The sequence below is a fragment of the Oryza glaberrima genome, chromosome 1, assembly GCF_000147395.1.
Source record: "Oryza glaberrima chromosome 1, OglaRS2, whole genome shotgun sequence".
NCBI lineage: Eukaryota > Viridiplantae > Streptophyta > Magnoliopsida > Poales > Poaceae > Oryza > Oryza glaberrima.
This window is the reverse complement of record NC_068326.1, coordinates 9,452,980-9,596,520: the sequence shown is the minus strand read 5'-3', so window position 1 is coordinate 9,596,520 and position 143,541 is coordinate 9,452,980. Positions and strand designations below refer to the sequence as shown.

Genomic DNA, 143,541 nt, shown 5'->3' with positions numbered 1-143,541 from the left:
TCGATACCAAAACCCAGGAAACAGTACTGGTATCACAGAAAGACAGATTATCACAGTAACAGAGGTCTCTTTATTACAGAGTAGGAGTATAGTCATGTTGGGCTACGGACAGATCCCGAGCTTACAACTGCATTACAAAAGGGAAAGCGGAAGCCAAGACTTGGACCAATCATCACAGGCGTGACTTGGGAACTAGGCCGAAACCCTAAAACTCATCGTAGCCGACTTGCTCCTGGAAGAACTCCTCGTCAATGGGATCCACTTCATCTTCTTCAGCAACTGGGGGGAGGATTATTTATATAGAGCAAGGGTGAGTACAGGAGTACTCAGCAAGTCATGGGAATGAAGTGTTTAATGCGGGCTTCAAAGGAAAGGCTCTTGTCTTTGCAATTGATTTTATTTAAACTCCTTTTTGAAACATCTAAGTGAGTGCTTTTCAAACGACACGGATGAGACAGTGCGTCTCGCCCGGTCGGAGTATGTGCAATGTATCAGTCCTTGATAAGATCAATGTCGGCACCCAGCCAACAGCTTTTCAAACAGCCACCCGGGCCTGGCTGATCCCATCAGCTGCAGATTTTTCCAAACATCGATCCCATTCCACAACAGTAATTTTCACAAGCAGTAGTCAAACAAAACTACGCTAGGAATCACCTCACATCCGCCCATGACCGTGGGCACGGCTGTTCGAACAGTTTAATAACCTCTGCAGAGGGGGTGCACTTTACCCACATGACATTACTAACCCGGATCACCCAGCCCGTGCAGAACGGCCACGTCTGGAGACCTTGAGGCTTTCATGACAAGGCATTTCGGAAGCCGACACAGGTTCACCATATGCCAACGAGAGGGGTCCCAGACCAACACCAAGTTAGATCCCAGACCATACTGTGCCAGGAAACCCGGGGGTTCTCCCCGGCACCACCCCGTTGAATCCACATGTCTCTTGGCATCATGGCTCCCCCGATTAGCTAATTATTCAGCCAGGGGCGTCCCATTACACCCATGTGGTCGCACTTGTCATATGTTTGGATGAAATTCCAAGGAAACAGTCCTTAAGTGCAAGAGCGGGAAACCGTACTCCCGGTACGTCCCCTGGTCTGCGGTTTTGGAAATTCATTTAGTTCGCAAACATCGACCCAGGTGTCGGGTTTTTCTAAGTCTTTTGTAAAACCCCAAGTTTTACCTATTGTTGGATATTTTAAATTTGAGGGGAGGTGTTCCCATGCACGTGCCCGAAGGCCCGTGCATCGAAGCACAACAGTTGACAAAGGGGGGTTTGAGTATTCAATAATTCACGGAGGGTAATTGCAGCAATTTAGGATTTGGGGCCGGCAGGCTATCTCGCAAGCCGCGGCCGAAGTAATTGTGTTAAACCTATTTGTGCAATATTTGCGGAAAAGAAATACTTAGATTTAAATTATAGGTGCAAGATGTTCAAAGGTGACTTGCCTTGCTCGAGATCTTGAGCTTGATCCTCGAAATCCTCGCACTGCGGGTCTTGGGGCTCCAAAACTACACGCGAAACGGGACAACTCAACAAACAGCGAAAACAAAGCCCTATTATTGACCTCTAAGCGTGCCATTAGATAGATCTCGAGATTTCAGGAATTTTGGAAGTTGAAAGGAGTCAAACGGATGTACGGTTGAAAAGATATTGAATTTCTAAGATTATTGGAATTTTGGTCTAAAGGAAAAAGGATTTAATTAAACCCTTTTGAAAAAGAAAAGAAGGAGGGAGGGGGACTTGACTTCCCTCGGGCGGCTAGGGCGCGGCCCGAGTGAAGAAGGTGGCTCGGCCGAGCTAAATGGGCCGGCCAGCCCGAGAGGACACGGCCCATTAGGGTGCGCGGGAGGGGAGGAGAGAGGGAGCCGGTGGACCGGGCTCACCTCGCGTGGTCCCGAGTGGGACCCGCTTGTCGATGGCTCGGCTCACCGTGAGCAAGGAGCATGCGACGCGGCGCTAGTGTTCGGAGGGGGCGCGGTGCACGCGCGCAGCTCTCGGAGGACGCGGATGTGGCGGGCCCGCGCGCAGCCTCACGGCTCGCGGTGGACCGCGTGCGCGAGCTGGGCGGAGGGGAGCGGTGGGCCGAGGTCGGCTTGACCCAGTCCTGGCTGAGGTGGCGCCGACATGGCGCCTGCGTGGTTGCCAGGCGGGCCGGCGGGAGGTTGAAGAAGGCGTCGGCCGGAATGGACGGCGGACGGCGGCTGCGAACGGCGGAGCGAACCACGGCGATACAGGCGAAAGCGAGCACACCGGGAGGTAGCGCGGGACTAGAGGAGACGAGCTAACGGCTCGGATTCGCTGGAGGGAGTGCGACGGCGGCGGATTGTGGTGGCGGCAACCGGCGGCGAGAGAAGGGGGAAACGGCGACGGCACGATGGGAGTTCGATTCCTTCGCACTAGGGCATCTACGCGACTCCGGGAATCCATTCCTTGTGCTGGATTAGGAGTAAACGCACCGAGGGAGGCCGGCGATGAGAGGCGCTACCGAGCTCGGGCAGCGGCAAGGCTTGGGGCGGCGCCAGATAGCTACGGGAGGTCTACTCGTGCTACTACTCGAGTATAAGGGGAGGAGATGGAGCGAGGAGGGAGAACGGAGGAAAGCACTACCGTGACGGGGTGAAGGGGCGCAGTGACGATGGCCGACGGCGCGGGGCGTGATCGCTCCGGCCTCGGGCCGGGGAAAAGGAAGGAGAGGGTGCGCCCGGAGTCCATGTCACGCGTCCTCGCTCATGCTGGCTCCTCTGACATGCGCGACAACAAACGGCGACGGCGAACAGGGTAGGGCAGCAATGGCGCGGCGGCTTGGAGCGAAACAGGGGGGATCGAGCGAGAGAGGGGAGGGGCGGCTTTTAAGAGGTGGCAATGTCGGTTTGGAAACCGACCTCGGAGCAGTGCTGGGGCGAGGGAGCTTCGAGGAGAAGGGATGGGCTCACGAGCGCGGGGTCAAACGGCATTGGCGATGGCTGGCGCGGCTGCTCCTCGGCGTCCAGGCGCTGGAACCGAGCGGAGGGTGTGCAGAGGGAGGGCGAGGTGTCGGTCTGAGAGAGGAAGGCGGGAAACGGGAGGGGAGAAAGGGAGCTCGCGCTATGCTGATTTGGGGAGGGAGAGAGATGGGAGCGGGAGGCGTTGCCTCCGGGTTTTGGACGGATGCGAGTGGCGCGGCTCGGGCACGCGCGCTGGCTCGCGGGGCAGGGCGCGCCGCAGGCGGCGCAGCGCGGCAGGGCTAGGGGCCGGACGGCGCAGGCACGGGCAGCAGGCGGCTGACGATGGCGGCGACCGCGCGGGCGCGTGCGCGCGAGGTAACGGCGCGCGGGGAGCTTGCCGGGGATGGAGCGGGGAGAGGGACGGCGAGAGAACGAGAGAGAGAGAGCTCGGCTCAGCGTCGGTTCACGCGCACGCGCACACGCGTGTGGTGCACGGGCAGAGCGAGGGGAGAGCTGAGGGAGAGAGAGAGAGAGATGGGCCGAGAGGGAAATCGGCCCACCAAACCTGAGGGAGGCAACCTAGACTTTTACAGAGGGATTTGAATTTGGAGAGATTTGGATTTGGGATTTGAATTCGGCGACGGATCGGGGATTCGATATCAGAGATTGGCACAGAGACTGACAACAGGCAAAGAAACAGATTTCGCAAATTAGGGTTTTTAGAATTTAATTTTCCCGCTAGGCGCCACGACGGAACGGGCGCTACATTAATGTGGGAATTTCTAGCCCCCACAGCAAACATGGTGCCTCCTTTTAAAACTGTTTTAATAATATAATAGATAAATAGATAGATAGATAGATGTACTAAGCTTAGTCCAATCCTTTCTAACATATAGTCTCTATAATTTTATAGGCTAAAATATTGAATCCATTACCCACCCCTGCACACACGTGCTCTCTTCATCCTATAAAAAATAAATCTAGGACTAGATGTGACATATTATAGTACTACAAATCTGAACAGAGATATGTACATATTCATTGTAATAGGATGTGTGTCACATTTTATGCTAGATTGGTTTTTTATAGGACAGAGGGAGTACGTGCGTAACGCGCTGCGACCAAGCTCGCTAGATAGCCGCGGTGCCAACGTCGCCGGCCGGCGGCCGCCGTGTGGTGGTACGTTGGTACGTGATGTACGCATGACACCGGCGGACGAACGATCGATCGATCGATTGAGGAGCTGGAGATTACGTCTGGGAGACATTTCTCGTTGATGGGTCTAGCTAGAATCTGGATTTGATATCTCTTCTCTTGACTTTCCTGTATTATATTGGTAGGTAGCAATAGTACGTACATATGTATGGTGTAGCTTGCTCCATCGATCGATGTTCGGTTGTGTACGTACGCTCGCTGTCTGTACGTCATGTCTGTCGTCTGGACCCACAAAACTAGCCACATACAACCGCGCGCATCCATATCCACATATGCATCCATGCATGGCCACATGCACATATGGTAACTCCTCCGTTTCAGCTGAAATTTTCACACTTTGACCCTTTGTAAAAACTTTTTTTACAAATAAACCGCTGCCAAAACTTATTTCAAAAATGACTCTTTTGGTCAGCGTCAAATCACCTGGCGCTGAACTTAGACACCTCAACGCCATGTCAACTGGCGCTGAATGCCGTACTACCGCAGATGGGAGACTAAGTCAGCATGCCAACGCATATTCAGCACCACGCTATTTGGCGCTGAGGTGTCTAAGTTCAGCGCCAAGGGTTATTTTTTAAATAAGTTTTGGTGACGGTTCATTTGTAAAAATAGTTTTTGGAAAGGGTCAAATTGTGAAAAATTTTGCCGTTTCAGGTTATAAGACTTTATAGCATTGCCCACATTTCATATAGATGTTAATGAATTTAGACACATATATATGTCTAGATTCATTAACATATATGAATGTGGGTAATGTTAAAAAGTCTTATAATATGAAACGAAGTAAGTACTAGTAAATAAATAAATTACTCAAGTTCCGTACATAGTTAGTGTGTGTGTGTATATATATATATATATCAGTTGGCCATATATTAGTACGAATTAATGTACACTTGCAAAACGTTTTACACGTGCAATGGATCATCAGAGTCGCATATGAAAATGGACTATTTTCGTGGGCTTTGTCTACAGGTGGATCGGTGCCATCCACCTAGAAAGACCAGTTCTGATCATCTGCAGAAATAGTTTTCCTAGCAGTGGCAGATAGCAGCTCGCAGCGATATGCCATGGCCGAAGCTTAGCTAGGCTAATTTGTCAGCCAGTCGTGTGATGATGTTAGGACGTACGTAGTTGCACGTAGACGCGACGATCAACCTCGATCGACTCTTGCAGAATTAGACGATGGAATATTCCTATGGAGATTAGTAAATGGCAACAACATGAAGAGATGATCCAAATTAAAACTTGCCCCTTTGATCACGATATTGATCATGCCCCGTATGCAGGCCTGCACTGGCAAGATAGAGATAATTAATCTCTTGGCAACTACCTAGACCTAGTTAAAACCTTGGTCAGCAATATAGGCTAATTCAAAGTGCGTGCAAACTCCGGGACTGATTAATTTTTGACCACAGGAGAGGGAAAGAAAATTCGATTGCTATTGTTGAATATTATAGCGTTGCTTAATTGTTGTTCTTGACATGAAATGCAATACTGCTCCTTTTGTGATGTTAGTCTGGCCTGTTTGTAGTTGCATGCAGGCCTCCATCACGCAAGGATTTCATATTCCAGTCGGCTAGTTGAAACTAACAAAGCCTCGTCTGGGAGGCCCATTTTTTTTGCCCCCACTGCCGTGAAGTCTCTTTTCGGATGGGCTAATAAATGGGACCACCTATATATTTGTCGACAAATTTTCTCCTAAAAATTTAACAGATGTAATTATAGTACAATCGTAGTGTAATTACACTGTAACTTATATGTAATTACACTGTAACTTGCACGTAACTACAGTGTAATTTGTATATAAATTTCATGTAAGATTTGTTTTGGTGAGGAAGAAAAATAAAATCACAATACACACATATGTGTAAGGATTTGTTCCCATAACCTCTATTTTACCGAAATAACATATTACGTAGAGATTTTTGAAAGTTACATACAAGTTACATTATAGTTACAGTGTAATTACATGCAAGTTACAGTGTATTTACACTACGATTGTACTGTAATTACATCTGTCAAATTTTTGGGAGAAAATTTGTCAACAAATATATAGCAAAATCGCTAATAAATTATTTCCTCACATACCCAAACAGTGGGCCGAAAATTTTGTTCAAAATGATGATCCATCCCCAGTAGGGAATAAGTCCACTCTATGTCCCCCGTTACTGCAAAGTTTGAATCATGTCCCTCAACCGAAAAACCAGGTAGAACAAATTTCTCATCTTTTAAAACCAGTGTACGTGTAGTCCTAAGCAATACTGAGGCCGGTTTTGGATGGACTGGCGTCTATAAGATAACTACAGTCAGCAAGAAAAAAAAACACCACAGTTAGACCGACATGTAAAAAAAAAAAACATCCCTATCCCTTTCTTCTCCTATCTCTCTCTTTGGCTCTTCAGACACGGGCCTGCGCACGTCGATGGCAAGCTCCCCTTGTCTTTTCAGACCTAGCGACGGCGGAGGCCACTCCGGCGGAGGCGACCGCAATGATGGGGGCGATTGTGTCTAAGGCGCCCACGGGAGCCTTACCGCTCATCTACTGCCGCTGCACCCGATACGTGTAGCATGTACGTGCACAGTGTGTATATCTGCCAGTGAGCCTCGTCGAGTGTCGGGGCTCGTCCCGCCGCCGCCGAACCTCATCGCTCACTGCCGTGGTGGGGGAGGTCGAGGAGGTGGCAGTGGTGGTGCCTCCCTCCGTCCTCTACATGTTGTTCCGTCGTCGTGCTCGTGGAGAGGGAGGAGGCAGGAGGATTGGTGGTTGCGCCTGATGTTGATAGTGGTGATAACGACGCAGTGGGGCACTGGGGATAGCCGATCATGGCTTGTCTGTCTCGCCCGTGGCGGCGAAGATGATGAGGCATTGTTTAAGGAGCCCCTGCTTGTTGGCTATGGTCAGAGGTTGTCGTCGTCGTACTGAAGGGAGGCAACTTGACTTAGGGGGCCGACATGTTGATGGAACAATGACTACAACCGAAGTAGAATGCCGCCTTTGTGGTTGTCGGTGGATCTGATTGACTGCATCGGCTCCTCCGACTAGCGCGCTACGTCGCTACTAATAGTTGTCTTCAGTGTCACACGTGACCCTATAAATGTCGTTGAAGGTGAGGTAGAGGAGGTCTTGTAGGGCCATGACGACGATGCACGGTGGTGGAGCTGCAGGGACGAGATTAGTGTCGGCATTGCTGAGGGGTAGGGGAGAAAGAAAGGAGAAGACTATCAAAACCGTTAGGGAGGTAAGATGGACCAGTATGGACAGCTGATGGACATCATATCTATTTTTGCGGTCGAGGAAAGGAAATTAAACTTGGGCTATAGTTTAGTGGAAAAAGTATACTTTGACTCCCTCAACTGTGACCCGAGTATGATTCATGACCTCTAACCACAAAACCGGGTATATCGACTCCTCCAACTATCAAAACCGATGCAAACTATATCCTTAGGTGGTTTTGGAAGCGGTTTTGGCTGACATTGCGCCCACGTGGCAGTGTTGACCCGGTCTTCATCCCACGTGTCTTCAACGTGTCGCTTATGTGGCATTAGAGTAAAAAAATTTGTGGGACTGCCATGTCATTCACACAAAAAAAAATAGTGGGACCCACCGACATGTGGCCCCACATTTCATCCTCACCTCTCCCCGCTCTCTCTCTCTCTCTCTCATTTTTTCCTTTCCTCTCACCTTCCATCAGCCAACCGATGCACGAAGCATGAAGGGCAGAGGTGACGATGGCCGGCGGAAGCACGAATCACAAGCTCCTAACTGAAGCTGCAGTTGGGGGAGGGAGGAGGAAGAAGGCGGCGGCGCGTGGACGACCGGCGAGCTACTTAGCTTATCTGAGACCATATCCGGAACAGTGAAAGCATATGCAAGCATGCATATGCATCGATCGATTGATATATACGTATGCCGAAATTAAAGCACAGCTATCTCCTCCTCCGGCGCACAGACGGCCGGGGAGCTCCACCCCCGCGCGGGACGCCGGCGAGCTCCTCCCCGGCGTGCGGACCGCCGGCGAGCTCCTCCCCAGGCGCACGGACTGCCGGCGAGATCCACCCGGCGCGCCGACGCCGACAAGCTCCTCCCCGGCGCGCAGACGGCCAGTGAGCTCCTCCTCGGCGCGCGGATTGTCGGTGAGCTCCTTCCCAGGCGCGCGGACGCTTGGCGAGCTCCACTCCCGCGTGCGGACGCTGGCGAGCTCCCTCCCTGGCGCGCGGATGGCTGGCGAGCTCCACACCCGCGCACGGGGTGCGCGGACGGCATGCGAGCTTCTCCCCCGCGCGTGGACCGCCAGCGAGTTCGCAGGACGGCTGGCGAGCTCCTCCCCCATGCACGGATGCCGGCGAGCTCCTCCCCCTACACACGGACGGCCGGCGCGCTCCTCTCCATGCGTCGTCGCCGTCGCCGCCGCCCCCACCCCGCCTCTAGTGTTTGAAGGTGAGAGGAGTGGAAAAGATGAAGAGAGAGAGGGAGGAGAGGTGAGGATGACATGTGGGGCCCACATGTCCGTGGGTCCCACAATTTCCTTTTTGTGTGAATGACATGTCGGTCCCACATTTTTTTTATTACTCTTGTGCCATATAAGCGACAGGTTGACGACACGCGGGACAAAGACCGGGTCAACACCGCCACGTGGGCACCACATCAGCCAAAACCACTTCCAAACCATCTAGAGATATAGTTTGCATCGGTTTTAATAGTTGGAGGAGACAATATATCCGGTTTTGTGGTTGGAGGTCATGAATCATACTCGGACTATAGATGAGGAAGTCCAAGTATACTTTTTCCTAGTTTAGTTGATCACACAATCTTCATTACTGTACCGGCCCATCACGGTGATGGGCCTTCGTAAAGTTCGCGCAAATATAGACCCTGAATCTCCTCTCGGGTGCCGGTGGCCGTTGCAAATTTTGCAGCAGGCCGTCAGCCTACGTGCGCGAACTGTGGCCCATCAGACGTACTAGCGCTTGCTGGGCTTTGATCTGGACGGTGATGGCCTTTTGTGCTCGACACGGCACCGCGTCTCTATGAAGCCAACGAATGCACTTTGCGATAGTGTTTTCTTAATCTCTGTACGAGTCTAAACAGCTCGCATTTGGAATCATAGGAGGTTAATTATTTAGTATATCACCTATGTAACTAGATAAGAACGATGGAGGAAAGCATGGAGCATCAGGGCATCAATTTTTACAGAAGTTAAATATCTGCAGTTCCTTCTACCTTTTGGAATTGATTTATGCTCCTTTGTCCCCCAGCTTTCTCTTAAGATTCCACCACCACCGCTTGTTGATTAACCTTCTTTACTTAAAGCCTATCGCCTTTTACGAATTTTTATAATGTTTATTCATCACTAATGATCAAGATCGTAGATATATCTCCTAACGACACAACTATAGATGAGGAGAAATTGAACACATGAATAATGCCCCAAGGGCGCCCAAGAGGCAAATGTGTAAGTTTTAGAATGAAACCTATAATTTTCTCACAACTATATATACGTACCCTGCTTTAAAACTTTAGTGAAAAAAATAATGTCCCTCCCTGCACATATATAAGGATGAGCAGTGAATAAACAAACTGCATTAGTTTGTGGTTTTTGGTTTAAATGCGACAAGCATGCATGCACAAATATAGAACAGATCGATGCTAATTAAAGATGGCCTAAATCATCAGATGGATCATAGCCACATCTTCTCTGTCGAGCAAAGCTTATTAGCTTAAATCCTATTTTCCTTGCCGATACATGAAAAACGCGCGATTAAATGAAAGCATCTGAATTAGAGAACGGAATTACAGCCTCTAGCGAACTCTATAAATATTGTCTTGTGATGGGTAACTTTAGTTTTCAAAAAAGGAAAAGGTCCAAATATATGTCCTGAACTTTTGGACGAAGGTCTCTATAGTATCCTGATCCAACCCTATAAACTTTGTCATATCATCAATATTATCCCTAATTAAGATGGTTTTCGATGGTAGTTTTATATATTTTGGAAACATAAATGAATAACTTTGAATAACTAATATAACATATTTGCATATGATCAATTGTTAATCTATCAATTTATCCTTATTCATATATACTATTATTATGTTGCTACTTGTTTATAAGTGAGAGTTAATAAAGAGTAAAAGGAAAAATTTAAGTCAAAATATTAATATATATGATCTATGTGTATGTCATGTGATCAAACTCATCTAACTTACATACAAATTATATAAAAGAGTAAAGTGCATTGGCGGTTCTTAAACTCTTAAAATACATATAGGTCCCTAAACTCTTAAAATACATATCCAAGTCCTAAAACTTATCAAAGTGTATAAAAAAACCAGTATGCAAAACCACTTTTGGAGGTTATATAGACGATATTGTACGGTTTAGGAGGTGAATTGAATATTCGCTTTTAAAGTTTAGGGTGGTAGATGGATTTTCTTTCAAAGTCTAAGGGGTCGTTATTTGGACTTTCTCCTTCAGAAATAGATGGGTAACTTTGGTACTATTTGCAGTGCGGTGCCTAACATCCAGAGAAATGAACAATTAATTAATGGATCAATTCACCAGTAAATTAATACGCTAGTGATACCTATATAATTGTAAATATGTAGTACTCAATGACAATTAGTAAAAAGAACAGCTAGTGGGGATTAAATTAATCAGGGCATTGGTTCTGTTATATATACTGAACTGAGCAGACAGACAGATATATGGGCTTAATTTGCTTTCTCCTCGTAAGGATGGTTAGCTTTTCTGATTGATTCTGATTTCTGAGCTGCATGTCGCTTTCCTTCTGAACGTGCGCACTCCACATTTACCGAACCGCGACTTGGGAGAACTTAGGCCCCCTAATCGAATCTGCTAATTGACTGCGTAATTAGTTAATTCGTGATACTACTTAAGTAGCACACAATAGTAGGATATAATGCATTCAGCTTTTGGAAATTTCTGCCGCAATGCATGCAGCTAGCTAATTAACCAACAGGAGTTCGTCTGTTCGTCTTTGCCCAACAACTGGAGGAATCTACGGGCAACTAAAATTGATTTAAATACAATTGATTCATGCTTTTTCTGCTGCTTTCTTGACTCTGTCTCCTGCACCGCATGCTGCAGAGAGTTGCAGACTGGATCGAGAAGCTGTTTCTTTTTATTTCACCAGCTTAATTTCAACGCCGGAGTTTCAAGTTTGAACAATATACTTATATATGCTAGCTGGTTTTCCATGCATCTTCTTGTTCTTCTTGAATTTACAAGTGTCTGTGCCGTTCAAATTGACTCACAAGTCACAACTACTCTCTCCGTTTCACAATTTAAGACATTCTAGCATTTCCCACATTCATATTGAAGTTAATGAATCTAGACATATATATATCTACCTAGATCCATTAATATCAATATAAATATGAGAAATGCTAGAATAACTTACATTGTGAAACGGAGGAAGTACTTACCTATCAAGTCCCCTCAATGCACTAGCCAACTGTCAGATTCAGAAACTGGACTTATATAAGTTGTTATTCCAGCCTACTCTCTCTGTCCCAAAATAACTCTTTGTCCAGATTCGTTGTCATAGAATGGGTCATATCTCATCCTAGAGAGTAATAAATACTCCCTCCATTTTATATTATAAACTGCTTTAACTTTTTTCTAGTCAAACTTTATATTTTAATCAAGTTTATAGAAAAATATAATAATAATTTTAATATAAAATAAATATATTATTAAAAATATATTCAGTGTAACTTTTATTAAAACTAACTTAGTATTATAGGTACTGCTAAATTTTTCTATAAATTTAGTTAAACAAAAAAAATTAACTATAAAAAAATCAAAGTATTATAATAAAATCGAGATAGTAGTTTATACTCTATACTTCCACAACTCGATCTTTGCACGCTTCCTGTTTTGCCGCCACCGTGTGGTCCTGATGCTCAATATATATACCACTATACAAAATACAGTTGCGTGTGCTTTAAATTAAACACGTGCGATTACATACATTGATCCGTTTTCCATGAATGAACCATCTAATTAATTTCAATCGACACCTAGAAACCTCGATTCTATACTTCTCCTTTCGTTTGATTGATTGCTTCATTAGTCTTCATCTACACTTGATCACATCTCCAAGCAATAATAATCACCGGAGGTTAATTAATTAAACAAAATGGCGCAGGATTACACGCTCCGGCCAGCCAATGGCCAGTCAAAAAGAGAGCAAATTAGAGGGGATGGATCCTGCAGTTAATCATACAAAGCGGCTGCCTAACCACGCGCACGCGTCCATGTCGCCTTCCGTACCAGAACCCTAATTGAATATATTTGAATTAATACTCCTCCACACCTTGACGCCCGCTATAAATACGCCATGGCCTCGCCGTGTCCCCTCGCAACCAACCAAACAAGGTTAGTGCAGCTAGATTGTGCCTGTGATGGGGCGAGGGAAGAAGAGGTCGGTGTTTGCGTTCTTGTTCGGGTTCAAGAGCAACGGTGATGGCGACGGTGGAAGGCGGGATGAGGCGGCGGCGAGGGAGCAGCAGGGGTACTACGGCCACCAGCAGCATCCATGGGGGAGGACGACGACGAAGACAAAGGTGCGGCCGAGCGACTACGACGACGACAACTACTACGGGCGGCAGTGGTACGCCGAACGTGACATCGACCGGAGGGCCTCCGAGTTCATCAATAGGGTGCACCGCGGGATGCTCGCCGGCGCCGGCGGCGAGTAAGACGGATAGTCGGCCGGCTGGCCGGCGTGTTTAGTCCTACATGATTGTTCTTAATTTGATTAATCTAGCTAGTGTGGAATGCCACACATTATTAGGGTCAGATGATTGCACGTTTGTTTACTGTCAAGCTTGGATTGTTTTTTTTGTTGTTACTGTAGTAGTGTTGTACACTTGTTCTATAGGAAAGTATCATTGGTAAGATTTTTGAGTAACTGTAATTTTTGTGAGATTGTAATATAAAGAAGGTATATGTCGAGTTGAGTTCTGTTCATCGAGCAAGCATCTCCACTCCATCTGTATTTTAATGTTGTGTTTACCATACTTCCAACTTATGTAGGCCTTAAAGTATGAAATAAGAAATCATATGATGTGGAATCACCCTTGATATAATCCAAGGAAGGCAGAGTCGTAAACATACTATAGTACCTCATTGATAATCACGTGCTCTTATGTTTTTAGTGGTGGATTCAGCGATACTATCGAGCCCGAACGCATTTTTCAATGATTAACCGATTTTTACGAACATCGACGTGGTCTGTAGTGGAAGTGGCAGTGGAGCCCGGAAAAGCCCGGGAGCCGCTTGCTCTCTCCGTCCCCAAAAAAATAAATTTAGGACTGAAAATGACATATTCTAGTACAATAAATCTAAATAGAGATACTACTAGAATATATCATATCCAGTACTAGATTGGTTTTATATGGGACGGAGGGAGTATCTATGACCAGTGTGGGTTTTTTGATGTCCGCGAGATTGCATTGTGCCGGTTAGGCGTTTAGATGATGCCTCCAATCACAACATGCTAATAATCAATTTGCCATTAATTTTTCTCCACTTGATCGATGTGTAGAATTCTTATGGGCTCCGGCCGGCCGGAGGATTTCAGCACGGCCAATAATTCATCTGGCCAATATTCTAAACCTGCCTATGGCACGTACTCCCTCCGTCTTAAAAAAAGCAAACCCTAAATTTTCGTGTCCAACTTTAACTGTCCGTCTTATATGAAATTTTTTTATAATTCGTATTTTATTGTTGTTAGATGATAAAACATTGATTAATATTTTATGCGTGACTTGTCTTTTTAATTTTTTTTATAATTTTTTCAAATAAGACGGACGGTCAAACGTTGGACACGGAAATTAGGTTTGATTTTTTGGGCGTAGGGAGTACAGTGTAATCGATCAAACTCTAGTCAAGGTATTCATGTTCTGGGACAGAATCAGTCAATCAGACAGCATGAAAAGAATTCGATAGCTGGGTTGTACTGTCGTACGTCGTCGATCTGTTGCTCGTTTTGCCGTGACTGTTTCTCATTTTGCCAGGCTGCCAGCCTAGCTTCTTGTTCACGGGTGCCACCGCCAGTGAGTACTGAGTCGCCCAGCTGGTCTCACTCAAACATTACGGCACGTTGACATGGCCGTAGTCTCGTACTACCTCCTTTTTTAATACCATGGCACGGTTGACCTTATAACAAACATTTGACTATATATTCGTTTCGTTCAAACTTTTCTATAAATATAAAAGTATTTTAAGTCATGATTAAAAATTATTTCATGATAAATCAAGTCACAATAAAATAAATGATAATTACATAAAATTTTTTAATAAGACGAATAGTTAAACATATCTTACAAGTGTCATATATTAAAAACCAAAAGGAGTACGTCCGTGCCTAACTAATTAACCATGCTTTCCTGATTTGTCAAGGCGAAGAATTGTGCTATCCATACCTACATTGACCGGCTGTTGAATGGGCTTGCTGTTCAGTGGAAGGAATATAATATACATACTCACGGATACTATAGATGAAAATAAGAGATGACTATCGTTAAGACGAGAAAGTGTCGGTAAATAAATTAAATAAAAAAGATTAATAGATTAAAATAAAAAATATGTAGATAGTTGATATATTTAAGAAAAACTTTAGTTATGCACCGTTGCTAGATGCTTAATATCGTACGTTCCCTTGTTTCCATGCATGCATGCAAGCACGGTAGGGCCCTAAAAAATCTCTCTTCTTTATAAAGTATACTAGGACCCAAAACGAGATATATTAGCGATGAGCATATATGTGTACGTGCTCGAGATGGTGTGAGAGATTCGAACGTCAAATCAAGCCTTTGATTAATGTTAATCCGAATCAAAAAGCCTTTTCTTATCGATAAGCATGATTCGGAAGTGATACCAAGCAATTCACGAATAGACAACTTAATTTCAAAACATTCCCTCCATCTTAACCAAAAAAACAACTATAGCATTCAAAAGATACTAGGACCCAAAACGAGATAGTAGCGGTGAGCATATATGTGTACGTGCTCGATTACATACATTGATCCTTTTTGACGCAGATGCTATAAATACTCCATGGCTTCGCCGTGTCCCCTTACAACCAACCACACAAATCTTTTTTCTGATCAAGAATTGAGCTAAGATTGTGTTTGTGATGCCTGAGATGGGGAGAGGGAAGAAGAGGTCGGTGTTTGCGTTCTTGTTCCAGTTCAAGAGCAACGGCGGTAGCGGCGGCGGCAGTTTTCATCGAGGATTAAATGTTTTATTTTATCTAAGAATTTCTATGATTTTCTTTAATTTATTATAGCGCTACGTAGCAACGTAGAAGTGTTTGTAGAGTGACACATGATGATGTGAGAGCGTTTGTAGAAAATTTAATGGACAAAGTATAACAAAATAAATGATAATTACATATTTCTTTAGTAAATAAACATATGTTCAAACGTCAATAATATTATGGAGGTATATTAAGTAAAGCAAAATAATAAAAGAAGGTGAATAAGAAAAGGAAAAAAGTGCGGGGGTATGTACGTTCGTACTTGTAAGTTCGTACTTGCAGGCGGTGAGGAAGGCATACGTATGAGGGTCTATTTTTAATCTAATCTAATGGTGCAAGATTATGGACCCACCAATTTAAATGAAAATCAAGGGTCAGATGTTTTTAATATATTAAAACGCCACATGGCGACTTAGGAGCGTTTATAGGATTGCTACGTGGCGGTTTAGAAACATTTGTAGGAAGTTTAATGGACTTTTAGTATATAATAATAGATATTGGGCCATCCATATTAGCCACATAGCATGTAGAACGATCGACATCTGATCTTCCGATTAACACCATCACTGGAGTTGGGCAGTTCTTATTCAATAGTTTGATGCTCTCATAGCCACCAAGACCGACGTGTCAATTGTCATGCGTGTAGTTGCGCCAGCACCACTACGTCAATATGCTATTTGTTAGTCTGCCCTTTGCTACGGACCTGCGGTAGTGCAGTGCCTGGCCACTGTCCTATTGTGCCCAGTGCGTCTCTGGCTCTCCTTCCCTATATGGTTTCCACAAGCTGTGGAGATGGAGTGATAATCTAAATTTTAAGGAACCTGTGTTGCAGTTGGATATGGGCGTGGTTATAGCCGTGGATCTGATTCACATTCAATGACCGAGCCTACAAAAGTTGCCACCGATGGCCGAGGGCAAGGAAGACAATTAAGGTTGTGTTTGACAGCCTGTGTTCCCAACTCATCTCTCTCGTGTTTCGCACGCACGTTTTTCAAACGGCTAAACAGTACTCCCTTCATCTACTTTTAATAGTCATATTTCCAAATCTGAAAAATTTATTTTTGATAGATATATTTCAATCCAACAACCTATCATCTTAATAGCTTTCTTGGATTTAATGCGTGACTCTCCATTCTTCCACACATGATTGGCTACATGGGTATTGAGAAATGCAAATATTAATGAATCGCTTGTTTATAAGGAATGACTAGTAGCATGTTTAAATGGATGATAGGTAAAATTACTTATCCTTGGTCTATGTGCCAAGATAAAATATGACTATCAAAAGAAGATGGAGAGTATGTTTTTTTTCCAAAAAGCTTCTATACAAAAGTATATTAAAGAAATCATATTGATCTTTTTTTAAAAAAAAGCTAATACTTAATTAATCACATGCTAATGGACCGCGCTGTTTTCCGTGCACAACAGATTTGTTCCTAACTCCTTCTAACGAACTCAGCCAAAGTGTGAATGCCATGCCTAATAGGAAAGTATCATTGGCAATATTTTTGAGTAACTATATTTTTGTGAGATTGTAATGTAAAGATATACATCAACTTGAGTTCTGAGCAAGCATCTCCACTCCATATGTATATTTTAATATTGTGTTTGACATACTTTCTGCTTATGTAACCCTTAAAGTATGAAATAAGAAATCATGTGATACGGAATCACCCCTGATCAACTCCAAGGAATGTAGAGTCGTAAACATACCGTAGTACCTTATTGATAATCACGTGCTCTTATATATGTTTTTAGTGGTGAATTCAGCGTTACTATCTAGCCCGAACGTATTTTGTTGTAAAACCAGCCCCGAAATCATCATCGATAGCTAAACGCGGAAAGAAACGCCATAGGAGATCCAAAACGATGACGACACCGAGACACGATATTTGGTAACGGAGTTCAGCCGTAGCTTACATCTCCGGGGCACTGATTACGGGCGCTCCTCCCCGATCCAGCATATACAGCGTATCAGAGTTACAACGACTCACGGCCGGTCGACGCGGGCAGCCGCTTCCTCTGGCTATGCTAAGTCGCCATGCGGTTACAACAGGCATGCCCCTCTATTTATGAGAGATCCTAGGATAGAGTCCGACTCATACTCTAGTCTTAATACCTATTACAACTCCAAGTTCTAAACTGTAACCGACTACGTACACATATTTGACATAAACTCTAACATATTTTTCATTGATCAACTGGTTTTTACGAACATTGACATGGTCCGTAGTGGAAGTGGCAGCAGTGGAGCCCGGACAGTACCGGGAGCCGCCTCCTCCTCCACTGTGGATGTTTGTGATGACCGAGATTGAGATCGTGCCGGTTAGGTGTTTAATTAGATGGTGATGCCTCCGATCACAACATGCTGGAGTATTAATCAATTTGCCATTTTTCTCTACTAGATCATGTGTAGAATTCTTATCGGCTCCGGAGGATTTCAGCACACACTACTACACAATAGATTTTCCTGGACACCGCCCTCTTTTGTTTCCATATGGTCCATAAGTGGAACCGCACAGAAAAATAGAGGGGACCGGCACCGGTTTGTGCGGGTATCTTAATCCAACCGCACAGGATAAGATGACCGCACAGGATAATCCTCATTATCCCGTGCAGTCGACTTAAAAGGACCGCACGGAAAAATCGATTTTCGTGTACGGGCTTTTTAAGTGGACCGCACGGAAAAATACCTCCTCCTTTCCCTCCCACCCACTTTAATTTTTTCACATCCTCTCTCTTCCTTTTTTTCCCTTTTATTCCCCCTCAACTACTCCTCCCCCCTCTCTCACTCTACCTTATCTCTTCCGGGCTTATCTCTTCCCCACCTTTAAGTCCTCCCTGTGGTGAGATGTAGCAGAGGCAGCCACCGTCGACATGGGCGGACGACGGGGCGACGGCGCGCGCCAGGCAGCAGAGGCAGCCGCCGTCGGCTCCGCTTCCTCCCAGCCCAAGTGGACAGAGCTGGCTTCCCTTCTTCCGTCAACAACGGGCGGCGGCGGCCCCGTCGGCGGCGGCGACGGCCCCTTCCACTCGCCTCCTCCCCTTCCCCTCTGACGGGCCAACCATGGCGGAGACCGGGTGAGGGGACGGCCAGGCGAGGCGGCTCAGCTCCGTCGACGACGACGCTGTTGTCCTCCTAGTCGTCATCCTCGTCATGCGCGGCGGCGACCGGGCGAGGTGGCTCGGCTCCCTCGACGACGACGCAGTCGTTCTCCTGGTTGTCGTCCTCGTCGTGTGCGGCGGCGACCGAGCGAGGTGGCTCGGCTCCCTCGACGACGACGCCGTTGTCCTCCTGGTCGTCATCCTCGTCGTGCGCGGCGGCGACCGGGCGAGGTGGCTCAGCTCCCTCGACGACGACGCCGTCGTCCTCCTGGTCGTTGTGCAGCGGCGGCGAGCGGGTGGCCCCGCCCCAGTTCCAGCGGCGGTCTGGCGGGATCCGGCGATTTTCGCTTTTTTTTTTATTTTTGGTTTTTTTTTGTTTTGTGCGGGTGGTATAATTTGACCACACGGGATAATCGATTATCCTACAGGAAAATGATTATCCCGTGCGGTCGGCCCGTCCACACGTGAAAATATCGATTTTTCCAGACGAGGAGCTGCAGACGGGCCGGCAAAATGGATATTGTAGTAGTGACGGCCAATAATTCTGGCCAATATTCCAAACCTCCCTATGGCACGTACAGTGTAATCCATCAACTCTAGTCAAGGTATTCATGTTCTGGGACAGAATCAGTCAATCAGACAGCAAGAAAAGAATTCGGTAGCTGGGTGTTGTACTGTCGTCGTCGTCGATCTCTTGCTCGTTTTGCCGTGACGACTGTTTGTCATTTCGCCAGCCTAGCTTCTTGTTCACGGGTGCCGCCAGTTCGCCCAGGTCTCACTCAAACATTACGGCACATTGACATGCCCGTAGTCTCGTACCACCACCCCTTTTTTTTAATATATAACTCGGTTAACTTTTCAACAAATATTTAACCATTCATTTTTTTAAAAAATATTAAGTCATAATAAAAAAATATTTGATGATAAATCAAATCACAATAAAATAAATGATAATTACATTAAATTTTTAAATAAGATGAATAGTTAAATATTTTATAAAATATCAACTGTGTCATATATTAAAAACCGGAGGAACTACGTCCGTGCCTAACTAATTAACCATGTTTCCTGATTTGTCAAGGGGAAGATCGATTCTATCCATACCTACATTGATCGGTTGTCGGATACTCGGATGGGCTGAATATACATACTCACCGATACTATATATAGATGAAAATAGGATATATCACACTATCGATAAGACGAGAAAGTGGGTAAATAAATTAAATAAAAAAGATAAATAGATTAAAATAAATACTATGTAGACAGTTGATATATTTAGGAAAAACTTTAGTTATGCACCGTTGTTATATTTTGAGAGTAAGGAATTGAAGGACGAATCGTACGTTCCCTTCTATCAAATCCTTTCTAGGAGTATTTAGGACAGACTTTATGCACCGCTGCTAGATGCTTAATATCGTACGTTCCCTTGTATCAAATCCATTTCCATGCATGCATGCAAGCACGGTAGGGCCCTAAAAAATCTCTTTTTTATAAAGTAAGTATACTAAGGACCCAAAAAACGAGATACTAGCGGTGAGCATATATGTGTACGTGCTCGATGGTGCGCGAGATTTGAACGTCGTCAAATCAAGCCTCCGCTCTGAATGTTAATCCGAATCAAGCCTTTTTCTTATCGATAAGCATGATTCAAAAGTGAAACCAAGCTATTCACGAATAGACAACTTTCAAAACATTCCCTCCGTCTTAACAAACAACATCCTCATCATGGCGGTTAGAAACCGGCCATAGATACAAGTTTTCCTAACCGGCGGCACCTTTAAAGTCCGAGAAATAAAAAAAAAAATAAAGATGGCTCGATGCATTGAATAGCTCTCCATCATCACTGAGATCAACATCATCTCTATCAACCAAACACAATCAAAATCATCATTGTGATCAATTTAATCCAATCAATCAAACACAATCACAAAATCAACAAAATCGCAAATGCCACTGTAGTAGATCTGGCCTCCCCGTTGTCGTGTTGTCGATCCGGCCATCACTGTCGTCGCGTCGTCGATCCGGCCAACCCTCACCATCGTGACGGTGGATCCGGCCTACCCCATTGTCGCGGCAACGGATCTGGCCTTCCCCATTGTCACATTGTTGGGGCGGCTAGATTCGGCCTCGAGCTCGCGGTGGCCAGCGGAAGAGAGGGGGAGGCCACGCCCCGTCACCACGAAGAGGAGGAGACCGTGCGCCATCGGTGGGAGGTCAGTGGAGAGGGAGAGGAGGCGAGGGACAAAGAAGAGTAGAGCCACTGCCGTCCGTTGCGCCTCCCGCAGAGTGCCACTGCTCGCCGAGGAGAAGGCGAAGCTTGGAAAGGGAGAAGGGAGGAGGCTGAGTGACCGAGAGAGAAGGGGATATATAAGAGGGAGAGAGATGGGGGCTAATAAAAATGGGGGAGAAAGAGCTAGCGTAGCCGATGGTTCAGCACACCTATAATATAAGTATATATGTCAGTTCTTAAAAACCTGGACCTATAATATTATAATATATTATAGATAAAAGGACACTAATACTATAGGTGTCTTCGTTTAGAACCGGCACCTATCTATTCACAAAGATATCGGTTCTTGTCTCGGGCGTCCCATGGGCGTGTATTTGGACGAAAAAAGTGCTATAAGTATCGGTTTTAGTTATTTCGATACCTATAGTATTGTTTCCTTTGTGCGTTTCTGTAGTAGTGGCTTGGTTTGTAATCCTCTGTTTTAAAGGAGCCCTAAATTGTGAGGGTGTACACACGTACCGAACTGCATGTATATGCTACTTGGCATTCTCTGTACTGAGCGATTCGATCTGCTGTGCACTTGCTATTGTTCTCTAGCATGCTGAACTAGTTCGCTTGTAGTATACTCTGCATAATCTCCGGTAGGCCGGCCAACTAGCCACGCAACCAACAGGAGCTACCTTAGCTAGCTAGCTCGTCTCGCCCAGCAAGTGCAGGAAATTAAACGACCCACGGGCAAAATAGCAGTAAAGTTGGATGCATGCATGCTAGCTTTCTTGACCGTCTCTTGCGCGTTCATTGGCATGCCTAACACCTGAATTTCAGATCGAGGTCGAGAGCATGAGGTTTTTAGTTATAGCCTTTTTTGCTTGCTAGAAATCTACTTTCTGCGCCGATATTCCAAACTATCTGATGAAAAACGACACGATCAAACTGAATAATTGTAAGTACGGGCTCACGACGCGTGTCGTCGTCAGAAATCGATCGAGTTTCTACATGAAGCACGAAGCGTGCACGCGATCGACAGATATGTCCAGCTAGCTAGTCAGCTATAGCCAGCCGCGAATGCATGGAGAAAATAGTCCCCTCTTATATTATTTTAATGTATAACGTCGTCGACGTTTTAACCAACATTTAACAATTCGTCTTATTCAAATTTTATAAATATAAAAATATTTATATCATGCTTTAAATAAATGACACTTTCATAAATTTTTTGAATAAGATGAATAATCAAATATCGATCAAAAAGTCAACGACGTCATAAGACACAACCATAACTCATTAGCTATATATGCTGGACCAGATCAGGTTTGATGGGTCCAAACCTTCATCTGTAATAGGTAGGACTCGACGCTCGCAACGGAATGAATAGGAAGAAGTGTGCGGGAAGAAAGAAAAGAGAGAGGAGGGGATAAGGATAAGAGAGAGAGAGGAGGGGGTCTTGGGAGGGAAGAGAATTATTTACTTTTTCTCATGTCATCTATGATGTTTAGGAAAATTTACTAATATCTATTACAGATGAGTACCTCATATGTGACGGATGCAAATTCAACATCCATCACAAATAAAATGTCATCTGTGACGAACCTATATATGGACCCATCAGAGATGTTCTATATGATGTCAAAGATGAGATCTTTTACCTGTGATAGACCATATCTCTAAGCCTCATCTAAAATGAGTTTCAGTTTAACCCGTTAGAGATGAAGTCATTAGTGATAAGTCAGCTTGACTCATCATAGATAGGCCGATCTGGTGTAGTGACTAATACAAAGATAAAAAAAAATACAATGTGAAGGATTAAAAAACAAATTAAAAGAAGTGAGAGGTACTATAGTCAATGATATGTATATATGCACACTTTGTATTTATGAGAAATATTAATTGTGCCTTATAAAAACTTCTGCTCTCAAAGTTTACTCACTGATTTCTGAGTACTTAAACTCAGGGGCGGATCAACACCCTGTCACCTGGTCCACGCCTCAGGGCCCATAACGAAAGGGTCCATCGAGCATTTTAAGATTCTAATTAAAATTCTGATGAAGTGGTCTGGGTCTAGGTCCATTTCTGAGTCCTCCCCTACTTAAACTTGATCGCTAAACAAACGTGTCAGATTACACGTGGCTCGGTCAACTAATGGCCGGTGAGTCAAAAAGCTACGCGGATGGGCGGTACGTACACGCTCCATGCATGCATGCAGATATGTGTGCAGTCGCATCAAGCAAGGGTAATTACAAATTAAATAATTAAGTCATAATAAGCTATGTAAGTAAGCTAGAATCTAGCTGCATCCATGAACGACTAACCAGACGTGTACTCAGTCACAATCCATAAACCTGCAGGCCGAACTAAAGTGATATATAGACGAAGATACGATGGCGATATGGATCGCCTATAAAAGAGAAACACCATGTCCCCTTCAATATGCATACAGCAACTTAACCTGCAGCTCAAGCAAATCTCACTAGCTAACTATACAAACCCTGCAAATACAGAGAGAAATTAAGATTGTGATCAGCTACTAACCACTATATTTGTATGGGAGGAAGAGGGAAGAAGAAGTCGGTGCTGGCCTCGCTGTTCGGGTTCAAGAGCGGCGGCGAGAGGCGGCGGCAGCAGCAGGAGGAGATGGCGACGGCTGCGGCGGCCGGAAGGAAGCAGCAGCAGCTGCAGCAGCAGAGGTCGTACTACTGGCCGGAGCGGAGGAGGAGGGTGTGGCCGAGCGACGAGGACAACGACAGCTACTACGCCGAGCGCGACATCGACCGGAGGGCCTCCGAGTTCATCGACAGGGTGCATCGCGGGATGCTGATCGCCGGCGGCGAGCAAGATGGCTAGTCGATCGATCGATAAGTATCTTTATTGCTCTTGCTTGGAGAGAGAGAGAGAGTTGCAGCTAGCTAGAATATACTCGCTTCATTCTGAAATATAGTATAATTTAGAATTGGATGGAACATCACCTAGTCCAATAAATTTGGATATGACCCTGTATTGATACATTGAATTAGGTGATGTTTCATCCGTTTCTAAATTGCTATATTTTAGAACGAGTAAGTAGTTCTGCATGGTGGCATTAGTTGTTGAAATGGATTGACTGCTTATGCGTGTCTTAGTTGAATTGCTCAATTAATTTGGTACGGTCAAATACCAATTATTTGCCAATATATGTAAATATTTTGTACTCTCTCCTTTTTAAAATATGAGGAGTTTTAATTGGATAAGACATATTCTAGTGCTATGAATCTAGACAGACTGTCTGTTCAGATTTATAGTATTAGGGTGTGTCTCATCCAACCAAAACTTATTATATTTTAGAACGGAGGAGTAGTATTTTTGTGTGGTGTGTGTGAGAGAAATAATGATATGTACAGTGAGCACGCATATCCTTCAATTCGTGTAATCATGTATATGTCTGTAGTCTTCGTATTTATGCACCATTTTTTTTTGTTATATATCAAGAGTTGTGAGCCCATTTCCATTACTAAAACTGAGATAAAAGTTTACAGACTAAGCAAGACGCCTGGGACAGCAGGAACATATATGTGAGTCTTTTATTTTTATTTTTTTTCATTTCCCAAGGCCCCAGCAAGCAAGCAGGCGAATCCCACCTCCATTGCCGTTTGCCGGATATAGGAAGAAACTACAGCTAGAACTATCAGCCTAGAAAACATTCCAGAAATATTTGAAACTACTGCAAGATCCCAGATCAACGCAGGTCCAAACCATGCTCATCCAGAGCTGAGACAATCACTTGAAAGTACAAACTGCTAAGAAGGACTACACAGGAACAGTCCCAAGAATAATAATAAAAAAACGGCTCGATACATTGAGCTCCCAATCACCCGAGAACACAATCACACAATCATGAATAAAATGAATATCCACAAAAATCCATGAACAAAATCAACGAGGAAGCCACCGCTGGAAGAGAGGAGTCGCCGCCGCCACCGGAGAGTGTCACCACCGCTTACGAAGAGAGTGGATCCACCGCCGGGGCTTCTACTCCGTCTTCTCCTTCGCCACAAGCTCCCTCCCGCTGTCACGTCCCTGTGGCCTCCCCTCCTGCCAGATCTGGCGGAGGGGAGGGTGTCGCCAGGCCGCTGCCGCCGCACGGTGGGGACTGGGGAGGGCGCGCGAGAGAGCCGAGAGAGGGTGCGGTGGATGGAGGAGGATTAGGAGAAGAGGAAAAGAAAGAGAAGAGAAGTTGGATGGGTGCGGTGGGTGGAGAGAGAGAGAGAGAGCACGTTGGGTGGGTGGGCGAATGGATAAGAACGGGTAAAAATCTTCCTCCCCGTGTGGCTTGGCTCGTTTGTTTTTTTTAAAAAAAACTAGCACTTATAATATATTAATAGTTTTTAAAAAAGGGCACATTGGTATCAGTTTTTCTACAAAACCAACGCCTATAACTGTTTAAAGGTATCCTATTTGTGTTTTTAGTCCGTGGAGACGGGAAAAGATCTATAGATGCCGGTTTTAACACTTCTAACACCTATAATACCGATCTCTACATTAGTGCAGCTGTTTTAGTCGTATTACCGCCGACAACAGCTTTCTTTGACTTTTCTCCTGCAAATTTGTCCACAAAGTAATCCAATGACAAGCAGAGAATATATATCTATAGTAGGATCTTTTGGAAGATTTTTTTTTCTATTTTTGGGAACAAGCTGCATTTCCTGTTTTCTGAATTACCCAGAAAATTACAGCTACGCCACTCAAACCATTTTTAAATTTGTGTCAGGTTTTTGTCGAAATTCCTCAGCCATGGTCCAAAAAGTTGAACATTCTCTAAAGCTTTCAAATTGAAAGCACACGAGACGATATTCTGGATAAGTTTGGCAAGACCACAGTCTTGTTGGGCCCAGCCCATGCATGTAGATTGTGAATTAAAGGAATAAGTCCACTCACAGTCCCTCATCTTTACATCGAGTTTAATTAGCATCCCTAAACCATAATACCAGAAATCTTTACCACCTATCTTAACAAAACCGTCTAATTTAGGTTCTAGACAGTATGGTGCACTGGTTGTAAATAAAAAAACATTGGGCCCACATGTCAGCCTCACTTCATTCTTCTTTCTCTTTTTTCCTAACCAAGCACACGTTCGTCGAGTGGCGGCGAGGGAGGCGGCGACCGACCCCACCCGGGCGCCCGACCTCCGATCAACGAAGGCAGAGGTGGGAGAGACCGTCGATCCTGAACAAGCTCGAGCTCGCCCGGCCTCCACGTAAGGAAGCGCGTCATCTTGGATAGCACAGAGGCGGAGGCGACCTCACCCTCCGCAGGAGGTGGAGGTGGAGGGGCGGCTCCGGGCACGAGAGGCGCGGCGATGATGATGGCGGGCAAGAGCGGTGCCGGAGCGGCGAAGGCGGCGGCGGACGAGAGTGGCTGTGAAGTGGCGGGCGACACGGTGGGCGAGCACGGCAAGTGGCGGCTCCGGGCACAGTCAGAGCAGAAGGCGTGGGATGTGGGGGGCGTGGCGGTCGAGCGGCAGGCGAGCGCGGCGGTGGTGGCAGCGGGCGAGCGGCGGCTCTGGGCGCGGGTGGAGCAGAGAGGCGGGGGACGCGAGGGGCGAGCGCAGGCGAGCAACAGTGTCTTTGAGAGCGGGCATGGTGTGGGTGTCGCTGTGCGGCAGCGCCTCTACGAGGACTTCCCCGACGAGCAATTCCCTCACACTCGACGGGCTCTGTCTCCATGCACGCCGCGCCGAGATCGTGAGGAGGGCACCGATGGTGAAGGGCGACGAAGTCATCGCCGCCGACGAGGCCGAGCGGCGCGGAGGCGTTGGGGCTGGCTCTCCCCATCTGCCGCCGTTGTCAGAAGAGAAGAAAGTAAAAAAAAAAGAGAGAAGAAAGAATACCACATGGGGAATTAGTTGGCTAAACTAATCCGCCGACTCGTACTTACCGAGAATAGCCCAACGAGATCTATTCGGCGATTATGACGTTGGCTTCCTCCTGATTACCTCTATATGTGGCTTTGGTTATGGCTATGGCTTGTAACACGATGCCTCTCTCTGGACGAGGTGGCCTTGTATATATAGTGCTAATCATCTTCCTCTCCAATTAAAACTCGGAGAAATAAAATAGGATAGGGGTGATATTTTTAACTTGAAACAAAGAAACAATCAAAATATATTCAATGTTAGATTTAATAAAAAAAAATAGGGCTATAATTATTGCTATATTTTTCTCTAAATTTGTTCAAACTTTCAGTAAGTTTGACTTTAGAAAAGTTAAAGCGAATTATAATATAAAACGAAGGGAGTAGGATTTTAATTAGAGTAAAGTGCACGGGCGATCACTAAACTTATGCAAGCGTGTCATTTTCAAAATTTTTCTGTCCTTGAACTTGCATTGGGTGTCATTTAGGTCCAAACGGACTCCAACGTACTTTGTGATGTGGCATGCCACATACGGTGACGTCTATGTGTCATTGGAATCCATATGTCAGTCACATATAGTTGCCATTGACACATAATTAAGTGTCACTGTGGCATGCCACGTCAGCTCACAGAATGTTAGAATTCGTTTCACCCATGACGAGTTCAGGGACCCAAAAATATATTTTGAGTTTAGAGACACATGCATACAAGTTTAGGGACTGCTCATGTGCTTCACTCTTTTAATTACATGAAAAAACGACTTATGCCAAATCTAAAACTTGAATTCAAATTTCACATGGTTAGTTTGACTTCATAAAATGTGTCTCTCTACTGTTTTCTAATGTAATTTGGAGTTGAAGATACAACGTGTAATACATTTATCCCTACTCAGAAAATACGGATTTTTTTCCATCGTCACACTTGGGCTTCTTTCCGTCGTGGAGAGGTGGGCATGGAGCTGCCGTCGCTATATCCCTCGTCCCATCTGCCCGTCACCGTTCTGCAGCTGGCCGGCTGCCGGAAATGCTACTGGCCGAGCGATCGCCCTCGCTCGCCCCAGGGCAATCGATCCCCTCCCCCCCGCCCCTCCTCCCCCGAAAGTGCTAATGGGCAGCCAGTCGCGCGCGCCCTCCCGCACGCGACTTGACACGTGTCGCGCGCGGAGAGGGGGCGCGGACGGCGCGTGTGGAGGCTAGTGACGATTTTTTCGGTTTTTTTTCTGTTTCTGTATGGTTTTTTTCCGGTTTTCTTTTGGTTTCTCTTTCTTTTTTTTTTAAAAAAGCTGTACGTTTGCAAAGTTTGTATTCGTATGTATACCAAATTTTGTATTCGCACATATACAAAGTTTGTTCGTGATTTTTTCTCTCAGATTTTAATATGTACATATACAAAGTTTGTATACACGTACGTAAAGTTTGTATACGCATATACAAACTTTACATACGTGTATACAAAGTTTATATATGTGTACATACGGGATGCAAGGTTTGTATACGCGTATACAAAGTTTGTATTTGTACCTACGTATAAAAACTAAAAAATACATGTATATTAATTTTGTAAATGTGTATATAAACTTTATATACGTATATACAAAATTGGTATACGTAGGTATAAAAACCTAAAAAAATACACATATACAAACTTTATATGTGTGTATACAAACTCTATATACATGTATACAAAATTGGTATACGTACTATAAAAACCTAAAAATACACGTATACAAAATTTGTATTTGTACGTATATAAAGTTTGCATACATAAGTATTAAAAACAGAAAAAGATATGGAAAGAAAAAAAACAGAAAAAAACAAAACGGAAGGTATGGAAGAAAAACAGAAAAAACCAAAAAAAAAGAAACCGAAAAAAAACAAAAAAGAAACAGAAAACGCTGGCGCTCAAGAGAAACCCAAAAAAAAAACGGAAAACGTAGGCGCTCCTAGCGACACGCTGTCCGCCGAGAGGAGAGACTAGCGCGGGGCGCAGGGAGCGCGACTGATCGCCCATTAGGGCTCCCCCTCCCCCTCCCTCCCTTCACCTGGTTTCCTTTTTTGGCACCGTATTACTTTTCTATTTTAATAAATTTATGCACCTAAAGTTTATCCACCTCAAATTTACACATCTAAAGTTTAGAGACCAAAAGTTTATAAGTCAAAAGTTTATATATCCGATTCAAATTTGAATTTGAATTCAAATATTTTTTATATATAGTATTTCTATACATCTAAAGTCTATAAACCTATAGACCTAAAGTTTATATATCGGATTCAAATTTAAATTTGAATTCAAATATTTTTCATATATAGTATTTCTATACATCTAAAGTTTATACACCTAAAGTTTATATACCCGATTCAAATTTGAATTTGAATTCAAATATTTTCCATATATAGTATTTCTATACATCTAAAGTTTATACAACTAAAGTTTATAGATCCAAATTTATAAGTCAAAAGTTTACATCCCAATTCAAATTTGAATTTGAATTCAAATTTAATTTTTATACATAATTTTTTCTAACTTTTTGTTTTTTTTAAAAATTTTTTGTGGTGTACTGTAATAGAAAGGGAAGAAGGGGAGGAGGAAGGGGAGAAGTGGGAGGAGTGCCTATAGGAGCGGGGGGATCCGATCGCTGGGTAAGACCGTGAGGAGGTTGCTCGCTGTAATTATTTTACTCAGAATCAGATCTACCACTAACCATTTTTTCACCTAGAAAATCAAAACAAATACGTGTAAAAAAATCCTTCGATTTAACCTGAGTAATTGATATAACTGCGCTAAAGCAACTATTTTACTCCTCTATGAAAATAACACAAATTAATACGTGTTGCCTCGTCACACTCTGATTTCTACGTTTATTCGTGCGTTCCACGAGAAACACTTAAGGATTTTTCAGTTAGCTAGCTTTACAAGATGGTGACTAGTCGATTTGGGTTAAGTTTGAAGCCCGTATCTGTAGCGCGAGTCAAGATGGGATTGCCTCCACATGTTGTCCGCTCGCGAGATGGCTGTGGGTCTTTATTTGTTTGCCCAGGCCAATATCATCCTGGTAATTAATAACTTACAATTGGCCAAAAATACTAATGAAAAGCAGCAATATTAGCCAGCAGGCCAATTCATTACACCCAAATTAAGATAATATACATGCAAGATACAATTTTTGCGTTCATCCTTATTATGTTTCCTTCGTCATGATCCAAACGCACACTCATAATGATGTTACCAAACTATGAGGGTAGGTCAAAAATTGCCCACCAATGTTAAGGCCTTGTTCAGTAAATCCACATGAGAGAGGGATTCGATCGAGGGGATTGATTCCACACCTATTATGGTGTGGAATTGTTCATATCAATCCCCTCCAAACCGAACAAGACCTATAAAAACCTAGCTCCTAGTCTTTCGTACCCGATCCGCCTGATCTCTTCTAGCAGTCCTGTCCTCCCATCTCACTATCTCCCGTTGCGAAGTACGAGCATTTTTTCTAGTGATATATTAAATCTGATTTCTTAAGGGCATCCATTCCATCGTACGGAGAAAATTGGTTTGGTTTTTTGGTCCTTTTGGAATTCGGTCAGTAGAAACTCAATAGTGATCGGTTTTGAACAAAATTGAAGACAAGGTGCTTCGGTTTTCAGTTAATTTGGTTCATTTTCGGTCATGAGCGAAGAAACATACTGTTTTCACAGCTAAAAAGCACACAACTGATGATTCAAATTTAGGAGATGAAAAAGATACCTTCACAACTAAAAAGCACACGACTGATAAATCAAAATTAGGAGATGGAAAAGATACCATAACAAAAATTCTAGATATTGGAGAAGGCAACAACGACGGAGGTGGAGGAGGTGGCTCCTGCGGACTGCGGCAGACGGTGACAGGTGTGATGGGCACCGGCATTTATCATAGCAAGATATAGTGGCAGTAGCTATCATCCACTCAGTGCGATGCGATGACAAGAGCTGGAGGAGGTGCAGCGCAAGTGACGCTGGCCACCACGAGAAGTTGATGCTCCATACAAGGGTTCGATCATATTTCGGTTATCTCACACATATAACTATAATAAATTCAGTTAAAGGAATTGGTGACCGAATTCTTCGATCTAGGTTAGTTCGGTTTCGGTCTATTTTACCTATCTCTTACATATCGTATCTTGTCTTACCAACATTTTTCGGATTTTAGATGCTTCTTTTCAACATTAGTAAACATGTTCACATGCTCTTAATTAATTTGAAGACGTATATGACGTACGGCACCACAGTGATACAACTCGCATATTCTCGATCGCAGCAAGGAATTAACACGGGCCTCACGCGATGCAGAAAAACAATGGCATTATCAGAGCAGAAACCACATGCACATGGCCTAACCAACCGCACTTTAACATTTAACAGTTGGAAGTACGATGAACAGACCAACAGAATCATCATCCACTGTCTAACTGCAGTTAAAAAACTTAAAACATGCATTCTGCATCTTGCCAATTGTTGCAACTTGCAGCAATAACATAATTAACTACCTCTGCAACCCTGCAGGAATTATATATATATTGGGGCATCGAGCAGTAAAAAACTTAGCAGAAATAACCCCAGCCGATAAACATGGTGAGTAGTATATCATTGGAGTGGCCCTTCCTGCCGGCAATCAAGCTGATGTAGGATCTACCTTGGCTAGTGATCAGTGAGAAGGACACTGTCAGCTTGCCTTTCTGTACGGGCTGTCTCTGTCGAAATATCTATCATTTTTTTGGCCACTTTGGTTCCAAGTGATGAACAACTAACTGAACATGTCACGTGATGAAAAGAGCTCTTGTTGGGGTCGTTGGGGCCATGCTGAAATTGGATTATCCCATGGGAACCATTGAACTTTTCTTTGTAGGGAGGGGGGGTACACGTACACCAACTAGTCCACTGCACATGCAGGTATTGACAAACTGCACTGCTCTATGCACAGTGTCATCTTCAGCGGAAATGCATTGAATAGTTTGCATCTCTTTTGTGATCTATGAGCCTGTTTGGTGAGTATAAGATTATGAGAAGCAACTGATTGGTAGCCAGTTTCTGAAAATCTAAAAAAGCTGGGCTTCCCAGCTTCTGGCTTCTAGTTTATTTTTTGGATTCTATAACTATAACTTCTCAGAATCTAGACCAAAATCTAGACTGTTTCGGGGATCTTCTAATTCTAGGAGAAGCTGCAGCAGTTAGAAACTCCCCAAACAGGCCCTATATATTCCTTGATCATCAAATGCCTTGAATGGTCAATATCTCTTTGCCTTCTTTTGCAGAGTAACCTCTGTGTGACTTAATATATGCATTTATTTGTTTTTTAATCTTTCACTAACGAAAAGTTATAGATATAACGTTTCCACACTTATTTTGAGATTTGAAACTTTTAGCAAACTATCACACAAGAAAAATTCATGTCATTACAAACGCACCATCTATTGTCGCAAGGCAACCCATTCTATATTCTAATCTTCTAGTGTTGCAAATTAAGTTATACCAAGGAAACTAATTGCTTTGATACTCACTCCATCCCTAAATAACTGTAGTTTTAATTAGCTAGTTAAAGACATATAAAGCAAGAGATTAAAAGACTACTATGCCCTTCATTAACACAGAGATAAAACAAAGAGGGAGAGACAATGATGAGGATGAGAGATTACTGTTGGTTCAATGGCTAGAGACGAAAAGAAAGATGAAATAGTATTAAAGGGGTCTAGTGGACCACTACTATGAAACAACACTTATTTAGGGTAATTTTTTAAGTTAAAACTACACTTATTTTTAATGACGGCTCGAGTACAATCTGCTTCAGAAATACTCCAACAATATTTTTTTTAAGGTTATTATTTGCAAACACTACCTGAACAATTCCCCTTTTTATGTTTGCATCTCTCCCTAAGTAACTAATTCTTGTTCACCCTAATTCAAAATTTTCAATAATCACCATTTTTTATGAGTTTTGAATTTTAAAGCATATATATATGTGAAACACAATCCAGTATGGAACTCGTCCAAGTTTTTTTTCAAGAAAGGATAATTGTAAGGTATGCCAAATTATAATGGACCATCCACTGAAGATTACCTATGCATTTTCTCTTACTTCATATAGGTGGTAAGATGTCATTCATTCACTTTTTTTTGACGTTAGCATTCATTCATTCACATTTGAAGTCATTAATATATATTTTTGCACTCCAGTTATGAATAAAAATATGTTATATTTTATGTTGCAAATCGAACTATATAATTGAAATTTAAATTTGAATTATGTTATATTAACAATTTGAATTAAATTTAATTTCAATGTCTATAACATAATTTGAAATTTATAATTGAAATTTTTATGTAATTAATAATTTTCAAATATATTTCATTTATTTTTCGTATATGGCAAATATGGCAAACATTTATGTATATACAATCGGTTCTTCACACACAATTTATTTTTCCATGTTTTCTATATTAGTATAAATACTCATTATAACCATAAATATAAGAAATTTTGGGGTTCAAATTTTTTCCAAAGATATTAGGGATTCCAAAGAGTACTATTTCCTCCACCCAACCACACATATCTTGTTTAATTTTCACTCAATTTCACTTCCAATCATTCTTCCGCTCTCCGTGTACTCCTTGTGTAACTAGGGGCACTATAGTCTTTTTCCTTCATTGTTAATCTATCTAATAAACTCCATAAGTAAGAAGTAAAGTATAACTTTATTGGATACATTTGAGATAAAACTCCAGCCTTCCATCGAAATATAGTCCTAATTAATTACTCATGGGCATTGCTTGTTTTGGAAGATTGTATGCATCCATGATTAATTTAGGAAATATAATTATGTCAATAGATACTTGGCATTTTTGCTATCATGTATTAAAGGAGGGAGATAATATGTTTTTTTTGTTAAAAAAAGAATGAATAATCAAGTATTGTGATTTGTCCTGGTCATGTTACCTCCATAGAGGTAAGATAGAGCATATCTGGGACTGGGACTGCCTGGTTCGTTTAAAAGGTAGAGAAAAGGACATCGGTTTTTATGTCAGTTGTTCTAGGAAACTTTGTACTTTTGGTAAAGGGGAACCACAATCTAGATTGAAAGTATGTCATCGAAAGATTGGACCAATCTTAGCCACACACGTGGCACAATCGGTTCTCTACATCTAGTAGATGTGGTAGATTTGTGAAAATAAATGCACTAGGTTACACAAGACACTAGGATAGATGCGGCGGTTGCGATTAAAGTTGGACCATTCTATAACAACCAATTTTCCGCATGCTCCCTCATCATAACCATATAGTTGCCGTGATGCCCACGCAATCATAACCCTAGGATTGCCGTTAGGCCCACGCAACATAATCCTAGGTTTCCCATAAGGTCCGTGCAACTTAACCCTAGGGTTAACCAAACTATTCCTTTAATTTCCTCTACATGGTACTCATCTTTGTGAGATTGTTGTGAAAGGATGTTGACACTTTTGCACTACTAACTGTTTGTTTATATACTCGTATATATTTAGGATCCCATGTAGAGTTGATGGGTTTGACCGGGGCAAGTGAGTTATGGAAGTAGAAGGGGATCAACCTCACATAAATGGGTGATCGGTAGGGTGCGGTTGGGTCTCTATTATCCCACAATAGATTGTTTCGGGGCTGCCTATACATTTGTGGATAAATTTTCTTCTTAAAATTTGATAAATGTAATATAGTATAATCGTGGTGTAATTACACTGTAACTTGCATGTTACTACGATGTAACTTACAAAAAATATCCCTTCGTAACATGCTATTTTTATGAAATGGAGGTCGTGGGACCGATTCATCCGATATGTACGTGTGCTATGATTTTTTTCCCTTCCTCACACAAATCTTGAGACAAATCTAATTAACGGTTTAAAGTTATGTGAAAGTTACAAACAAGTCAAATTTTAGTTACATATATTTTATCTGTTTCATATTATAAGACTTTCTAGCATTGCCCACATTCATATATATGTTAATGAATCTAGACATATATATGTGCCTAGATTCATTAACATCTATATGAATGTGGGCAATGCTAGAAAGTCTTATAACCTGAAAAGGAGGGAGTAAGTTATACACTATGGCTGTGTTGTAACTACATCCGTCATTTTTTGGGGAGAAAATTTGTCAACAAATATATAGCAAAATTGTTTGTTTCTACGGTCATTTTTTTAAAAAGAAAAATAACTCACTACTCCACCTTCCTGTAGTTGCACAATAAAGTTGTCACTCCGTGACCATCGATGTCGAAGGTAATTCATGCTAGTTATGGTATAACATGAGGGCTATGTTTTGCCACGCCACCAACATTGGCAATGTGGCATGGCCAGAAATACCATCATTTTGGAAATATATATGTAGATGTTTTACTCATATTAAAGGATTCAAACAAAACATGTGGGGGTAACTGGGCCAGATTGAACGGTCAGTTCAGACGAGCTAGCTTTTATACTCGTCTATCTAGATTCATATTCATAGTGTCACAATCTAGTGCTAGGTTTGCTTATTTTTGTACGGAGGAAGTAGTAGCTAGATGAGAACCCAACCAGAGATAACATAAGGAGAAAAAGAAGATAATAGAAAAACCAATCAATGATTAGGGAAAGAAGCAGGAGACATCCTCACCTAAGCGCACATGGATGCAAGCGATCGAGCGAGAGAGAGAGAGAGAGAGAGAGAGAGGATCGAAGCGAGACACATCGTGCATGGCATCCACACAGCGATAATCGAGCGGATTGGACCAAAGTACGAGCCCGCGTACGTACGATCGACCGGTGGATCCACGCACCGGCGGGCGCGCGCGGCGGACGGCGGAGGCGACGAATTGCATGCGTAGTCGCGTGGTCTCTGCAGGTCCACCCGCCCAATCATTCATCCATACTACATGCGCGCCACTAGCTAGCACACACCGATCTCTCTCTCTCTCTCTCTCTCTCTCTCTCTCTCTCTCTTTGGCAAATGGCAATGGAGGCAGCGTGCACGTGCAGCCACTGTGAGGCGCATAACATGGCTGCGCGCCTCGCTTGTCTCCCGGATCTTGCCCCCCTCCCGCTTCCGATTAATCAGCTCTCAGCTCGCAACGACATCATCATCACCTCCATCATCATGCTTTGCTTGCTTGCTCTAGTTAATTAATTAATAATCATTATCAGATCACCCGGCTAGCTCGGCTCTCTTCTTCTTCAATTCCCTCTCCTTGCCGCCTGCCACAGTATATATAGAGACTACAAGCTCCAACGCCATGGCTCAAACTGTTCGTTTGCAGCTGGTAGCTTAATTTTCCTTCGCATTTCACACTTTAATCCCCTGCGAATCCTCACGTACACTCGCTTAGCCGTGGATATATTCACATACAGATATTGCACTGTTGATCATTTCTCTGTCGACCCCCTGCTCCTGTTCTTGCCTAGCTTGCTCTTATATATGGCCGGTTCATGGGTGCGCACCATCACGTCGCCGTTCCGCAAGGTGTTCGGCGCGCAGCCGCACAAGGACGGCGGCAAGCGGCCGCAGCAGCCAAACTCCGGTAAGCTCTCAATACTCACAGTTCTAGTCTGTCAATCTATTCAAATCTTACTGAAAGCTGCATAAGGAAAGAAATTAAATCTTACTTGATTCTGTGCAGGGATGATGGTGCAGCACGTCGTGGTTGACGCCGAGAGATCGAAGCTGCACGGCGAGGTGATGGCGTGCGCGTACGAGGACGTTCAGGTGATGTGGGATATGCTGGACAAGGCCAGGATCCGTGAGTTCAATAGCAGCTAGCTGTTAATGCCTTGATGGATGGTCGTTGGTCACCGATCAAAATTATGCTTCTGTTTGATCAAATTTCAAGAGGATACATCGAGCATGAAACCGGTGTATATATAGCAAGATCGATGGTAATCTCTTCTTGGCCGTGCCGATTGATCGACTCCATTCATTTCGGGCTTAGTTTTGATCCCTGTCGGTGATGATTTCTAGCTACCTGCGGATCCAATCGTCATGTCGTCGCGTCGCAGTTCTGTGTTTGGTATGTGCAGTAGAAAGCTAGTATAGCTTTTGGTTGGTAAACCTCTGCTCGACGGACGATGTGAGAATCCCCATTGGCACTCTTTTGGTTGAGGTGCTGAATTGGAGAGATGTATATTTTTGTCACCCGCTGGACCTGGAATCTTTACCATTTCAACCAACTCTCTCTCTCTCTCTCTCTCTCTCTCTCTCTCTCTCTCTCTCTCAGAGAAATGGTATCTCTCTATAGCTAACTACTAGTTGGGAGCCATCAAGATCTGAGGTCTGTCTCAATAATATGTCTATTATATTATTTAAAACGATGTAAGAGTTGCATATCGGATTCAACGGTACTTTTTAAATAGCTCTATCTACGTAAAATTGCGCGGGAATATCCACAATACAATTCTATTTATAGAACTAGAGTCGTAGATAGAGTAATTAAATAACATATTAAATTCTACTTCGATTCAAATAACCCCACGTAACTGATTTGCGTGGAAAACTTGACTAGTACTATAATATATGCAATATATATAGCTTCTAGCATGCATATTTTTTCGTAGAATATTTCATGAGGTAACAAAGTCTACAAGGACATGGTGCTGTGTCAGCACTCTTTGTTTTTCCTTTAATTTATTATTTTTCTAAGACATTATATTATCTGAATTGAAACTTTGTAGTTTTTAAAACCAAAGATTATTTCTGTATAGAAAACAATTTTTTCTCCATAAGTATTGCATTATCTTTGAACAATCCTAGCTCAATCCTTTCCTAGGATATTCCAAGTATTTAAAATCAAGATTATCCTTAGTTGCGCCTGTTTGGGGGCCGCTCTAGCTGCGGTTGATACAAATTGGGATGTGTTTCGCGCACCAAGTTCAAAATATTTTAGAAGTTCTGTATAAAATTACTAGGTAAAGGTCGCCTCCAACCCGTTACAAAGAAAAACCAGTTGATATACCCGTTAACGTTGTAACCAACAAGAGAATGTTTTCACAAAAAGGTTTCCGTGGTAGAGAATGCGCAATATCCTAGTTCTGCCTGCTGGCAATTTAAAGTGTTATCATAATTAGACCAGAGCGACATAGCTAATGTCATACTACTATTACACCAAGACAACTCATAGACATTATTGTGTCACAAATAATACATTTACATCCTATTAACATAGGGCTATATATATTATTGCTTCTGTACAACTGTAGTCCTGTTTACTATTGTCCATCTAAATATTAAGACATTTTGAGCTGATGAGAATTGATGGAAACAAACTTTTCTGAGAACTTCTGAATTCAATCGAACCCCCTGGAACCATATTCAGCCTTTTCACTTTCTTTGTTTAACAAAGCAGAGAGATATATATAACTTCGACGCCATCACTAGTGATCTCTGTACAAGGGGACCGTAACAAATTAATTAAGCAATTCCAAAGAGTTCAAACAAACACGAAACATAGAATTAACTATATTTATTTCCACAAAGTTTAGTGTACTATACAACAAATAGCTAGCTAATCCCTGGCATACATTTATGTGATTGGAGTCAAAATGGCATCACTTGAAAGGACCAACCATTATTAGAACGATTAAGAAAACATTAACGCCAACATCAATAGATACTCCAGTTAGAACATGGAACACCCTGTACCTGCACAATCTCCTGCACCCTCTCTTGGAGGCCATTCATTTGGCCATGTGTGTTCTATCATCATGCCAATCATCTTGCTCCCCGTAAAGTCGCACGAAAAAACATTCCGCAGTTCATACATATACACGCTTCACAGTTCACATACATATATATATCTTGGATTATATTAGAAGTAAACAACACGTAGATCGGAGCCAATCATCACAAACATATACTCCCTCCGTTTCGAAATGTTTGACACCGTTGACTTTTTAGCACATGTTTGACCGTTCGTCTTATTCAAAAAATTTTGTGAAATATGTAAAATTATATGCCTACATAAAAATATATTTAACAATGAATCAAATGATAGGAAAAGAATTAATAATTACTTAAATTTTTTGAATAAGACGAACGGTCAAACATGTTTAAAAAAGTCAATGACGTCAAACATTTCGAAACAGGGAGTATAAATTATAAACCAGCAATTTCATTCATCAAAAGAAGTCATACATGCTGCAACAGAGAGTACAAAGTACAGACCCGGATACAAAGACACACATCCATATATGCTATATGGATGTCAAAATGACACGACTCGATCGATGAAAAGATAAATTAGACTGTTCCATGCTCATGGAGCAGAGAAGATCTAGACGACGACGACGACGAAGACGCATGAAATACTAAGATAGATAGATAGATATGGGACCATGTCCCTGACCGAAATTTAAGTTGCAAATATTGCTGGAGAAAAACGAAATAGAGACGGGGCAAAGCTGCTGTTGCCGTGCACGAGCACGCGACGTAGCAGCTGGCCATGCATGCAGCATGCAGCACGAAGAGCTCTCCCTCTCCTTACATGGGAGGGAAAGATGGCCCCGCAGAATCGTCGTCCCAGGGCCACCCGAATCCCGGCATGTCCGGGTTGGCGAGATCCATCATGTCAGGGCCCGGGGCGGCGGCGCCGGCGGCGCTGGTGCCGGCGCCACCGGTGTTGGAGGAGGAGCTGCTGGCGAAGGCGCTGTAGACGAGGGCGCCGAGGTCGCCGCCGTTCCTGGCGACGTTCATGAGCCAGGCGTTCTGGTCGTTGCCGCCATGGTTGATGAAGTGGTTCTGGTGGTGGTGGTGGTTCATCCCGTGGAACGCCGGCGGCGGCATGGAAGACAGCGGCATGGCCGGAGTAACATGAGTCGGCGGCGGCGCGAGAGGAAGGATTGGCGCCGGAGGCGGAGGAGGAGCGGGGAGCGCCGGCGGGGGAGGAGGAGGTGGGGGAACGAGCACCTGGCCGTCCTCGTTGGGGGCGCGGATCTCGACGAGGCGGTCGGTGATGACCTTGAGCCTGGCGCTGGCGAGGCAGTCGACGCTGGTGAGCTGCTCGACGGAGAGGGACTCGTAGGTGCCGAGGCGTCCCTGGAGGGCGTCGTGGAGGAGGATGAGCGTCTCCCGCTCGTGGTTGTCGCGGTCCATCTTGCGCAGCTGCTCCTTGAGCTTGCCGATCCGGAGGCGGAGGAAGTCCTCCTGGTTCATCATCTTCTTGCACTGCTCCATCTCCGGCAGCGCCCTGAACTGCCGCAGCACGTTCATGGCCACCTCCGTCGACGGCCACACCTCCGGCTCCGCGTCCCCCTCCCCGTACACCACCAGGCACGCGTCCACGTCGCACAGCGTCGACAGCTCGCTCGCCTTCTTCACCAGCCCGCGCCGCCGCTTCTTGAACGTCGCCCGCCGCGTCGCGTCGTTGGCGATGCGGTCCAGGACGATCTTCTTGCGAGCCATGGCTAACAGTAAACTACTAGCTATAGCTATAGCTCTACCAGATTGGTACGAGGTGAGGTGAAAGAAATGGGGGGGTTAGGGGTGGGTTTTATAGCGGAGGAGATCTGCATAGATGATCTGCCTACAGCGAGTCACCCAGGGTGAAAATGGAATGGAATTACCCTCGACAGATATGTGTGGCATTGGCACCGCGTGAATATCAGCGATGGTTAATGTCCAGCAAACTATAGCAAATATTCCCCATTAATGCAATCTTCTCCATTAATGCACCCAATTCGATTGGTAAAAGTCTTCCATTTTCTCCTGAAATAAGTAAACACTTTCTACTTTTTCCTTGGCCCACTTGCTAATTGATTTATATTTTTAAATCAAAAAAGATTATTAATAATATTTTTTACAGGTATTCTTATTTTCTTCGCAATTTAGTACATACAAATATTATTTTCTTTTGCGAAATATAAATATTCTTAGTATGCACAAATAATCAAATAGAATAAGATCAACTTAAGAAAATAACCCTTGCAAAAAGGTGGATATATAAATGTAGAATATGAACTGATAATTTGTTCATGAATATTATAATAATAAGCCAGATGAATCATGTGTTTCTTCATTACACACTCGTATATACCCATCTACTGATTTATGTATAGCCAAGTTAAGAAACAGATATAGGAGACCTAAATGATCTCATAGTGATGGGGATTGGGGATATGATTGGATCATTTTTTTAATTCTTTAGTAACGTAAGTTATCATATTAATTCAAACAATGAAATGATCAACCATTCAAGAGGATTGTGGGACGAAAACTCTGGCAATGTTTCATCGGTTCTCTATCGATGATGACATGTTTAGGCCCAACCCAACACGTAAGACTAACACATATGCATCATGCATTCGTCCCAATATTGCAACTTATGTAAGCCATGCAAATTAAATATCTGTTTAGAAAATTCTGAGCATGCATTTGATAGTTATTTTTGTTCGACTGAACATTTTGATACTATATGTGTGGTACTAATACATTCTCCAAAGAGAGGCAATTGTGCAATAACAAGATTTTGCAATTTCCATGAATCGGCCCTTAAAGCTTTTTTCCTAAGTAAATTTTTTTATCTCACATTTTCTCGATGCTAAACTCTACACTACAAAATAGGAACACTTGTGTGATCTATTCTAAAATACTAGGAAATATCTTGCACAAAATTCTAGAAATAATTATTATTATGTAACCCCAAACACTCTCATCCCTGTTTACAACATTTTAAAATAAAGTAATAATCATTTGAAACCAACTAAAAGCTCCCACAATATCTTTATGCAGCAATGTTCAATTAATCTTGCCATATAAACAATAATGTACGTAGCTAGTAACCCAATACGATTCACCTGCTCATCTTTTCATGATTAATTGTCAGCTATACTGATATTCATAACGTCTTATAACCCTAGCGCACATCCCTCCCTTGCAAGAATTTGCGCGCGTATATATCTTACTTTCCATAATTGCCATTGTAACTAAACATTTATTTAGTTTTTGTACTGTAATCGTTTTAGTCAACACATTTCATGACTCTTTTTAATGTTGTTCTAGTTTGGTAGATATATATACCGGGATATATTCAAAACAATAAATATAAAATTATATGGTGAACGGATGAATATTTAATATCAAATATGTCCAAAACGATTTAAAAAATGGTAGTGTGCCCTATCCCCTTCCATGGTTCACAATTTTGGAACAAAATTTTTGAAATTTTTAGTACACATCAGCCCTTTTGGACGTGTATATGACAAAAAAAATGTTTTTTAATTAGCAAAAAAATGTTCATGTTCAATGAAAATATGTTTAAATTTCATATTTTGTATGAATGTTTTGATTGAAATTTCTATAATTTTAATGCCCTATGAATTATTTTATTCCAACACTCAACTGCAACTATTTTAACAGCTCCATCTACAAGTTATTAGCACTCCAATAACTAGAGTAACTCTCCAACATTGAGTTATTATAGTTTATAAGATGTGTAAATTTCACAAAACCACATATATGTTGACGAAAGTATCGCTAAACTTCATGTTTCAGGGTGTATATCATAAAATTAAAGATTTAGCACCAAGACTACTGATTTAGGACATCGTATCACAAATCAACGGATTTAGTTTTGAAGTTATCAAAGACTGCATATTTTAAAGTTTAGATCCACAACACTATTATTTTTAAAGTTATTAAAGTTATAATTTTAATAAAATTGGTGTTAAATATGTAGTTTTGTAACACAATACCTTAATTCTCTAGTTCCGTGAACAACTTGGTGCTAAATTTATATTTTTTTATAGACATACTTAAATCTATAGTTTTGTCATAAATTGATCAAACTATCTATAATTTTGTGAAATTTACTCTCATATGATAGTTATAATACTATACTCTCACCATTATTTACTACAAATAGTCCCAACCACTCATATATAGCCCTTCTCAAGGATCCTATTCCCCTAGCATCCATAGTGATGTTGTGAATAATCTAATCGTGCCTTCTTCCCATTATTATATTGTGACAACCAAGAACTAATTTGATTTGCTCGACAAACATAAAGTTAACAACTATTTAACTATTCATAAACACATTTTTATATCCAATTTTGAGTTGAGATGCAAACAATTAATTATTTTTCTTATTGGTACATAGTACGTGTTATGACAAGGACATGATTATCACATGTTCGTGCAAGAATGTATCAATCCACATGTACACCCACTAAATTTTCATATTTAGCATTATAGCAAACACCATGCTTGATTCGATGTTGGTCACCATTGCACATCATACATTCTATGGTTCCTTTGTACCTAGGAGTTTTATACATATTAGTCTATTTCCTTCTAAATTCATACAAAAATTCTTCGTTCCATAGCCATTACTTCTTCTCCCTATTTTAGTCGTCATGTGTCTCTTGCTATTTCAATCATGATGCATGTGTTTTGACTCCCGGTATACATTCTTTGCAATTTATAGTTCTAATTTTGTAGATATATTTGATAGTTTCTAAACAGAGTAAGAATAATTTTAACTACAACTTGACACATGCTGAAGAAAGTTAAGAAACTACAAATTAAAGTTTCGAGGCAAATTACTTTATCGTTTAGATTAAGTGAATTATGTTTGGCCTCCATTAATTCTAGGTAAAATTATATTTAGCTGAATTATGATGTAGGCAAAGTCGAGAAGTTCACAATGAAAAAAAAATGTTGAAAAGTTTAGACTGAATCTAGAAGAAAACTGAAAACAAATTCTAAGTAATACACATGCACCTCAAAAGGACCATAATTTCATATCCTCCCATAATCCATGGTATATATCCATGTCTCAACCCACATTCTCTAGCATGCTCACTAATGCTTTACACACCCTCTCCCCCGAACCACCACAGACACACACACCCCACCCTAGATCACGTATATACATTTTGCTAAAGAAAATTTGTAATGACTAGCTAAATATACGTGCTTTGCTTTGCTATGGGTAAGTATGAATTATATGCATGCTAGTATTGTTTGGAACAAATTAATTGTGAGGCTTTTAGAATGACTTATCCCCTGCAAGGGTCTTTGCATAATAAGCTAGTATCTTAGAGATGAAATAACATAGAATAACAATATGTAGAAGAATTATTTAGAAATATGAAAGTACATCAGGGACTATTTGGTAAAAAAATATAAAACAATAGATTTATTGTGTGTGGCAGAATCAGTGCTACAACCATTGTCTTTTTTTATTTAGACTAGCAAAATGCTCAATCTTTGCTATGGGCAGAAGAAAATAATCATAATATGTCATAGCAAAATAATTTTTTATCAAATATCTCAGTATCACTTGTTTACTATTTTAATTATCTGTTGTATCACTTGTATGAACCAAATGTTGGCCTATTCCATAATATTAAAAAAATACTAGGAGGCAATTTCAACGGTGGTTTACAATCAAGTTTGGATACGTAATTTATAATTAGCATGCAATTTTATTTGCAATCAACACATTTATAAAAATATGATCAACATGCTCAAGGAGGGGAGAGTGGCTCCTCGTCGACTGCTGTGGCTTCATCTTCACAAAGGTAACCTGCTCAGCAAACAATGGGTTAACAACCAACTTTCCTAGTCTAACGTAAAGACGCAAAATCCTAGAAAATGGAGCGAAAAGAAAAGCAAAACCAGTGCCATAGGATAGGTCTTGATTTTTGAAGAATTTGGTGAAAGTTTCATCGAAATCCTATTTAAAATGAGAGAGATATGGCCTTTCAAAGATTTGAATTTGAATTAAAACAAACTAAATGAAAAACCTTACTGTTCTGCTATATACCTATTTTTGGAATTACTTTTGTGAAGGAAAAAAATATTTTGCACCAATTACCAGGTGGGACCCGCATCATTTTCTCTTATAAAGCAATTATATTTTTATAGAGGGGAACTCTGAGTCAATGACAGATTGACAGGTGGGGCCAGGGTCAACCTTTGATCTGGTCAACATGGGCCCACATTTTAGCGAAAGAGATTTTGAACATGGTTTTAAACACTTTTTATTAGGAAATGAGACCCACATGTCAGCCTAACATATTAACCAACTAATTAAGTTAATCACCTTCATTAATTTTAGAACAAAATCATTCTCTGGTGGAGCCCGCTGTCAACCTCTCCCTCAATTTCTCTCTTCTTTCGGGAAACTATTGTGATCCCTCAAGACATGTCCTCTCGTTGTTTACATATTCACTTTAAATAGTCATGAAAAAAATTGAGAAGATGTATTAAATTGTGATATATCACTCCACAGACATGCATGTTCAAATTCAAATTCTACATCTCTAAAAAAACAAATTTGATTGTTCGTTGAGAGAGGTAGAATTTGATACTAAAAACTTGCATGTCTGTGGAGTGGTATATCACAATTTAATATATTTTCTTAATTTTTTTCAAAATTTCTTCGTAATCTTTTGAGTGACATGCAAACAACGGAGGACATCTCCTCGATGGATCAAAATCCACTCCCATTTTCTTTCTTTCTTTCTCTCCTCTCTTCTCGCTGCTCTCTCCCTCACGCATGAGCACGCCGACGCTAGGGCTAGCCTGTGCGGCGGCCCAGCCGGGCCGGAGGCCGGTGTGGCCAGCGAGGAGAGGGCCACGGGGACCCCAGCCACATGTGGGAGGCGGCGTAGCGGCAGCAATGGCGTGTTGAGGCGACGGCAGTTGGTTGAGGCGGCCGGTAGCGGCCTTCGGTTCCGAACTGAGGGGCACGCCGACGAAGCGACTGCCTGACGGCGATGCCGAAACCAACGGTGGCTTGCGGGGTGCGTGGAGTTGCTTACCTAGGGCTACCTGGGGCTAACGCTAGCTGGAAGAGGTGGCGAAGGTGGGGGCTTGAGGCGGACATGGAAGCATCGGCGCTAGCTCGGCCTCCGGTGAAATTCACCGGGGACGAGGCAAAACTGGCCGCGCCGTGGCTCGATGAGTGTCACCGTAGCAACGGGAGATGATTCTAAGGGCGTGGCCGTCGGCAGCTTTGTGTCCCTCGCGGTCGCGGTGGCGCGGGAACGGCGCCGACGAGACGGGGCGTACTCGGCAGCGCGCGGGTTGGGATAAGCTATAGGGTTCCAAGGGCTTTCGGCCGGCGAGATGGTGGCGGCCGGAAGAGCGGCGCGGGACAGCGGGAGGGAGAGGAGGCGACGGCGGCTTCGGTTTCTCACCGGGAGGCAGCCGGGAAACGGGACACCGTGGTGGCGATGGCGGCAAATCGACGGTCGTTGAGGTTCCAGTCGGTGGAGGTTCGACGAGGGCGCGGTTCGTCCTCGCTGTACATTTGCGGTTCTCGGCTTGGCGTGGCTCCGTGCGCCCACCAGGTGTTCGACGCGCGAAGGAGGGGGTGGCGGGGCAGGTGCGACGAAGGTGTTCGACACGGGCATGATGGCCAGCGCGAGCAAGAGAGGAAGGGCGCGAATGGCTGGGACCCCTAGGTTTTATAGGCGGCAGCGGTCGCTCTCGTTGCCATGGACGAGAAGCCGAGCGCCGAGGCCGAGGCGGTCGCCGTCCTTGCGCTCCCGCGCTTGTCGCTAGCGGAAGCAGGGAGCGTACTACGTGCCCGAGGAAGCGAAGTGACCATCGGTCGCTCGGCCGTCCTAGGGTGCGTGGCCGCAGCGGGTTGGATGGACGGTGGCCATGGCGCTGTGGATCAACAGCTAGCGCCGCCCAGTGCGGCGGCACGGCGAGGGCACGAACGTCGCTGCCGTAGGCCCCACGAAGCTATCGGCGAGGCGTGCGGCACGGACGGATCGGCGACGAGTTTGGGCGCGGTGTTACGGGGAGCGGCGCACAAGGAGGCGATACGCGGGATGTTGGCGTCCGTCTCGTCGCGGCATCGCCTCTCACGGGCACCGTGCGGCGCGCAGTGCACGGGAGAAGCAGGGGCAGCGACGATGGCTTGGCGGCGCAGCTCGTGGGCTAGGGTTCGAGGCGTGGCTGGGCTATTTCCGACGACTTCAAGGCGCGGTGGAAGGGGTGGACACCGGAGGCATGCTCGCCGGCGGCGTCGGGCAAACGGTGGCTGCCGAGCTCCGGGATGGAAGAGGGGAACAAGCCGGGGTGGTGGCCGGCTCGGTTCGGCGGCTTGCCAGCTCCCGAGGCCGGTTCGACCACGAGGGCTGCCGGGTTGGGCCAGCCTGGTGGGCTGGGCTAGAAAGAGGAAGGGGTACCTCAACTTGTCATCGGGATAAAAAACGTCCTCAAACCGCAAAACCAGATATGCGAGGTCCCTTAACTATACAAAACCGGTCACCCGAGGTCCTTCAGTGGTTTTGACCCCGGTTTTGGTCTACGTGGCGGCTGAGTAAGCGTGGGACCCACGCGGGCCCCATATGTCAGCGTAATCCACGTCATCCCTCCCTCTTTCTCCTCTTCTCTCTCTCACATACACTTTCTCCTCTCTAGGCAGCCGGCCGGCGAGTGGGGAAGGAGGTTGCTGGGGCGAGGCGGGAGAAGAAGTCCGACGACACGGCGACGACGGCGGAGGCGGGGCCGGGCGGCACGGGGGGCGCAGCGGCGAGGGAGTCACCGCCGCCGCCACCCCTGTGGCGTGCGCGAAGCCAACGCGCGAGCACCGACTCCTTGTCGATCGGCCGGAACACCTCGAGCGACTCGTGCGACAGTTCGTCGCCAGTGGTGCTCACCACCTTAGCCACGCCGAGAACGTGAAGCCGCCAGAGCTCATGACGCGGCGGCCAACAATGTCCAGCGCCGGGAAAACGTCGAACAGCGTCGCGCCACCGCCGCCGCCCTCCCCTTCTCCCCCCGGGCGCTGGCCGCCGTCGCGCCGCTGCCGCCCTTCCCATCTTGCCGTGGAGGAGAAAGTGTGTGAGAGAGAGAAGAGGAGAAAGAGGGAGGGGATGACGTGGATTACGCTGACATGCGGGTCCCACGCTTACTCAACCACCACGTAGACCAAAACCGGAGTCAAAACCACTTAAGGATCTCGGGTGACCGGTTTTGTATAGTTAAGGGACCTCGTATATCTGGTTTTGTGGTTCGAGGACGTTTTTTTATCCCCATGACAAGTTGAGGGACCTTCGGTGTACTTTTTCCGGGAAGAAAAGGGGAAGGGGAGGAGGGACCCAAAACAGACTTCTTCTGAAAATGATTTTAAAGTGATTTCTTAAGATTTAGTTTGCAAATAAGGTTTCGATAAATAATTATCACTATCTCTTATTTGTAAAATAATTTCGTAAGGAAATAATCCTTAAAAGGATATTCAAAAAATAGTTATTATTTGATTTTATTCGTAAAATAATTCACTAAAGATATACTAATTCATAAGAAGATTTTTTAGGAAAATAATTAGTATTTTCTTTTATTTGAAAACAATTTCTTACATTATATTATTTGATAATCATGGTTCTTTAATAAATATTATTCTAAATTCATAAACAAATTTCGAATTTAGAATTAAATTTTAGGTTTCATTATTTTGGCACTGGCCAAGAGAAAAAGAAAAGAAAAATCCAATATATATTAGTATGAGGGAATTTTGGAACAAAGATTTTTTTATTATTCCAAATTTTGTTTCTGTATTTTAAATTTGAAATTTTCAGCATGTTACAATAATTAGGGCAATGGTGTCCTTACCCTACTTTCATATACAATTGTGATTTTGCCCCTCTTTTTTAGGGTTTATGATTTTTCCCTCACTTTTTTCCGAAAGAAAACTTGATTTGCCGCTACTATGTTAAAATCGCTTAACAGGGTCAAACACGGCTATCAGAATACATGTATTCCCCTTACACTTGCCCCTGCTTCCCTAAAAGGATCGGTATGTTTTGCAAAATCGAACCGAACTTTGATAACTTTTTAAAGAATTTGATATCATTTTGATACGATTTTCGTAGAACTTACACCAAGTGCAAAATTCACCAAAAGATTCATCACCTTCACCGGTAAAAAAAAATCACCGAACAAATTCCTCACAAATGCTATGGGATAGGATCAATAAAGAAAAGGAAAAAACGAAAGGCATTGGTGCCTGCTTATGACGAGTCACTCGCCTTGCCTGCTCGCACACCGCGGAGGTGCATCGTGCTGGCACACAGCCCCCACCAGGCCGTCGTCGCATCCTTACCTTGCTCACGTTGCTGCCTGAGCCACCTCCTGCTAATACACCGTTGTCGGACCCCTGCCTGCTCACCTCTTCCTCTGCTGTGTATGCCCTCCACTGTCGCCTACTCTCCTGCTCACGGTCATCTCTTTTGTCCGCTGCTTGTTACGTTGGGCTTGCCGCGAGAGCGTCCTGCTGCTTGGTGCACCTCACGCCTCATGCAGGTATAGGCATTGGCTGCTCGCTGCACCTCACTGACTCGCTGAGCTGCTGCGTCGGCCCGGTCTCGCCCCACTGCCGCTAGCTTATTCGTGCACATGCGCCGCTGCTGCCACCATGCCTAAGGTTAGGATTTATTTAGGGATAGGGATCGGGTGAATCAGCGTTTGTGCAACGAAAAAACAATGCAGTTGCTGTTATTCGCATGTTGAGGTATAAAGGTCCAATCATATTTTCTCAGTTATTTCATCTATTATTTCACACCCCCCCCCCCCCCTCTTTATCCTAGGTTGACCAAGCTGTCATCCAAAGTAGAGCTAAACAACTTCGTTTAAAAAAAGCAGGGGCATATTCACAAACTTTAGAAAACAGGGGTAGTATCACAATTGCATCTGAAAGTAGGGGCAAGAATACCATAGTCCCATTATAATTCGTAAAATCTAAATCGAGAGCACTCTCGATTTAGTCATAACGAGCGACCCCTATCCAAATATGTGTTAACTTGCAGAATCTTACTTTACTATAGTACTAATCCATTAAGTAAGCAGGTGAAATATTCCTATCATCTAAGCTTCAAATAAATTTTTTTCTTAAATTACTCATCTGATTTACAATCTGATTACACCGTTGTGTTCGTAATAATTAAATCTTTACAACAAGATCTCACATGATTATATTTTGATAAAAAATCACAAATTACTTTTATGATATGTCTAAATTACTTTTAGATTTAACTAAGTTACTTCTTAGACATATAAAAGTAAATTCAGTAAAGCCTAAAAGTAATTTACATATATTATATTATAGAAGTAACTTATAACAAAAGGAAAGTAATTTTAATTAATGCCTTTTTTTATTGAACAAATTATCATATATATGTTACTTTTAGATTTGATTAAAATACTTCCATACATTCATAATGCTCTGAGATGATTACTTTTATTTTTTTAGTTAATTCCATAATTTATGCTGATTAATTTAATTTCTAGATAGAGTCATGTTTTTATCTCTACAACGGATTTACTTCAAATGACATGCCAAAGTTACCTTCGTTTTGTTCTAAGTTACTTCTATAATATATGTAAATTACTTTTAGGCTTTACTGAATTTACTTTTATATATCTAAGAAGTAACTTAGTGAAATCTAAAAGTAATTTAGACATATCATAAAAGTAATTTGTGATTTTTCATCAAAATATAATCATGTGAGATCTTGTTGTAAAGATTTACTTGTTACGAACACAACGGTGTAATCGGATCATAGATCGGATTAGTAGTTTTAGAGAAAATTGTATTTGAAGTATAGGAGGATGGTGTCTCTTATAGATGGAGTGATAGCTGGTTTAGACAAACCAGCTACCACTAGTTGTGTAGTTACGTCCATTATAATTTGATGGGTGCATAACGGGTCATCTTTTGTAGCTGTGGATACTAAAATATTTGGGATGGAATTATTTCGAAGAAGAAAGATAGAGGGCCAAGATTTAGTGACTAATGATAATGATGTGAGTGCAACTTCTTTTCCTTGATAGTGATTGTATGCTCTTCATGCACTTCAATTGGCAAGTAGGTCGAATTACCATATTTAGCAACCATGCGCTTTGTTTAAGTAAACAAGAACATAACATGGGCAACCCAGAATACTACATTTCTTAAAGTGCACAACCAGCCTACAAATGTTGGGTCATGACAAGATACACAATTTGTTGGATATCTTTTTATCACACACCATGTGTGTCCTCACCATTACATATAAGATGTTTTTCAAATGAAGGATGCATTCTTTTTAGAAAGTTGCTTCAATCCTAAAGAAGAATAGCTAGTAAGCAGGTCTCAAATAGTAACTGGTGAACAGCATAAGTGAAGATAGAAAAATATTGTGAATAAGTTGAGGGGAAAGAACGGTGCATGGCTAAGAATCGAACTAATGACCACTTCATTGAAGCATGCATACTGGGTAACCAGCTTAATTAGCAAAGCTAATTTTGTATAGAGTAATACATGGTTGCACAAAATATATATGTATACAAGCAAGATGATCGAATCAAACTAAAAACATTGTGCTTCAACTTACTCATATGGTCTTAGGTTTAGTTCATTTTCCACTTCTTTCCTTTTGCACTACACATGTAGTCGCGAATACAAATAGGATTTGAGCCTTGTAACTTTCGTGCAGATTAAGGATATCAAAAAAAAGATGTTTGACATTGATCATTAGTTATTTCAATTTAAGTTTGCACATTCAGAATGTGTCAAATGCGTGTCTGTTTTGTCCAAGCTAGATATTCTTATCCAAATGAGGAGCACCGATGTGTGGAAATTGGCAATGTGCTCTTGATGTGTTGCGCTGTCGTAGAACAAGCTCTTCTAGCAGGGAATCAACGGACCCCCACTCCCGCCCCCACCCCACCTGTGAGTTTGGCCCAAGGAGGGGGAACGCAAGGTAGGAGTTGCCATTAGGGATACAAGCAGGGCGGGCAAGCGGGTTTTTTTTAGCCCGCTTATCTCACTTCTAGTTCATTTTTTCTTCTAAATTTTGTACTACCATGTGGGAAATGAACTAGCAAGCGGGTTTTTATGCGGGTAGCGGGAGCATCCCTAGTTGTTGTCGTAGTAAATAGGCCAATGTTGGTTATACACATTTGGGCCATACTAGACATAATACCCTACTTATATGATGTTCTTCCTTTGTTCTTGGATTTAAAGGCTAACTTACAAGTTTTACAAAATTTGTGGAGAGTTTATTAGGTTTGATCCTTCTTTTCGGAGGCCTTGGCTCTCCCCTTATAGTTAGCTGGTGAATACTACAATGGCTAAGCTCTAACAGTTGGGTCCTAGCATACAGGGATTAGGTACATAATGTTTTGTCACTTGTTGATGAGTGGGCCCAGTCGTTGTGTCCTCGAGGGCCCCCCACAGGGCCAAGCTTGGAAAGGCATTGATTTGCCACATCCCGCATGACCAGAGAAGGCTTGGGGGAGAAGGATCTCACCTAGAAGGCTCATAGCGCGTCCCACTTGTCGGGCTAGACTGGAGGAACATGTGAAAAGGTGGTAGGACCTATCGAGCAGCACACGTCAATATGTCGTGCCGCCTAACAGCCCCACACCACCTCCCCATAGGGGTGATGATGGCGTGTGGGTCGGCCTTGCAGACAACATCCCATCATCCCGTCATCTTCGTAGCAAGCAGGGTAGAGCGTCTTATCGCATTTAATGCGAAGCTTGCTTTGTCAATGGCAGCAACAGCACAACGCATCTCATCCTGATTAAGGCACCACTGTTACCCCAAGCAGCCCACGGGGACCTAGCTCGGTGGCAGACCGCGACCATATGTGCCCCGAGCTCAGGCCCTAGCTAGTGGACACATGGATGAACCTGAGATCAACCCCCATCTCAAGGGTGGGCCTAGGCTCGATCTTGTCACATTACTTATCGGGTGCATATTGGGTATTTGCTTGAGTCTAATTTGATAGTGTTGCAGGCCAGCCGGTTTGTTGATGTGTCATTGGACATCCGAGCAGCCGGTAGTAGGGACTCCGGTTCCCACTTCACGACATGCATTATTACTACAAGTTAATGGTTCATTTCTTTCCTTATTCTCTCTTAATTTTTATCTTGACTATGCCTTATGGATTAATCACCATAGTATTGTATTAACTATTTCTTCGTTAGCACAATGGCGTGCAAATATTTTACATCCCTAAATAAGAATGTTGTTCAAACATTCCACATAAACAACTCCACCACATGATTCTTGTTATTATAAGAAATCATATTATTTCTGCATATTAGCACGTTACATATATAGATCACAGTGCTAAACGGCTTATCAAATAGCTAAAATGCAATTTATAAAAAAAAAGTCATTCCAATTTTGTCACATAGAACATTCCAAATGAGGGTCTATTCAAAATTTAGCACTTTGATTGCGATTGAGAAGACATTCCCAATATCATTCGCATAGAGATACCCATATATAGTGCATCCATGGAACATGTGAGGCATCAGATTCAACAAGTTGCACAACATTAATTATTTTGCATTATATTTAAAGTCGCTCAAACATTTCAAGTTTCATAGGAACACGAAAAACTGAATAATCACAGATATTTATAACAAACTAAAAATACCATTATAGGAAAAAAACAGATGCATGGACGCATGATATACTACCCAAATCGAATGATGGCACGCGATACAAAAAAGTTCTTTTTTCTTCGAGAAAATGTAACAACATGAAGTATACTAGAAACATATATCTTTGCTCATGGATCGGAATACACAAAACATGCATGCAATAGTAAGATACATAGGACTATGAATCCTCGACTAGGTAAACCAAATAAGAATTGAACCAAATAAGATACATGCAGCGGTACGTCAAACCGCCAAAGAACCTCCACACATATGAGGGAGGATAGAAGAGCTAGCCATATCAGGCCACGATAACCTACACCCAACTAGTTGGAAAGATGCATCATGTCACCCCTAGCGCTGGTGCCAACACCAGTATTGCCTTCAACGTCGGCAGAGGTCCCTGCGTCACCTGTCATGGTGCTCATGTTAATGAACCAGCCTTTCTGATGCGTGCTCACCTTCATCCTCTTGTTCCCTTCCATGCCAGCACCATTGGCGTATGGCACTAGCGGTGGCAAGGATGATGATGCCTCCGCCGGTTGCGTCGATGGCGGTGGCGCCATGAGGGCCGCACCTCCAAGGCGCTCAATGCGTTCCTTCAGGTGGTTGATGCGCTCATCGATCACCAATCCGAGGTTGGTGAGCTCCTGGACATTGAGGTCTGCCACTGGGCACTTACCGGTGGCGGCCTCATAAAGCATGATGGTAGCATCACGCTCACGGTTGCCATCGTCCGCCTTGCTCGTGCGCTCCCGAGCCTTGGCGATGCGCTTTCGGAGGTACTGCTCCTGGTTCGTCACCCTCTTGAACCTATCAATGTTCGGCGCCGAGTTGAAGCGGGAGAGGATTGCTCGTGCCTCAGGGGCAGAAGGCCAAACCTCTGGCTTCACCTCGCCCTCTCCATACACCACCACACACACGCCAATACCACACAACGAGGCCAGCTCTCCGGCCTTCTTGATCAAGCCCCTGCGCCGCTTCTTGAATGTGAGGCGCCGAGTGGAATCCTTAGCGACCTTCTTGAGGATGATCCTATTGCGAGCCATGTTGCCCAAGCTACAAGTTAGTTAGCTAAGCTAGCTAGCTACTGTAGTATCCGACAAACTAATTAAGGTGAAATGCTTTCTTTTGTGTGAGGTGGTAGGATGGGAGAAGGGGTGGCTTTATAGGAGAGGGTCAGCTAGCAGGGATGACTACAACATAGCTTTGCAAAAACCAGAATTCAAGGAACGGAGGTACTCTTTCTTTTGTAGGATTTACTTTTTTATTACTAGGATATGGAGGAGGAGAAAACGCGTGAACAAGTGATTTTTAATGTGCAGCTCTTTTAGCTCTTAATTATTACCATTAATTTAAGGCCCATTTGGAACCTGACAAGTTCACATGAACTTTGCAGGATTTTGGAATCAATTAATTTAATTGTATTAGGAATTCCAAACAACGACAAAATTAACCTTTAGCTAGATGAAAATGATCACAGGTTCACATACCAGAGTCCAGAGAACTGTTCTTTCTTTCTTTTCTCAAGACTTGGGTGAAACAATATATACACAAATGCTTGGGATTAAGGTGCGTAGGAATAACTAATCAATAATTACAATGATAAATAAAGAAATAAAGGTTTGTTAGGATAAAGCTTACTAGCTATACAATATCAGTTATGGAATACTCCTTGCATGATATCTAACATTATCACAACAATTGAAAGCTTCTAATCTTGGCTTACAGTTTTTCTTTTCCACTTGATAATTTCTTATTTGTAGCTAGTTTAAGAAAAGAATGAATGAATAACGCATAAATGTGGTTTCTGCAGGAAATGAGCTGAATTTATGTATTACTAGGATAAGTAAGTTATCAATTTTTTATTATTAGTTTTTAGTCAAACAATGAAACTGGTTGGTTGACTATAACCACGCCTTGTTTTGGGGGCATATCGTTTCAGATATAGCTTATCTACTGTAACCCAAAATTGATGTTACATTATGCATTTCTCTATGTATTTTTCTGATAATCTTGCACAATAAATGTATGTATATACATATAAATTCATGCCAAAGAAGGGTGAATCCCTAATGGTAGCTAGGATTATATGGGAGTTCATATCACTTTTGGTATAGTCATTATCTTCGTAAAATCGTGGAATACTGGTTTTTTTTGGCTGTTTGTAGATTTTTACTAGTTACCAATATAGCAGTAACTGAATAAAAAAAACTTCACGTTTGAACGACGTTTAAAAGAACCTACTACTAATTTCTGGCATAAAAAAGTTCCTCTAACTTACACATGGAATTTTCTCCTATATATTTGTGCAAACACTATATTTTCATATATAATGAAGGATACCAATGAGGAACAAATTAATATGTTAGGTAATGACTAGTTTAGACATATTTGACAAAATAATTTCAGATTGTTAAGATTCTTTTATAATGACGAAAATGCCATTGTTATATGTTGTGAACCAACCAAAAACATTGAATTCCCCCTCACTTATAGTAGCGATAACCCAGCTAATCAGCAACACAGTTTTCTTCAATTGAGATTCTCTACAGTATACAGTACTACTCGCTGACATGTGGGCCTGAGGGTCTGTAGGGTTCACATTTCAGCAAGCAATACTGCACATGCAGTACTGTATAGGCTCTCAATTTTCTTCACCTCATTGTCTAACAGTTACCGGTTCACCAATGTCTATAAACCCCCGACCAGTCGACCGCACCTGACGTTACTGTCTTCACTTGGTTTGATTGTGCATGGATGGGTTGCAGTTCCTAAATTTTCTTGAAAGTAACGGCAGACCCTTGCCGACATACCCACACACCTACACAAAAATGAGTTGTAACCTAATTATCGACCATATCTTGGCCTACCCCAAGAAAAGCCACTCTATCAACCATAGCATGATCCTTAAGCAATGTTGTACTGTACTACCTATATCCAAATTTGTTCACCTCCCAATTTGGAAAACAAAAGGTAGAGAAAAGTAGGGTTGAGGTGAAATTTAAAACGGGTTCAAAAAAACATGCGTGTGTGGTATGGTGCCGGAGCCACTATACTTACACAAGTAGCCTAGCCATGCTGATTTATTTATTTTGTATTTCATATATTAGCCAGACGAATGGTGTTTTGTGTTAGCGAATCACCTGCAATGGTAGGTCAATGGTAGGTTAATGTTATGCCATATTCTTAGTTACGTTCATATTTTTAGTGTGTTAGCAAAAACATGATATTTCTGATTTATTTTTCTATTTTACTCTTTTAAGAAAGATGTAACGGTTGATGGCATATGCAGTAGTTTTTCTATGGTTGGAATTCATATATACTTATACTAATATAAAAAGGAGGAGTTCACCCTCTCCCAATCCAACTGGCCAAATCAACAGGTGAAATCCCTGCCGTCCATCCATTCATCCATCCTACAGATCTCATCCATCAAATCCATCCAACATCCGAAAATCAGATTGTTCCACGTTCCCCCTATTAGCCTCTCTTCCGCATCCCCACCCCCCCCCCCCCCCCCCCCCCCCCCTCTCACGATATGGTTCCCCCGAAAATCACGCCACCTCTCCCATTCTCTCTCTCGCACTCACCCAAAAATCCCCACCCTCACGCCAACCACCACCGACGCTGCCAACGCGCCGCGCCGCCGTCGCCCCGTCATCCCTCCCACTCCACCTCAACCGTCCCCTCCGCCGCGCCGGCCATGCGCTCTTTGCGCATCCTCTCCACTCCGACGGCTCAGCGGAGCTCGGCGCCGTTCATCGCCCACTGCCTACCCCTACCCTACCTGTGCAGTGTGCAGGTCGTGCCCGGAATCCCCGTGTCGCACCCCCCTCCCCCTTCCCACAGGCGATCAACGCTCAGCCCGATTTCGATGGGATCCCTCGACCTCGGTGCCGCCCAGGAAGATCGTCGTCACTCGCGGCGCCGCACAAGAAGTTCGTCGGGCTTTCTGCTCCTTCCCTGTCGCATGGGCCTCCTCGCCGGTGATATCCTCCCTTCTCACCCTCAGGTAACGCCTTCGATCCCCCGCTGCTGCCACACCTTGTCACATTCCAGTCCATGCCCTCTCCCAGATCGACTTGTTTGGATCCCTGAAGTTGGGGTTAGTTCTATGGATATTTGCTACTCCTGTTGATAGGTATATTGATCTGAATCATCTGGTACTATCAATTGCAGGTTTTGTACCGGGTTGGAATATATTACACCTTCTTCATTTTGTTCATATATGTTCTCTGGTCCATATCTGTTATGAGTCTGGTTACGACTTATAACATTCCTTGTCCTGTCCTTCTTGTATACGAAAGTAGAGCAATCAAACAATAAAAAGGGATGAGATTGAAGCAATTCCCGTGACTAGAAAACGTCCTGAAAAGCTGTTCAAGTTTAGACTGCTCGAGCCAATGACAGGCATATTGGTCCCTAATCCATTTCTTTACTATATGAATTATATAGTAATGTACAGATGCATGTGCAAACCTGGGTTTGTACACGTACTGACCACAGGTGCAGATGAATTGACTAAGATATTAAGCAGTATATAAACAACTAAATATGTATCGGTATATATAAGGTTTGAGTATCTAAAATGTTTACTGCATTGAACTTAACAGATGGAATTTGCTTCTTCCACCCTTCATGTGATTGGTGGTCTGCCGACTGCTTCTGACAACTGAGTTGCTCTATTGGCTTTCGTGATTACGACTTACCGTCGTGCTGCGCCCTTCGATTTGTTGGTCTCGCTCGCCATGGTGGTAAGCACAGGCACATTGTTTTTTCTTTTATCTTTCTTCATGCGTTAATTATTAACTGAAACTTTGTTGTGCTATGAGCCAAGGAGTCAACGATATTTCCTTTCTACATTACGATGCAAGTAAAGCTAGCATAATTTTCCTCCCAATATATGGTTCAACCTTGATGCTAACCCAATGTGTAATGTTGCAAAATGCCTAACTCTGCAACAGTGCAAGATATGGTTCCACCGCTGGCCATGCTGGAGACGAGGTCGTTCCTCTTCCCCATCGGCCACAGCTGGAGCTGATGTCCTCCCCATCTGCCGCCGCCGACGGAGCTGAGGTCATCCCCAGCTGCCGCCGCCGCCGCCAAACTCCACCGCTGCCACAGGTTACGACCATACTGAAAAACTGAAAATGTATGAAAATTTTCTCCAGTGGTTGAATTATCTCCAGCAAATGTACTTGAATGTCTCTGGTTAACCTAACTGCCACAGGTTAGAATCAATTGATTTATGCATACCTCTGCACATTGGCTGAAGATCATATTTATTTTTGAGCAAATTCTTGCATCTGAGATGAAAATCAGAATGCATATATGCATGCACTTTATGAAATTTGTGCAGTTTGTGCATAAGTCAGCGAGGATTGATTTTTCTTTCCCTGCAAGAAGAAGAAAGAGTAATAGGTAAACGGGAGGCAGGGCAAAAAAAAGAAGAAGATCATTCTATATGCACAAAATTTGAAGAAGATCATTCTATATACACAAAGTTTTACTGCTTAGACGTTATTAGAAAACATAACTTGGGAAAAAGGAGTAGGCTTGGCAATTATGTATTTCAATAGTTATCAGAAATTTTAATCGAGGATATATATATATAAAAGAATGAATGTTCATCAAATCAGAGTTGATGGCTTGACAGGGTCGAGTTAAGTTTAACACATCCATGTATAGATCATTCTGCTTGCCACTTTGGATTGATGTCGTCTGCACTTTATATGACCTTTGGAACGGTAGTCTGCTTCGGAGACCAGGGAATGGTACCCATCTCTCTACTGAAACAATTTATGTGACTGTTTTTCATTCTGTTTGGACCATACACAACCTTTTCAGTTTAAGTGGAAAAGTAAATCAATTATTGTGTCAATATTTTGGTCACCTGTGTACATCTTGAGGTTTATATAAGGTCACCTGTTTATGTCTTGAGATTTATATAGATTTAGGCCAATGTGTACATCTTCAGATTTGGAGTGAATAAAACTTTGCAATATCCATGTATATGCCTCTCATCAAATAAAGCTATTTGTTTTGTAAGTTACTGAATACTGATGGTACAATTTTAATTTTTACTCCTTGGTATGTCCAGTGGTGGCAGCTCGATGGCTCACAGGAAAAGCAGGGGAAGAGGAAGGGCGCAAAGAGACAGGGAAAGTGGACTATGAGCTATAATGACAGTGTATGCACCTTTTTTTCCATGAATTACTGACTTAAATGGACTAATAGTTGGGTGTCACATTGTATATTACAATAGATATTATATATTATTTCCTGTGATATATATTCCAAAACATGCTCTCCAATCGACTAATCACAGGCTTGCTCATATGAGTCATTAAAGTTCTGCTATTTTGATCTGTTTGAAATCTACCTCCATGAGAATTATGCTAGCCATGGGCTATTGTATTCCTCCCTGTAATGCAGTTCTACAAATAAGAATATGAGAAATTGATGACATATTTATGTGCAGTGTCCTATTGTCCTATAGGGCATTCATATGGAGCTTTGGAATTTCTGTTAATGGAGGCAGAGACAAAAAGGAGAAGACTGTTATATGAATTTCTTCCTTGCATTTTGTTTCTATGTAGTAGAATATGGAAATAAGATTCACTTCAAACTTTTCAATAATTTAGTACACTTTCCTGCAGGTAAACATGCATTCTGATAGAGCCTAAAGCTGGTGGGACACTTATTTCCATCGTCTACATGATAATTTGATCATGCACATGAGTTGTCCTCTTGCTATGAACAACTGATAGAGGCTAAGATAACCACTGATCATCTTGACTGATGAACTACTAATTTCAATATGTATATGTATGCAGGTGGCCACTGATCGGTGCCCCTTGGCCTATTGCAGTGGATAATGTTGTTGGAAGCTCTACACCAAATCCATTTGCATGAACAGGTGATGCACACCAATTCCCCTTGGCCTACCCAGTGACATGCACTGGAATCTTAGCAATTGTCTGATCCTTATTAATTCAAATGCATCACTGCGCATTCTATAACTCTGTAACATCATGACAACTTGGGCTTTGATGATTGGGGAGACTGTCAGTAGGAGAAGAATCACCATCACCACAAAATCCACTTTCATTGCACTCTGGCGTGGACAATTGTATAGACATATAGCTGCAAGTGAAGGGAAAGATCAATTGTTGTACTTTAAAGGCTTCAGATACAACAAATCATTGCCTTATAATCTCTTTCGGTGGTGTTCGCATTTCAAGAATCATATAAATGTATTTTAAATTTTGTATAAAAAGATCAGATTGTATGAAGATAACCACTGTGCTATTATTAAGGATGTCAATTCAAATCTATATTCTTTAGAATTTTTCCTATGCTGAATGAATTATCTGGAATTAGATACATATTCTTGGAGCAAGAAACACAAGGTTTGCTTCTCTAGGTGTTTTTAATGGATCCATACAAATTTTCATCCTATCATGGTCTATGAAACTCGATTTTTATCGGTAGAATTTGCATGGAGTGCATTGCATAAAAAATGCCAAAACATGTCTTGCACGTGCACGATAACTAGTAACATGATAGACTGATGGTATCTTTGCATACATGTTTTTCGAATGATTATATTATATTATTTGGACAAGACTATAAATTGGATGTCCGATTTTTTTCTAAAAATCGGGTGCCCTCCCGCATTGCGGATGTATTTCTTATCCTCTACCCTATACGTGCGTCATAGGCATCATGCCCGTGCTCTCTATGCACCCTGCATGGTTGTACTCTCCTACCATCTGCATCTGCAAGTATTCATGCGTGCATATAAAGTTTGGAGCAAGTTTCAATCAACTTTTTCTTCAAAATTATTTATCTAATATATGATCTAATTATGCCATTGTATTTCTTGCACATAAATATTTATAACAAGATTTCACGTGATTATATTTTAATTGTAATTCCCACAGCAAAACATGCGAAATCATCTAGTAATTGAAGAAAATATTGCCGTCAAGCAGCAGTAATCGACCGAATATATTGATGCACTAACTGGTAATATTGCTGCAACTCCGCTCAACTTTTGGTTGACTTGATCATATTAAATCTCCTACGTGCTCATGATTCACCCATAAGAGCAACTTCATTTCTATATACCGGTTTGCACGTTTTCTTGCTTAGGGCTGCTAGCATGCATGAACCACCAACCCAATACACAAAAGGTTAATCTCTCTTGGGTGTAAACAAAGTATCTTCCGGTGTTGTAGCTGCAGGCCTGTCCAGGAACGGATTAACAAATTAATCAACAACGAACTAGTCAATAGCTAGGTATTTCTAAATAGCAAGCCATGATGATCTGTAAGAGTGCTGGCATGCACCACCAACCCAATATTTTCTTCTTCTTTTCTTTTTTTTTTTTAAGCTTGAAACCAGCTCGTCGCAGTACTATAGCAATTGTAGGTGGCGCCGGCCGTAGCTGCAATATACTACTAATGATCGACTATACTTGTTTTTGTTAATTTTTTTGTTTATGAAACCAGCTTGCCTCGTGACCAAAATTAGCTCCAGTATCATATATCTTGTGACACATAACACAAAGGTCCCAAGAACACACACCGTACGTCCTGCTAGCTCTTCCATAACTTTGACCAATTCTTATTATATTTTTTTTAGATAATGGACCAATCCTAGGGCTGTGTTTGTTAGTTGAGGTTAGAAACCCATCCCCTCCGCACGGAAAACGGAGCGATCCATTAGCGCGTGATTAATTAAGTATTAGCTATTTTTTTTTCAAAAATAGATTAATTTGATTTTTAAGCAACTTTTGTATAGAAACTTTTTGTAAAAAACACACCGTTTAGCATTTTGAAAAGCGTGCGCGCGGAAAACGAGGGAGAGGGGTTGGGAACCAATGGTAAAGAACGCAGCCTAAGGAGACGCCTACAAATCGGGCACTGTTTCACCAAGTAGATTAAACTGTTTCACTAAATAGATTGAAAATGTTTCAGTCTTTTAAAAAGCTGAAACACAATCAAATCACCTAATAAAACATTTTGCTACAACGTATGAAACAACGATTTCCAAAAATTCAGACGTTGTTTCACCCTATATAAAAATAATGTTTCAGCAAATAGCGAAAGAATGTTTCAATTCTTAAAAAAAGTGAAACACGGTTAGAACGCTAGATGAAATAATTTGGTTCAACGTATGAAACACCGATTTCCAAAAATTCAGATGTTATTTCACCCTATATAAAAATAATATTTCAGCAAATAGTGAAAGAATGTTTCAATTCTTATGAAACAATTTGGTTCAACGTATGCAACAAACTATTTGAAACCATTTCAATACTTAAACCCATTGTACATCAACAACCCACGTATCCATTAAGATGAAATTATTAAACAGTATCAAAATCCACTGCAACATTTAATACATACATAGTGAAACATCACGAGTACACTAGTTGAAATATTGTTGGTGGAGCAAACAATGAAACAGATACCCTTTAATAGGGTGTTTCCGTAATATCCGAACAACTGTTGCAACGGGACGCGTTGTGATGGAGACGCGTATGTGGTGGGGCACGTGGGCGGTGGGTGCACAGGAGTCCGATTTTTTTGGCACGCATATTTAATTTGTTATTCTCCATTTATATTTCCTCAATGTAAAAGTACTCTAATCCCCTCCCAAAGCCCGGAAAGCATCTGTACTAATCAATTATAAACTTACCCTAGCTAAGCTCGCACAAATCACGGTCCTAAGTGACAGGATCAGGTCAAACGGTGATGGCACGCCACGTCAACGCTTTGACCGCCACTAGCTAGCGCCTAGCTGCGCCCCCACCACCACCGGCTAGCTGCTGCATGCTGCCGCGCGCGGTGGCGCCGGCCGGCCGTCTTCGTCGCTTCCGCGTGTCGTCACACTCCACTCCGTCCACCACCACCACCACCACCGCATCGATGGACGATGGACACACCACTTCTATATATAATGACCAATCGTCGACCATGTCCGCACTCGCGCATATCACAGTCACAGCTGCAGCCATGGCGAAGCCCACTCCTGCTCCTCGCGCCACACCATTCCTCCTCGCCGCCGTGCTCTCCATCGTCGTCGTCGCGGCCTCCGGCGCGGAGGCGCGGTGGTACGGCGGCGGCGGCGGCGGCGGGTACAGCCCCAGCCCCAGCCCGGTGTCGTCGATCGTCAGCGAGCAGCTGTACGCCTCCCTGTTCCTGCACAAGGACGACGCGGCCTGCCCGGCGAGGGGGTTCTACACCTACGCGTCCTTCGTCAGGGCCGCGGCGAGGTTCCCCCGGTTCGCCGCCACGGGCTGCGCCGACGCCCGCAAGCGCGAGGTCGCCGCCTTCCTCGCGCAGATCTCCCACGAGACCACCGGCGGCTGGGCCACCGCGCCCGACGGCCCCTACGCCTGGGGCCTCTGCTACAAGGAGGAGATCAACCCGCAGAGCAGCTACTGCGACGCCACCGACAAGCAGTGGCCGTGCTACCCCGGCAAGTCCTACCATGGCCGAGGCCCCATCCAAATCTCATGGTAATTAGACACACCTCAACTCCTCACTAATTAGTCACTCATCACAGAGGCAAGAAAACATTTTTTGAAAAAAAAAATAGGGTATATCGGGCTTCTACATCTAAACTGGATATACATCACCGCTGGTAGTACACACAGGTTTTACGATCGCTTAGGATCAAACCCAGGTGGGCTGCGTGCACGGCAGTCAACGTCTGTGCTAGCCAACCAAGTAACACCAGGTTACCAAGACTAGAAAACATTATACTATTGTAATGGTATAATTTATATTCATAATTATAGATATCGTCTTTGGTATCTACATTAAAGATATCATACTAATATCAGTATGATATACACATATCAGAGTTTGGTATCACCTATAGATACATGCCTAGTATCTATATTATAGATTTAGTGTCTATGGTACTGTGATAATGTCTACATGTAAAATGTTCTATTTCTCTGAAAATCGTTTTCTAGTCACCAACGTAATGTATGCATGATGATGAGCAGGAACTTCAACTACGGGCCGGCGGGCCAGGCCCTGGGCTTCGATGGTCTGCGCAACCCGGAGATCGTGGCCAACTGCTCGGACATAGCGTTCCAGACGGCGCTATGGTTCTGGATGACGCCGAGGGACACCAAGCCGTCGTGCCACCAGGTGATGGTCGGGGAGTACCGGCCCGGCCCGGCCGACGTGGCGGCGAACCGCACGGCAGGCTTCGGGCTGGTCACCAACATCGTCAACGGCGGGCTCGAGTGCAACCGGGCAGGCGACGCCCGGGTGAACAACCGCATCGGCTTCTACCGGCGCTACTGCCAGGTGCTCGGCGTCGACGTCGGGCCCAACCTCGACTGCGAGCACCAGCAGCCCTTCTAGCTTGCTATAAAAATTCATGTCGTTTCTCATGTCGCTGCTTGCGATTAACTGTAACATTTAATTTTAAGTGTTGTTGCGTGAACTGTGTACACGCCGTCTTGTTTTGTCTCATTCATTGGAAATTGGAATCAAGGAAAACTGTAATTGTGCTAGTTACCAGTGTTTGAAATTTTGGTTCGAAATTTCTGAAATTTCGAAATTTCACCCCACGCTGAAATGTTCATATCTCGCCCGAAACTTTCGGTTTTTTGCAAATTTTTGTGAATTTGGTCAAATTTTATTCAAATCCATTCAAAATCAGTCAAAATTTCAAAAAAATTCGTACGAAAAAATTCCGAAATTTCGGTTCTATCGCTCCCCCTCGGTAGAAACCCTAATTTCGAAATTTGAAACCCTGCTAGTTACATCTTCCTCTATCTTACCCGAAAGATGTAGGCCTGCGAATATATTTCACCGTTTGTTCGATCGACAAGAAAGGTAAAATCTTGATATCAGGTCTACTTAAACCATAAATTGAATGCTATGCCCCTAAACTTCTATTAATTCCAATTGAGGCTACACATATCTGACTTTTTTTTATTTTTTTGGGAGATGGTGGGAGCACACTAGCTAGGCAATGGATGATCATGGTGGTTTTTGCCACATAGCAACACACAACTACACAAATTGGCCAGTCATCTTCATTGACTCCAACCAGAGCACTCAGTAGTCAGTAGCTAGCTTGGCACTCCACTCGATCTCACTTCACTAATGGAAAAATAAAGCTCCAGAATGTCTCAAGATTTCACCGAGCAATGAATGGTGATCAGTGTGTTTGCCGGTTGCCAGATAGCAACACAACTACACAAGTACACAAAGCAAGTAGCCAGTCTCCTTCGTTGACTGCAACTACTAGAGCACTCTGATCCGGATAGCAGTCCACTCTCCACTCTCACTGCTCCAGTCATGAGTCACTAGTAATATGCCCGTACTAACGCTACGGTTATATTATATAATGAAAATCAAGATATACTCAGGTAATATGAAAAAGAATTATTATACTGTTGCTAATTAGATACCAACGAGAAAACTCAAATTGCAACTTTTTTTGCATGTTTGAAAACAATCTAATTCCTTATGCGCTTAGGAATACAAACTAAATATATTGCGTAGAAGTAATACAAATCAAACTTCATATTACAAGCAAAAGCATTTTTATTATTTTATAAACTATATTGATCACAGGAGACAAATTTGAGCTGGATAGAAAGTTACAATTATGCAGAGTTTATCTTCTAAAGACTCACAAGTCATTGTCTAACTCGTCTGATCATAAAGAACAAGAACCCTATCTGGACCAGCCTTCATGTCTTCACAAAGCATGTTAGAGAGTGTAAGAGCAATTTTCCCCACTCTACATCATGAAAATTGAAATTTGTCCTTTATAGTTTAGACTTGTTAATCTGTTTGACCATATGAATTAGTTTACAGAACATGCTATAAATTTAAACTGCAGATGTATAGGCTATACAGATATTCCAACAAATCCCATATATCCTGAATTTTTTCAAGTGCAATCCTATAAACCAAATACTCAGAGAGTTGTTAGTCTATCAAAAATTTGCTACTCTGTTTATCTAAAAATTCCGTGTCAAACACCAGCACCACCAGATCACCATCGCCCATGAAAAACACAACGTTCATCATCAGTCTCTCAGCTACGCCCCCGGTCTCGAGGACCCACACCAACACGTACGGATATCCAAATGCGAATCTAGCTCATACAAGTACCACCCAGATTTAGTACCAAGAAGCTCAAACAGTTCTATTGCATCCACAATTGATTGCCAAGAAGCTAAACGCATACTGAAATACAGGTCAAATAAGACAATGAGATAGTCAGACCTTCTTCCCATGGTCATTAGTTTTCCACCTTCCACTTTATCTCCACCAATGCTATTGGCAAGGGGAAATCCTAAAAAGAGCATAACATTATTAAATTTAACATTCCTATGGGAAAAGGGCAAGAGATTTTACAAGCATGACTGTTTGCGAACACCTAAACAGTATGTGAACAGAGAATGTTAATTACTGAAACCATTTGCAATGAAAGAGCATGTCAGAAAGAAAAACCACATGTTAAAAAATAATTAGCACAACTTAAGACTGACACACCACACACACATTACTGTCCACCACCCACCCATAGATGAACTCCATGAAATTGATACTGTGCTACAAACTCCTAAGAAACCAACAAATCAATCCATCTCACCAAAAAAAATAGCCAGATTTTCAATCGATCAATCAATTTATCATTCATGCATATTGTGACCCAGGGCCCATCGTTTTCGATCCAACCTATTCAGTTGGACCACACCTACACTATCCTCGTTTCACACAAAAAAAAAATAACCAGAGTCAATCTCGGGCATTGCATCCTTATATGCTGGTGCTCCTCAAGCTAGCTAGGCGAGGTGGGACTAAACTTGCAACTGCTGCTGCTGCTCGGCACTGCTCAGTCGCCATGGGCTAGGCCCAAGGACAGCTGAGCTGCTGCTGCATGCACGGTAGCTAGCTTGCTTAGTTGGCTCAAGGAACAAAGTGGCCCATCTTCTGTTATGTCATCTCTTTTTTAAAAAATTTTCTAATTAATCCAGCGCATCACATGTACCTTGCCAGAATGATAACCAAGGAATGGATGAATGGTTTAAACAAGTAGTCAAGATAAAAACTAAGTATTTTCTTCGCTTCATCACTCGACAATATTTAATTCAAAGCTGAAAAAATAAATAGAAAAGAGAGTTAATTCGATCTCTTTCAAAGCTGGCAATAAGGCTTTAGGTTGCTTGGAGCTCGACCTCCTTGGTGGCAACTCCGTCCCGCCTAGAGCGCGCCTCTTAATTAGCAAATGGATTCAAAAGAGATAGCAGGTTTTATGCACATGGGATTAATGTTAAAAAAAAACAAAATGCTAACATCCATATTATTTGATCCACTTGGTTTGGGAATATTGTTTATGAAGATGTCCTGGACTGATGGATTAATGTAAAAAAACTAAAATGCTAACAGATTACTATGTGGCCGTTCTCCTATATTTTCCTTTGTCATATGTATCAGCTATTTGAAATATATTGATTCGGAAAAAAAAAATGACTTTCTTAAGGATTTGGATGTATTCATGGTCAATTCATGTAACCTATATTTTCCTGTCACTATTGAAAATGCTAACAATTTTAAATGCCTATTCACCCTTAATTAAGCATATGCTATGTAAACAAACCTGAGTGAAATATAAAATATATTTCTTCAAATTGAAGGAGGATGCATACCTTTGAGCTTGACTTTTGGGGGATATTGTCTGAGAAGAAGGCATATCACGGGCTGTCAGTGAGCAACAAGAGACTTGAATCAGGAAATTCAGTCCACAGGAATCAATGCAACAAACTCTAATTACTTTGTCAACTACAGTACAACAGTAACTACCTCATCCTGATGAACAGATGAAGGCATGAAGCAGAGAAGAGAATATGAATTTATTCAGATATTAAACATCTGATTTTTTTTCATAAGTTCACTAATTATCTGAAAAAGTGTTCCTTTAGGCAATACATCCATAAGTGCTTGCACATTACTAATGCACGATATGTACATATTCAGGTGTCATGAATAAAAATGTAAACCACATTTGACATTTTAAAGGAAAAAATAACACTGCACAAATCTAACATTTTAAGGAAGTTATCACTGCATAAATCAGAAGTTATCACTGCACAATTCCAGCATTGAGGTAAATTCTCATTCTGTATATAACCTTCGGTACACATCACAGAATAATGTATACAACTAAAAGTAAAAAAAGTAAAAGAAGCTCTGAATATTGGCATCATGATTCAGATAATTAAATGTCTTCTTTTAACTTGGATGTCAATTCAGATGGTGTTCTCTTAAAAGAGCACACAACATGTCTATCAATTTAATTGGTTTCCTGGGCTATGTTGCTGACCAAGCAATGAAGTTAAAAAAAAATAGCATTGTATGAGTTCGATCAGAATTCATTTGTTGCAGCATTCCAACGCTGCTAATTTAAGCGCTTTCTCTGAATTTTCAGATATAAACATCCCAATCACGAGAGAAGTAAATAATTTCACAATGCAGATGATAATCAAGTTAAACCATTTGCATTATATAAAAAGATGCAGATGCTAATGAAGTTGATTAAACCATGACATCGTCATTGATAGTTTAGTAGTGGGATATGCATACACACATAAGAAACATGAAAGTTGCATTATTAATCACATCCACTGATATAACGATTTTGCATTTCTACAGTAAAATGCAAAATCACGATGGTCACTTAATTACTTTGTTGGCCGGCGGGTTCGATGACCTGCAATGGTGAGGAGTCCTAGGGGTGGCGCGACTGATAGTGGACGACAAGAATCGATGACTACCTGACTTGCGATGCGGTGGGGTGGAATCCGGTGGCAACGCGCGAGGGATAGACGAACTGATGGCGGCACGGTAGAGAGGGCCGGTGGCAGCGCGCGAGGGATCGAAGCCGACTTGACTGGCGGCGCTGTGGAGAGGGCGCCGGTTGCGGCGCAAAAGAGATTCGGTGGTGAGGAGATCGGAGGAGGCGAGGCAAGGGCGATGACCCCGGCGTAACGTTGGTCACCGGCGATGAGTTGAGACGACGGTTGCGCTCTGGGAGAGAGGGAGTGATGGGAGAGAAGAAGCGGAGATTGCGCGTGGAGGGATGGATGGGGCGCACGGAGATGATCGATCGGCGGCGGCAACGGCTGCACTCGGGAGAGAGGGAGCGCAAATTGTGCGTGAGGAAACGGATGGGAAGCAGCGATTTCAATCGAGGGGCGCGATTTGGGGGCGTGGATGACGGGAGACTGGGAGAGGGGACGAAGCGGTGTGAGGAGATGGTGGGAGCGATTTGGGACGTTGGATTCGAGCGAAACAATCCTGACCGATCAATGACGAATGAGGATGTAAACATCAGTTGGTGAATTATAGGGTAGATGACTCATGAGTGCCTCGAGATTTCAGTGAGAGTGTCGTCATTATCGCATCACTATCACTCCACGTGCTGCTGGCAAGCAGTAGTGATTGACCTAGGTGTTAAAAATATTTTCTCCTCGTCTACTGCAGCTTCATCATCTCATAGTTGTGGTTGTATCATGTCAGTTGGATAGGGCAGGGGGAGAAGGATTGAACACAACACTATTACTACTACATGCTCCCTCTGTTTTAAAAATAACTTAAACTATCTAAATTCATCCCTTAGAGTTTAAGTTATTTTGATACAGTACTAGATTTATATTTTAGGGACGGAAGGAGTATGAGCATGATGATATCTATACCCAGACTCTTCCTGTTTCTTCCCAATTCTGAATTAGGCCAGGTTACCTACGTAAACTTTCAGGACATAATCCAGACTTATTTTTTCCAACGAAACAGTATGTCTCTGGAGAAGGAATTTTTTTTTATTTTTACATTCTTTTATTAAAATATTTTTTAAAAAGTTTTTGTTTTGAAAATTTCCAAATCTAGTCGCCTCTCGCTCTCTAATCGCCCTTCCAAAGGGCAACAAGGGACCTAAATGTAATTTTTTTTATTTATGTTCAAACCCTTTCTACCGGTTTTAATTGCTTAAAACCTAATAATGCTTATTCGACACTCCAAATGATTTCAAATGAAAAAAGTGATAAACAATAAAGTTGTAGATCTCATCGAGATCGTAGTTTTATATAAAGTTTATCTCCATCCGATGTCGTTTGAAATATAGATCTGAGATTTTTTAAAATAGGTTTTATATTTTGTAACGAATATTTGGATATCTAAATGATCTTAAATGAAAACATTGTTAACTACAAAGTTGTAGATCTCTTCGAGCTCTACAATTTTGATATAAAGTTTTATTTCGTCTGACTTTATATAATATAATTTTAAATTATAAAATCATAGAGCTAAAAAGATCTGCTGGAAAATTTGCATTTAGGTCCCTTATCACCTTCTTAGGAGGGCGATTTTTAAAAACTGCCCTCCCAAAGGGCGATAGGCGACTAGATTTGTAAATTTTCAAAACAAAAAATTATTTTTGTAAATATTTTAATAAAAAAATGTATAAATAAAAAAATCCTAGAGAAGGACGAGTCATTTGGGCCAACCAGACCTCCGGTTTGCAGGCCAAACCGATATGCCGGCCCATGAAGCGGTGCACTCGCCTCGCGGTGCTCTCGGATTATCCGGTGGCCATAAACAGCCATATAATTTGTGCTCGACCAAAATGATTGTGCTCGACCAAATCTATCGATGAGTCATTGCGCATTTTTTTAGCTAGTCTAGCCCTCACGCTTGTTAAGTTGGGTTTAATTGTTGGCTATCCTTGTCGTGGCTGGATGGCATATTGGCATATACCATGATCAACTTGGCATCCAGTGACGTACTCTTGATATGTACTTCTACTCACTGGTCTCAACTAATCGTGGAGAACCTGCATCTCCATTGGAGATGCATGATCTAATCAGCAATTGACTAAGGCTTGGTGATTTTGTCATGTCCTCAACTTTCAAGATTGACAAGCAAGTCGAAACCTCGCAAACAAATAAAGGAAGAGCTAACCAATACATAGGCAGTGTCGAGAGACGGAGAGGGGTGTGTAATATGTAGATTGGTATTCGCATGGGCAATTGCAGAAAATTCAGTTTAATTAGCACGATACATACAAAGAAGATCATGAATTAAGACATTATAAAATTAGTTGAAATCCAGTTGGTCCACAAGTTTCAGAATCGATACAGAAAATCCAGATGGGTAACTAATTGCAGAAAATTCAGTTTTCCAGGATATATACATGTATATCCAGAGGCCTGATCATTTTTTTTTAGGTGAACGACGGCAGGAGCTCTGCCGGAATTTCATTAGAGGAGAGAAAAACAGTTCAGAGAATACAGGGGAAGACATTGAAGGAGAAGGGAGTAAACCTGAAACAAACAAAACGGAATCCGAAAAAGAAAAGGCAATTAGGGGGGTTGGAAAGCAGTGTGTCTGAGATCAAGTTCCTCCTTTACTATTCTCGCAACGCGATCCTCTGTGTAAGATATGTTTTGAAAAATTCTTCTGTTTCTTTCCAACCAAACGTTCCACCAAGTGGCGAGAAGAGATCCTTTAACCCTGAATTTGAAAGGTTTGGGGTGTAGTTGATTGAGATCAGCCCACCAAGCTGCGGTGTCATCTGCAGGTTGTGCCCCTGGTATGTTTTGCCATTGGCACACCATAAGCCAAACTTTTCTGAAGAAGGGGCAGACATTGAAGAGATGGTTAGTGTCTTCAAACGCCTCTCTACACAGGCTACAAATCCAATTGCAAGGCCAGTGCCGGCGCAAAAGATTTTGGGCCGTGAGAGTTTTTTGGTGAAGGATTAGCCATCCAAAGAAGCGCATCTTTGGTTCAGCTGGGCACCTCCAAATGGAATGAAAGTCAATCGAAGAGAAGGACCCTTGGAACTGAAATAAATAAGCACTGTTTGCAGAGTAGGATCCCGATTCGTTCAGGTTCCAAGTGATGTCGTCATTGGTTTGCGGTAGAAGCTGAACATTTTGCAGCATTCCCCCAAGCTGGACAAGATCGCTGATTTCTTCAATTGTAGTTATTTGCCGAAAGGAAAGAAGCCAAGAATTGTTTGTCAATTCCGTTTTAACCGATCTCTGTTTGCGCTTAGCTAGGTTGAAACACAAGGATGCAATGTCTTTTGGACATGTATTTTGCAGCCGCTTATCATGCCAAAAATTTATTTTTTTCTCCATTGCCGACATTTATCGTAGTGGCAGCCTGAAAGAGTCTTTTGTCACAGTCATCGCAAGGTAAATCCATTCCAACCCAAGGCTTGTTGTCCTCTTTCCATTTGAACCAGAGCCACCATAGTCTTAGAGCGTGAGAAAATTTCTCAAGGTCTGGAATTCCAAGGCCTCCTAAAATTTTTGGTCTACAGACTGTACCCCAAATTACCAAGCTACTTCCTGGATTTGTTTTGTCAGGGTTTTCTCCCTTCCATAAGAAGGATCTGCAGTAACGATCTATTCTGCTGATTACCCATTTGGGAGCTTGAAGGGCAGTTAAATGAAAGGTCGGCAAAGCACTCAACACTGATTGCACAAGAATTCTTCTCCCTTATGACGTGAAGTAGCCCAGAGGCCTGATCATGAACCGATACAGATCAAGTAGTTGAGATCCAGTACGTACGTAGACCACATGAATCGATACATAGACGCAAGACAGGTTTCACTAGTACTTCTACTAGCTAGCTTCAATCACCTTAGATGTATAGTAAAGATGAGATGTAACTACTACTTGGTGATAGCATAGACCGCGTAGATGATCCCCGGGAGATAGCCGAAGAAGGTGAGCAGAAGACAGAGCCAGAACTCCACCTGTATATCGAGCCAGAGACCCCCCGTCAGATCAGATCAGAATATCAGATCATTGATCGATCACCCACATGTGCATATATACACACATAAGCCAATCTCGTAATAATTCAGTTTAATCTGCAAATTAAATCAAGGAAGAGGGCTTTTATGTACCTTGCATCCGAACTTGAGGAAGACGCCGAGAGGAGGGAGGATGATGGCGATGAGGATGTCGATGCAGTTGGCCGTGCCGTCCGACATGTCTTGCAGCAGCTATAGGGCGCTTTGCCGCTCGATCGATGTATGGCTGACTACCGATATCGATCAGATCACCGGCCGGCGCAGGCAGTGCGGAGGCTTAATTCTCGTAGATGACTTGTATATATTGATAGATACCTACTACTACTACAAGCAATGAGGATTTTGGGCCGGCGGTCGGGGTGCTCGTGACCCCGAGCGATTCGGCAAATCAGATGGAAAGTCAAAAGTAGCTCGAAATAAAGATATATCGATATGGGCGGAGAGGGCAATCACGTCTATTATTACACTCCTTGAATTCCACGTGATTTCCGTCCGTCCTTCCTCCACCGGCCGCCGGCTTTGCGTCTCCTTTCACTACTCTCTTCCAACACGTTCGGACTTGCGGTAGGTTGCAATCGCTCCAATCTCTCCGTCGCATCTAATCAGCACCGGCGGCGCCAGCCAGGTTACCCGTACTTGTGGGCTGTCTCGTGTGGTTTCCATACGCCAACACACCTTCGTTTTCACCGGTGCGAGTTCGCACGGTCCAGCCCAATTAAAATTGTGGGTTTCACTCCGCGAAGGTTTGCTACGCTTAATTTCGTTTTAGACCCCGTTGTTTCATGACGAAGGACAGCCCGTTTGGAGCATAGCTTTAGTAAGGCAAAGTAAGTCCACTTTAGACCCTGTTTAGTTCACACCAAACTTCCCCTAAACTCCCAACTTTCCATCACATCACATCACATCCAAAACCTTCCTACTCACATAAACTTTCAACTTTTTTCTAAACTACCAACTTTCCCCAAACTTCTCCACAATTTCAGGAACTAAACACAGCCTTAGTTCCCTCAAATATTGGTCCAATCTTATTCGTATCTCAATCGTAATATCATATATCTTGGCTCTCCAACTATTGAATCTTATGCAAAATAGCCCCAGTGGTTTTATGGGCGATTTTCGCTCATGTTGATTTGGTCCAACTAGCTAAGTCAGCATATAGGCCTAGGGGTTACGATTCCGAGATGGCCTTCCGTTTCAGTCTCTAGCGGAATGACGGTTTTCGTGAAATCCGGTGGAAAGCCAGTATGTTCCGAACAAATTTCATAAACCAAAATTTGAATACAAATTCCCTAAGTTTACCGATAAGCTCGCGAAAACCGGTCGGCTTTGGCGAAATTCTAAGCAAAATCATCGAAATTTCAATCGGTAACTAGAAAAAGAGGTAAACTGAAATTGTTTTCCTTTTTTTAATTTGTTATTCTATTCTTTCCTACTGTAAATTTTAGTAAATACAAGGAATACATAAATTTTTTTGAAAATTTATATCCCAATAGGTTTTATGAATATCATACTATTTATAAGATTTTATTTGATTTTTTTTCCTTATTTTATCAATTCAAATTTGAATTTAGATGAAACTCATCGAAATCTCAGACGGATTCTACTTTCGAGCCTTGTCGAAACCTCGAAATTTCGCGAAATTCGACCGGTTTTCGTCGGAATAACCCCGCATGTCAGTGTCTCATCGTTTTCCATCTCTTTCTTTTCTCTCTTCCTCCTGCCTCCTCTTCCTTTCTCTATCTGTTCTCTCTGCAGTCATGTAGCGCCCGTTCCGTCGTGGCGCCTAGCGGGAAAACTATCTTTTAAAAACCCTAATTGCGAAAAATCTGTTTCTTTGCTTGTTGTCTAATGTCCGTGCCATCTCAGATCTCAAATCCTCGATCTATCGTCAAGTTCAAATCCCGAATCCAAATCCAAACCCTAATCTCAATTATCCTTCCCAAATCAAATCCCTCCGCAAAAGTCTATTTTGCCTCCCTCGGGTTCGATGGGCCGAATTCCTCTCGGCCCATCTCTCCCTCCCTCCCTCCCCATCTCTCTCTCTCCCTCTCTCCCCCGCTCTGCCTGTGCACCGCGCGCGGGTGCGCGTGAGTCGCGCCGAGCCGAGCGCCCTCTGCCCGCGCCGCCCGTTGCTTCCCGCGCGCGCACGCCGTGGTGGCCAACTGCCTGGTCGCCGCCGCCGTCAGCCTCTGCCGCGCCTATCCGCGCCTGCCGCCCGTGTTGCCGCTCCGCTCCACACCGCCCCCGCCGTCATCGCCATCGTCATCGACCCGGCCCCGCCACTCCGCACGCTAACCTCCAAGGGACGGAGGCAGAGCTCTCCCCCCCTCTGCCGCGTCGCCCTCTCTCCCTCCTCCTTTTCCCCAAAGTGGCAAGGGGCAAGCCCCCTTTCTCCCTTCCTTTTTCCTTTTCTCTTCCCCGCCGGCGTCATCCGCCTCTGTCGCCGTTTTGGCCGCGAGCGCCGAGCGCCAGCTCGCGCCTTGACCGCCCAAGGTCGGTTTCCGAACCGACATTGCCGCCCTATAAACCCAGGCGCCCTCCCTTCCTTTTTCCCCTCCCAATCTTCCCCGTTTTTCGCCCGCGCCATTGCCGTCCCTCTGTCTCTCTCGCCGACCGCCGCCGTCGCGTGCCGGAGGAGCCGGTGCGCGCTAGGACGCGGAAGGGGACTCCGGGCGCTCGTCTTCTTCCTCTTCCCCGGCCCGAGGCCGAAGAGATCACTCCCGTGCCGTCGGCCCATCGTCTCAGCGCCCTCCTCTGCAGTGGTAGTGCCTCCCTCCGTTCTCCCTCCTCGTTCCATCTCCTCCCCTTAGACTCGGGTAGTAGCACGAGTAGCCTCCCCGTAGCTAGCTGGCGCCGCCCCGACTGCTGCCACCGCTCGCTATGTGCTCGCCGCCGCCGCCGCCCGAGCTCGATAGCGCCTCTCGTTGCCGGCCTCGCTCGGCGTAGCTCCGCCTAATCTGGCGCAAGGGGTGGGTTCCCGTAGCCGCGTAGATGCTCTCTCCGTCGGGAATCGGCCCCTCGTGACCTCATCGCCGTTTCCCCCTTTTCTCTCCACTGGTTGCCGCCGCCGCAATCCGCCACCGACGAACTCCCTCCGGCGAATCCAAGCCGTTGGCTCGCTCCCACTCGTTCTCCCTCGTCATCCCGGTGTACACCCCGTCGCCCCTCGTCGTCGCACGGCGTCCCGGAGAAACCGCCGTCGCCCGCCGTCCATTCGCGGCCGGCGCCTTCGTCTTCCTCCAGCCGGCCCGCGTGGCAGCCACGTAGGCGCCACGTCGGAGCCACCTCGGCACGACCGGATCGGCTGACCCGGCCAGCCGCTCCCTCCGTTTCCCCCCCCCCCCTCCGCCCCCCCGTGCGCGCGGTCCACCGCGAGCCGTGAGGCTGCGCGTGGGCCCGCCGCACCGCGTCCTCCGCGAACCGCGCGCATGCGCCGCGCCTCCCCTCCCCAAACCCTAGCATGCCCCACGTGCACCTCGCTCACGGTGAACCGAGCCGCCGACAAGCTGGTCCCACCCGGGACCACGCAAGATGGACCTGGCCCACTGGCTTCCTCCCTCCTCCCCGCCCGCGCGCATGCTTTGGGCCGCCTTCTCGGGCCGGCCGGCCCGTTAAGTTCGGCCGAGCCGCCCCTTTCTCTCAGGCCGCGCCCTAGCCGCCCAAGGAAAGTCTAATTTCCCTCTTTTCTTTTTTTTTCTTTTTCAAAAAGGATTTAAATAAATCCTTTTCCTTTAGATCAAAAATCCAATAATCTTAGAAATTCAATATCTTCCCAACCGTAAGCCCGTTTGACTCCGTTCAACTTCCAAAACTCCCCAAATCTCGAGATTTATTTAATGGCATGCCTAGAGGTCAATAATAAGGCTTTATTTTCGCCGTTTGTTGAATTGTCCCGTTTCGCGTGTAGTTTCGGAGCCCGAAGACCCGCAGTGCGAGGATTTCGAGGATCAAGCTCAAGATCTCGAGCAAGGCAAGCCACCTTTGAACATATCGAGCATATATTTGAACTTAATTATATTGCTTGCAAAATATTATGCATTGATAGGATTGCACTTAATCTGTTTGCCCCGTCTGCAAGGCAGACTAATGGGCCTACCTAACTTATTGCATCTGATCCTTCCTTTGTTAATTGTTATACCATGTTCCCTTGTAACCACCTAGTTGCGCCTCGGTAATCGTGCGCTCTGCACGAGTATCGACGGTCGCCTTCAAACATAAAATCTGAGAAACATCTTGGGTAAAACTTGGGTTTTACAAAAGACTTGGAAAACCCGACACCTGGGTCGGAGCTTGCGAACTAAATGAATTTCCAAAATCGCGGACCGGGGAACGTACCGGGTGTACGGTCTCCCGCTCTTGCACTTAAGGGCCGTTTCCTTGGAATTTCATCCGAACATAAGACAAGTGCGACCACATGGGTGGAATGGGACACCCCTGGCTGAGTAACTAGCTAATCGTGGGAGCCATGATGCCAAGAGACATGTGGATTCAACGGGGTGGTGTCGGGGAGAACCCCTGGGTTTCCTGGCACAGTATGGTCTGGGACCTAATCTGGTGTTGGTCTGGGACCCCTCTCATTGGCATATGGTGAACCTGTGTCGGCTTTGGAAATGCCTTGTCATGAAAGCCTTAAGGTCTCTAGTCGTGGCCGTTCTGCACGGGCTGGATGATCCGGGTTATTAATGTCGTGTGGGTAAAGTGTACCCCCTCTGCAGAGGTTATTAAACTGTTCGAACAGCCGTGCCCGCGGTCATGGGCGGATGTGAGGTGATTCCTAGTGTAGTTTTGTTTGACTACTGCTTCGTGAAATTTGCTGATGTGGATTGGGTTCGATGTTTGGAAAATCTGCGGCTGATGGGATCAGCCAGGCCCGGGTGGCCGTTCGAAAGCTGTTGGCCGGATGCCAACCTTGATCAATTCAAAAGACTGATACCTTGCACATACTCCGACCGGACGAGACGCACTGTCTCATCCGTGTCGTTTGAGAAGCACTCACTTAGTTGTTTCAGAAAAGAGTTTAAATAAAACCTATTGCAAAAACAATAGCCTATCCTTGAAGCCTGCATTAAACACTTATTTTCCCATGGCTTGCTGAGTACTCCTGTACTCACCCTTGCTCTATATAAATATCCCTCCCCCCCAGTTGCTGAAGAAGATGAAGCGGATCCCGCTGATGAGGATTTCTTCCAGGAGCAAGTCGGCTACGAAGAGCTTTAGGGTTTCGGCCTAGTTCCCAAATCGCGCCTGTGATGTTTGGTCCAAGTCTTGGCTTCCGCTTCCCTTTTGTAATGCAGTTGTGAGCTCGGGATCTGTACACAGCCCAACATGACTGTACTCCTACTCTATAATAAAGAGACCTCTGTTGCTATGATACTCTGTCATCCTGTGATACCAGCACTGTTTTCTGGGACTGGTATCGATTAACAGGTTAATTTGGAGCGTCACGGGCTAGTTCCGCTCGGGGCTAGTTCGGGGCGTGACAAGTCAGCCCCTTGTATCTCCCCCCTCCTCCATGGTAGCTGATGAGGAGGATACGACGGTCGAGCCAGGGAGCTAGCAAGGCCGAGGCGACGGGCCCACGTGTGGAACGCCTTGACGGTGGGATCTGGTGCCATCTCCATTTGTCGCCGCCTCACCAGAGGGAAAGAATCAAGGCAATGGTGGCGTCTCATCGGGCGGCGTTGACCAGACCAGGAGTAACTCCCGGCTACTCCCACACTTGCCGATGAGCACATAGTGGAAGCTGTGGCTATCAACGACGCACAGAGGCTACGCGGCAGGGGCGGAGGCCGGCAGATGCGACGCGTGGGGGAAGGTGGGATGCCACTTCATACCCTGTCTCTGTCTCGCTAGGTGCCTTGAGTCAAGCGTGCAGGCCGACGGGGGCGGCACAGGGAGGAAGGTAGTATCGGCCGTGAGGGGGAGGATCTCAAGTGGCGAGGCCTTCCACCGTTGCCTTCCATCAACAATGCGGAGCGGGGACGAGGAGTGGCAGCTTGTAGCGTGCTCCCCATCTCCCTCGGTGCCTTCCACCGCGCCAGCCGTCTCCACTGTCGGAATCGTCCCGCTCCTTGTCGGGGCACCACTTGATGCAAAAGGCCTTGTGCCATCGTCTCGCGGCCACCCTCCACACTGTGCACCCCTTGCTATCGCCAAAAAAACATGGGGGGAGAGAGGTTAGAGAAACAAGGAGAGAGAGCAAGGGGAGTGTGACAGGTGGGTCCTATTTTATTTTTTATTTTCTTTGTTAACTAGATGCCACGTCAGCAAATACCACTATCAATACTATCGTGGGAGTCAAATTATACGGTTTCAATTGTTGGGGGTTAAGATTTCTGGTATTATGGTTGAGGGATACGAATTAGATGGGACTAATATTTGAGGGACTGAAAACAGACTTACTCCTAAGGCAAATCTATCAAAAATTTTAAGCTCTATCTATACTGCGGTCAGGGAGACATATGGGCCAAGAAGGTTCCGTTGGTAGCCCAAACTAAGATGTATGAATTTTCCAGCCCCGCACTCTGTCAATCTTGGGTGTGTTGTAGGCTTGTAGCTTGTGGATGCCTCGTGCCTGGATAGTGGCATACACTGCTATAAAAATGACATCATCAATGGGGCATTCCAGTGACGCACAAGTCATAACGCAATTGATAGTATTAGATACTAGATACTTTGATACGTTGGTTAAATAAATAACTGATCGTATAGCTAACCGCTGACTATACTACTACATCTCTCTTGAAGATGCTTGCTATATCTCTCTTGTAGATGTAGGATCCAATCGAGCAATAGACTAACTCAGGGTGGGTTTAGATCGTCTGCTGTAACCAGTAAGGCCCACTTTTGACAAGTTCTTAATCTAACTACTGAGTTGGTGCACGTGTGTTCTTCATTTCAGATACAGGTTCTAGTCTTCACATTGCAACGACCACACTTCACACAACATGCATACTTTTGGAGTCTTCGGTCTCTTCTTTTTTTCAATTACAGATCTTAACTAGTACTGAAAACTGAGGGCTTGTTCCACTGTTTGAGGAGATTAAATTTCTAAAATGCAGTTAATTGGTATTCAGTTTCTGATAATATGAAAAAACTGAGTTTCTCATCTTATGAGTTCTAGCTTATTTTGTAAATTTTACAACTACAGCTTAATTATGATTTAAAAAAATGCAGCTGCTAGCAAGCAGACCCTAAATCATCGGATACTAACAGTGAAACAAAATACGTTGTTGGATAAATATAGATTAAAAAATAGAGGTGTTGTCAATCTTTATGAGGCTTCGAGAGTCCAAATCGAAATGAGATAAACCGGCTAGGAGAGAGATGTGCAATACTAAGGGTGCGTTTTTACCACCTCCTCCTAACTTTTACTTTCTCATTTTATGTACACGCGCTTCAGAAATTGCTAAATGACACATTCTTTTTAAAAGTTTCTATATAAAATTTGCTTTTAAAAATCATATTAATCCTTTTCAATTTTATTTTAGCTAATAATTAATCATGTGGTAATGGATCGCTTCGTTTTGTACGCCGGAGGTGAAGTACCCAACCTGCATCCCATAAAAAAAAGTACCCAACCTGCAGCTCCGAGCGCAGCCTTAGAGACTGAGACAGATGTCAATGCAATTTGGTCGTTTAATAAAATTCATTTTACACATAAGCCCTTAATTTGATATGTCACTATTTCTCGAAATGGTTGCATTGTATTACCTTCGTCTAAATATATAAAATGTTTTGGATTCAACATGGGTATTAAAAAATAGATAAAATTAAATAGGAGAAGATTACAATTAATTGAGACGAGTAAGTGTGCAATGTTGTAATTAACTGAGAAGAGAATAAGGTTAATCTACACCAGCAGAATCAACGATCCAAAGAGAGATGTATCATCGCTAATGCGCAAAGCAACAATGTCTCATATGATTGTAGTCAAGTCGTCAACGTTTCTTTCAATCATAGTAATCATCAACTAACGGAAAGATCAATTAGCTAATCAGAGTTCTGAGCATATCAAGTAATATCAAAGGTTACCATATGCTGACTGTTATGTATGAAATGAAAGCCGAGGACATAACAAAGAAATGAAGAATCTTTTGTTGACTGTTGTTATGTTCTTAGGTTTCAAAATTAACCGACAAAGCAAGTCACATTCTCCCCAAGGACTGAAGCAAAGGCACATAGATAATTAATTAAAGAGGCCGATCATGAATTGATACAAACTGATACTACCTTCGTTTCAGGTTATAAGATGTTTTGACTTTGGTCAAAATCAAAATGCTTCAAGTTTGACTAAGTTTGTAAAAAAAATAAATAAATAAAGGTGGGCCCATGTGGTCCCACATGTCATCCTCCCTCTTCCCTCCACCCCCTCTCTTTCTCTCCCCTACACTGCAAAAGGGCAAGCAGCGGCGAGCAGCGCAGAGCGGTGGGCGGAGCGACAGCGGGCGGTGGGCAGAGCAAAGGGGCGGCAAGTGGAAGCAGAGCGGTGGAGGGCGGTGGTTGGAGCGACGGCGAGCGCTGGGCGCCAGGCGAAGCAGAGGGGCGGCGGGTGGAAGCAAAGCAGCGGTGGGCGAAGCGACGGCGGGCGCTAGGCACCGAGTGGAACCGAGGAGCGGAGCAGCAACCCCGTGCACCACCTACTGCTCCTCCACCTCTACTGCGCGTCTCCGCATCCACTGCCACACCTGCTTCGGGTTGCTGCTGCCGGTCACCGCCGAGGCCATCTCGCCTCCTCCTGGTGGGCGCAATGACCGCTATAGATCCGACGGGACTTCATCCCTAGGCTCACCTCGTCGTCGTCTGGGCAGTGGGTAGAGGAATCAGGCACTGACGTCGCGACAGGTTTTCACCAAATCCGTCTCCATTGTCCACCATTGACGAGCTCGGGCAACGACTTGCCGCCGCATTTTCTTTTCCTTCCTTCTGGCGTGCGGGTGAGGAGTCGGGGCGCGGCCGGAGCGAGAGGAGCGGCACACGGCGGCAGGAGAGAGGAGCGCCACGCGGTCAGCCTCCTTGCCTCTCTCTCTGTCATCCGCGGTGAAGAGATGGGGTGGAAAAGGTGGGACCCACTGATATGTGGGTCCCACTATTTTTTATTTGACTAACGGGTGGGTCCCTCATATTTTGTTTAATTTTTTGTTTTCAATTTTTCTCCTTTATTTTTTTTTCGAATCAAAACATCACGTCAATGCCACGTGGGATGAGGACCTAGTCAAAAGGAGCCACGTATGTGCCACGTCATCCAAAACCGGTCACAATACTGCCGAGGGACCTCTTCTGCATGGTTTTGTAAGTTGAGGGATGTGTTATAACCGGTTTTGAGGATGAAAATTAGACTGGGTGACAAATTGAGGAACCTAGAGTGAACTTATTCCACAAACACCGAAGATACCTTCGTTTTCACCGGTGCGAGTTCGCTCGGTCCAGCCCAATTAAAATTGTGGGCTTCACTCCGCGAAGATTTGCTACGCTTATTTTCATTTTGGACCCCGTGTTTCATCACGAAGGCCAGCCTATTTGGAGCACAGCTTTAGTAAGGCAAAGTCAGTCCATTTTATCTTCCTCTAATATTGGTCCAAACTTATCCGCATCCCCCAACCGCAACATCAGATATCTTGGCTCTAACTATTGAAGCCGGTGCAAAATAGCTTCCCGGGTGGTTTTGTGAGCGATTTCCGTTGACTTGGCCCATTGAATTTGATCCAACTAGCTGAGTCAACATATGAGGGGCACGCATGGTCAGTGTCTCATCCTTCTCTTTCTTTTCTCTCTCTCCTCCCTCATCTTCCTCTCTCCACATGTTCTCTCTGCAAACAGCCCCTTGCATCTCCAACCCTCCTCCATGGCAGCTGATGAGGAGGATGTGGTGGTCTAGCCAGGGAGCTAGCAGGGCCGAGGTGATGGGCTCATGTGTGGAAGGGGTCGACAACAGGATCTGGCGCCATCTCCATTTGTGGCCGACGGGAAAGGAACAACGCATCTCGTCGGGTGGCATCGGCTAGACCAGGATTAACTCTCTACGCTCCCAAACCTACCGACGAGCGTGGACAGGAAGCCGTGGCTATTTGTAGTGTGCAGAGTCAGCGCAGCGAGTATAGCGCGGGAATGATTAGACCAGGTGTAACTCCTGGTTGCTCCCACACCTGTCGACGAGTGCGGGAGGGGAAGCAGTGGCTATCGGTGGCGGGTAGAGGCAGCATGGCGGGGCGAAGGCCAGCGGGTATGGCGCCGGGAGGAAGGTAGGATGCCACTTTGTTCCCTTGTCGCTATCTCGCTAGGTGCCTTTCACCAGGCGTGCATACTGATGGGTGCGGCACGGGGGGAGGTGGTACCAGCCGCAAGGGGGAGGATCTCAAGCGGCGAGGCCCTCCATCGACGATGCGGAGCCAGGACGAGGAGTGGCGGCTTGGAGCATGCTCCCTATCTCCCCCAATGCCTTCCACCATGCCATCTTTGTCTCCGCCGCTGGAATCGTCCTGCTCCATGCCATGACTCCTCATCGAGGCACCGCTTGATGCGGAAGGCTTTGTGCTGTCGCTCTGCGGCCACCCTCTGCACGTGTACCCCTCTGCTACCGCCAAGAAAACATGGGGGAGAGAGAGAGGGGTTATAGAGGAAGGAGAGAGAGAGCAAGGGAAGTGTGGCAGGTGAGTCATATTTTATTTTTTATTTTGTTTGACGACTAGGATGACACGTGGATGTCACATCAACAAATACCACTATCAATTTTATCATAGAGTTAAATAGTAATGGTTTCAATTGTTACGGGGGTCAAGATTTCTAGTATTGTGGCTGAGAGGTACAAGTTAGATTGGACCTCTATTTGAGGGACTCAATCTAGACTTATTTCTAAGGAAAATCCATCCAAAAATTTTAAGCTCTATCTAGACTGTGCTCAAGGAGATCACATATGGGCTAATAAGATCCCCCCCCCCCCCCCCCCCCCCCCCCCCCCGCGTTGTAGCTTGTGGATGCCTCGTGCCTGGCATAAACTGCTATCAAAGTGACATCATCGATGGGGCATTCCGGTGACGCACAAGTCATGACGCATTTGATACTTTAATATGTTGGTTAAAATAAATAACTGATCGTATAGTAGCTAATCGTTGACTATAGTACTACTGCTACATCTCTCTTGAAGATGGTTTGATCTATCTCTAGCTCTTGTAGATGCAGGATCCAATCGAGCAATAGACCAATTCGGGGTGGGTTTAGATCGTCTGCTGTAAGGCCCACTTTTGACAAGTTCTTAATCTAACCACTGAGTTGGTGCACGTGTATTCTTCATTTCAGATAATCATTTCATATACAGGCTCTGGTCTTCACATTGCAACGACCACACTTTACATAACATGCATAGTATTGGAGTCTTCGGCCTCTTCCTTTTCAATTACAGATCTTAACTAGTGAAAACTAAGGGCTTATTTCACTGTTTGAGGAGCTTAAATTCCTAAAAAGCAGTTAATTGGTAGTCATTTTCTGAGAATCTGAAAAAGACCAACTCAGTGATTAGACATTTTCTCAGCTTCTTACTTTTAGTTTATTTTCTGAATTTTACAACTACATCTTCTCAGAATCTAGACCAAAAACTAAACTATTTAGAGAGAGCTTATGATTCTGGAAAAATTGCAGCTGCTAGAAGCTCTCCAAACAAGCCCTAAATCATCAATACTAACAGTGAAATAAAATATGTTGTTGGATAAATATAGATTAAAAAATAGAGGTGTCGACAATTTTCATGAAGCTTTGAGAGTCCAAATCGAAATGAGATAACCTGGCTAGGAGAGAGATGCGCAATACTAAGAGTATGTTTTTTTACCACCTCTTCCTAACTTCTATTTTCTCGTTTTATGCACACACACTTCATAATTTGCTAAACGACGCATTCTTTTTAGAAGTTTCTAGATGGAAACTGCTTTAAAAATCCTATTAATTCTTTTTAATTTTATTTTAGTTAATAATTAATCATGTGTTAATGGATCGTTTCGTTTTGTGTGCCGGAGGTGAAGAACTCAACCTGCACCTCCGAACGCAGCCCTTATATATATAATTCATTTTACACATAAGCCCTTAATTTGACCATTTCTCGAAATGGTTGTATTGTACTACCTTCGTCTCAATATATGAGAAGTTTTGAATTCAACATGAGTATTAAAAAAGTAAGTAGAATTAAATAGGAGAATATTACAATTGATTGAGACGAGTAAGTAGCTAGAGATATTAAAAGGTGGAATGTTATGATTGATTGAGAAGATAAGGTTAATTTACGCCGACAAAATTAATGATCGAAAGAGAGATGTAGCATCGCTAATGTGCAAAGCAACTATGTCTCGTATGGTAGTACTCGGGTTGTCAATGTTTCTTTCAATTGTAGTGAATATCAACTCACAGAAATATCAAGCTAATGAGAGTTATGAGCATATCAAGCTTACCATTTTGACTGTTATGTATGAAATAAAAGCCAAGGACACAGGCCCGGCCCTGTGGGGGGTCAAGCTGTGCTACCGCACTAGGCCCACCAGTCAAGGGGCCCAACCCCATATATGTATGTTGTGGATACATGAGCCTATAGGCCATAGAAACTTAGATTTAGGAAGTCCAGGAGATTTGTTTTATAAGAATGTTTTTTTATGTATTACATTTGTTAGAAATATTATTATATTATTAGAGTTGTATTCAAGGGTCTATTTTTCTAGCTTCGCTCCGGGCTACTAAATTGACAGGACAGGTCTAGACATAACAAATAATCTTTTGTTGACTGTTGTTATGTTCTTAGCTTTCAAAATTAACCAACAAGCAAGTCACAGTCTCCCCAACAACTGAAGCAAAGACATACATATAGATAATTAATTAAAGAGGCCGATCATGAGAATTGATACAAATTATACAAATTAAGTAATTGATCGATCTAGTAGACCACAAGGCTTCCTTAGACCGATCGATAAATATCAAATCCATTACAATTATTACTGGCTTCACGACGACACACAATTTCATTTTATTAATTACTAGCTTGACGACTCAATTAATTTGAAACAAAGGCTACGGACTGCGTCGGCCTGCACAGTTCCTCCAAGATTATAAAAGGGAGTAGCTATATTTATGGCGCCATATTTTTCACCAAAAAATAGTCAACATGTATTTATATTTGTAAGTCCCTAAATCACATATGTAAATTTAGTGTATTTATAATGTAAGTTTCAAAATTAGATATGTAAGTTCTAAAATTACATAGTAATTACATGTGTAAGTGGGGTGTAAATTTGTATAAAGTATAGTATGCATACGTGTAAAACCTTGACCTAATAAAGACGTTAATCATGTTGACAGCCGCAACGTTAGCCTGCCATAGCAATATGCACGGACAGGATCGTATTGGCACGGGACAAAGGAAATCGGACGCTTCAAAACGCCGACTGTGATGGAGGAGAAAATGTGTCGACACAATTCTAGCGATTCCGTTATAAAATCATACAATATATATGTTGTTAGTCACCATTAATTCCCACACGTAGATAATTGTCTAGGAAAATAACTGTTAATTAACTTGACCAAGATTATATTTTGATCAGTGGTCGATCACCTTGAATATTGTGGTAGAGACGCATGCATATGATCAGTCGTGGATATGAGCACCGCTGATAATGCAAATGGCGTAGATGATGCCCGGAAGATAGCCGAGGCAGGTGAGGAGAAGGCAGATCCAGAACTCCTTCTGTACGTACATGTATGTAACACGCCGAATCAGGTCAGGACCCATCACAATACACATCATCAGATCATGCAGCTACGTCTATATATATGCATGCATGTGTGCATATATATGCACATCTTGATCATCTAGCGCGATTTAATTAGCTAATGTGCAAAGAAATAAACAATATTGCCAAAGATCAGATCAGAAAGATCGATCCCCTACCTTGCATCCGACGACGACGCCAATGGCGAAAGGAGGGAGGATGATGGAAAGCAAGATGTTGCAGAAGTTGGCCCCGACTTTGTGATCGTCGTCATGGTGATGGTGGTGGTGATGATGGTTAGTCATCGTGTGCAGGTGCAGCTCGTTAATAATCAGGGGCCGTTAATCGCCTCTCTAAGCTACTATAGCCCCCCTTAGCTTGCCGATCACACGCTGGCACAGGTGATACGTACGCGAAGGCGGCACAAGCAGGAGTGATATGACTGCTTCTACTGTGTGCTGCCAACGCCGATGACTTGAGTTGTATCATCAGCGCCTAGCCATACATATACAGCAGAGTCAATCGCCAGTCGTCAACGATTTCTTGTTAAGTTAAACCCAGGCCAATCATGTTTCGATTATGATCTAACATAATCCGGCGGCGTCGTCCACAGTTTTCTCGTTGGTCTGAAGCTAGGAGTAGACTGCACATGTACTGACAACCGTTACTCTCCTTGGCTACTGTACCAGGACTCAAACATGCCCTGTCCTGCTGCCATCTGCTTTCTCGGCTTTCGTGTGTACGCAGGTATCTCTGTCGTGTGTTTAACGTATAGCGGGTTGGTTTCTCTCTTTTTTTTTTCTTTTTTTTTTTTTTTGCTAGGATCAGACCTATCAACGTGTACCAACGCCCCAAAGCAAGTCCAACCGTCAATCCAAATTAGACACTTCAAACACCCATATAGCCAAGTTTCTAACGGATTTAGCAAGTTAAACTTGTTACTCACTCTAATGACCTCTCTATTAACCTTCTCCAAAATAACAACTGGACCTGTATATCAGCCTCTACTCCCCTTCTACTTCCTCCCACTCCATTATCCAAGAAACCAACATCAAGAGGAGCTAGCACGATGGCAGCATCGCGCGAGGGCCAGAAGTGGGGATAGCGGCACAGAGAGGAGCCGGAGATGGTTGGACTTTGGTTGGCGGCGGAAGTAAATGGAGATGGCACTGTGGTGGCCTTTGGAATCGGTGCTGAGGATTGGTGTCGAAGAGAGAGAGAGGCAGCGGAAATTGGCGGCACGGGCAAGGGCTAGGAGACAATGGCGAGGCACAACGGCGGATGGTGGCAACACTTATCGATTTGTTTTTCGAAAGCGGATCGGATGGCGTCTGAGGCGAATGCCGCAACCGTGGTGGATGGTGCATCTCCAAACGACGACTCGGGAGAGAGACTGTGGGGACAGGAGAGAGATAGGGAGATACAGACATGGAGCGATGAAGCCAAGGCTAGCGACGGCGAGGCACACCTTCTTCCTGAGCTTCGGAGCAGTGGAGGAGGGTGCCGACCGACGGCGGTGAGGGCAAGTTAGGGTGGTCGTGGGGTCAAGAAGGTCGGGCACCCCGTCATCGGCCGTGGCGACAGGTAGAGAAAAGAGATGGAGATGCGAAAGTGAGAGAGTGGAGAATGGCGATGAGAGAGATGGTAGCGGCTGACCAATTTGGTCAAGTTGAGCGCATGTTTGGCGAGTAATATGGTCAGTATGATTGAGTGTATTTTTTATCCATAGTTGCTAAAGTTTTTTTTTCTTAGAGAGTGAAATAAAGAGACTATTGGTGATGCTTTAAATTAACACATGATATATAAGTACCAATTCAGCTACCACATGATCTGCTTTTACGAAGGGGGTGTAACTCAAATGGATAGGTTTCTAGCTCGTTGTGAAACCTAAATTCATGGGCTCGTATTTGATTAATTATTTTTCAGTGGTAAACGATGTACCAGTAGACAAACGTAGCTCGTACATTATACATATATATTTATTGGTACTCTACAATACAACCAAAGAGGCAATGAGGAATGTTGGCAGCGAGTCAGCGACTGGCCAGGCGTAGCAATCAGCAGATAAGAGCAAAGTCAACGTAACTCAAAATTACTACTAAGATCCTACTCCAGTATATATGTGAAGATGTCAATATACAGCTGGTACCCGTTTTCTGACGATGTACGAGAGAATAGAAAGTCGAAACCCAGCTACGTCGTCGGTACTAATTAGCGCGTGGGGCAACGTGAAAGTCACCGGCGCCACGTGAATTCACATTTGTTCATTGCCACCGGCAAATTTTTAAGGAAGCCATCCCACTTTATTAATCTGCAAACATATAGTTACATCATTCGCTAGAACGTTGAGAAAAATATAGAGACCCCATCGACCCAACTATAAAAATTTTTTAACTTAGAAACATGATTAGCTAGAACATGTGCCATGCAATTAACTTCCCTATTACAATACTCAATCAATGGAGACTTTAACATAATCACATAAAAAAAGTATGGTATTTATAGAAAACCAACGCCGACGTTGTTCTTGAAAAACTTCCATCTTGCATCGTTGCCACCACCATTACTGTATCAGCAACATAAGGTAAGTATTTGCAACAACCAGCTACAAAATTTCCATGTGCATCTCATATGATGGACTACTCCGGTTCCTCCTATACCAGTGGTGGATCTAGAAAATTAATTCGTTAATGTCATAGCATGCAAATTATATTTAGACTATAGTGTTATAACATATGGATAAACAGTTTAACCATAAGTTTTACCGAAAGTCGTCAGTGTCGCTTGACATCGACGCTAACACTTTAGATCCGCCCTTGTCATGTACTCAAGACGATGTCAAAGTAAGCATCTACATTTACCTTGAGGATTTCTTTAGGAGGTTTATGCTATCCTTTCCATGATTTTGCATCTGTTTTTTTCTTCGTCATCCTATAATTTAGTGTAAGAGCAATAATAAATATAGCTGATCTAGCAGCCACCTGAATCCTTTTACCGTTCACCACTTGCTTCTTTCCCACCAAAGAAATCATCCCCGATAAAACCAGTTCAGCAAAACCCACTTCATAATTATTTCTTTGCCGCCGGCTTTGCTTTGCGTTGGCTTTTGATAGCTTGTACTATATTCTTCGTACGCTTCCCGGCCCAAAATCCCGCACAACTACACCCAGCAGCACGGCCCAGTGGCCCACCCATATTGATGGGCCGGTAGTAAGCCCCATCCAAACAAGTTGTGGGCCCTCGTGTCCTACGGGCCTCGCGGACCCGGCCCGGCGGCTGGTCTACCCTCCACGCCGCCGGCCTGTCCGCCTACGCCGCTCTCATCTCCCTCCTCTCTCTCCTCCTCCCGGTGCGCTCCGTACTAACCATCCATGTCTCCGTCGTCTTCACCGCCGCCTGTGCTGGCCTCCTCCATATCTCCACGGTCGCCAGGTGCACGCCTGCGCCGGCAAGGTCGTCGTGCGGCCTGGGGATGTGTTCGTGACACGCCGGCCGATGTGGCTGGCGTGTGTATACGCCAAGTGCGGACACATGGTGGCCATGACGAAGGCGTTCGACGAAATGCCGCACCGGGGCGTGCCGTCCTGGAACGCGCTCATCGTGGGGCTACGCAAGGAACGGAAGGTTTCCTCAAGGCTCAAAGGGTGTTTCATCGAGTTGCGGCGCAGGGACAGGAAGTGCCGCTAATCTGTCAGGTGATAGTGCCAAGTGCACTGAGCGCAGGTCCGTACTTATATTACATCATCTAATTATAAGGTGGAACTGTAGGTGTGTGCGCTGTGCCTGAGCAACACGAACGCCCTTCTTGATATGCATACAAAATGCTGCTGCTAAGCGCTTCAAGGAAGCCTGTGTTGAGTTTCTTGAGTTGAGGCCCATGGTTCAGGGGTGGCGTGGCGTTTTGCCTGATGATATATCATTTGCCTACTTCATTGCAAGATTCAGCATGCCTAGCATCATATATTCTGGATGAACTTGTCAGAGTATAGGATGCTAGGTTTATGAGGCCTGAGAGATGCTGATGAACTTTTCAGGTAGGAAAGCTCGATAGGTGGTTAAGACTGAAAAGTGAGAACTTTAGAGAACAGAGAAGAGAGAGGTTAAACGTCCTTGCAAAAATTAAGCATCTTCTTCAGACTGAGGAATACAGAAGTGAATATCCTTGCTAAGGAATCTGTAGGAGATATGCTAGCACGAGCAGAACATATGCTGTGCTCTGCCTAATTTCTTTACTGATTTATGCAGACATGCTGATCAGCTGATGTACACCAGATCAGGATGATGGACAAGGAGAGCATCCTTCACAACACGAAGTCGTTATTTGGAGATTAATCTGACAGCCGTGTGGGTTGGGCCTAAAAAGGCTCACCTGCAGCATTCCAGGGCTGATTATAAAGTTTCTTCTTTGATCTTGTAGGCTTGGCAGAAATTGTGTTTTTGTGAATTGAAGTGTGACATCCATTGCTAGACTAATGTCACTAAAAATTTGTGTTTTCAGGCTTTCAACATTCAGTAGTGGAATCGTAGCAATTTGCTGAATCATCATCAAGCGAGAAAAGCAATCTCTTGGGATAGGCTTGGAGAAAACTGACAATTATATATCCTAAGGCAATATCAAAAAGATCTACCATAATATTTCCGGTACTTTTCTTTTATGGAATGAATTCAGTTAGTTATCTTTGATTCATGCCTAGATTTCTCATACTAAAGTTTTCTAAATAATACTTTACCTTTGAAATGATGAATATGGTAGTTCTGTGTATTATTTTTTTAGAGAACATGAAGAATAAGATAATGATGCCAAAATATTTCTTCCATACGTTTAAATTTTTTTTAAAGAACATGAAGAATATTGGATTCAGATTTTTGCAATTCTAATAAAAATTTTATTAAGTGCTCATAGAACATAAAAATTGCATTTTTAGCTGCGGGATGGGAGGAATATGTTAAAGGCCACAAAATTTGATTCCACTGAGGTAAAATGGAACCTTTGTGTTATCAACTTCTCTACTCTCTTTAACGAATACATGATATTTACAAACCAGTTAAAGAAGTAGAGGAAAAATAATAATCAGTTCTGCTATACGGTAGGTAGCTGATAATGCTACACTTCTTTACTATAATGTACACTGCTAGTAAGTATAATCTCAGCTTCAGCAAAAATCTTTTTCAACTAACCTACATATAATAAGCGCCCTCCCTCCAATGGGAAAAAAAAAAGAAGAAACAAAGAGAAATTCAAATGCAACTGTTTTAGCATTTATCCATCCTTGCAATCCTGAGCTTCTTTACGCTGCTCAGGAAGAGTCTGTGAAAACAATAAAAAAATGAGTAATAAGTTAAATCAGAAGTAGAATGAAACGCAAATGGATCAGTTAAATATGTTAGGATACGTACTCCCATGGGACGTCCCCAACCATCATCCAGTCCCCGTCCTGGTCTTCATAGGTGAGGACATGGGCAGCCTTCTGGCCAGGAACTTGTTGATGGCACTCCATAACATCAGCATCTAATCATATCAAACATATATGATTATATACAACACCCGACAACCATCGCCATGTGTATATCATGACGAGGTGAGATTGGACCACATGAAAATTGAATTAATATCTATCGATCGATTTCGACTCGACGTGCCAAACAAGAACTCTTGAAACAAAAGCTTTCAGACTCATCCGTTGGTGGCCTGTCAAATTGCTCTAGCAAAATGGTACTAGTTGCTAATACTACTCGCTGCCGCGCGCGCTCAAGAAATACAATTTTGGATGATATATTGTATTGTTCTCTAATGCTGAACTGTTCATTCATATTTACTAAACTAATTCTCTCTTTCTCATGTTTTATACAATCTTCTAACCCTTCGAAATTGTGGTGAAATGCAGATTAATTGGTTGGTTGCATACTTACAGGTGATGGGCGTCTTGAACATGTGGCAGAGCTTGATGAGGAGGCTGTCATACCCATCCAGCAAGAGCAGGTCGAGCTTCCGGCCGATCGGGACGCCCTCCATGTACACCTTCACGAACAGCGTTCGCCGGCGGCGAGCGCCGCCGCCGCCGCCGCCGCCGCCAGCGGCCGACGCCTTCTGCAAGGTGCTCCTGAGGAACGGCTTGATCGGCGGCCAATCGGCGTGCACTTGGCTGTTCCTGCATACGCCGCGATCACCGGGCGCCCATTCATGTTGAAAGGTCTGTTAATTAATCAACTAATTGATGGAGATGATGGGTACAAGCGACCCAATTGGCCAATTGGATGGAGTATTGTTGCGCAATTAATTTTCGGGTGCACTGTATCTCCAAGAAACAGTAATGGCAACAGGAATCTTGAAGTGGTTTTGTAGAGACAGGAATAATCGAATTGGTCTACAAGTTTGGCTCATGTGAGAAATCTGACTGTAGCTGTTGATGTGTGTATTTGTACTGATGATGATCAAGTCCCTTATCAGAAATAAAAGCGTACGATGGGTCATTGACATATCAACAGATTGGTGCGTGTGATAGAACGGTTTGTCTCATTGTCTGATCTAATTAAACTGCAGTGAACTTGAAGCATTTCTCTTATTTTCTTTTATGTAGATTACAAGTTTTGGTTTGTACTATAGTAGTCTAGGTAAATATGCAGCTATGCACTGTCGAAATGATCGATGCAAGTGATCAAGATCTACTTATGTGAAGGGATAAGCGAGAAAGCGCATAGTAAGATCTGAAAGATTTACATATGCATGTGGGAACAGTTTGATCAAATCAATCGTGTGTTTCACAACAGGTAAAAACTCAGATAAAGTTTTTTTTTTCCCTTAAACTTAAAAAACTTACATAAGCCCCATCAGACTACATATACATGAGAAGCATGCACGATGGATTCGTATAAAGAAACGGAGATTTTTCCCTAAAACAAAACAAGATCGATCGATAGAAGAACATAGAACATCAAAAACTAGTATAATTACATATCGGAGTATGTATATATGTTCGAATATATTTTAAATGAAGAACAAAGCTATATGTGTTTCAATATTGAATCGAAAGAAGAAACGAAACAAAACTTATCAAACTAAACAGCATGAATCTTTGTAGCTAGGGAGAGGTAATTAATCAAAAAGCAGGCTTCGCGGCAAGAAACTAAGAAAGAAAGAAATCTAATAACCTTGGAGTAGAAGGGATGCTATCATCAGCAGCGGCGGCGGCCTGCAGGAGGGAGGACGACGACGACGTCGAGAGGCTAAGCCCTAGCCGGAGATCGGTGCTGAGGTCCCGCCTCGCCGTCGCCGCCGACGACGTCGTGGACAGCGCCGGGTGGGTGCTGCTATCCATGGAGGAGGACGGCGACATGCCACCGCCCTTGCACTCCTCCATAGCTACGAATGCTTACGTAGAAATTAATGGAGAGATCGAGAGAGAGAGAGAGAGATGGATCGAGTTGAGAAAAAAACAAGCAAGGAAAGAGAGCAGCTAGCTTGTGATGTGTATATATAGCTGGAGGTGAGCACTAGCTAGAAAAAGCCAAACTATGCTGAACTAAAAATTTGTGCGCATGGTAGAGAGAGAGAGGATTAATTAAAGCTAAAGAGGGAGGCATTAATCAAGCTGATTAGATAGATTAATTAAGTAGTTAAAAGAACGGTGGAACAATTTGGCTTGCTTTATGCAAGCGTTTTTGTTCTCAATTAAAAATAGGCTGATTCTTTCCTGTGCTTGATATCTAGGTGGACACAACTGGTTAGCCACAGAGAACTAGGATATACACACACATACAACACATATATTCACTATCAAAGTCTTTTTCTTTTTCTTAACAAATCCAGTTCCACAATCCACAAACAATGGTTTAATTAATTAACAACTTATCAGATTCCATTATCGCTAATCCTAAGCGCACGTAGTTAGTTTGTGTGATACATAGGTTACTCTAATTGCACTAGCTAGACATGACATAAAGGTTAGCGATTAATTAAGATCGATTAAGGTGTGGGAGCAGTGCAATTAGTGTTAAGCATAAACTAATCGATCGCCCAATAGATTGCCACCCATGACAGCGGACGTGTTTGGTTGGTACGGGACGCACTCGAGTGCAGCGGATGTGACCACCACCACCACCACCACAACCAAAATCTCCCTGTGTGAGCCCCTCTCCCACTTGTACACCAAGCTTTGGTTAATTAGATTGCTTGCTTGCTCCTCTTGTGTGATCGATCATGGAGACGATGCCAAACAGCCATCAATCATGTGTGCACGCTCGGAATAATGAAGCTAACCAACAGTGTACGTTCGTCCGTCAGATCAATCCACATATATATATATATATATATATATATATATATATATATATATATATATATATACACACCTGACGAATGATCGATCGGACCTGTTCGTCACGTGATTGACGGTTCGCATGGATAATCGATTATCCAGTGTGGTCCACGTAACGCGGTTGGACCACCCGCACATAAAAATATTGATTTTCGCAGACACCTGGCGCAGACGGGCTGGACCTCCGCACGGGAAAATCCATTTTGACCGCACAGAAAAATTGAATATGTAGTAGTGGTGGTATGATGCAGTTAGAAAGGAGTACCTTACAGTAACTTTAGATAAACATTTCACAATACTACAATAATAGCAAACTATTTTTTTTAAAAAAAAACATAACCTTATCTCACTTATGTGATATGTGTTTGACATGTAAGGGGGCTCATGTTATACACTTGTGAGTATTTACATGTGCGTTCAAGGATGAACCCAACCTATGTAAACTTGTGAGTATTTACATATGTTTCGAGGATGGACCTAACCTATCCAACAAAGTTTGCAGTTCTCTTATAAAATTATTAGCTATCGTTATACGTTACTTTTGCACAATATGCGCTAAAGTTATAACAAATTGACAGTTTTGAAGAAATATATGCAGTTTTATGAATTTTACCTCATAATAAAAAAATAAACATTTGAAAAGTTGTTGAAGATGAAGTTGTAATTGAAACTTATCCGGCCTAAACATGAGGAAATAGGTACTTACGGAGGGAGCAGTTAGGCTAGCGGCGTGTGTAGTCGTACTCTACGTACGTACATTCGTGGTTGGGTAAATGCATGCGCGGGCGGGCGGGCGGTAGCGGGGGGAGAGATGAGGGGGACGTGGTTGACACAGCGGCAGCGCCTTGCCGCGGCAGGGGGACACACGCAGGCGACACGGGAGGGGACAACCCCGTGCTCGCTGAAAGCGATGCTCTTATAGCTCTTTGACACCGACGACCCAGCCACATCGTCTTCTCATTTTTTTTTCCTCGCCGCACTCACGCACATCGTCCATCTCGCGATCGCGATCGCGTTTTCCGCTACGGCCAGCTATATAACGCGAGGGTGCAGTACGGGCGTACGTCGTGTCATTCAGGGTACTACTACTAGTACTAGTAGTAGACTAGTAGCCACTAGCCACCCCCCGGGTGATGGACGATAGATTGATCTGATGTGCATGCCCGTTCCAGCACGTAACCGCGATGGGTCGTTATATCGATCGGAGCTTCAAGTCGTTCATCGATATGCATGATGATCTCTAGTTTTGCGATCGACACGGAGAGGGGCGGGGGCGGCCGGTCGGTCGGTCAGACAGTACAGGGAGAGGGGGCCGGCCGCGCGCGGGTCGCGTCCATCACATCTCGGTCGCCGGGGGTCGTTTTCTCGTCGAATATATGTCCAATTTCGCCAACCAAATTGCCGCCTAGCTCGTGACCGCGACGCAGCTAAGCTAGCCCCTTCTTCGATTACTTTTTTCTACGCCCGTTTCGCACGAGCTATAGACCTATAGTGAAGATCTAGGATGTTAGGACTTGTTAAAGTTTGCTGTCAAAATCAACCACACTAAACTTCTTAGGATTTGCTGAAAAAGTGTCGCCACATTATGTGGCTGAGTACAGTCGAATTTTAACGGCTGGGATGCGCTGCGCTGGACATCGTGTATACGATGCACATCCGTTTCTCCACCTGTTTATCCCTTTGCAATTTTTTTACTTTATTTGTTGATCTGGAATTGCTATGGGTTTGTAGCAGTCAATTTTGTTGTTGTAATTATGTATTTATACAAATTTACATACTAGTTACACCCCACTTACACATCACTTACATATGTAATTTTAAGACCTACATATGTAATTATATGTAATTTTAGGACTTACATTGTAAATATACTAAAATTACATATGTAATTTAGAGATTTACAATGTAAATACATACCGACTATTTTTTGATGAAAAATATGACGCCATAAATATAGCTAGTCCCAACTTTTTTTAATTATACTGCAGACACATAGGCGCACACATCACTACACACACAACACCACACTCACACACCCATAAATGCGTCCCCTGACACATGCTCTAAGAAACGGAAACAAGCACATTTCCCTGATTTCACTAAAGTTTTGTTGAAAGTCCACCTACATGTGGCAAAATCAACCATACTAATTTTTGGTATTGTTAAAAACAATAAACTAAAATGAGAAAGTACGAATCACCCCCTAAACTATCACGGCCGATCGAATTATCCCATAAACTCAAATAACAGACATTTTACACCCTCGTCTATTCATATCGGAAAAATAACCACCCTTAACATTGTTCTGAGCGATTTTGACTTGAGCTTCCACACGTAGCCAACGTAGTAATCTAGTCAGCAAAGAAAATAAATAACCTCTCTGGACCTACCCGTCATCCCTCTCCCTCAACAAAATCCCTCTCCAATCCCCCTACTCTCTCTCTCTCTCTCTCTCTCGGTGACCAACGACGGAGGCAGAGCTTGCTCGAGTAGCCGGCGGTGGAGATAGAGGCGGAGGCATAGCGAACTCGGGCGGCTGGCGGAGGAGGCAGAGCTCGCTCGAGTGGAGTTCTGATGTTGCCCTTGGCTCCCTCTCCGCCGCTCCTAGCTAGCTCCACCCTCTAGAATTTGTGATCTACTAATATGAGTGCTTATCCTAAACATGATCACCCTACTACGGAATTCTTAGGGTTACTGACCGTTGTTTGAAGCCATTGATGTGCTTCTCCTTGTTCCCTCTGCAATGCCGTCAGTCAAAGTAGAAGTAGAGGACGAAGTCCTTCGAACTACTCCAGTGATCGTCGGTGTAGCGGAAGTAGTCGTAGCAGTGAGGACATCGGCTTGATCCCAAAGGGGTTGCCGGCGATCACTTGTGGGGTAGCAGTGGCCTTCCGGTCACCACCTACGCTGTCCCGGAACAGCCGCACGTTCTCCCTCCAACGCTCAACTGATCGGATAGGGTTTTAGGTTTTTCAAGAAGATGTTCGTGGAGAGATCGTCATCTTTCCACGAAACTGGTCTCCCCTATTAATATGGCACTGAGGGAGTCGGGGGCAATCCAAAACATGGAAAGATTTGGTGCTACCGATCAATGCACGTAATCACGTAATTATGGAAATAATCACAAATTAATCGCGTTAATCCCACAGGCAGCGGGTGAAAAACAATCGTGTGGGATTTCCTCTCGATTTCCATGCCAAGACATAAAATTTCCCAACACGCCCCTGCTCGCCACCTTCCTCAGCTCCCCCTCCGCCACCGCCCGCCGCCGTCCTCGGCTCCCCCTCCATCGCCACACAGCTACCTCCGTCCCCTCCCACCGCCGTCCTCAGTGCCAGTGAGTGATGGAGGTTAGGGGAGGGAGAAGAGATAAAGGGGATTGGGGAAAGAAATAAAATAGGTAGAGATAAAGAGGGTGAGAAACTGACAGGTGAGGGCAGCCGATTTTTTTTAAAAAAAAATGTTGACTGGACTGCCTTGTAGGACCAAAACTACTGCGGATTGAGCCATGAGGATTATTTGTCTGTATGCATAGTTGATTGTAAAGGATGTCTGGTTTTGTGGTTCAGGAGCTAATTCGTATTTTTTCCTAAACTAAATGATATTTTACCATCACAATCTTGTCAATTCCTACTAACATTTTGTAATTTTAGAAACTTCTACTCACAGAATTATATCAAAAATTGCACCACTACCAATGGCAAGGTGTCAAACTAAACACTACCTTCACATCTTTATTTTTTTTTTCAAAATTTTAACATTATTAAATTTTGGCATACGAACGAATGGTAAGGTTTTTTTTTTTTTTTGGGCAATGAACTGAGCAAGCCCTTAACTAGCTTGCTAATAGCTAGCCATCTGCCATTGTCGCAGCCCGGCCAGGCCCCGGTCGCGGATCAATCGATGGATGATACATATATACTTCTATACTTCTCGATGGTACAAGGACGAAAGCAACTACGCAAGCGAGCACTACGTATACGTACTTGTGCAAAATTAATCCATGACATCAACTAGCACGATATACAAGTAACCTATAGGCTGTAATATTAAATTATTTCAGCATATATATAGTATCAACATGTTGGTTAATAAATTAGTTTGGTGTTCGGTGAAAAGGCAGGCTTCCAGATTAAGGAAGGGACGGCGACAAAAGTGAGACCACCTCACCTATATACCGCTTTGCCAGTAAATTTCCTGCCTAGCTATGTCTACTTTTTTTTATCCACTACTATTCCCCTGCAGCAAGACAGAAAAAAAAAAGCAAAAAATAAAAAGCACAATTAAAACTTCCCTCTTTCCTCTTTGTTTATTTGCTTGCTTGCACTTCTTCTGTTCCTCTTCCCAGCAGCAGGAGGACGTAGGTTCACGAAGATGCAATTCAAGACCCAAGTGGCTGCTGCCTCTGATGCAGGCAACGATGATGGTAGCAGGCAGCAGCAGTGTACTGCTAGTATTAGCTTAGACCTTAAAGTACGTAGTCCTTGTGGCATATACTACCTCTGTACTCGTAAAAAAAAATCTTTTACGACAGCAACACGGTCTCTAAAACACAACTTTAACTTTTATTTCTATAAAAATATTTATTGAAAAGTGATATGTGTATATTTTTATGAAAGTATTTTTCAAGACAAATATATTCATATAATTTTTTACATTTTCAAATTCAACAACTTGAGAGTTATTCATGATTTATATTCCTAAGGTTTGACTTAAACATTGTTCTAAACGACTTCCTTTACGAGTACGGAGAGAGTATATAATTGCTATGTTATAGCCGATGTAATGTACACAGTTCGCCAAGGCAAGTAGATCACTAGCTAACTACTCCCTCCGTCTCAAAATATATCCAGAAAATCCCTTATATTTTAAGATAGAGGGAGTACAAAGGAGGGCGCACTGATGATGAGGTATAAGTGAATTGATCACTACTACCTCCGTCCCAAATTAATGGTCGCTTTGACTTTTTGCTTGCAATATTTGATCATTCGTCTTATTTGAAAAATTAGTGCAAATATAAAAAAGATAAGTCATATTTAAAATATCTATTATCTTATTAAAGTAATAGAAAAAGAAGTCTCCACGTTTGCTTTCATGGCCTAGAAATTCTCATATTAATCGAGAAAAAAGAAAATAGAGTCAATATAGAAATACAATTTAAAAATAGCAAAATTCAGAATTAAAAATCTATCAACTTAATAAATAATATAAAAAGAAGCCTCCACGTTAACTCTCAACATCTAAAAATTTCCATATTAATTGAAGTAAAATAAAATAAAAAAATATACAAGGAGAATTCATCGTAGATAAGGACTCTTTCTCTTTCCTTTTTAGAGAAAAATTGTGTCCGATCGGACATCTGCATAGAACGATTAGTCTTTTGCTAGGAAAGAAAACCTAAGCTGGCTACAGTGACCGTGTACAATACAAATCACAAGTGTGCATCCGTAATAGGTATTGGTTCCATTGCATATCTCGATCTATTCTCTCCGTTACAACAAACCAAATCTCTAATGGCAGGTTCATACGTGCACACTCCTGATGCATTTATATGTATATCTATACTAGAAAAGAAAAGTGCTCGTGCGTTGCAATGGGTGAAAACTATTTTAACCTTATTATTATTATATGGATTAGTTATTAAGGTAAAATTCACTGCAGGAATTCGCTTGGATATATATATTTAAAAAAAATCATGAGCTGCAGTAAAGAGTCCAACCGTGTAACTTAGCATGCAAATTTTTTAAAATTAGATTTCTTATATGACTCCATCAGTATTTTCAAAAAAGAATGAACTTAAAAACCTACTCAAATACATATATCTATTTCTAAAAGCGAACAAACTTAAAATCTGACTCATACACGGATGACGTACCAAAGTACCGGCAAAATCATCTTTAATTTTTATAATAGTAGAGATTATATCTTAATGTAACAGAAAAAAGCCAACATATTCGCTCCCACTTTCTACAAATTTCCATATTGATTAGAGAAAAAGAAAAATAGAGTTCAAATGGAAATATATTTCAATATATCTGAAATTCAGAATAAAGAATTATCTTCAACTACCTAGAGAAAAAGAAAACTATTTAGAAATAGAAATAAAATTTAATATATCTAAAATTAGGAATATAAAATGAAGAAAATTTGAAGAAGAGTCTAGGTAGAAATATAATTTAGAAATATCAAAAACTCATATTAAAAATAACAATAGAGTAAATATATAAATATAATTTTAAATAGCTGAAATTCGGAATTAAAAGTAAGGAATATTGGTAGCTAGCCGCACGCGGACCACCATGCTAGTTTTAATAATAAAGCAAGTAACAAACAAAATAAATAATAATTTCATAATTTTTGAATAAGATGAATAATCAAACATTGAAAAAAAAACATAAAGCGATGAGTATTTTGAGACGGAGGTAGTACCTAACAAAAAAACCATTCGTTTCACCTTTTGCGGCTAATTGAGCGTAAGAACAATGGATTGGATTGATCACTATCTACCTACGTTTATTTTTTAACAAACAGCACCAGACCATGCGTTGTTTCATTGAATAAAGTAAAGAAAAATTATAAGGCTAGCACCTTGAAAAGACAACAGTCAGGAATAAAAATAAGGAAAAAAATACGAATTACACCCCCGAACTATCGCGGTCGTTCGAATTACCCCCTGAAGCACAAAACCGGACATTCTTCACCCTCCAACTATGCAAACCGGACGAATTACCCCCTAGACCCAATCCGCGGTGGTTTTGGTCTACGTGGTGTACACGTGGCAGTCCAGTCAGCATTTTATTTATTAAAAAAATGTGGGACCCACCTGTCATACTCCTATTCCTCTCTCTTCTCTCTCTCACTCTTCCTCTCTCTCTTCTCTCACTCTCTTTCTCACTCAGGCGCACGGCGGCACGGGGGACAGGGAGCGACGGCGGCGGCGGCGGCGGAGGCAAGCGGCGGCGGGAGCTCGCGCTACTCGAGGCGAGGCGAGCCGAGGCAATGACGCGACGGGCGAAGGACGACGGCGCGCGGCGCGGGCGGGACTCGAGGGGAGATGGCAATGGGCAACGGTAGTCATCAGTGTGCTTGCTCTCTCTCCCATCGCTTTCCCCTCCCCTCGCTTGCCGTCGCATCCATCCACCACCTCTCACCTCGCGGATGCGATTCCCGCTGCCGCTGCCGCCGCGACTAGCTAGCTCGCTCGGAGGTCGGAGGGGAGGGTGGTACGACTACAATGGCGAGCGCGTCGGAGGACGACGCCGGCTCGGAGCGGTGCTGCGGGAGCTACAGCCCGAGCGCGGACGTCAGCGAGTCGGAGACATCCAGTGACTGCTCCGCGCCGACGACCACCACCACCACCCGCCGCTTCGCCTCCTCCTCCGCCGCCGCCTCCCGCGGCGTTGCCTCCTCCTCCTCCTCCTCCTCGCTCCTCCCTCCTCCTCCCCCTTCCTCCTCCGCCGCCGCCGTTGTCCGTCGCCCGTCGCCGTCATCGCCTCGACCCCACACCCGCGTGCTGCCACCGTCACGTCGCCTCCTTGCGCCCCGCCCCGCTGCGCCGTGCATGCCGCCGTCCTCGCCGCTGCCTCCCATCCCCGTCTGCGTGCGTGCGCCGCCGCCGCCTCGCCTCGCCTTCTCCGCCGCACCTCGCCGCCTCATCCCCCGCCGCCGCCGCCATCTCCCCTCGAGTCCCGCCCGCGCCGCGCGCCGTCGTCCTTCGCCCATCGCCGTCGTCGCCTCGACCCCGCGCCCGCGTGCGGCTCGCCGTCGTCGCCTCGCCTCGCCTCCTCCGCCGCACCCCGCCACCGCCGTCGCTCCCTGTCCCCCGTGCCGCCGAGCGCCTGAGTGAGAAAGAGAGTGAGAGAAGATAGAGAGGAAGAGTGAGAGAGAGAAGAGAGAGGAATATGAGTATGACAGGTGGGCCCCACATTTTTAATAACTAAAATGCTGACTAGACTGCCACGCGTACGCCACGTAGACCAAAACCACCCGGATTGGGTTGAGGGGGGTAATTCGTCCGGTTTGCATAGTTGGGGGTGAAGAATGTCCGGTTTTGTGGTTCAGGGGGGTAATTCGGACAACCGCGATAGTTCGGGGGGGGGGGGGTAATTCGTACTTTTTCCTAAAAATAATCTACCTCTACGCACCGATATCAAGTACCTACACAGAACTCAGGAGAAGGCTAACACCGGACTGGTCACCGCTAAGTGTGATTAACCACCACTGGACCAACAAATAAGTTACAACCGAACCGTTCAAAAACAAACCCTAACAGCCGAGCAGCACTCAACTATATATCCACGTCTTTAGGATTGAAGGAGAGATGGTAAAAGAGAATGGAACGCTCTCCCCCCACAAAGCCCGCCAATATGATCAACTTGCATTAGCTAGGGCACCAATGTAAGAGGATAAAACATTTAAGAGAGCACGCACAAAATGTTGAGAGAAGTTTTGGGTTTTTGACAAGGGGGCAAAGCCCGTCAACATGGTTACCTTGTATTAGCTAGGGCACCGATGTAAGAGGATAAAACATTTAGAGAGAACACGCACAAACTATTGAGAGAAGTTTTGGGCTTTTGGCAAGGGGGCACGCACTAGCTACCTACACTGAACCAGCTTCTACATTTTCTCCTCTCCCCTGATAAGATTCTTGCTAGGTTTTTTGGATTCATACTCCGGGCATTCAATTCATATCGAGCAAAACAAAATTAAGTCTCGTCCATCCTTGTGGTTTCACGTGCAAAGCTTGATGCAACGTACACAACAAAGCCAATCTCCCTCTTCTTTACTAACTAGCTGGGTGACCTGCACAATTACGCGACTAGAACACAAACAAAATCATATATTTTTTAGTATGATTTTACTTAAAATTTATTAAATAGCTATCTCGTTGTCTTAAGACTTTAAAAGACTAAACCTTATCATCCACGTATTTCTAATTATATAGTTTTTAAATGTCACACCAACTGCTACCCCTTACTTCTGTCATATCCTTCTTTATTAAGTCTTTAAAAATTGGATCTTATAGTTTTTAGAGTTTATTGTCTCGTTGGATTTCGTTTTTATAATTTCTAGAAGTACCGTCAAACACTGCCATTATACTCCTCTACGGCCCGTCCACTCTCTTTTCTCTTTATTGTCATTGGGGTTTTAAAAATCGAACATAATTATCGTTCGGGTTTATTTTTTACTTTCTAGAAGTCCCGCCAAACCGTCAGCCGCTTTACAATTGTACTCCTTTATGGCTCGCCTGTTGTCTCCCTTCTTTATTGTCATTGAGATTTTAAAATCCAATATAATTATCATTGTTTTTTTTTTACTTTTTAGAAGTTCCGAACCTTTAAAAATTGGACCTTGTAGTATTTAGAGTTTATTGTCTCGTGGGTTTCATTTTTTATAATGTTTAGAAGTCTTGTTAAACGATGCCACTATACTCCTCTACGGCACATCCACCGCCTACTCTTTATTGTCATTGGCATTCTAAAAATCGAATATAACTATCTTTGGAATTCATTTTTTTTATTTTCTAGAAGTCCCGCCAACCGTCGGCAGCTCTGCAACTATACTCCTATACACCATGCCCCGTTGCTTCTCCTTTTTATTATCATTGAGATTTAAAAATCGAATATGATTATCAATGGGGTTTATTGTTTTTACTTTCTAGAAGTCCCGGCAACCGCCTTACCCGCTTGCTTTATGGCCTGTTTGTTGTCCTTCCTTTTAATCGTTATTAGTATTCTATTTGGTGTTTTATTAACAGTTTTTATATGTCGTATTAACAGTTTTTTTTATTAACTCTTTTATAGGCATGTTACTTAATTTATCTCGTCATGTGTTTTAGATGATCTTTTCTTTCAATAATCTTTATTTTTTTATCAACAATTTTAGTTATTTATAAATTATATTCCTAATTGAAATCTTTTTTTTCTAGTTTCAGAATTTATTTTTTTTCAAATTTTAATTAATTCCTTATATTTTTCTTTTAATATTTTTATTTTTTATTTTTTATTTTCAGTTGTTTCAAAATTGTATTCCTACTTGAACTCTCTTTTAATTTTTCTAATTTTGGATATTATTTTATTTTTTATTCCGAATTTTAATTAATCTCGTATTGGGTTCTTATATGGATTCTTCCTTCAATATTGCTTAATTTTAATTCCGAATTTCAGTTAATTTTAAATTGTATTTCTACTTGAACTATTCTTTTCTCTTTTTTATAATTTCAGATTTTATTTTTATTTTTATCCTGAATATTAATTAATCTCGTATTGGGTTCTTATATGGACTCTTTTCTTAATATTCCTTATTTTTAATTCAGAATTTCAGTTATTTTTAAATTGTATGCTTACTTGAACTCTCCTTTTCTTTTCTAATTTTGGATTTTATTTTATTTTTATTCCGAATTTTGATTAACCTCGTGTTGGGTTCTTATATGGACTCTTCTTTCAATATTGCTTATTTTTAATTCCGACTTTCAGCTATTTTTAAATTGTTCTCCCTCCATACTCGTAAAGAAAGTCATTTAGGACAATGTTTAAGTCAAACCTTAGGAATATAAATCATAAATAACTCTCAAGTTGTTGAGTTTGAAAGTTGTTGAGTTTGAAAATATAAAAATTATATGTATAGATTTGTCTTGAAAAATACTTTCATAAAAGTATACCTATATCACTTTTCAATAAATATTTTTATAGAAATAAGAAGTCAAAATTGTGTTTTAGAGATCGTGTCGCTGTCCTAAACGACTTCCTTTACGAGTATGGAGGGAGTATTTCTACTTGGACTCTTCTTTTCTTTTGCTCCAATTAATATGGGAATTTTTAGCCCCCGCAGCGAACGTGGTGCCTTCTTTCAAAGCTGTTTTAATAATATAATAGATAGATTGAACACTCTTCTATACGAATCAGAAAGATGTGGGAGCCATTGATTAGTTAGTTAGATCTAATTATGATAACCGTAGATCATATTAAAAGCCTGTAATTAAATAAAACATAACATTAAAAAATAAAAAGTCCTTTTTACTTTCTCAGACAATTTCACCGAAACGCTTGACCCCCTGAAGTGTTTTTTATTGTTTTACATCATAAACTACTGAAAACGGTTCACTTTCGTCTCTAAAGTTATATATTTCCTTTTTCGTTCCTCTCTATATAAGTCATATTTTACATTGAAATTTTGAAAGAATGATATATGCATTATAACTGGCGTCTCAACATTTTTAAAGGATGTTTCCTCATTGTTACATAGGTTGGAAACACTTAAAAGTGATTTAAACATTAAGATTTTAAATTTCAAACAAAGTCATGAAAAACTTTGAAAATATTTTTGAACTTAGATAATGGTGTCATCTATGGCTTAAAAAATTTCAGCCTATAGAATAAAACTTGTATAAAGCATAACATAAAAGAAAAATATTATTAAATAGTAAAGTGAACTATTTTCAATAGTTTAGGGGTAAAATATTTTTTGGGTACTAAGTTATCTAATCAACTAGTTTGGGGAAGTAAAATGAACTTTTTCTTGTAAATATTGTGGACTATTTAGTTCTAATTTTTAAAAGTCAATAATTTAAAATTAATGAATATTAAGTTGTACCATTTTGAACCCTCAATTTAGCATTTTATTAAGTTAATTCCGTAATTCAAAATCAATAATTAGTAAGGTGGAACAACATGGAGTCTTGTTTTTATCTAAGCTCTATATGATTTAAAAAATAACCAATCGATGCGTCATATGATTAAAACTTCTAATAACTTTATATATCAATACTAATTAACAACTTGGGCGACGTATAGGCTAATTACAAGTCAATTAACTGATGGGATCGGATAATCAGACAAATTAAATCGAAACGACGGCCATTAACCAGACAAAATGTTCTCGTTAAGGTTTCCTCGAGAAGCTGGCGATCGATGCATCGAAGGAGACAAGACGAATCATAAAGCAGGCAGAGCCAGCTCGATCTCCCCCCTTTTGTGCGAGTGAAGATTGCGATCGAGGGAACGAGCAGCTAGCATATGCAGCAGCATTCGGCTGGAAGCAAAAGCAAACTGCTCTCCTCCTACCGCTCGCTGCAGATCAAACTGCATATATGCATTGCATGGCCTTTCTTCAGACAAGCGGCGCATTGTTTTATAGCTCACCACCAACTTTTAGCAGGCACACATGAGACATACCCGGGCTGCCTCGTTTTCGAGCTCATCAGGATAGCAGATGACAATGGGACAATCATATTTAAAGAAACAAGCTATATATATATATATAGATATATATATATATATATATCTCTGTGCTTGTGTATCTGAATGTTCATTAGCTAGGCTGCAGGATTCTTTTATTCAGTGCAGGCCCTTTCGATTCTTTTCAGGAAAAGAAAATTATGATCAATTTGCGTCATTGCGTGTGTGTGTGTGTGCTGCAACTAGATCATTAAAGATTACTTGGGTTTTGACAGCAACGAGACATAAAAGAACGTTGTCTTGCTCTTGCGATTAGCAGCAGCTAAGCTCGATCTCCTTTACAAGTTTGACAGTTTTCTAAGCGTAGTTGAGCAGGGAGCAGATTGGGACAGTAGTGCGACATCGCTTACGTCGCTTTGCTTCATTCCCAGTTCGGTCGGTCGGTCGCCTCTATCATCCATCGATCGGCTCATTGCCTGCTGATTCAATTCGCATCATCACATCTCATCTCACGTTGTCGTGGCCTGTGAAAACAGGGTGTGGCCACGGGCTCACGGTTGTCAACCTCTCCTTCCTTTTCTTTTCCGCGCGGCAAACGATTGTCCGGAACTAATTAAGCTTTGCGACTTTCTGAGCAAACTCATAACTGAATGTTGGAAATTAGAGAATCACTTTTAGTATAGTGATTGAGTCGTTGTGGATACTGACTAGTTTTAAATCCTAATGCCCATAATTATACGCATATATTGATACGGTTCTAAATACTTTGATGAGTTCACATATTAATTGGCTTATTATTACTGCCACTTTGGCTTGAGCTAGCAGTGATTCTCCATCCCTATCCGTCCATAGGGGTTGAATGAATTTTCCTGCCCAAACTGCCATGAACCAGTAGAGATGCTTAGCATCACTGCTGACCCATGGCATGAATTGGCTGTGATGTTTCACTGCTGGTTCATGGCATGGACCACCATGAGGATTGAACCCAATAAAATTGATCTATTTATGCATCTTGTATCACTACCGGTTGGTTGGACGAACCGATAGTGATACGCTCATGTTATCGCCGGTTAAAAACCGATCGATGATACCGTTTTGAACCAGTAGGGATTAACTATTTTTTTATACACTTCTCTTTCGCTTGTTCCTCTCGTGTGCCACCACCAACCTCTCACCCGGCTCATTCATCCAACACAGTGGCAATGGCACGGTGTCTCTATACTACCCTGCCTCCACTTTCATCGTCACAATGGAAGTTCCAGGCAGCACCTGCTTGCAATTGCCATACAGGAAGTTTGTCAGATCCTCAGTGTCAACTACCCCATGAAGTGCTTAGGTTCCTAACACCGTCCTCCCATGTACCGACTCCTACACCATCACCATCCAGCACCCCTGATCTCTCACAGCACGTTAGCATGCCCCGCTGCAACCAACGGGTTCCTAACACGCGAAAGTGTGGTAGGGGCAGAGAGGAAAACAACAGCCAAACCACAGGAGGAGACGTCATGTATGGAGTGTGGACAATTGGGTTGGTTCGAGCTGAGCGATTTGCTTGGAGAGAATACTAATTTGGATCATTACGCTTTTGTAAGTGCAATGGATTTTTTAAACATTATACATGGTATTATTTGGATATATTTCAATAAGTATTTTTCACATGTTTTAGCATGTCATTTTGCAAATGTTGCATGTGGTGTTATTTGAATGTTTTAGTAAGTTTTTTTTAATGTTGCAATTTACACACTGGATTCTTTTTTTAATAAAAATGATTCAATGTTTTTTATAATTTGTCCCACTCTATTTTGGTGAATATTTCATCTTTGATCAACTAAAATAGTTTGACTATCCGATAATTTACTCCCTCCTTTGGAAAATATAAACCGTGCATGTAGTAATTGTAAAAGTCAACACTTGTAAACTTTGACTAATAAATAAACAAACAATATATATGTTTAGTGTGATACAAGTGGTGTCAATGGATTCATATTTAGAAGATTTTACATGAAGTTAATATGATAGTTGTCAGTGTTCTATTTATAAAAAATAATGGTCACACTTTAATATTGAATATTGTCAAAAACTAATACGCCTTGAATTTCTCAACGGAGGGAGCAACTCGGACCGATTGTCCAATGCCTAAATATAATTTCATTCGTTAGTACAAACATAGGGTCCTCTGCTCTTTATGTGCAGAGCAAGCTTGCTTGCAAATCTAAGCTAGGCATCCATGTTTCACGTAATGCTGCTCCCTGCCTCTCGGAATCCCCTACATACGCAGAGATCTGGATCCCCTAGCAAATGATGGCCAGAAGATGGATCAATATGTGAGTGTGTGTTTTCACATAGTAGAATGTGTAGTCAAGTTAATCAAAATAGAATCATCTTTGCTAGCTGCTAGGACACTGGAGAGAGTAAACAAATTAAACCCCAAGGCATTTGATCATTCATGCACAGTTCAACATCGGTCTTAATTAAAAATTAACAAAGAATTAAACATTTCAACAATTATTGGATTAGAGGCCAAATGCACCTAGCTAATAGAGTCATCAACCTGAATAAAGAGCTGGTCGATGAACGGTAGACACAAAGCTCGAGCTAGCTACCATTTTAGCTGTATGCCACATTGGACTAGCTATAACTTATACATACAACATTGCATTGAGATGTGTGCACGACAAAAGATGCAAGACATCATTCTGAGGACCCCTACCTAGCTGCTCCTCATGTATAACCACACAATTCACAACTCCTTGGCCTCTCCATGAATTCTACTACTAAATGCATGCTGTGCAGCAAAAGCTGTTTCCTCCTTGCCTGCCTTGTTTCCATGCATGCAGGGCTGGCCAGCTGACAGAGATCTGAAAATTTCAGTAATCCATTCCAGACCAATTAGCTGGAGAAACAAAAGGCTCAAAAGCTACTGGCTGGCATAAACTTGCAATGTTGGATCCATGCAAGAATGAACCCTAGCTAATAATGATTGTGCCCTTGTCTGTCCATGCATGGCCGATGATCTCCATGGTTGTCTTCAGTCTGTTCACCGGCCGGGCTGCAGCTAGGGACGTGATATGCAGACAGAGATGCAGAATTGCAGATCGATGCAGTCAAAGATAAAAGAGGCATAGCAAGGGAGGCAGGGATCCCTCATCCTCGGTGACCTGCTTCAGTTTCTTGTGCATCAAATCCCTCCACTGCATTCATTGCTGCTGCCTTTGACAAATGACAATGTGTGTGCAGCTAGAGGCATTTCAGCATTTGTGTGTGTTCAGTTGTCATCCTGTGATCATGCTAGGCTTTTTTTAAAAAAAAAAAAAGGGTTCAGAAGTGATCACAGCTAGCACATGCATGTGTGTGTGGTGTACATCATGCATGATGATGGCATCCTTCAAGTTCAAGCCAAAGGGTTTGTGTTGATTGTTAATTGTTTGCTAGTACTAGTTCTTCCTAGGATCGTGTTGTCTCAAATTAATTAAGAACACTGCTTGGTACGGTCCTTGGGATATATAAATTTTAAGTACTCTTGTACTTCAATTTGTATTGTTGTTTTAGAAAAGAGCCATGTGGAATATAGCTTGACACTAGTATACAATAATCTAGGTAGTCAAATACTGTATCAATAGTCGCATTCTTTTTCTTTTCACAAAGATCACACTGAAACGGTATAGTGGGGGATGTCTGGGAAGAGTCTAAACAGATTGCTGCATTCTCATGTGTTCCTGTATGACACAGTAGTACTAGTAACTGAATTTGCTGACGATTGAGATGTCACTTGCAGGAAAATATAATTGATTTGTTCTTAGTAGTACTTACAAGATCATACTACATATAGTAAATGGCTGCACAAATTGAATGGCTGAAATCTGAACAACTATTATGAACTGCAAATGGAACATTCCTCTAGAATTCTAAATTCTAACTAATTAGAATCAGGATAAAAAGATGCCCATGAAATTTTTGCTGCTAGAAGCCTCACATCTATGTGCCAAAAGGAGCAGGCCAACTTTGATCACTTGTAGGCGTACTTGGTCAAGTAGTCAGATATTTGTGAGGCACTCTCATATGCACCTTCAACGCATCGGCCCAGGGCAACTCCTGCAACATAGTTCCCTCCGAGGAACAATCCATCATAACCACCTTTGCCCAGGGCAGATTTTGCAGCCTCAAGATGATCAAGATGGCCAATGAGGAACTGTGGTATGGCTTGTGGCCATACCCGGACGCCAAGGACCAAAGGGTCCACTGCTCTAGGATTTATCAGCATCTTCCTGAGGTCACGGTCAACTGCTTCTACCAGCTCACTTTCAGTCTGCAAACATGATGGGATCATTAGAAATACACCCAGTAGCAGGCAACTAAAAATATAGGCTATCTGAGTTTTTAAATGCAGTCAAATAGTGTGCAAACATGTAGTAGCAGATTTATTATGACAGTCTAACAGCAGCTGGAGTTGAAAAACAGGATACTGTAATCATATAGTCGCAAAATAAACAACTTGACAGCGATACCTTGGAAACAATCCCTGTATTTGTAGAACCTCCTATGTAGTTCAGAAGTAACACCCTTCCAGCTGGAGCACGATTTGGAAAGAGTGATGAGCTATATATTGTTCCTATACAAAAGAATACCACAAACTTGTAAGAACAATATAACCAAACTTAATCCACAATAAATGCAAACCAGACAAGAAAGATTAGTTCATTTATATGTTAGAAGAATAATAAGGTTGAATTCCTATAAGTACCTAAAGTCTCAACTCTCTGACTACGCGGATGCAGCTGGCCGAAACCCTGGAGCTCTCCGTCAATTAAGCATTCTTTTCTAATTGCTTCTTTTGGATATGAAACAGTTACAGCAGCAACTGGTGGATAATAGAATATTGACAGAGCATCTGCTGCATCACTCTGTGGAAGGGGGAAACAAGTTCAATGAACAAGCAAGGAAGAAGTATGTCTAAAATTAACAGTGTAAAGACAGTTAAAACTTACAGTATAAATTTTGGTTACTGGGGAATTTTTGCATATGATATGTTACCATGCGCAGGACATTTAGAATTAAGTACCAACACACTTAAACATACTGCTAGATTGGTGAAGAAATTGTCCAACTTGTGAATCAGTTAACCTTACCAAGTAGATCACCAAGCCAAATTCTATGACAACACAAATCTATAAAAATCAAAAAGTGATTTCCGACAGGATTTATTAAGAATGTGGCTTGTCCCCTAAAGATAGTAATTGGCTGCTGAGATGCCAGTCAACTCAAACAAAATGCTGTTTAGCAAGTATGTTGACAGGATGTGTAGGATATGTATATTTCCAGTGGATATGTTGAATTAATCCCTTAAAAAGTGCAAATGAATACTACTTCCTGTCTACCGAAAAATGAATCGAGGACCTCAGGAAGCAATGAAGTGCTGCAGTGTATTTTGGGAACAGAAAGTTAATTAAATATATATAACTTACTGAAAGTGGCCGCAAGATATCACTAGCAACATATGATGGGATGGTCATGACAACAGTTTTAGCTTGCACCGAGACCACCCCTTCTGGTGTTTCATACACTAATGCATATCCTTTGTTGTCTGACTTTGTAATGCTTGTCAACTTCCATGAAAGTTTGACTTTGCTACCCAACCTGAAAATGGAGGAAATGCAGAACAAATGGTTAAGCACCCCAATCATTACTAGTTCATGTTAGGGTGTAACGAATTGTCCCTCAAAGAATGCAAATGAATATTAACCCACAACACTATGAATTGTCCATCAAAGAGTGCCTCTTTTGTATGCTTAATTATATTGTGGATAGCCAGATGAAGCAGGATGAAAAAAAGGAGAAGCACTGGTGTCAAAATTGTGTTATTGAGGGATAAATGATTGAAGAATCTATCCATATGCTTCATTTGTGCTGAGGCAATGATGCAAGTGAAACAGTTAATTCAACAAGCCATAGCAATCAATCTACCTAGATTGTTGTACAATGTGCATCTATCTGAACAATCTACAGCACCTAATATCCATAGTTGAAGAACTAGGTAAATTACAAAAGACAATGATAACAAACCTAGATGTAATAGCATCCGGGAGCATAGTCAGACCCTTCCTGAAAGATGCAACTGTCTGCCCCTTTGGCGTTGGAAGGCGGCTAAAAATGGTGAAGGCATATCAGTGTAACACAATGGACAATTAATCCAACAAAGAAGGCAATTTCTCACTCACGGATCCCTCGGCGGTTTGGGGTTTTTCCCCCTCTCCTGGATTGTTTTGATGGTTCCACCAATAATGCTACCTCCAGTATCCTCCAGCCTCCACACCTTCCCAAATGCAGCCTTCATACTGAGCTTTGAAGGATCACCAGCATACACACCTAAGCACCGAAATCACCGTATTCTTATCTGAATCATCAAAAACAAAACAGCAATTGCACACTACAATAAACACCTGAGCAGAAAGGCTCAATGAGGCGCTCAAAGACCTCCGCGCCGAGGTTGCGCCGCACGAAGTCCTCCACCGACTCCTCACGCCCCTGAAACCTTCGCCGGAAACGCTCAGCACAATCGAATTTCACAAGTGAATCAAGAATGCACAACGGGGAGAGCACACAAACTGGAGGTGGCGGTCGAACGCCGAGCGCGCCAAGGCCGGCCCTGAGCTTGCCGGGGATGCTCATGAGGTCGAAGAACGGCAGGTCGCCGGGCTTGGACGGCACCGGCCTTAGCTTCCCCTCCCACAGCACGAACCGCGGCGCGTTGGGGTCCCCGAACACGAGATCGTCCTTGAGCCCGCTGTCCACCTGCGCGCCCCAATCCATGCACCACCATTCCCATTCATGTCGTCTCCGCCGCGAGAGAATCAGAAGAGAAGGGGAGCAAGAAGACGTACGGCCATGGTGAGGACGGGGTCGGAAGGCTGAAAGCTGTTGGGCCCCTCCTCCCAGAGGTAGCCCTCGCCGGCGCGCTCGGCGGTGGTGATGTTGCCGCCGGGGCGGGCGCGGGCCTCCGTGACGAGCACGTCGCCGACGCCGTGCTTTGTGGCCAGCGCCTGCGCGGTGCAGAGCCCGCTGATGCCGCCGCCCACCACGACGCAGTCCGCCGACACCCGCGCCCCGGGCGCCGCGGGCGCCTCGGCCGCGCCGCTGGCGACGGCGCAGCGAACGTGGCCGCGTCGGCGGTTCCTCCTCGCGGCGTCGCGAATGCGGAGCGGCGGCGCTGCCGTGGCGGAGGTGGCGGTGGCCATGGCTGCGGCGGCGGCGGCCATGTCCGTCGCTGACGAGCGGCTGCGGGATGCGGAGCGGCGGGGAGACTGGAGAGGAGTGGATACGATGCGGGTGCGGGTTCGATGGTTGGTTGGTTGGTTGGATTCGGAATGGCCCACCGGAATGGGAAGGGGGTGGAATGGGCTGGGAATCGCATTCCCGTGGGCGCGGGCGCAGCTACCGCGGAAGGAACCACTCCGTCCAATATGCTGCAGTTTCTGGTGGGAATAAGTCCGCATTGACTCCCTCAAAAATATACGTTTTCTGATTCCTATCATATTGGATATCAGATATCTTCATCTCTTTCTATAAAAAAAAAAGATATCTTCATCTCTTAACTATTAAAACAGTTAAAAATGATTTTCTCAATGATTTTAAGGGTTGTTTTCTCTTGGATGGCTCGTTGACCTAATCCAACTGACCAAATCAGCATACAGGGCTCACATGTTAGTGATTCCTCCCACTTCTTTCTCCTTTCTTTCTTTCTTCCCTCTCCTTTCTCCACACAGGCACATGAAGACTCAGGGCGGAGTTGTAGCAGCGCGCCTTGGAGAAAGAGCGACGGCATAGCCCAAGGTGGAGCGGCAGTGGGGTGTCCCTAAGGCGTAGCAGCGGAACGAAATAGTGTCTAGGCAGCCTCGAGGTGGAGTGACAGGGTGCCGGCCTTGAGGTGAGACGGTAGTGCGGCCTCAAGCATAGTGGCGATGGCCCAGCCTTGAGACAGAGTGACAGTGTGACCCAAGGTGGAGCAGCGGCTGGGCGGCCCCGACGCGTGACAACGGCCTAGTCTCAAGTCAGCTGCCCAGTCTCGAGCAGGGCGGCGGCATCCTGGCCTTGAGGCGAAGCACATGTGGACTTGAGCGAAGCAGCATCCTTGGGTCACCCCACCACCTTTGCTCTCACTGGATCCACCCTCGGAACCTGATCCACCGGCATACGCCGCAGCCGCCCTTCTGAGTCCATTGCATATGAGGGAAAGGAGGGTGCCAAGGAAGGGAACTGTGCGCTGCCGCCTGATTCCCTCACAATGTGCTGCCCTGCCTGCTTCCTTTTGAATAATTTTTTTTGGTTGGAGAGAACAAGAGCCGAGAGGATGAGAAAAAAAGAAAGAAAGAAAATACTCATGTTGACTGTGTCGGTTGGATTAGGTCAACGAGTTACGTGAGTAAAAACCACCCCCAAAACCATAGAGGGAGACATTTGTGCTTGTTTTTAATAGTTTGGATCAAGATTACAGTTGAGGGTCAACCCTTAAGGGAATCAAAATGGACATTTCTTTTCTGGTTATGTTTAGGCAAATGGGCCTTATCCAGTTATCCTGTTACCCACATTAGGATTTTGACGATTGGACCTTGAGCCTATTTAATCCTTGGAATAAGTTCATCCGAGGTCTCTTAATTTTACACCAAATCTGATTTTCGTCCTCGAACTCCAAAACCAGATACAACCGGTTCTTCAACTATTAAAACCGGTGTAAATGAGATCCCTCGACGGTTTGGAAGGTGGTTTTGACTGACATGGCGCCTACGTGGCTGGTTTGACTAGGTCTCCATCCTACGTGGTATTGACGTGGTGCTTACGTGGGAATTATATCTCGGAAAAAATAATAAAAATCGTGTCCCCACATGTCAGCTTCATAAAAAAAATACTACCTCCGTCCCAAAATAAGTGCAGGCATAGATATCCGTGTTCATCGTTTTGACCATCCGTCTTATTTGAAAAATTTATGAAAAATATTAAAAAAATCATTCACACATAAAGTACTATTCATGTTTTATCATCTAATAACAATAAAAGTAGTAATCATAAAAAAATTTCAAATAAGACGAACGGTCAAACGTTGGACATGAACAGTGCTAAAACTGCACTTATTTTGGAACGGAGGGAGTAATTTCTAAATGGTGGGGCCCACGTGAGCCCCGTATGTCAGCCTCAGCACTGCCTTCTTCCCTCTCCCTTCTCTCTTCTTCATCCTCACTTCTTCACGTCTTCCCCTCTCTCTCTCTCTTCTTCTTCCCGGGCAGCGGACGCGCGGGTGGGTGGCGGAGCAGGCGAGCGAGGCGGGTGGGCGAGCTCCGGCGGCGGTGGCTCGGCGTGCGCCGCGGCGGGGATGAGGAGGCCGGCGGCGGGGTGGCCTTGGCCGGGTGCCTTGGTGGACTTGGTGGGTGGCGCGGTGGCCGGACCTGGGGTGGTGGGCGCCGCGGCGGGGGCCGGGGTGGCGGGGGTGGTCGGCGCGGCGGCGGGCGTCTTCTTGGAGGAGACCGGCGACGTGGTGGTCGGCGCCGCCGCGGGGGTGGGCGGAGATGGCGGATTTGGGCGGGAGGTCGCCGGCCCGACTCACTCCCCGCCCTCCACGACGCGCTCGCCACCGCCCACAAGGAGCGTGGCAAGCTCAGGCCTTTGGGCAGGAGGTCGCCGGCGACGGCGAGGTCAATGGAGGAGGCGGTGGCATGTTCAACGTCGTGCCGGGGCTCGATGGGAAGCCCGGCTCCGTCTCGCTCGAGCTCGGGAGCAAGCCTGGGTGCTTCTTGGTCGCCGGCGCCAGCACGAAGGTGCAGGTTGGTTGCAGGAGCCGCGGCAGCGACGGGTTAATTAATTCTTTGATCCTTTCGGTGCTCAATTTAGTAATTAGCATGGCAAATAGCAGTTGAATGGGAAAATGAGTTTGGTTTACATGTACACTCTGCCTCTCAGTGTTTACTGGAGTAGCAGTGTTGTTACTCTGCAATGTCAGCTCTTTATCTTGCCATTCTTTTCTTAGAAAGAGTATATACCTCTTGATGCAGTTGAGTATACTGGAGGAGACCGGCGACGGCGAGGTCAATGGAGGAGGCGGTGGCATGGGCACCGACGCCGAGCTCATCTCCGCCGGGCGCCGCAGCCAGGGCCACAGCCGCCGGAGCCGTCCCACCGTCGCTAGAGAGGAGAGGGGAGAGAGAGTTGAAGAGAGGGAGATGGGGAGAGAATGAGGAGGAAGAAGAGGGGGACTGAGAATGACATGTGGGGCCCATGTGGGCCCTACTGTTTTTCTTATGTGAAACTGATATGTGGGTCCCATGAGGTTTATTATTTTTCGGGTTTGAATTGCCACGTAAGCGCCACGTCAATATCACATAAGATGAAGACTAAGTGGCGCCACGTCAGCCAAAACCGCCATTAAAACCATCGAGGGACCTTATCTGCACTGGTTTTGATAATTGAGATACCGGTTGTATCTGATTTTCCGGTTTATGGACGAAAATCGGATTCCTTGACAAGTTAAGGGACCTAAGATGCACTTATTCCTTAATCCTTAGCACTGGGCATTTCCGGGCTGGACCATCATTTGCGTTTGGAAAAGGAATAAGTTCACCAGCCGTCTCTCAACTTTACGTGGAGTTTGTATGACATCCTAAACCCAAAACCAGAAATCTTCACATCTGAACTATACAAGACCGTGGAATTTTGGTCCCATGGCAGTATTGATCTCTGGTTGCAAGCAGCAAAATAAAACAATAAAAAAAAGAAAAAAACTTTAGTCCTGGTTGGTAACCGGTAATAAAGATGATAGCGTCATTCACGTGGCGCTATCATCTTTAGTCCTGGATTCACGGTTTCGATTTGTAACCTCTTTAGTCTGGGTTGCTCGAGCATTCTTATAAACTACTGCTGTCTCTTTCTCTCCAAACTTACATGGTACTAGCTGGTGCGTGCCGAGCTCCAGAACTGCTGCTGCTCTGCTCGCTGCTGCTGCTAGCCACCGGCCGGCCTGCTAGGCTGCTACTGCAGCTGCACGCACGCACACTTGCTACCAACCAGGCTAAGGCCCAACTTGCTGCACACTGGTTCAGGCCCAAGGAGCTAAGCAGCTCAAGCAACCCTCTTTTCTTTTTATTTTTCTCCTCCATTTTTTTTTGGGTGTCACAACTCACAAGTAGGGGTGAAAACGGTACGGAAACGGATGGAAACCACCTTTATCATTTTCATTTTTATATTTTTTTCGGAATCGGAAACCCCGGATACGAAAATGAAATAGAATATTATCGAAACCGAAAACGGAGCGAAAATGAACCGGCGTGAATACGGTAACGAAAATTTATCAGAGTAAAAAACCCCCTCAAACTGATAAATCCAATTCTCAAGTTTCAAACAGTCAACAATTCATCATAAAACACAATCATATAAGTCCAATTGTTAAGTCTTAACAGTACATCACAAAACACAATCTATAAAATAAATTATCTATGTTTAAGAGAGTAATGTTGTAGATAAATCTCAATGCATGAAAAAAATATTCTTATGTAACTTCAGATTTGCATAACAAATATTTTTTAAAAAAAATAACAGCCAAATACCATGGTATTCACTATTCATTTCTTAAAAAAAGAATCCAGGGTATTTCAGTCACAAAATTTCTGGAAATTCCGAGAAAATTTCCGGAAAGTTTCCGATCGATTCCGAGTTCCGACGGAAGCTACTCTTATCATTTTCGTTTCTGTTTCTGAGAAATATTTTCCGAATTCGTTTCCGTTTCCGAAAAATTCCGAAAAAATTCGGACCGACAAATTCTGTTTTCGAAAATAGGTCCAGAATCCGGAAAGTTTCCATACCGTTTTCACCCCTACTCACAAAGGTTCCTGCTGCACCGTCCCAAGTGAAGGCCGTCGTGGAGAAGAGGAGATATGAGAAGGGGAGAGAGAGGGAAGATCGAAGAGAAGAGAAGGCACATCAATTTTTTATTAGATGGTTATATATGTGTCATATCAGATGAGGACAGGTTTAACACGTCATATAGATATCACGTTAGATGAAATTGTTTTCAATAAAATCAAGGGAATCAATTTGCATTGGTTTTAAAAGTTGAAGGATGCTTTATATCAGGTTCTACTGTTGAGGGAAGCAAATGAAACTCGACCTATAGATGGATGCAAAATTTATTTGAGTAATTTGAGTTTTCAAGTCACGTGCAAGTAAATGAAACTAGTCGGATTTTCTGGTGGCATTGTGTAGTGATATTTTAGTACTCACTATGTTCACAAATATAAGTACTTCACAATATTACTTGCTTGTCCAATCGATCATACCTTGTTAAAATTTCTTCCTATCATATCCCTAACTATCGTCATACCCCCATTCTGGGTCATTTAACGAGAGGCATCAAAGCCTATTTCCCCAACATTAATATTTGCTAAACAATTTAGAATTGTTTATATTTCTGGAAGGATAAAGTATATAGCTCTATATTGTTCGGTGTGCAATTTTAGGTAGCTTCAAATTTACAAATTTTTAAGAAAATGAAATTTAACAAATCCTTATATTATTATGTATTCCTATATATCAATCTACTCTATTTTTTGTATTATAATTGAAGGTGCGAATCTCTCTTTTTCGATTACTGTGCTAATTTCATATTTTCACGATAAATTGGGTGCTTTGTTTACCATGTCTGAAGTATAATAATAAATATTTTATATAATATTATGCCTCTATCTCTAAAAGTATAATAGTATTTCCTATACATATAGCTATCAATCTACACAGTTATAACTTAGTCCATCTTTCTTTCTTTTTTCTCTCCTGCTAAAGTAGTAATTTGAGAACTTAGAGTGAATGGGATGTGTACTTCTAATAAGCTTCTCTACAATGTAATAGATGATTAGGTAAAAAAAATGTGATGATATCTTCTTAAGGAGGTACAACTTGTTTTGATGTTCAGTTGGTTTCAACAATAATGTGACTTAGATCGTTAAGGATAAACATTGCATGGTTCACGATCGAGCACTGTTTTCATGCAGTGATGGGAATTGGAGAGTATAGTATTAAACATTATTCTGCGTATCAAGTCCAGAAATAATGATGCAAGATATCACTTGGGAGAATTAAGGCCCTGTTCAGTTTCCAAAACAAAAATTTTCACGTTGTCACATCGAATGTTTGAACACATGCATGGAGTATTAAATGTAGAAAAAGAAACCAATTACACAGATTGCGTGTAAATTGCGAGACAAATCTTTTAAGCCTAATTGCGCAATGATTTGACAATGTGGTGCTACAGTAAACATTTGCTAATGATAGATTAATTAGGCTAAATAAATTCATCTCACAGTTTCCTGGTGGAATCTGTAATTTGTTTTGTTATTAGACTACGTTTAATACTTTAAATGTGTGTCCGTAAATCCGATGTGATAACCAAACCAAAAAATTTTCCCAACTAAACAAGGCCTAACAAGCGCTCTAAGCTTATTCTAACAATAAGAGTCAAAGACTACTTTTATTGATTGCACGGTAGATGCATAGACGGACCACTATATACTACATGTGTGCCCACGCATGGCAAAGAGTACTACTAGAAAAATGATTTTTTATGGTTAAACGCTCCGCCTGCTATTTAGGGCATACTGTTGATATTTGATATGGTCACGGATAAATCCATAAGCGCATATATACGTTTGTAGCATTTCACCCGGAGTGTTTCATGAGTATAGTATTTGTTTTTCCCTGCAGGGAAGACGACAGTGTAAAAAATAAGTTGATATATTCGTAATCACGCTATATTTAATATATAATAGTCTATCAGGGTTAAATAATAATAATAATAATAATAATAATAATAATAATAATAATAATAATAATAATAATAATAATAATAATAATAATAATAATAATTGGGTAGTGTGATACACAGAAGAATCATCTCAATAAATCTACTATCTAGTGAAGAGAGACAAAGGAGATAGCTATGGTTCTATGTATCTAGGCACTACCAAGAGACCACTCCATATTGGTCGGCCAGCGTGGTTATACCACTTTATGAACTCTTATGTCATACCCAAATGTGTGGAATACAAAGGACAAATTAACATGGTTGTCACCACCACCTCTCATCTACCTTACTTTCTGTGGTGCATGGCATTTAATCAATCTACGCACCATGCTTACATTGCTAAATAATGTCACTAATTCCTCTGGGACTCTCACTTTTTGAATGGACAAAAGTTAGAACTAGTGCAATCCACTAAGATCATTGGATCGACGCTGTAGCATAGATCAACTAGCCTAAACGTGCATAGTTTATGAAAGAGGTATAAACTACTGACCATATATATGATAAAGCAGTATATGAAATACGAACACAATTAAATAAAAAAGATAATTCTATTATTGAGTTCATAGTCTTACAATATGAGTATAATACTAAAGACATACCCAAATCTTCGAGAAGTCTAGGAAACCGAAGAACTGTTCTAAGCCTAAACTCCACTAAACTAGAGAGTAATACAAATGTAGAATAGACAGGTTGCTTCTTAAGTGTGTGTTGTGAACTGAAGAGGTGATCTCCTTTTTATAGCCTACTTATGACAGTTGATTAGGTCGATAACTCCCACAACTGTCATTAGGAGGTAATTAGTGATGTCCACATGGAAGGTGGAGATGAGAGGCAACGATGGCGGTTCAACCAAACCAGGGTTCAGTCACCCTTGGGCTCCACCTCTCTCCACCGCCTTTCTCTAGAGGTTGCCATGTGGGCCCCTAAGGTGGTGCATTGCAGATGTCTGACTTGTGTGCCCTTCAATCCGTGTGCTCTCACATGATTCGCTGGAGGTGTGTTCCTTTGCATGCCGATTTATTTCTCTTCACTTTTATTGTATAATCCCTACATCCATAGTATTTCTCCAAAACAAGTGGAACTAAATTATTTGTAATTAAAATACGTATAAGAAAAGTTAGTTCTCCTTTTATTTGTTGAGGTAATTGGAAATCGGCACTTAACGTCTTTCAACACCTGCAAAGCGGACAAGGAGAACCTTCACCCGCCTGTGAAAATTGAATTTTGCAAGCTACCACCCTAAAAGCCCCGTATGTGAAAAATATGATTTTTCACAGGTGGAACAGTTAAGTGGCCCAAATGCAAAAGCAATTTCTGGCATAAAAGAATGTAGATCCAAATATCCTCTAATTAACATAATTCACTATGCAATTCCACCCTCACAGATTCAAAATAGGTTTGTCTAAATCACAAAAATTTCAGCAAAGGACATCGTCATTGGCATCCCAGCGTTGGAGTTGTACCCTCTGCAGTGTCTTTGGTCAGCGTCTTGGGGAAGAAGTTAAAGCAACGCAACGCCTCAGCAAGGATGGCCTTGACGACGATGACGGCTGAGAGCTTCCCACAGCGATGAGGATGGTCGCGACGACAAGAGAGAGCTTCTCGAGGCCCGGCAGCGGATGATCCACACTCATGAGGCCCAACAGCGACGGATCCACCGCTCCCGAGGCCCGCGGCGCCGGCAGACCCGCACGCTTGATGCCTGATCTGCACTCTCGAGGCCGGTGACGGTAGATCCAGCATGCTTGAGGCCCAGCGGTGGTGAATGCACCACGCCGTTGCCATCATGGTATCGGTTGTGGTTGTTATTGCCGTTGCCATCACGGTGGAGATCCTTTAGTCTCCTAGGGGCCCGCTAGTTGCGGGCGTGGTCGACAATGGTGGCGATGGGTGGGAGTGGAGGAGGAAGTCTGGGTGCGATGATGAGCGAGAACGGAGGAGGAATTAGACCGAGGAGAGGGAGGTGTTAGGGCAGGAGATGAGGATGTAGGAGAGCCTGCTCACTTGGGAGATGGAGTAGAGAGAGCCGAGGGAAGAGAGATGGAGGACTTAGCCATGGTTGGCTCTTGTTCTGAATTTAATAGCACGCTTATATTTGCAGTTGGGCCTCTTTAGTCCTGTCTGCGAAAATCAATTTTTACACGTGAGGTCTAAAGTGCTCCGCCTGCAAAAATAAAAACAATGTGTTGGGAAAAAAAATCGTTTTTTATAGTTAGTGTGGCTCTTTTAACACATGTTTAAAGAAATGGAGGTCAGGGCAAATCCCAAGCCTTACTAAATATCTATTAACATTACACCGAAATATGCCATGTGTGTAATCGTAGGTACCAACATGATTTGAATCCTAAGCCAATGGGTAGACTCATATATATATACACTTACAACTCTACCCTCACATCTCTGATGCTTCCAGAGAAAAAGGCTATTTAGCCACACGTTCCGTTGCATTCACACATTTTATCCACACAATCTCCTCTGAAAATGGACACTCATATACCTGTATCCTGAAAGGATCCCCGCCCCCAAAAGCTGAGGGCTCACAGATAAGGTCACCAACCAAAGCAATCCTCACATCAAAATCAAAGTACATATATACACGCGACTCACGAAAGCTCCACCCATGAATCTGTCAATGATCAAGTTCAATTAAGTGGGCTAAATAATCAGGTGTCTTGGTTTAGATATATATTGTTTTGCTGCGGGTTGTATGAATGACTAGTATATGTTAGTTAATATAAGAACGATGAGGGTTAAAATATTATGAAAATGATGCGTGGAAGATCATTTGACATACTTATATGTTGAATTTTATGTTATAATATTGTAGATAATGTGCCTTTTGTTTGTATGAGATTTAAGATGCTTTAAAATAGTAATTACTAATAGACGATGATGTGACATATTAATGGGTACCAACTATATAAGTATATTAATGGGATTAGCTTTAGGGTGTTTTTGATGGGAGGGGAAATGAGAAATGTAGAAGATGCGTAAATTGAGATGAACTATTAGCTTCTGACTAATTAAGTATTGATTATTTTGATTTTAAAAATAGATCAATATGATTTTTTATAAGCAATTTTCCTACAACGTACATGATTTTTTTTAAAAAAACATACTGTTTACCACCCGGAGAAACGTGCGTGCAGAAAACAAGCCGAGTTTTTCTTCCTATCCGCTACTACAATGCAGCTTAGTTAAGCCGGATGGAGGTGGAACGTTATACCGGGCCACGAATTTGGCCGTGGGCATGTGACAACAACCCTAGCTTAGAATCTGTTCTGTTCCGTATAGCTCGTCGTCGACTGGTCGTGTCTGTCCTGTACTATTTGGTTACCAGCAGCACTAGTGCTGTAGTGCGCGTACGGCCTGTGGAGTGTGGGATCGTGCACATCTCGTGGAATATGTTCTCTCTATATATACTGAGTGAGGTCCCCTAGAAGCATCTAACAAGCAAGAATGGAAAGGCTAGAATTAAGACTTATTTCAATCCCTCTCTGGCTGTGTTTATGTTTAGTTTCTAAAATTAGAGAAAAGTTTGGGAAAAATTGATAGTTTGAAAAAAAAGTTAGGAGTTTATGTGTGTAGAAAAGTTTTGAATGTGACGTGATGTGATGGAAAGTTAGAAGTTGAAGGGAAGTTTGGTGTGAACTAAACAAGGCCTCTGTTTATTGTTCATCCGTTTCAACGATTGATTTTCGTGGAGAAGCACACCTGCATAACAAGACAGTGGTGTAGTCGTTGATGTATATATGACTCTGATCTCTACTAAAGTTTTGTTCATTTTAGCTATTGGCTACTAGATTATCATGTGCACGGTTTTTTAAATATTAATAAACGATATGATTATTTTCTACATGGAAGTCTCTTACAAATTTAAGTAAATCTAATTTTAAATGTATAACAAGCGACACTTAATTAATTATGTAGGATATTTGTCTTCTCCGATGAGTCCAGCGGCCACTTGCTCCAACCGCTGAAATGGAACTGTGCCGGAAAATCTGTCACTAGCTTTTATCTCTTTGAGCGTACATATTTATCAATCGGTAAAAAAAAAAAAGAAAAGAAAACAAGAGATTGATCTTTACGTTTTTGTTTCCGCGTTCATCAAGAGAAGGTCAGCATCCAGGCATTTCCATTTTTCTCTCCTCTGAAAACTTCGTCTCCGTGTTCACCCAAGCAATAATTCCAGAGAGTCCAGACTCCAGAGAACTGTGGTAGACAGTGATCATCCCTCCCGGAGAACCTGCATGCTGTCGATCGATCGAGCAAGCGATCGACGACGCCAAGTTGCGCGCGATTCGCACAACGACAGGTATAATTTTCAGAGCTAGCGATCGACGACGGCAAGTTGCGCGCGCGCGATTCGCACAACGACAGGTAATTCTCAGAGCTAGCAAGCGAGCACACACCGCGCGTCGCGATCCCAGCTTAGCTTGTTCAATTCAGAACGCCCCGCGCGCGCACCCGGCCGGCGGCTAGGCTAGCCGCGATCGATCGATCGATCGCGGCCAAAGTCCATATATTATTCTTCCGGGCAGAAGCTCCAGCGACGGCGACGGCACCGGCGTACCAGTGCGCGCCCCGCGTCGCGCGTCGCCGTCGTTCTTTTGTCTAGCGATATCGAGCACGCGAAAGGACCCGCGCGCGCGTCGCCGTCGCCATCGCGCGGCGCCGGGGGGGGGGGGGGGGGGGGGGGGTGGTGGTGGTGGTGGTGGGGGACCCCGGGCCGGCGCGCATATACGCGCGCGCACGTGAAGTTCCACGCGCCGCGCGTGCGCCGTGCCACCTCGCTCGCCGGTGTACGTATATACTCGTCACCGCTAGCTCGCCGTCGGCCTCCACATCGATCCGGTCCATGTCCGCTCAGCTCGCCCTGTTGCCGACACCGCCCATTGGCTGTATCGAGAGAAACGCGCGTCGCCGTCGAGCTCCGGCATTCTCTCCCTCTCCGCTACCTTTATTCGGGGCGATCGACGTCGCTTGCACGAGAAAACGAAGCGATTTTGCTCTACTCTAGACTACCTAGCGAGCTAGTTACCGCTGCTTGGACTACATGGGATGGGATCGATCTTGGCCTTCTTCTTGGGCAGCTGGACTTGTTGAGGCCTCTCGTTGCCAAGTCATCCCTTAGCAATGCTATCTCTTTAATGTACATCTCTCCCAAAAAGGTGAGGAGTTCTGCAGTGTCCACGCATGCTCTTTCTGCTTTGAGAATCAACAGGGATGATGTGGATGACACCTAGCTACATATAAATGTGTAAGGGTTTTCATGGTCTGCAGTTTCGAAGCCACATGATTCCTGTAGGATATCAGGATAGATGTGTGTGGCTCTTGTTATACAGTATAACATTTTGGTTAGTTACATCTTTGTTTAATTAGTTTCCGTACGCGAAAATCACTTTTGGTCCGTCCGGAAAAATTGTTTTTTTTATAGTGTCTGTTTGGGTCGGTGCCAAACTCAAGTTGGAAAACTTAAATTACTGTGAACGTTTTTGCCGTGTATTTTGATCCCTGGCGACATTTATGGCATTCTACACACATATTTTTTAAAAAAACAATAATGACCCACATGGCATATATTATCTTCTCCACATTTTTGCATAATTAGTCTTCCCACACTTTGCCAAAGTAATGTGTGTGAAATGTTGTAGCCAACCAGATCAGTACTAGCAAGTTCTCTTTATTTGAGGACACTAGTAGAATAAACAAAATAATTATTTATCTTATTTTTCGGTTTGTTGGTACCTCATAAAAAACTATGTATATTTACTATTTATTATACATAATTTTGCTGCTATCAGTTGTATAACTACAAATTGAACTCGCTTTGGATCAAGTTGCGTAGTGCGAAAGAATTCAAGTACATACATGCATCTCAACCAAGAGCCACAAGTATAACTTTTGTGTGATACTTGACCGACACATGTCCTTCATGGTGACTCATCGATTAGAAAAAATCTTCGTAGATCGTGCGATGGGGTTCAACTATGTCCACACTCAAGATGCGCGACAAATTAACTTTGTCTTATATGGTTGAAGTCAATTTTAATATATTTTGTGATGTTGGCATGATGGATCAATTGGTGGTGTACACATTGGAGATGCAAAATGTTGAACTCATAGCCATATAATTCAACTTATCCCTTATGCTCTAGAAAGGATGTGAATTGGCATATATGCACTATTTACCACATAAAGTAAAAAAAATAGACATACAGAATCAAAGGCAATGTCCTATATGCTCCTACAAAAGAATCTTGAACAATCTTATGTGTATATAAAGTGAAAAAAACAGTGTATATTTATATCTTTATATACTCTTTAACTATGAACAAAAATCATCCTACCACTCCAAACTTTTAAACTAACATTTATTTCCTGTCACCCTCTTTCTCGGGTGAACTTCGCAATTCCGTCCATATAACCCCCGAAAGCACTTTACGTAAATCATCCAATATATATGATACTTAGGCAAAAATAATTTTATAGAGTTATATGGACAGTGTTGCAAAATTTGACAGGTTGCTTAGAGCAAGTACTGTAAGCCCCTAAACACTTGCCTCAAAATGCCACATAATCTTATATCATGAGGTGGAGGAAAAAAGAAAGTAGAGATAGTAGGAGACACCCCTCATGCAAGGGTAACCTCCACACGAATTTCAAAAGAAATGAGAGGAAAAGAAAGAGTGAATTGGACAAACAAATAAAATGAAATTATTGGGCCTAGCTAGTGTGCTAGAAAGTTTAGGGGAGGGGGTACATGAATGTATTTTTCAGGGTTAATTAGATGACTGGTTTTTTAACTTTGGGTTCTAGGCAGAACTTTGGATATTTTTCCTATTTATATTTGCAAAAAACAATTAATTTGAGGTTTATCTTGATCAAAGTTTTTAGAGAGAATATGATATATATATATATATATATATATATATATATATATATATATATATATATATATATATATATATATATATATATATATATATATATATAGTTTCAACCTCTAAACCAACACCATTACGCGTATTAAGTAGTGATCCACTATCAGAACACTCAGTTGATATTTACATTATAATCACATGTTGTACATTAATGCATATTTTTTCACAGCTTTTATTTTTGAGATGAGTATATGACTTCAATTTGTCTCTGACTTGTCCTGGACTCCTGCTGGTTGACCATCAGCAGAAGTACTTTAAAGATAAACACTATGGCAATTAATAAACACATTCGACATTAGAGTATTCAACTAAACCATAATTCACTGGTAGTGTTTGGAATAATCAAACTAATGCTAGGTGAAATGTGTATTCAACTAAACCATAATTCATTGATGATATGTGTTATGGTCATAATCTAGAATTTCCACATTACAAATTAAGTCCATATATAAGCATTGTGAAGAAAAAAAATATGTATTGAAAAATTTATTTGTGAAGCACCTAAACAAATCCAATGTGGGAATGGATATATAACTAACAAATTGGATAGTGCATGATCTTCATGGCACATATCATATAAGTACAGGCACATGAATGGTTAGGTGTACTAGTTTTAAAAGCTAGAATGTTTATTTTAAGAAATAAGGTGATCATTATCATTACTGTGAGTTCTTGCATTGGCAATTTCAAGACCAAACCCTCCTAATTACATTTTTTTTCTATTGCCTCATGCTACTACCACACAACATCCCTTAACCACCGATTAATAACCAGCATCAATGTCGGTTACAGAATGCAGCAAGCAATCGAAACTATCACTACTAGTTGCCCAACCACCTCCCCACACCCCACATACTGCTGATGCACCACCGTTGTTGTTGCCGTCGTCTTCATCTTGGAGACACGGATGCCATCTTTGTCACCAAGACATAGCTGCCGAGCCGCACCCTACTCCTCCCTTACCCTGCCACCGTCCCCACATTTCCATCTCTCTACCTCCTCCTCCTACCAAATATAGCAACCTCCAAGCTGGATCAAGCGTGGAATTTTACGAATCCTTAGGTTTTCAAAATAGTGTAATGAAAAAAAGAAGTGTTTTGAATCATCGGAGAGGCCATGGAGGTCCCATCTCCTAGTGGACGCGAGATTTGGAGATAGAGGATGTAGTTTTTGTCGTTGTACTAAATATATGATACCCTTCAAGTATGGAAACATATCTAAATACAGAATTTCCTATATATACCACACCTGGTACGATGTATGGGTATGAAAAGAATACAACTTACCACACCTGGTACGATGGATGGGTATGAAAAGAATACAACCTAAGGCAAAGGTCCTATTAGGATATGATCACCTCATATGGCAAGACTTTGAAAGGCCTACTCGGACAAGACCAAGATATACAAAGTTTATCTCCAAGAATCCTACAAGAAAACCAAGATTATGGGTACAAATATACAGACCTCGTGGTGAAGAGAGGATAGATCTTAACAAGCCAAGTCAATGATCATGACAAGTTCCTGATTAGAGGATCCCAAAGAGATACATGTAGGTATAAATTAGAGCCTCTCTACATATTGCACTCTATACACATCTACATATATACAAGAACTATAAGGATGTAGGGTTATTATCCTAAGGGAGGCTCGAACCTGTATAAAATTCTTTTTTGTCTCGGTGTGCATACGAGGGTCTACGAGGCATTGCCTTTACACAAACAATCCTAGATAGACTTAAAATTGTAGTCATGGCATCAAAGTGTTTACACTTTTATTGTTGCAATGATGTGACTCCTTGGAAATTAAATAGGGTAGTCAAGCATAGAGCAGGGTGGAGAGGTGAGGAAAATCAGTGCACAGAAAGCGAGAGTGGGGGAACTAGAGGGGCCGAGAAGGAGAAAACAAGAGGATGGTAGTGGTTCGTGAATTCTAGCCTTAGAGCGGATAGGGCCGCTAGATCTACTGACCCCTAGCTGGATCTGGCACTAAAAGGCGACGGGGGAGAGAGGGAGTAGGCGTGGTGGAAATGATACATCCTCATCTCTAGTTGGGTGGATGTAATGTTGATTAAGGAGTCACTTATTGGCTATCTACTATTATGTCCGTGTCTTTACCTAATATAAAAAGGTTCGAGGGCTAAACAGATTTTTGTAAAATAGGACTCTAATATTTTTAAGATGGGATAACGTAAATGGGTTACAATGAAAAATAGATTATACTATGTTGCAGTATATATATATATATACCCATCAATTTCAAAGAGCTAAGTTTCAGAGTAAACTTTATTATGTTTATTTAGTAAGGCACGAGGACAGCGCATGCTCTGACCGTACGGTGTGAATAGAAACCCAATGGCAAAGCTTGAGCTGTCTTGTGGAAAGAAAAAAAAAAAGAAAAAATCTCTCGTGATGCGTACAGCTACCAACTGTAGCAGGTACATGCACCTGATTCAGTTGAGCACCAGTACACTGCACTACTCACTCCTAGGATCATATCATATTCATAGGAGAGAGTCATATGAAAACACACTGAGTAATAAAATCATAGGACTATAAATAAGTATATATACTTCTACATAAACTACTCCGGAGATAGATAGCCATGCATGCAGGCAGCATTACCTGCTGCTGGTTGCCTCTGCCTCCTCAATCCTGACGCCCCGGGGTTCCGTCTCCGGCTGAGAAATTAGGCTAGCCGACAAGAGCTCGCCATACTCCCTCGTAGCTCAACATGGCATATGTTTAATGCCCCTTGCATCTCTCCCTGCAGCGCATACACATGCCCGGCTCCCGAGAAAGTAAGTCACCGAGGAATGGAGGAGACGAAGATATCTGATTCCCTGCGCCTGCTTTTGTAGCAACCGGTGGCCGGCCGGGGCCGGGGCCGGGGCCGGGATGGTGATGCCATTAGCGCTGACAGTGGTGTTGTTTGTTTGTTGTTGCTGCTGCTGTTAGGACCATTAGACCGATCATGCAAATTAATTAAGGGCTAATTTGGATTACTACCCTACCAAAATTTTGGTAGGGTAGCAAACCAAACACCTCTACTAAAACTCTACCAATGCCATATATTTGGCTTTGCCTATGAACTTGTCTCTTATGGGTAAATTGTGGCTTCAATCCAAATAAACATTTTCCAACTCTACCCTACCAAAATTTTGGTAGTACCAAAACTTGCCTAAAATTTGGAACTACCAAAATTTTAGTAAGGCAACAATCCAAACATGCCCTAAGCAATCAAAGCCAAGCCCCAAGTCAAAGCAAAGCTAGGGGGTGTAGTACTGTACAGTAGCTGCAGCATTCTCTCTCTTCTATCTCCTCTGGCGGCAGTGTCAATCATTAGTGGAGGTATGTGGTACATGTGTGACGCGAGGGGGGGCAGCTTTATTTATCATCGAGTGGAAGCAAGGACTAGCAGTAGTACTACTACTACTACCTTGCTGTGAGTGTGAGACAGTGTCCGTCGTCCTTGAGCCTTCCCATCACCGGTCAGCCAGTCACACTGCCAGGCAGTCACGCTGCCATGCACGCACCTGGAGTACCTGGGCTGGATCTCCGCCGAGCAAAAGTTGCTTTGGCAGCAGCAACCACCGCCGCTTTTGCCTTTCCCGATCGAGCCTGCACCTGCACGCGCCACAAACGAGGACCAACCAAACCAACCCCCGTGGCACCGCAGTTACCAGGCACACTGTGTTGGCTATAGTTTCACTCATGTCATGTCATGCTTCTGCGCTGCGGTCTGCATTGTCACGACGGATGCCGGAGCTGGACCTGGCGGGGGAGTATCACCAAGTACACACTAGCGCAGCCGCTGCCGCTGCCGCTGCCAGTGCCATGCCAACCGCGGGGCACGGGATGGAGGAGTATCCTGTAGTATTCATCATGATGCATGCGGCGATCCATCGATCGGTTTGGTCCCCGCCAATCACCCCAACCATCCATTTATGTCGTCGCGCCCCGCCCCGCCCGCGCGCTGAGACACGCGGCTGCGTAGGTGTGTACCGGTGGCGGGGGGTGCCCCGAGCGTGGAACGTGAGGCAGAGGGGCAGGGCCTCGTTTTGTCACTGGTCCTGAGTACCAGGCGAGGCGACGCCAAGCGAGGGAAAAAAACAAGGGAGGGTTAGACTAATGACGGTGGAGTGGTGGATACAGATACATGCACGGACGGACGGACTCACGCACGCACTCACGCATACATACCGTGGATTGACGCGAGGGCGGTGCAGGGAACCCGGGGCTTGGGGCTGCGGCTGCAACCGCTGCGTTGCGTTGCGTCTTTCTTATCTGCTTGTCCATTCCGTTCCCGTCCGCTAGGTCCCCCCACGCCACAGCCTCTTATCCCACACGCGGACCAACAGCGCCGCCCCGCCCGTCCCCCGCTTCACCTTCGGCTTCGACTTCGGCTTCGTTTCCTCTTCTCTTCGTCTCTCCCTCCCTCCAGCGAAAGAAAGAGAGAGCTCACCTCGCGTTGCCCGGCCGGCCGCGGAGGAGAGCACGGCTTCGCATTCGGCTGGAGCTCTCGTCTCTGCACTCGGAGTACAGCTGCAAACTCCTCCTTCCTTGATTTCTTCACCCTGTCTCCACGGACTGCACAGATGTGGGTGCAACGCGATCTTTCGCTGCCTCCGGTTTAGCTCTCCGGTTGATTCCGATCGAGGAAGCTGATGCATGTGTTTGTATATGGCTCGGTGTTTTGTGTGTGCAGGTCCGACGGCAACGACTTCGCCGAGCTGCTGTGGGAGAACGGCCAGGCGGTGGTGCACGGGAGGAAGAAGCACCCGCAGCCGGCCTTCCCGCCGTTCGGCTTCTTCGGTGGCACCGGCGGTGGCGGCGGCGGCAGCAGTAGTAGAGCCCAGGAGAGGCAGCCCGGCGGCATCGATGCGTTCGCCAAGGTGGGGGGCGGCTTCGGCGCCTTGGGCATGGCTCCGGCGGTGCACGACTTCGCTTCTGGCTTCGGCGCCACCACGCAGGACAACGGTGATGATGACACCGTTCCGTGGATCCATTACCCCATAATTGACGATGAAGACGCCGCCGCCCCTGCTGCTCTCGCAGCAGCGGACTATGGCTCCGACTTCTTCTCCGAGCTCCAGGCGGCGGCGGCTGCCGCGGCGGCCGCCGCGCCGCCGACCGATCTCGCCTCTCTGCCAGCCTCCAATCACAACGGCGCCACCAATAACAGAAATGCTCCGGTTGCCACCACCACCACCAGGGAACCCTCCAAGGAAAGCCACGGCGGCCTGTCGGTTCCCACCACCCGAGCCGAGCCGCAGCCGCAGCCACAGCTCGCCGCAGCCAAGCTGCCTCGGTCGAGCGGCAGCGGCGGCGGCGAGGGCGTGATGAACTTCTCGCTCTTCTCCCGCCCGGCCGTCCTGGCGAGGGCGACGCTGGAGAGCGCGCAGAGGACGCAGGGCACCGACAATAAGGCGTCCAATGTCACCGCGAGCAACCGCGTCGAGTCGACGGTCGTGCAGACGGCGAGCGGGCCAAGGAGCGCACCGGCGTTCGCCGATCAGAGGGCGGCGGCGTGGCCGCCGCAGCCGAAGGAGATGCCGTTCGCGTCCACGGCAGCCGCTCCCATGGCCCCGGCCGTTAACCTGCACCACGAGATGGGCCGTGACAGGGCAGGCCGAACCATGCCTGTCCACAAAACCGAGGCGAGGAAGGCACCTGAGGCCACGGGCGCGACATCGTCGGTGTGCTCCGGCAACGGAGCTGGGAGTGACGAGCTGTGGCGCCAGCAGAAGCGGAAGTGCCAGGCCCAGGCAGAGTGCTCAGCTAGCCAAGACGATGTAAGTAAATGGTATGAGATAGATATGCACTGCATAACCAGCTGACTATACCTTCGCTGATTCTCATGATAAAAAACTGGTTCTATTCAGGATCTTGACGATGAACCTGGAGTATTGAGAAAATCTGGAACCAGGAGCACGAAACGCAGCCGCACAGCTGAGGTTCACAATTTATCAGAAAGGGTGAGTAGCTCACATCTTCAGTGCATGGATCATCCTGCATCCATTTGCTTCAAAGTTCACATGTCAGTGCATTGATCATCCTGCATCCATTTGCTTCAATCCCATGACTCGACTCATGCTGCAATTTTATTGACTGTATTGCAACCCAACAATCTTTGCAGAGGAGAAGGGACAGGATCAATGAAAAGATGCGCGCTCTGCAAGAACTCATTCCCAACTGCAACAAGGTAAAGATAAGCCATTCCATTGTCTTGCTCCCTCTGAGATGCCTCTGAATGAACATTTGGTCAATTCAGGCATGCTATGTTTTGCAGATTGATAAAGCCTCGATGCTGGATGAAGCTATAGAGTACCTCAAAACCCTTCAGCTTCAAGTACAGGTACATTGAAACTGCCTTCGAACAAATGTACCATGATTGTCGGGTGAATATGTACATAGATGCATTGACAAGGTGCAGTTGTCATTGACACAGATGATGTCCATGGGAACTGGGCTGTGCATTCCTCCAATGCTATTACCAACAGCCATGCAGCACTTGCAAATTCCACCGATGGCTCATTTCCCTCATCTCGGCATGGGATTGGGGTACGGGATGGGCGTCTTCGACATGAGCAACACTGGAGCACTTCAGATGCCACCCATGCCTGGTGCTCACTTTCCCTGCCCAATGATCCCAGGTGCGTCACCACAAGGTCTTGGGATCCCTGGCACAAGCACCATGCCAATGTTTGGGGTTCCTGGGCAAACAATTCCTTCGTCAGCGTCTAGTGTACCACCATTTGCATCTTTGGCTGGTCTTCCTGTTAGGCCAAGCGGGGTCCCTCAAGTATCAGGCGCCATGGCTAACATGGTGCAAGACCAGCAACAAGGCATAGCGAATCAACAGCAGCAATGTCTGAACAAGGAAGCTATACAGGGAGCAAATCCAGGTGATTCACAAATGCAGATCATCATGCAGGTACTAATTAAAAATTAACAAATGATGTCAAGCGAATAGAAGACATTTGCTAGTACTTAAGTGCATTACTTACTCCAATTTATTTTAATATTTCAGGGTGACAACGAGAATTTTAGGATACCCTCTTCAGCCCAAACAAAAAGCAGTCAATTTTCAGATGGTACCGGAAAGGGGACCAACGCTAGAGAGAGAGATGGGGCTGAAACATAAAGAAAGGCCAGTAGGTGTAACTTGACTTTCATGCTAAATTTGAGATCTACCACTGAAATCTGCAGAATGTTCCTGTCCTAAAAAGATCAATGGCTGAGGAATTTCATGTACGACCAACTAACAACTTCCAGATATGAAAGTTAGCAATTCATACTGGGAGAACTTACTTGAGTATCAAGATCCACGAGGCAGATGTATCAGCCAAGATGCCCCAAAATTTTGTGTAAAATGTAGATGGTAGAAGATGCTACCAGGTTACAAGCTGTAATTCTTGACTTCCAGTGCAGTTTCCTATGAGTAGTTTTTGCCCTATCTGAAATCTTGGACCAATATATCTTATTTTCCATGGTTATCTTATGACTGTATACTGGGAGCCTGGGATCCCTTGGTCTCCACGCGGTTTAACTTGCACCGCTGTTACTGTACAGCGCTTTCTGGTGCAAATAATGATGAATTATTATGACACAATTGTTTATGCTTACAAGTTTGGTCAGATTATTTGCAGTGCTAGAAGGAACAGACTTAGAAGCACTTTCTTCTACAAATTATATGAACATGGAGATATATCATCACAACCCTGAAAATTATGCTAACAGTGAAATGTCAGTTCAATATAACCGGACATCAGGGAAGGATTTAGCAACCACACAGAACAAATGCATATTTATCAGACATATGACTATATGAGACGTCTAGAAAATAGAGAATTTACCTGAGAATTGCAGCCTACTAGTTAGCCATACAACAGACAAAGGATAAATCAGTACGCTGTTTCATTTTTTTTCTAAAAAAGTATGTTGTTCGGTTACAAGGACACATGCTACTGCAGAAACATGCAAAAAGCTCAATCATGAGCATATTTTACATATGCTTGATTACATGTTTGCATCAGTCTGTTGACTTCATCCGTCAGCTTAGTTTGTTAGCCCTTAAGGAAACAAGCATTAAACAATCAGTGGCCGTGTTATCGTTATAATACAATTAAGCAGCATAGTACTAAAATAAGCTCAGATGTCAACAAGTAACCAGGTAGTACAATGCAGGAAATCAAAGATGAAAGATACAACTAAAATGCTGGCACCAATCCAGAGTCTTAAAGTATACCGTTTTTGCCTAAAAGGAACAAAGTACTCACCTCGTTGTACTCCACAAGTTTGACAGGTTACTGGTTCATTTGCCCTGACATCTTGAATTGTACGGTTTTCATTACCCAAGCACATCGTTCTACAGTAACATGTGTAAGAGGATAAGCTAGATGTGGTATCTAGCATTATTGTAACACTTAATGGAGGAACAAGATTGCTTTCCTCTCCTATTTTATTCCTGATATGACGTAGCTTTGAAGACTGGTGTGGACAGGCATCTGATAGATTCATGCATCCTTGCATGTGGAGAAAGCACAAGCAAAGTTCCCCTCCAATAATTCAAGTTCTTATAATGAAATTTCAGACATATGTGTTGTCGTCAGTTTTCAGTCCTATCTTCAGATCGCCCATTGAAGGATCTTTTGCTCCTCTCAAAATAAGGAAATGCTTCGCCTTGCAAGATTATTCACTGTTGCCAGCTTATCGTATGCTTCTCTTTTCTTCTCCACCTCTCCTTTCCTATGACCTATATTTTACTTTCCATTGAATGCGTACAGTTAGCTTAGTTCGATCTCAAGATGTCATCTTTAAGTCTGTCAGCAACTATGTATGCCCTGATCATCTACAGTATGGGGAAATTGTGGACAGTGATGTATGAGAACGGCAACATTGATGTTAATATATATTCAAGGACTGGAGTGGGTCCAGCCCAAGAAATGGGGCCTGGGAAACATTTCATGTGGTGTTAGTTGGCCTTGGACATGCACATGATAAGAGAACTCTATTGTCTTTATTCTAGATATTATTGGAACCAAACCCAGAGGTATACTGTGATGGGCACAACAATCACAATCACCTTACACAGTTAATCAGATTGATTTCCTGCTTGTCAAGATTCTTTCCAATGTTCAAACAGAACCACAAAGTTCAGGATAAGTTTCACATCAACACTTCTAGACCAAGTCTGGATAATTTTAGAAGCCCCCTCACAATGTTTTCACAAACATGGAAATGGGCACTCATAAATTACTTGCACACACTATCTATATATATTGTAATAGTCCAAAGTTGCTGTTACCAGGATTAGCTGAATCCAGAGTCAGAAACACAACAACATGTCATTGTATCTTGCCAGATACACATTTTGATTTTGGACTCCTACAGTTTGAAATTTGACGAGGAATATTGTTACGACTTGAACTAACACGATTGTTACAAAATAAATGTTATAGCACCTTTTATATATGTTTATTGTGTTTAGCATCCAAAACTATTTACAACAAACTGTGTTCTCTTCGGTTGGCATTGCCAAAAACTTAATTCATCAGAAACTGGCATTGATGGCAATTTTCTATTTCCAAACTATTTTGGATCCAACTACTGCTTTATCCTAACTTTCTGATGTGATATTTATTAGGAGTACTTATTAGGTTATCAGAAGTACAGTGTGTTTCCTAGCCAGCTCTCTGACTAGATAGAAAACTATGCTCCAATGCCGTTGCTTACAGGAAACTTCTAGTGTTTTTTCATGATACACTCGTTCAAAGGACACAACTAAACACTAGTCAGTTGAAGGGTATATGTTCATATCCTGAACCTGTGACGAATTATTGGCACTGGCAAGAGACGGGTGCAGGTCGACACATGGGTAATAGGTGACCCCATCTTAGGTCAACTAAATGAACCAAATATCGTTTTGAGGAGTTCAAAACTAAAACTTAGTTTGTTTTAGTTGAACTAAAATGGGTCACCTATTACACCCGGGTCCAACCACACTCATCCCATACAAAGAAACAAGTTACAAAAACATTAAAGTAGATTCAATCCAACAGGTCCCACCAAAAAAAGACTTAATTCAACAGACTCACCAGCCAGACAGATTCTTCAGTGCCTCTACATTTACAATTGCTGGCCTTTCTTGTAAAGGAGCAAGCCATTTCTCGTATGTCAGTATCGCGCAGAGAAAAACAGTTTACTGACCAATCAATTCCATAGTTAAGAATTAAGGTCCTTCCATACTTCGAAGCCACCCTTCATATTGCAACAATGATCAGATGAGCTGACACATAATATGGCTATGTCATTATAATAAGCACACTTCATGAAATAATAAGGTCTGAACCTGCCAAATCAGAAAACAATATCATGTAAGATACTGATCTATCTGCCTTATTATCAAAATGCACAGATATCATTTCCATGACCTCATACCGTAGTAACAAGGATCGAGCTTTTAAGATAGATGCAGTATGAAATGTGAACCAGATATTTCTTTTGGTTTCATTACACAGAACACAAGTAAACATAGAGGGCAACCATACACTTCAAATGGTAAAAGGCAGGCAGATTTCAAATAGCAGACACTCATGCAAAATACTATCCCAAAAATGTTGAGGTTCAAAGAATAAAAAAAATCAAATTCATGGCAACCCTGTAAGGAATATTTCTGCAATAGAGAATTTCTGTTTTGGTAGGAACATTGTCATAAGAAATACAACACATACTGATGGGGCAAAAGATGTGACTAGATCACGATATGTACAAGTAGCACTTAATAAGTGAAAATCTAGATGGCCTCGAGTTTAATGTTTGAAAGGTTATTGCTCAATGAATCAATATCTTCATCATTAGGTAATTCTTCATTGGCATGTGAAACTGGATCTTCTTGAACGTGAGGAAACTCATCCTGCAATTCTGCTTCCAGCTTCATGAATTCTTCCTCGATATTTTCTTCAGAATCCATTGACTGGAGTATTACTGATCCTGAAAAATATTTGAAATCAGAATTTTGAAAAGAACAAACAAACATCCACAAATCCTTTTACAAACAGAGGGAAACAAATTGATGCTGTAGATGAGAAGACATATATAGCAAAAGGTTTAGTTCTGTAGCACCAGAAGGAATGCACATCAGGAAAATACCACCAAAAGAACAACGGAAACTTGCCCTTTTAGTACCCTGTACCCCCTTTGCAAACATACCACTCTAAACTGCAGTCTTTCTACAATAGCACTCCTAGACTCCTCCATTATGCTCCATCTATCACTTTATTATCATGGTTGATCCAATTGCTGCAGCACCAGTTGAATTGGTAGAAGGGCATGTATACCGCATCCAATTAACAGATTACTAGCAGTGACCACCACAGCAACCAGCACATCTCCACCACCTGCACCTTCTTCAACCTCTGGTTCTGCCTCATCCAGCAGCTTGGGTAAGGCCAGTTTGTGAGGAGGTTAGCACTGGACCAGCTGCGGACTGCGGCCATGTTGGCATATTTAGCATAGCCGTGTGTATGCACACAAACATGCATGTTCTTAGATGTCCTCTTCTTTCTTCACTCCATGTATAGCTGTGGAGTGGATCTGGTGAGGAACATGCAGAAGATGGCAGAGACCACGCAAGTGGACTCCAGCAATCATTCTGTCGACAGCAACAAGAGTGCAAAACAAGGGATTGAGCTGGATTTGAGATCTTGAGCAAGGACTTGTGGGTTAGTTGGATTTGGGAACTTGAGCTGAATCAAGTTTGGCTAGGTTGATTTTGGATATGTCAAAAAATAGGCGATCTTTCCCAAATTTCTCTTGGTGGCTGGGAATAACAGAAGTTTTCCATCTTTTCCCCATTGCATCACAGAGCCCTAAATCTAATACATAGGTCAAAGAATACCAAAAACTGCATATTGTTTTTCCCTAAAGAAAATCATCACCACATGAAAAAAAGACAACCTTATCTTGCATGTCTAATATAAACTTGCTCGACTGGAAACTGGAATTTCCTTGTAAAAGAACAACAAAAATGAAATCTCACCTAAGGCAGCATCAATTTCTCTTTGTGTTGCAACAAGGTCATCAACCTCCTTTAGGTGCTCGTTAACCTCCTCTACGCTCACATGATGCTCATTCATCGCCTGAATACTGACTTTGATTGCCTCATTAACCTAGTAGAGAATGTCAATGTATAATGAATAAATTGTGTATGCAGCATCCCCATTTTTTCTAGGGTCTATATTTAGTAAACATTTTTTCCACAAAAGTTATATACCTTCTTAGTTGTTTCAGCACTAGCAATTAGGCTTATAACTTCTTCAACCCTCTCCAGCAGTGGTGTGCATCTTTTCCTGCTTTCTGAGAACAACTTAGACTGCCGCACATATCGATAAGCTGACTGTTTATCCCCAGATTTGAAGGATACCAATGCCCTCCTTCTTGAACTATCATTACATCGAATTATTAGAGAAACATAATTTTATTTAGTACTTATGAACAGGTCCCCTCATCTTGGGGATAAAGAAGGGAAAACACACTAATTATAGCATAATTTCCAACAATGTGAACAGACAATTCATTTAGCATGAAACAAAGTTAGATAATACCTAGAATGGAATGTGTAGTGCCAGTCTTTTACATAACAAACGAAACTAGCAAAAGGAAGTAAACAGTACCACAAACGATGCAGCAGGTGATAGTCTTAAAGATGACTGCACTCCTGAGTACCAAGTTTAGAACTGTCCTATGCAATAGTATCTGTTGAAATGTACACTATTTGTTTCTATGCAATCTAAAACAGAACGCCAATGTCTGAACATGGCATATCCTTTTATAACGCACTAGTCATGCATCCAAATTGCAGAAACAAAGTTGGAAAGTAGACTAACATTTGCCATTGGCGATCAAGTACATCAAGCTGCTGCTGCAACTTTTCTTCCGTCAAAATTAAGTGCAATGTGTTGTGGTCAAGCTTTGAGACAGCAGGAACTTGTGCAGCCATGAGCGAAAACTTCACACCCTGAAGGTACAAATGGGATGAAGTAAAGTACCACAATGCACTTCCTGCAATGAAATTGCTGATAATGGACAACAAAGAGCACAAACCTCAACAGAATCTTGCCTCCTATCAACAATATACCGTGCTTTCCCACATTGTGTCAAGTAACATAATGCAACATGAGAATCCTCCTGCCCATGGAAGAAGGCATTGAATTTACTAATAGTAACAATGCACGTTGACGTCCAATGAGAATTCCTCAGCTGATCAACAATTTCAGCAGCCCGTTCCTGCAATTGACTAACAGATATCCAAATAAACAACGATAGCACTGGCACAATAATCACATGAAAAAAAATAAAATAGAAACTCTTATATACCTCAATCAACGATTTAAACACGAGGATGTCGTCCTGCGCAATCGGCTGCTTTGAGACGACAGCCATCTGGCTCATCCTCCTGACTAGCTGATACAAGCTCCCTGTAGTCGGATCGATTAGCTCCGATTTGAGCAGAATCTCCCCATCGGCACGCATCTCTTCCTGAAATGACGACAAATTTTGGCCCCCGTTTGGCAACAAATTAACAGCAAATAGGGTGAGATCGTCGTGGATACTGACCAGAACCTGCGGCAAGCACAGCGGCGTGAGGCCACCAGGGCGCGCGAACCAAACACCCAGCACCTGCAGTTGTCAGCGCCACCGCGGTGTCAGAGGAGGGAGCAAGCGAACCGGATGCAGGGTGGGAGCGGGAGGAGGAGGAGGAGGAGGAGGCGTCGAGCGCTTACGAGGCGCGCGGGGGCGGAGCAGAGGCGGAGGCGGCGCGCGACGCGGAGGAGGAGGCCCTTCCAGAAGAGGAGCTTGGGCTGGGGCCAGTCGCGGCGCTGCCCCGTGAAGGCCTTGAACCTGGCGCGGAGCTCGTCGCCGTCGGGATCGTCCCACCACCCGCCGACCCCCACCTCCTCCCTCACCGCCGCCTCCCACTCTCCCCTTTCGTCGCCGCCGCCGCCCATGTCACCACCCCACGCGGCCGCTGCGTCGGGGAAAAGAAGGAACCGGAAAAGAACGAGAGAGGAGGGAATTCCGTTCGGGCCCGCATATTTTATAACCTCGGCCCACTTACGGCCCGTTTATCGGCCTGCTCGTATAGCTCATTAGGGCCCGGCCCATCTCTCATTTTCTGATAACTTATGTCGAGTTGGGAGTAGGATTAGATGTGACACGGTTTGGCTGGGATTCACTTTGGGTCCCTCTATTTGTCGCGTAATCCGATTTTCATCCCTTAACTATAAAACCGGATACGACCCATCCCCCAACTTTCGAAAACCAGGCAAACGAGGTCCCTCGTCAGTTTTAGTTGACGTGGCGCTTACGTGGCTTGTTTGACTAGTTATACGTCCCACGTGGCATTGATGTGACGCTGACGTGGCAATTATATCTCGGAAAAATAATAAAAATCATAGGCCCACATCTCAACCACAGAAAAAATAATTTAAAAATGATGGGTCCCACATGTCAGCTAAAAAAATATGGTGGGGCCCACGTGAGCCCCATATGTCATTCTCAAATGACCAAATCCAATCCTCTTCTTCCTCCTCTCTCCGGCTCTCCCCATCTCTCTGCTCCCTCCTCTTGCTGGGTGGTGTAAAGCACGGCGGGCGGTGGCGGGCGATGACGCGCGAGGCATGTGGGGCGGCGGCGGTCATCTCTCTCTTGCGCCGCTCGCCTAGCCGTCCGCCACCCTCCTCCCTGATGGCCGCCGGCGGGAGAAGAGGGAGCGGCATGTGGCGGCGTTGGCGGCGAGAGAGGAGGGAGCGGCGGCGAGAGGAGGGCGTCCGGGTGGTCGGCGGCGGCGACATGGATGGCGGCGTCGATGGCGTCGGATTCTGGGGGGCTCCCCAGCACCGAGCACTGCGCCAGAGAAGAAGGCGGCGGCGCCCCGGGCGGACCCGACAAGGAAGTCCTCCTCCTCGTCATTCCCTTCCCCATCTTGGCTCTCTGCGGCAGCGACACGGATGGCGGCGTCGATGGTGTCGGATTCTGGGGGGGCTCCCTAGCAGCGAGCACTGCGCCAGAGAAGAAGGCGGCGGCGCGACGGCCACCGCCACCGCCGCGGCGGTGGCACCCCGGGCGGACCCGACAAGGAAGTCCTCCTCCTTGTCATTCCCTTCCCCCTATCGGCTCTTCACGGTGGTGACATGGATGGCAGCGCCGATGGCGTTGGATTCCAGGGGGCCTCCCCAGCAGCGAGCACTGCGCCAGAAAAGAAGACGGCGGCGCGACGACCGCTGCCTCCGCCGTAGCGGCGGCACCCCGGGCGGACCCGACAAGGAAGTCCTCCTCCTTGTCATTCCCTTCCCCCTCTTGGCTCTCCGCCGCGGCGACACGGATGGCGGCGTCGATGGCGTCGGATTCCGGGGGGCTCCCCAGCAGCGAGCACTGCACCAGAGAAGAAGGCGGTGGCGCCCCGGGCGGACCCGACAAGGAGGTCCTCCTCCTCGTCATTCCCTTTCCCCTCTCGGCTCTCCCTCTCCTCGCCTTCACGCGGACCGGCGGCACTCCGGTCGGGGGGC

General features: G+C 43.5%; 11 protein-coding genes and 1 long non-coding RNA gene across 24 annotated transcripts; 7 read left to right on the top strand and 5 right to left on the bottom strand.

Annotated features, from left to right (window-relative positions):
* Positions 1-12,544: 12,544 nt before the first annotated feature.
* Positions 12,545-13,131, top strand: LOC127760542 (uncharacterized). Its single transcript, XM_052284823.1, has one exon. It carries the CDS (start codon positions 12,572-12,574, stop codon positions 12,866-12,868), a length of 297 nt encoding a protein of 98 aa, XP_052140783.1. The 5' UTR covers positions 12,545-12,571; the 3' UTR covers positions 12,869-13,131.
* Positions 13,132-23,189: 10,058 nt separating this feature from the next.
* LOC127760129 (uncharacterized) lies at positions 23,190-24,271 on the top strand. Its single transcript, XM_052284344.1, has one exon. The coding sequence runs from the start codon at positions 23,312-23,314 to the stop codon at positions 23,609-23,611; it is 300 nt and encodes a 99-aa protein (XP_052140304.1). The 5' UTR covers positions 23,190-23,311; the 3' UTR covers positions 23,612-24,271.
* Positions 24,272-35,684: 11,413 nt separating this feature from the next.
* Positions 35,685-36,852, top strand: LOC127759815 (uncharacterized). The gene is made up of 2 exons (XM_052284039.1): positions 35,685-36,210; positions 36,310-36,852. The coding sequence occupies exons 1-2, from the start codon at positions 36,108-36,110 to the stop codon at positions 36,447-36,449; spliced, it is 243 nt and encodes an 80-aa protein (XP_052139999.1). The 5' UTR covers positions 35,685-36,107; the 3' UTR covers positions 36,450-36,852.
* A 2,309-nt stretch (positions 36,853-39,161) lies between these two features.
* LOC127760411 (agamous-like MADS-box protein AGL80) lies at positions 39,162-40,082 on the bottom strand. Its single transcript, XM_052284663.1, has one exon. It carries the CDS (start codon positions 40,080-40,082, stop codon positions 39,162-39,164), a length of 921 nt encoding a protein of 306 aa, XP_052140623.1.
* Positions 40,083-47,059: 6,977 nt separating this feature from the next.
* LOC127760252 (agamous-like MADS-box protein AGL80) lies at positions 47,060-54,124 on the bottom strand. The gene is made up of 2 exons (XM_052284478.1): positions 53,537-54,124; positions 47,060-47,305 (listed from the first exon to the last, which is right to left on the bottom strand). Exons 1-2 carry the CDS (start codon positions 54,122-54,124, stop codon positions 47,060-47,062), a joined length of 834 nt encoding a protein of 277 aa, XP_052140438.1.
* Positions 54,125-56,616: 2,492 nt separating this feature from the next.
* On the top strand, positions 56,617-60,694 carry LOC127759336 (uncharacterized). 8 transcript variants are annotated; one of them, XR_008014685.1, is made up of 5 exons: positions 56,617-57,090; positions 57,692-57,832; positions 58,043-58,202; positions 59,179-59,268; positions 59,578-60,442. It is a non-coding gene; the product is annotated as an uncharacterized LOC127759336 (long non-coding RNA). The 8 variants fall into 8 exon arrangements; XR_008014679.1 differs by having other exon boundaries at positions 59,560-60,442; XR_008014661.1 differs by having other exon boundaries at positions 58,043-58,852; positions 59,179-60,691.
* A 2,310-nt stretch (positions 60,695-63,004) lies between these two features.
* On the top strand, positions 63,005-64,623 carry LOC127753923 (chitinase 10). Its single transcript, XM_052279374.1, has 2 exons — positions 63,005-63,609; positions 64,105-64,623. The coding sequence occupies exons 1-2, from the start codon at positions 63,017-63,019 to the stop codon at positions 64,469-64,471; spliced, it is 960 nt and encodes a 319-aa protein (XP_052135334.1). The 5' UTR covers positions 63,005-63,016; the 3' UTR covers positions 64,472-64,623.
* Positions 64,624-91,626: 27,003 nt separating this feature from the next.
* On the bottom strand, positions 91,627-94,136 carry LOC127769492 (auxin-responsive protein IAA4). Its single transcript, XM_052295082.1, has 4 exons — positions 93,849-94,136; positions 92,610-92,848; positions 92,097-92,208; positions 91,627-92,007 (listed from the first exon to the last, which is right to left on the bottom strand). The coding sequence occupies exons 1-4, from the start codon at positions 94,055-94,057 to the stop codon at positions 91,953-91,955; spliced, it is 615 nt and encodes a 204-aa protein (XP_052151042.1). The 5' UTR covers positions 94,058-94,136; the 3' UTR covers positions 91,627-91,952.
* A 16,823-nt stretch (positions 94,137-110,959) lies between these two features.
* LOC127760395 (protoporphyrinogen oxidase, chloroplastic) lies at positions 110,960-114,504 on the bottom strand. Its single transcript, XM_052284648.1, has 9 exons — positions 114,069-114,504; positions 113,794-113,979; positions 113,628-113,712; positions 113,406-113,553; positions 113,251-113,331; positions 112,653-112,824; positions 111,932-112,091; positions 111,696-111,799; positions 110,960-111,496 (listed from the first exon to the last, which is right to left on the bottom strand). The coding sequence occupies exons 1-9, from the start codon at positions 114,441-114,443 to the stop codon at positions 111,197-111,199; spliced, it is 1,611 nt and encodes a 536-aa protein (XP_052140608.1). The 5' UTR covers positions 114,444-114,504; the 3' UTR covers positions 110,960-111,196.
* Positions 114,505-116,408: 1,904 nt separating this feature from the next.
* Positions 116,409-118,099, top strand: LOC127760396 (uncharacterized). Of its 2 annotated transcripts, none has more exons than XM_052284650.1 (2): positions 116,409-116,993; positions 117,228-118,099. In XM_052284650.1, the coding sequence occupies exons 1-2, from the start codon at positions 116,745-116,747 to the stop codon at positions 117,408-117,410; spliced, it is 432 nt and encodes a 143-aa protein (XP_052140610.1). In that variant the 5' UTR covers positions 116,409-116,744; the 3' UTR covers positions 117,411-118,099. The 2 variants fall into 2 exon arrangements, with proteins under 2 accessions (XP_052140610.1, XP_052140609.1); XM_052284649.1 differs by having other exon boundaries at positions 116,410-116,999.
* A 14,081-nt stretch (positions 118,100-132,180) lies between these two features.
* LOC127777410 (transcription factor PHYTOCHROME INTERACTING FACTOR-LIKE 15) lies at positions 132,181-135,909 on the top strand. 5 transcript variants are annotated; one of them, XR_008018331.1, is made up of 8 exons: positions 132,181-132,569; positions 132,678-133,764; positions 133,855-133,947; positions 134,109-134,174; positions 134,244-134,327; positions 134,406-134,625; positions 134,756-134,906; positions 135,003-135,909. XR_008018331.1 is itself a non-coding variant. In XM_052304000.1 (7 exons), coding segments are annotated over exons 1-7 (1,947 nt in total). In that variant the 5' UTR covers positions 132,190-132,567; the 3' UTR covers positions 135,117-135,892. The 5 variants fall into 5 exon arrangements, 4 of the variants coding, with proteins under 4 accessions (XP_052159960.1, XP_052159967.1, XP_052159976.1 ...); XM_052304000.1 differs by having other exon boundaries at positions 132,190-132,569; positions 134,406-134,906; positions 135,003-135,892; XM_052304007.1 differs by having other exon boundaries at positions 132,192-132,569; positions 134,421-134,906; positions 135,003-135,887.
* A 2,726-nt stretch (positions 135,910-138,635) lies between these two features.
* On the bottom strand, positions 138,636-141,981 carry LOC127777441 (uncharacterized). The gene is made up of 8 exons (XM_052304037.1): positions 141,757-141,981; positions 141,590-141,652; positions 141,350-141,511; positions 141,077-141,259; positions 140,860-140,990; positions 140,247-140,415; positions 140,013-140,142; positions 138,636-138,964 (listed from the first exon to the last, which is right to left on the bottom strand). The coding sequence occupies exons 1-8, from the start codon at positions 141,979-141,981 to the stop codon at positions 138,768-138,770; spliced, it is 1,260 nt and encodes a 419-aa protein (XP_052159997.1). The 3' UTR covers positions 138,636-138,767.
* Positions 141,982-143,541: the final 1,560 nt, after the last annotated feature.

Coding starts and splice junctions, on each gene's coding strand:
- LOC127760129 (XM_052284344.1), top strand. CDS start 23,312: ATGGGAGGAAGAGGGAAGAAGAAGTCGGTGCTGGCCTCGCTGTTCGGG.
- LOC127760411 (XM_052284663.1), bottom strand. CDS start 40,082: ATGGCTCGCAAGAAGATCGTCCTGGACCGCATCGCCAACGACGCGACG.
- LOC127760396 (XM_052284649.1), top strand. CDS start 116,745: ATGGCGGATTTGGGCGGGAGGTCGCCGGCCCGACTCACTCCCCGCCCT. Junction 117,000..117,227: donor GCGCCAGCACGAAGGTGCAG/GTTGGTTGCAGG, acceptor CTCTTGATGCAG/TTGAGTATACTGGAGGAGAC.
- LOC127777441 (XM_052304037.1), bottom strand. CDS start 141,981: ATGGGCGGCGGCGGCGACGAAAGGGGAGAGTGGGAGGCGGCGGTGAGG. Junction 141,512..141,589: donor TGTGCTTGCCGCAGGTTCTG/GTCAGTATCCAC, acceptor TCGTCATTTCAG/GAAGAGATGCGTGCCGATGG. Junction 140,991..141,076: donor GGAGGCAAGATTCTGTTGAG/GTTTGTGCTCTT, acceptor TTGTACCTTCAG/GGTGTGAAGTTTTCGCTCAT.
- LOC127753923 (XM_052279374.1), top strand. CDS start 63,017: ATGGACGATGGACACACCACTTCTATATATAATGACCAATCGTCGACC. Junction 63,610..64,104: donor GGCCCCATCCAAATCTCATG/GTAATTAGACAC, acceptor GATGATGAGCAG/GAACTTCAACTACGGGCCGG.
- LOC127769492 (XM_052295082.1), bottom strand. CDS start 94,057: ATGGAGGAGTGCAAGGGCGGTGGCATGTCGCCGTCCTCCTCCATGGAT. Junction 92,849..93,848: donor AGCATCCCTTCTACTCCAAG/GTTATTAGATTT, acceptor CGGCGTATGCAG/GAACAGCCAAGTGCACGCCG. Junction 92,209..92,609: donor GTTCAAGACGCCCATCACCT/GTAAGTATGCAA, acceptor TGATATGATTAG/ATGCTGATGTTATGGAGTGC.
- LOC127777410 (XM_052304000.1), top strand. Junction 133,765..133,854: donor GCTCAGCTAGCCAAGACGAT/GTAAGTAAATGG, acceptor GGTTCTATTCAG/GATCTTGACGATGAACCTGG. Junction 134,328..134,405: donor CCCTTCAGCTTCAAGTACAG/GTACATTGAAAC, acceptor GACAAGGTGCAG/TTGTCATTGACACAGATGAT.
- LOC127760542 (XM_052284823.1), top strand. CDS start 12,572: ATGGGGCGAGGGAAGAAGAGGTCGGTGTTTGCGTTCTTGTTCGGGTTC.
- LOC127759815 (XM_052284039.1), top strand. CDS start 36,108: ATGGCCGGTTCATGGGTGCGCACCATCACGTCGCCGTTCCGCAAGGTG. Junction 36,211..36,309: donor GCCGCAGCAGCCAAACTCCG/GTAAGCTCTCAA, acceptor GATTCTGTGCAG/GGATGATGGTGCAGCACGTC.
- LOC127760252 (XM_052284478.1), bottom strand. CDS start 54,124: ATGGCTCGCAATAGGATCATCCTCAAGAAGGTCGCTAAGGATTCCACT. Junction 47,306..53,536: donor AAGGGAACAAGAGGATGAAG/GTGAGCACGCAT, acceptor GGCGTGGCTAAG/GTGGTGAGCACCACTGGCGA.
- LOC127760395 (XM_052284648.1), bottom strand. CDS start 114,443: ATGGCCGCCGCCGCCGCAGCCATGGCCACCGCCACCTCCGCCACGGCA. Junction 113,554..113,627: donor CATTGAGCCTTTCTGCTCAG/GTGTTTATTGTA, acceptor TTCGGTGCTTAG/GTGTGTATGCTGGTGATCCT. Junction 111,800..111,931: donor TCAGAGAGTTGAGACTTTAG/GTACTTATAGGA, acceptor TCTTTTGTATAG/GAACAATATATAGCTCATCA.